This window comes from Schistocerca serialis, chromosome 1 (genome assembly GCF_023864345.2).
Source record: "Schistocerca serialis cubense isolate TAMUIC-IGC-003099 chromosome 1, iqSchSeri2.2, whole genome shotgun sequence".
Lineage (NCBI taxonomy): Eukaryota > Metazoa > Arthropoda > Insecta > Orthoptera > Acrididae > Schistocerca > Schistocerca serialis.
Genome location: NC_064638.1, coordinates 740,466,694 through 740,589,615, shown reverse-complemented (window position 1 = coordinate 740,589,615; position 122,922 = coordinate 740,466,694). Strand labels below are relative to the sequence as shown.

The following is a 122,922-nucleotide window of genomic DNA, read 5'->3' as shown; positions in this document are numbered from 1 at the left end:
TGGCAATGGACAACAGGGATGCCAAGGCTGTGAGGGAAAGACTTACCAAATCAATTAACTATGTGAAGGATATTCTCAAAATTAAAGCCATTACATTGACACAATAAAAGGATAATCTTAGAACCCGTAAACATAGCAGACTGGAAAAAAATTATCGATTAAGTTCAAACAATGGCGAATATTAAATTCGAACTACCTAAAAAGAAAAGGCCTCTACATTCAATATATGACATACCGAAAGAAATGAGTGACGAAGAAATATTAGAGAGGCTCTATGTATTAAATGCAAAATACCAAGTACAGAAAGCTGATTTCTTGGAACAGAGAAAACTCTGCTTCGAACTGGGATGTCAACTGAGAAACACATTTCGTCAGACCATTGAACTAACTCCATGGCTCTGGAACATACTACTGGAAAGAGGAAAGGTGTACAAAGGATTCTAGGAACTTAATATTAAAAATCACAATTCATTTCCGAGATGTTTTAAATGCCATCATTTTAACCACACAACGAAACATTGTAACACTCAACATATATTGGTCATACTATGCCATTATCTCAAGAGAAAGTGCAACAAAAGCAGCAAAGTCAACCTATTTAATGTTTTTGCAATGACAAATTGCTAGGAAACACTATGGAGAGTAAATACGACTTCATAAAGCTAGAATCCAGTGCAACCACTTAAAGTAAACTAAAATCATAATTCACATCATGCGCAGTCAAAGCGAACAAAAAAGTTGGGTTGTTTTGAAAATCAGCCTTATGCAAACACAATTTGTTTACTTTTGTATTTACCATGACATGTTTCGACAACTATGTGTCATCTTCTGCGTGTCAAATTTTATTTCTTAAAATTACATCAATAAACGAACAGCATTATTATACACTGGCTTTTTGTGCTCCTTTTGTTGTTTTTTTGACAAGATGTCATCTGCAAAATTTTTCATTCTGTTGCATGTCTGTCTGGCATCTCAATCAACGGCTATTCAGTGTACTGTCTGCATACAGTTTTTCTCGCAATTTTTGCTCGCTGGTTCACTTCACATGGACTTACACAAAATGTGGCGAAACATGATCTGGGCAGACACTTCTGACTCCATTCTCAGTGAGAGGTGAGATCTGATATAGAATTAACAAAATAAGAAACAGAATGAGAAAACATGATCACAGAGACAGAATACATAATACAGTATGAAGAGAAGTTGGACAACCCAAATTTCAATGCCAACTTGACAATGGTACTTTTGGCAGAAGAGAAGGGTACAACATGGCACATACTACATACATCAAAAAAAGGTCCACAGGGTGGGAAACATACTGAAGAAACAAGGCCCACAAATATCATTTTGCACAAATAACATAGTACAGAAAAATCTAAGCACTAAGCACAAATGACCAATTCTTCAAACACATCATCAAGGAGGACAGGACACACACCATCTCAAAAACAACAGAGCAAAATATATCCACAAATTAAACAAAAAACTCCAAGAACACAATGCAATCATCACCACAGCAGACAAAGGGAATACATGTGTACTTATGAATGAGGCAGAGTACATAAGGAAAACAAAAGAACATATAGAACAGAACAACATCGTCAAATTAATCAATGATCCCACCATGAGGTACCAAAGAAACATACAAAAACTCTTAAAAACTTTCAAAGTCACTGTCATGGAAATTCAAGCCAAATACATGACACAAAAGAATCCCAAAGCACCCACCCTCAATAGCTTACCAAAGATAAGTAACAATAACTGTCCGATGAGGCCCATAATCAGTTTGAAAAATGTACTGTCTTACCATCTAGCTATACACCTACATATATTACTAAAGAAGTTATACGCTTTCACAAATAACAAAAACCTAAAAAATATCAGTGAACTGATAGTAAAGATAAAAGATATAACCATACCATCAACAGCAACCCTGGTATCTTTTGACATCTCATCCATATACACAAATCGACGGTTCAATCCCGTCTCCGGCCATCCTGATTTAGGTTTTCCGTGATTTCCCTAAATCGCTTCAGGCAAATGCCGGGATGGTTCCTTTGAAAGGGCACGGCCGATTTCCTTCCCCATCCTTCCCTCACCCGAACTTGCGCTCCGTCTCTAATGACCTCGTTGTCAACGGGATGTTAAACCCTAATCTCCTCCTCCTCCATATACACAAATGCACCAGTAGAAGAAACATTCAACATTGTTAAAAAACAACTCCAGTATCAAGGAGACATAACAAGTACACCCATAGATGAAATAAAAGCCACCTTAAATATTATAACAGAACAGAACGACTTCAGTTCCAAGAAGGAGTTCTATCTACAAAAAGATGGCCTACCAATGGGCTCACCCATCAGCAGTCTACTTTCAAACATATTTCTAAACCACACTGAAAACAAAATATTTATTGAAATCATATATACAAAACAGTACAAGTATATATACTAGTACCGGTATGTGGATGACATCATTTGCTTGACTGATGAGGCAGGCACCCGAATAAAATAATTACCCGGTGACATAAACACAGTTCAACCAAAAATAAAATTCACCATTGAGACAGGAAAGGAAATGAAACTTAATTTCTTAGACATCACCATACACAGAATCAACAACAAACATAATTTTGGAATTTTCAGGAAACCTACAGCCACAAGTACAAATATTTACATCAACTCCAACCACCGCCAAGCACACAAACTCTCAAGTTTCCGACACATTCTATACAGGATCAACAGAACTCTACTGGACAAACATAACTACACACAGGAACTAAACACAATACACCACATAGCCAAAGAGAATGGATGCAACACACAAATGACAAACAAAACTAAATAACAAAATTTTAAAAAATTTAAAAGAGAACAAACCAAGAACAAATCACCAGCCATGACAGAGAACCAAGAACACAAACTACAGACAAATACAGAGTACCAGGAATACTCTACAGAGGGCACAGCATGGCACATACTACATACAGCAACAAAAATGTCCACAGGGTGGGAAACATACTGAAGAAACAAGGCCCACAAATATCATTTCGCACAAATAACACAGTACAGAAAAATCTAAGCACTAAGGACAAATACTCCAAAGCCAGAATATATCAGTTAACCTGCAGTTCATGCCAGTCGGTCTACATAGGCCAAACATGCAGAAATTTCAAAATGAGGTACTCTGAACACCTCAGAGCCCTAATAAATGATAGTACACACTCCAGTTTATCAGATCATTTACTACAAGAAAACCACCACACAAATAACATGGAGACTGATCTTAAGATCCTCAGAGGTAGCAACAGTGTCTATCAAAAACTCACAATAGACGAGAACTACCATATACAAGAAGCAATAACACAAGGAAAGAGAGTCCTAAATGAAAATACAACAGTGTGCAACAAAACATTGTTTGGAACACTCAGTTAAGTATACAAAGGCACCTCCCAACATAAAACATTACAATCAACAGCCTCAAAAAAAGAGAAACCTTCTGATTTTCTCATTTCCTCCCCACCCTTTTACCAACTCTCTCTCTCTCTCATTCCACACACACACACACATACACACACACACACACACACACACACACACACACACAAATATACACATTACATACATTTAACTCTCTCCCAGCAGCCAAGCTCACCAGTTCTGGCGAACATTCAAAATTAGAGCCGCAAGAAACACAAGACCAACGATGAACAAGGGAGCAGCGGCAATAACATAGTACCTCTCACTGAGAATGGAGTCAGAAGAGTCTGCTTAGGTCATGTTTTGCCACATTTTGTGAAAGTGCATGTGAAGTGAATCAGTGAGCAAAAATTGTGTGAAAAACCGTGTTGAAACAGTACACTGAATAACCATTGACCGAGACACCAACCAGACACGCAACAGGACGAAAAATGTAAGTACAGAAACGCACATAACGTCTATCCACGAAACATTTCTTGATAAAAACGCATTAATTTTCTTCGTGGCTAGTTTGCAGATGACATGCTGTCAAAAAACGACCCAAAAGGAGCACAAAAAACCAGTGTATAATAATGCAGTTCATGTAGCGATGTAACTTTAAGGTGAGCGTCTAAACAAAACAAAGCAAATTGCATATATTGCAATTCTTAGGCCTATAACAGCTAAATTATTATATATTTCATATTGCACTTTGCAGAAATAAAATTTGACACACAGGTGTCGAAACCTGTCTGAGTATATATATATGGTTGCATAAGGGTGATTTTCAAAACCACCCAATTTGCAATGAATGAAATGGATAGTGTTAAATGTCTTTCCTCTCTGAACTACCTTTTTCTTAAATCAGTGCCGCTTTCTTAAATCTGTCGGAATACGTCAGCATTTCGTTATTGCATTGGCATTTGCCATAGGGGAACTAGCCACCGAAATCAGGGCACAGATGATTCAAAGTGCGACTCTACACACCCAATTCTCAGATAGAACAACAAGAAGATGAAGTATTGAACAGTAACCGACAAACAGATCACAGTATGCAACAGGGCATACAAAACACCATGGAGATAACTGATATGAACACAGATCGAGAATCAGCCCTTCCACAATCCCTTAAAATTACAAGGACAAAAAGTATGATAGGAAAGAAATATAACATATCTACTGCAGTAAATACTTACAAAACTAGCTAGTGTGACAAATATATTATAAAGCAGTGAAGTGCGATGCAGGAGGAATATCTTACAGTAACAGTGTACAAGCCGCATGCACTACAGAGCAGACTCATCAAGCAGGCAATCTACTGTTTAGAACTATGGATGAAAAAGACAACAAAATGAACAAGGGCAAAAGTGAAGTTGTCAAATACATGTAGCAACGTCACCAAATCAACTATTACAGGCGCTAGACACTGTTTAGATACAGTAGATATGACTCAGATTTATAAGCACATTGACATAAACGCGAAACTGAATAAACTAGAGGACAAAAGAATCATACACATCATCCTCTGATACATAACAAGAAAAGGACATGAAAAGGGAAATCAGTCACCTTCCCCAAGGCCAAGGCAGTAGATAGATTAATGCTGAAGACAGATAATCTGCTCCTAGATTTTAAAGAATTAAGTACCCTACTATAGAGACCTCATACAATACTAGGCACAAACTGCAGTCTATTCCTGACTCTCTTTCCCTCACCCAGTGCAACATCCAAATACAAGTACCATAATAGCCTTAAAAATTTTACAGACAATTGCAAAGAGAAGCTCCTTTGTAATGACCCAACTTAGAAAAATGCAGAAGAAATGGGAGCTGATTGGTTGTATATTCATGAGCCATATCTGAAAAATAGGAAACTAACAGATTTCCCACTTGTCATCAGCTATGTCTTTGACCAGTAAAGCTGTTATTGTACTTACAGACAAAGATTATTACAATCAATAAAATGTCGGAAATATGTAGCATTCGGCTTTTATTGCATTTCGACACCAAAACAGTGAATGGATCCTCACAAATACACATGCATTGTACTCTGATCACATAGAATCATATATTGAATTAATTAGGGAAATGATTAACTATGCACATGCAAAAAAACTTGTTGATAACTGCAGATATAAATGCAAAAGTAACCTCTGGTTTAGTAGACACACAGATGATAGAGGCCAGGAGCTTTAAGACATCATTCAAGAACTTCGCCATTGGACACGAATCGTCTGGGACAACCTGAGATATACCACAACAAAGCTGTCGCAGCTACTAATATAAACATTACACCAACAAACAGAAGAACTGTAAATAAAATTTCCTAGAGGATAATCCATTGTAGATTGACTGGCAGTGGTCACAATATAATTACAATCACGATTAATGATAGCCTAGAAATAATACAGATCAAAACCCAATGATGGCAGAAAGATTAAACCTATGAAATCAAACTGGAGCAAGCTAAGTGTAATGGTATCCAGTGTCAATACAAAGTCAGGCAGTGTAGATTTAAGAGTTCAAGCATTACAGGAACTAACACAAAATGCGCAACTTGAGTGTATCCCTAAAACTACTATAACACCATTAAAGAAGATGCCATGGACACTGGAGCTGATGGATACTAGATCACCTACAAAGCAACTCAGAAGGAACTATCAGAGGGTCTCCACTGCAGCCAGCAAGTCAGTCAATCAATACAAACAGATGGAATAGGAAAGTTGCCTGAGAAGCCAGTTGAAGACCAATGTGTAGGGTAAATCATATAAAATTTTGTCAGGGAAATTAACCAATCACACCATTTCCGATGGTATGGTCAGAAGTGGATGTGTCTCCCAGCAGGCTTACTGCTGCAGAGCAAAGGGGCTGGTGACTGTTGATAGTTGTTTGCAGCTGCATATGCGTTCATTTGTTGAATTTCCAAGTTGGGGATATGTCACTCAATATATATATACAGGGTGGTCCATTGATCGTGACCAGGCCAAATATCTTACGAAATAAGCGTCAAACGAAAGTCTACAAATAACGAAACTTGTCTAGCTTGAAGGGGCGAAACCAGATGGCACTATGGTTGGCCCACTAGATGGCGTTGCCATAGGTCAAACGGATATCAACTGCGGTTTTTTAAAATAAGAACCTCCATTTTTTTATTACATATTCGTGTAGTATGTAAAGAAATATTAATGTTTTAGGTGGAACACTTTTTTGCTTTGTGATAGATGGCGCTGTAATAGTCACAAACACTGGCTCATAATTGTAGATGAACAGTTGGTAATAGGTAGGTTTTTCATTTGAAATACAGAGGGTAGGCACGTTTGAACATTTTATTTCGGTTGTTCTAATGGGATACATGTACCTTTGTGAACTTATCATTTCTGAGAACGTATGCTGTTACAGTGTGATTACCTGTAAATACCACATCATTGCAATAAATGCTCAAAATGATGTCCATCAACCTCAATGCATTTGGCAATACGTGTAACGACATTCCTCTGAACAGCGAGTAGTTCGCCTTCCGTAATGTTTGCACATACATTGACAATGTGCTGACGCATGTTGTCAGGCGTTGTCGGTGGATCGCGATAGCAAATATCCATCAACTTTCCCCACAGAAAGAAATCTGGGAAAGTCAGATCCGGTGAACGTGCGGCTTCGACGACCAATCCAGTTGTCACGAAATGTGCCATTCAATACCGCTTCCACGCGAGCTATGTGCCAGACATCTATCACGTTGGAACTACATCGCCATTCTGTCATGCAGTGAAACATCTTGTAGTAACATGGGTAGAACATTACATAGGAAATCAGCGTGTGTACATTGCACCAATTAGATTGCCTTCGATCAAATGGGGGCCAATTGTCATTCTTCCCATAATACCGCACTATACATTAACCCGCCAAGGTCGTTGATGTTCCACTTGTCGCAGCCATCGTGGATTTTCCGTTGCCCAATAGTGCATATTACGCCCGTTTACGTTACCGCTGTTGGTAAATGACGATTCGTCCCGTAGTTTCTCTTGTGCCCAGTGGCAGAACTGTACACGAGGTTCAGAGTCGTCGCCATGCAATACCTGGTGCATAGAAATATGGTACGGGTGCAATCGATGTTGATGTAGCATTCTCAACACCGACATTTTTGAGATTCCCGATTCTCGGGCAATTTGTCTGCTACTGATGTGCGGATTAACCGCGACTCCAACTAAAACACCTACTTGGGCATCATCATTTGTTGCAGGTCGTAGGTGACGTTTCACATGTGGCTGAACACTTCCTGTTTCTTTAAATAACGTATCTATCCGGCGAACGGTCTGGACACTTGGATATGTAGTCCAGGATACCGAGCAGCATACATATCACACGCCCGTTGGGCATTTTGATCAGAATAGCCATTAATCAACACGATATCGACCTTTTCCGCGATTGGTAAACGGTCCATTTTAACACGGGTAATGTATCACGAAGCAAATGCCGTCCACAATGGCGGAATGTTTCGTGATACCACATACTTATACGTTTTCGACTATTACAGCGCCATCTATCACAAATCGAAAAAGGTTGTCCAACTAAAACATTCATAGTTCTTTACATACTACACGAATATGTAATAAAAATGGGGGTTCCTATCTTAAAAAAAACGCAGTTTATATCTGTTTGACCAATGGAAGCGCCATCTAGTGGGCTAACCATAGCGCCATCTGGTTTCCCCCTTCAAGCTAGATGAGTCTCGTTCTTTGTAGTTTTTTCGTTTGATGCTTATTTCGTGAGATATTTGGCCCAGTCACTATCGATGGACCACCCTGTATATATACAGGGTGCGTCAAGAAAATGTACACACTCTTTGAAGCATCATAGAAAATTTATTTCCCGATCTACAGTGTTAAATTCCTGGAAATGTAAAGCTTAAAGTCCAATTGGAAAAATAAATGTCCTTTGCAAATGTGATTAATGTTCAAACTGGTGGCCTTCAGCATCAATACATTTCTGAGTACGAGTCACCACTGATTCCGTACATTGTACCAAAGTGTCCAATGAGATTTCTGCGCACACCGCCTGAATCTCATTCCAAAGTGCGTCCAGGTTACTCGGTTTACGTTTGTACACCTCACCTTTTGCTGTGTCCCATAAGAAGAAATCCAGAGACGTGAGGTCTGGAGAGCATGCAGGAAACTCTATTTGTCCCCTGCGTCCTATCCACTGGCCTGGCACTTTGTGATCCAGGTATGCTCGTATGTCCCTATGCGGTGGGGCGCCATCTTGTTGGAAATAAAACTCACTATTACCGCATAATGCACGAATGGCACGAAATATGGAGTCAGCAAGCATTGTTAGGTACGTTTCTCCAGTAACAGTACCTTCAAAGCGGAAAGGCACAATGAGAAAAACCACACCGCACATTTACACCAGGCAAATTCACAGACTTTTCAACTGTAATGTGAGGATTATCTTCAGCCCAGTACACACAATTGTGCCTATTGACAGTTTCATTGAGTTTGAATTGAGCTTCATTCGACCAAATTATACTACCCATATATCCCTGTTCACGTCTCACCATCTTCTGAACCCATTCACAAAATTCTAACCTTTGATCTGTATCGTCGTCACTTAACTGTTGCACCATCCTTGGAATGTACACACAAAACTTGCCTTTCTTCAGAATGCGTAGCACATTACTAGCACTTACATTACTCTCACATGCCGCTTGCCATGAAAATTTTTGAGGCGAACCCTGAAACAACTGCAGTTGTGGAATCATCACTTGTAGCTGTACAAGGTCGCCCTGATCGACCTTTATGCACATCACACACTGTTCCACGAATTTCGAATATATATATATATATATATATATATGTGTGTGTGTGTGTGTGTGTGTGTGTGTGTGTGTGTGTGTGTGTGTGGGTGGGTGTGTGTGTGTGGGTGGGTGGGTGTGTGAGAGGTAGGGGTACACTAAACTTGGCCTGCTCCCAAATAGGCAGGGGGAAGAATAATTAGCTGAGTACCTTGCAGAAGGTGTAGGGGGACTACAAGCACACAAGACAAAGTCCGTTTTTTTGCTGATATCAAAGGGTCATATATCTTTTCTACTGTAAAGTTTCTGTTTTTGCCACATTTCATGATTGTAGATCAATGGGAAGTACTCTGTAGGTTTTGATCTGTGAGTTTGGGAGTATTAAAGTATGTGACATAAATAGCCATATATTCTGATTACACTGACTTAGAAGCTTCAGCTTTTTACACCATCAGTGGACCACAGACTTCAATAGCTGACGTAAATTTCAACTTCATACGTCTTTTCCTGAGGAAAAGGATTTTTAACCTTCAGACAGACAAACATACAGATAGATGGACAACAAAGGGTTCTGTTTTCACCTATCGAGGCACAGAGCCATAAAAGGAAATAAGCCATCGATAACTAAGGGAATTAAAATCTCATTTTAGGGGAAGAGAGAAATTTATGTAAAGGCCAGAATAAGTCAAGATCTGACATTACTTGCATACAACAAAAAATCTGAAAAGAAGAGCTCACTGTGGGGTTGATTGAATTTTGAAACAAAACTCTAAAAAGTTGCTCCATTCTAATAAGTAATGTCCTTAGTGATATTTGCAGTGCATCAGTGGCACAGGGAATTTTTACAGACAAGTTAAGATATGCAATTATTTAATCACCTCATAAAAAAGGCGACAAGACTCAATTAAAAAATTATTGTCCAGTTTCTTCACTGACACCTTTCTCCAAAATATGTCGAGAAAGTAATGCAGTCAAGAGTAGTTGCACACTTAAATGGAAACAGATTACTTAGCATATCACAGTTGGGATTCCACAGTGTTGCTCGACTGAGAATGCTGTTTATATATTCACTCATCATATAGCACAAACCATAAATAATAGTATATCGACAGTTGTATTTTTGTGGTCTTTCCAAGGCATTTGATTGTGTATATCATTATATTCTCTTAGAAAAACTCAAGTTTTATGGAACTGATGGTCTAAAACACAACTGGTTTGAATCATACTTAACAAACAAAATGCAAATTAGCTGTGCTCAATAATTCAGGTAGAAAATTTAATTGACTCGAAAAAAATCTCAAAGTAGTCACACAGATTTCAATCTTGGTTCCACGCCTATTCCTGATATGTGAATGATCTTAAGCAAAATTGGTAATTTTTACAGATGATTAGTAGTGCTACAGTAAATCCCAGAAGAGGCAGTAAACGATATTTGCCAAATAATTATTAACTGGTTCTTGGAAAATGGACTCTCTCTAAATTTTGAAAAAACACACTGTATACAGTTTTGCACAACAAATAGTCATACTAATAACTGCTGTAGAACTTGAGCTGGAGTCAGTATATAGGGTGAAATGCTCCAAATTTTTTGGTGTACATATTGATGAAATCTTGAACTGGACAAAAAATATTACTGAGCTTCTCAAATAATTAAGTTCAGCTACTTATGTTCTTCATACAATTGCTATTCTTGAAACAAAGGTGTCAACCTCCTGACATATTTTGCATATTTCCAGTCAATAATGTCATAGAAAATCATTTTCTGGGCTACCTCACCACTTAGAAGCAAATGATTGATTCCACAAAAGCGAGCAGTAAGAATAATATGTGGTGTTCACTCATGAACGTCTTCTAGGTAACTCTTCAGGGAACTAGGCATTTTAACTGTGTTGATGCAATACATAAATTTGGTACTGAAATTCTTCATAAAAATCTATCACAGTTTGAGAACAGTGATGTACATACTGACAACACTAGAGGGAATAATGAACTTTACTCTCATTGCTAAAGCTGTCAGTTGCTCAGAAACGATTTCAATATGCAGTAACAAAAATGTTTGATCATTTACACAATAACATAAAAGATTTGACAAGTAATGACGCAAGTTTTTAATGTAATTTAAAATAATTTCTCCAAAACAACTCTTTGTATTACACTGATGAATTTCTACTTGAGGAGGACTAAAGTAGTTGTGTTTTCATTAATGTTAACACTAATCATGTATACTGCTTCATTTAACATCATTTCGAGAAAAGAATCGTTAAAATGATTTATGAAACAAGTAAATAACTAACTAGAGAACTTCTCACCAATTACCAGCCGCTAAACCCTTTTGACCAATTTTTGAGGGCCAACACGTCACAGGGTTTACAACCATCAGTCCATTTACTTCTTTTTTACTGTGGCCATTTGAAGTTATTTCGCCACATCAGTGCTGACATACAGAATTTATAGCACAATTTACAGCCCATATTTGTCACATCGTAGGCAAAGTCAATACTGTGGCTGATTGCTAATCAAGAAACATAGCCAGTATAACAATGATGGATGGTTGAAGACTGCAGCTAACCAGCTGATGGATACTTTCATACAATGGTATATTCTCAACAGAGCACCTGTCTCATTTCGCTTGACGTGTGTACCAGCTGATGGATCTGCAAGTGGAAAGCGTTTGACTGAAGTGGCGATCGTTTATGGCCTCTAACCCCACCAAGAGCTCTTCGTGGCATTCACAACATGCCATGCCCTGGTATAAGTGCCATTATCACACTTGTGCCAAGTAACTCGCTTCTGTGTTTCATGCCAGATTAATTTTCCTCTATCAACAACATACTTTGAATGTATCCACCTGTACCTTCCCATACCCTTAACTTGTGTAGACTATTATACTTACCTACTAACAATCATTCCCGTAATACCAGACTGCCAGAGGCATACCACTAGCAGACATCGTGTCTGAATCTATCTCCAAGGCAATTATGAACATCTGGTTCTCTCACCATGGGATTCCTCTTGCCATTATCGCAGATCAAGGCCATCAGTTTGAGTGTTTACTATTCAATGGGCTACATAACCTTTGTGGTAGCTACCACATTTGCACCATGAATTACCACTCAAATTGTAATGCCATAGCCGAGTGCATGTGTCATTCACTTAACCTCTTCACATGTCCGCAGAGAAGCTTGGACCGATACAGTGCTGTGGGCTCTGCTTGGCCTCCAGATGGCTGTAAAAGAAATTTTTTCCCATTTTCCAGCACAACCATGTTCGGTAAACAGCTTAGAGTAACTGGCGATTTTATTGCACGATCTTTACTAACAGCACAGCTATCTGACGATCACACTGATTTTCCCCAAAAACTAGAGGTGCACATCTGAGAACTATGTCCACAAAAACCGCAACGCCCGAGACAACACCTTCAGTTAATTTTCAAAAAGTTGAAAGAACCAACGCACGTGGTTTAGATGATGGTGTCAACTGCGACGTAGCATACTTCCCTCCCCCTTCCACAGTTCTGTGTTTCATTCCCAGTATGCAAAATGAACCACAATATGGGACACGAATGTCACTCGCAAGTGATGGCCAAACATGTATCTCCCTACCAGCTCTGGCGAAGACAGAAAACACGTTTCTTATGAGATGGCCTGAAGGAAGATATAAAGACACTCAAGATATGTAATTTCAACATTGAAACAGTTTCCGAGAAGATTCTCAGGGAAGAAGTAGTAATAGTGATTGCCCTGTGTGTAATCCAACCAACAAAAGCACGATTAAAGGCTCTAAACCCCAGGTTTTTCTGTGGCAACATACCAAGGACAAGAAAACTATGGCATGGCTATCCCAGTAAAAAACAAAAAATAAAATAGACTTAAGCATACCATTTACCTGACGAGTAGTACTGAGCATGCTTGTAGTATAAAACTAAAGGACTTAACGACAATCTGGAAAATATATAAATCTCCAAACAATGAATGAACCACAGGCAGCCTTCCAGATACTGAGCATCTAGTAGCCTTATGTTTTGTATTTTAATGCACACCACACACAATGGGGCATACAACGTGTAATTAGGATGGTGAAAAACTGGTCACTTGGGGAGATTGTCATGATCTATATCTCCTTTATGATCCAAAGCTTTCCACTCAAAAGTGTGGAGTACTACATCGACCCCTGATTTGCGCTTCACTGCTCATGGAATAAATCAAACATCAAGTAGGGTACTGTGGGGCTTCCCAAAAAGTCAGCACTTGCCAGTGATAATCGAAGTTGGCGTAACTCTCCCAATTACAGACAGCCACCAGTCTCTCGCTAGAATCTAATGAGGACCAACTGAAGAACATATCAAGAATGCATGCAGGAAAACATCAATAGAACTTACCTATACCAGCAAATTACAAAAGATTTACCAAGCTACTAATGATGCAACAACAAAATCCATTCCTTATGGAGGAAAGAAAGAGAACAATTCATGCTGGTCAGAAGACGGTGAGAAACTATTGGATGACTTTAAAAGGACTGAAGACAGTGATGTTTCTGAGTGTATAACCAAGTTCTTAGATCAAGAACGATGAAGCAGGCGGCAGGAGACAATATCCTCTCTTATCTTTACACATTCTACCTATAAGGGATGGCATTTGCTATGAAAACTGGGAGGACCAAAGTAGATGAAAACTGTATTTACCATGCCTCACCAAGCTAGATTTCTTTCAAACTTAAGAAAACAGCAAAAATAAAAGGTAACAGTTCAGAAAAGAAGGAAATAAGTAGAAAGCTGAAGGGTTATTTAAAAAACCGCAATGGAACAACTGAAATTGCACATGCACCTGATACTGGTGAAGCCGACGCAGCTCTGAAACTCACGAGAATCCAAAGGCCCTAGGTGTAGATAGAGCACTACTGGAGTTTTTTGAAAAAATGGGGCATAAAGATAGAATCTGGTAGGTCAGATTCTTCACAGTAATAGTTGACTCTACAAAACTACCAACATATGGACGGAAACAAAGGGTAACTGCAGTAATGAAACTAGGGAAAGCGACAGACAAGCCAAAGAACTTTACATCCTTCTCTCTACTGTGTACAATCAATAAACCGTTGAGATTGTATTGGGCATCAGACTAATACCATTATCGAAAAGCTGCTGCTGGTGGAAGAAGGTAGTTTCAGGAAAAACAGCAGCTGATGTGAGCAAGTATTGAAGCTGACCACATACATAGGAAGAGTCTTCCAAGATTCAGTAGTGCTGCTGCATCTATCAATAGCATAAGCCAAGTACGGATCCAACAGGTTATAGGCAAACTCGCAGGAGTCACCAAATGTAAGCAAACACTGAAGATCAAGAAATCTAGGCTACTGGAGAGAACTTACACAGTTGACCTGAGAGATAAAAATGTAAGGACACTTCACAAAGGTCTACCTTAAGGTTCAGTGCTTACCCCCTTACTTTTTGAATTATATACACTCTAAGGAAAATAAAGAAAAGAAGAACGACACACCAAAAAAGGAATTATCCAAATGGGATTGAAATCAGTAGATGTGATGTACATGTACAGACAAACAAGAATTACATTTCAGAAATATTGCATCTTTTTTCAAGAAAAAGAGCTTCACAAATTGAGCAATTCAATATGTGTTGGCTCACCTCTGGCTCTTATACAAGCCGTTATTCTGCTTGACATTGATTGATAGAGTTGTTAGATGTCCTCTTGATGGATGTTGTGCCAAATTCAGTCCAACTGGTGCATTAAATCGTTAAAATCCTGAACTGATTGGAAGACTTCAGTCAAAAGCGATTCGTTCTGTTCTTTGTTCGCACAGCTAACAGCTGTGTTAACACAGTACTGGTATTGTTACTTCTACTATTTCCTCCAGGTCACATTTAACGCCATATTCTAAGTTGCTAGCCAGGCTCCTTTCTGCTCTTCCTACTATGAGTAGCTTAACCTCGCCATTGAAATCTCTGCACAAGGCCCTATGTGCTTTGTAACCTGGCTGAGCTTGGGACTAGGTTTCAGAATGCTTGTGACCTGTTATTCTATGCCCAGCTTTTCCTGTAGCAATTGGCCTGCACGTTTCCTGTGACTACTCCCTAGTAGCAAGACTCTTTTCTTTCTACCTGACCTTTCTACCAACCTAGCATTAAAGTCGTTCCTATGAGTCTGCTGCACCCTATTAATCTAAAAAAACTTGTTGAAGCTCTTCGCCTACTTCAGGTAACAAGCCAAACTGATTGCTAACCAGAATCTAAAATGGGATTTCTGAGATTCTCTCCTTTTGCCTATTACTTGTCACATAATGTTTCGTTTAGTCTGCTCCTCAGTAAGGCCAAGGGTTGCCAAAGTCCATAAATCTGTTGCCGCAAAGCAGCTCCCACTACCACCTGGCTAACATCTACAAAAAGTCCAGTAGATGCACCAGGCTTTGGAGGTGTCAGCATTGTTGCCTATGAGAGTTCTGTCTTCTAATCTTCAAATGCTTTAGATGCTTCCACAGACCACTGACTTATTCTGTTGCTGGAAGTGTTTTCCCTTGTGATGCAGATTGAGACACTTTTGCGCAATTGGAGGATGCAGTAAATGATGGTGACAAAAGTTCAGCAAGCCAATTAAACGCCAAAGGCCCTGTGTGTAGAAGAGCACAGCACATTTTGAACTGCCGAAACGATTTCTTTCAGTGCAGGAAACCTTGTAGCCTAGAGAAGAAATCTTCACTTTCGTGAATACATATTTGTCTGCACAAATGAGGATACCAAAAACTTCAAGATGTTGATAGAGTGGACATAAATGTTGTAAATTTTATTGCAAGGACTTAGAAAAAGTCAAAATAACGCCAAGTTAGCAAAAGGCAAATGAGAGATCACATAAAACAGTTTGAATAATTCTCTGCCACCTTTGCATGACATTAACCCATATGGCATAAAATTGTAATAGTATAGTCTGACCGGTGTGATGATGGCCGTTTTCGTTACGTCTTCCTTGGTCCTTGGAATGTATGACAACGCCTTAGCACAATCGACAACACTAAATAGTGATAGTCCAATAATTGCATAATTAAAATTGGCGATGTTTGCTACTGGAAAGCAGTCTTGTATTGTGTGAGCATTTAGTGTTCAGTAATCGCTACATGATCTCCATGTACCATCTTTCTTACCCATGATGCAGAGTGGCGATGCCCAAACACTAGTTGACACAGACATGACGATTTCTTTTAACATCTTGCTGATTACTTTTTGTGCTGCTGCAAATTTCTTTGGAGGTAGCCGTCATTCAAGGCAAAACAGAGGCAGTCCAGACATGATCATGATGTGATACTGCGCAGTATGGTAGCGTTTTTCCCGTGATTTAACTTGGTCTATCAGTCTAGGGAATTCATTCAATAGCTGTGCACTGACAACAACACTGAAAAGGCGTATAGTCAGTCACCTGTGACAAATACTGTAGCAGAAGAAATGGGTTGCTTCTTGTTAGGTGCAGTGAGTTCCTTTTATTTTTAAATCTTTGTCAAAATGACTTTGACCATCATTTTGTACAATTAATTGATTTAAATGTAATTTTTTTTAATTCCATTCCTTTGTCACATCATTTTAATCACCTATTAACTTCTTCATTTGTTTCATTTCTTCTTTATGTCATTCTTTTGCCACCTGGGACTTTTGCCAATATGAATGTAATTATATTTATCTATTATTATAATCAATTATTTGAAAATTCCGATCTGTCAGTGAAAAAACAAAAGATGAGGAAATCGATCTATATTTGTGCAGTGGTGTAAAAAAGTCTTATGGTTACCAGATGTACAATTTTATTTGCACAGTAATCATCAAACAAACATTTAAAACAAAAGCAAAATACCTACCGCACTACGACGAAATAATACAGATGAAAATTAAAAAAGACGATGGGCTCAAAAGTAAATAAAAATTTTAAAAAAATGATAAATAGATGTAATGAACACACAAGGACGTACACAGGATCTGAACTGGGAGGGGGGGGGGGGGGGCAGGTCATACTAGTCTCAGGAAACAAGGACTCGAGACAACATACAGCACTTTTTATGAAATAAAACAGTAAACCAGTGAAAAATTGCTTGTACAATCCGAGAAAACATGCAGCATTTCTTATTAAATAAAACAATAAACTCGTGAAAAACTGCGAATATCTTCTGGGGGGGGGGGGGGTGCAGCTGCCCCCCCTGCCCCTCGCTGGGTACGCCCATATGAACACAATAATGTGAATGAAGAAATAGGATAATAAAACAAAAGAAATTAGATCAAAATTAGTACACAAAATTAATTAAACACATGCGGATAAAGATTTCAAGTGGAGAAAGAGTGATAGGAAGAAAGATGAGAGCAAATGAAGAAATAGATATTATGATTACAATTATGTGACAAGGGAATGGAATTTAAAAAATTACTTTTAAATCTATTAATTGAAAAAACTAACTCTCAAAGCTGCTGCCATATCCATTATATCAGGCTACCACACTGCTTAACATATCGTTTTTAACACTATTTGGTGTCGTACAAAATTTCGAATTTTTTTTCGTTGGTTTTCACAAGGCCCACCAAGATGAATGGTTGCAGTGTATGATACCTGGGATATTAAACTACATCAACACATAGGTAGTTTCAAAAAGTGGATTGCACCACTGGGGACCTCTCCTTGTTAGATATAATACAGATCCCGTCAAGAGATTTTTACATGCAAACAAACTCAGCTTCCTCAGCATTTCACACGGTTTCAGTAACACGTCAGTTTGATATGAAAACAGATTCTTTACATGTTCTGGAATGGAATAATGTTCAAGCAAAGAATTTTTCACAGAGGTGGATAATGTTTGTGGAGCATATACTCAATGTTTTTGATGTGATCATTGTCTAATTGTGCCAATACCAACACATATTTGTCGAAGTCGCTGTGCACTTGGTATTTATGAAAAGTTGAAAAGTTGCTACGACTTGAAGAATATACAGTTCACTGTTTTTTGACCAGAATGGCAGGAGTTTCATGTTATCAGTGTTCATCAGTGATGAGGCATTTTGCAGAGCCACAATGGTGTAGGGAGCAGACAACACACTTTTAGTCGGAGCTGAGTGAATGTAGTATAGAACAATGTATGTTATTCTTTGTCTGCTGCATGGAGTGTTGTCGATAGTGTCTCCTTTGTCAGTGGCAGTCATGATAGTCTCAGTTATTAATTTTTTGCGTGTTCTAGTTATTGTTTCACCTGTTTATGGTTTAAGGTCTCATTTTACTCTAACTACAGATTAGGAACTGATGTCAGGTGAAATATAATAACTATTTATTCAAGATTTATACACTTTGAGTAGATAGGTAGTAACATATGACTTTAGGAGACAACAAGCAAAAGCCAACTGAGAGAAAGATATCTCTTCACACAACACTTAGCACTGTATTTCTTCAACTGGTCTATCTCATGGTCGCCACAAGCATTTACATCACATTACTTCTCATGTTGAAATAATTTACAATGAAATGCAGTATGGAAAAATCAGTTTGTTTAAAGTTAATGGATATATAAGAATTTCAGAAATGGTATTTTAGATTTAAGGAACTCAGTGTACTGTGAGAATCCTCCAAAGACACTCATGGCAGAAGGTACATTTAGTAGAAGCTAAATTGTTCAACGGGAAATGCATGACTGGCCTGAAGAATGAATGTCCTACAAAATAGACAGTATTGACCACTGAAGCATATCCCATAACTGACAACTGACAAGGTTGAAACTGAGCTAAGATTAATTTATTATAGGTCTGGAATTCATTAATATTGCAAATTAATTTAGCTGCTGAAATTCATCCTGGAAAATAACCTACATGATGTTCTTAGTGAATTTATAGCTCTGATAAAAATTCTCTTGACAAGTCCCATGACTACATCTGAGGCAGAATGCTGCTTTTCAGCACTGAAAAGAATAAAAACTTTTCTAAGAAGTAACATGATTTCAGAGAGACTAAATATTATTGCAGTGCTTTCCATGGCAAAAAATCAGATGTCGTTCAAAGATCAAGAAGGAATTAATTGATTATTTTGTACAAAATAAAACAAGAACAGATTTCATTTTTAAATGAATGAATCGAACTTGAACTGCAACAATTTAGGTTAATGTAAGTACAAGAAGTTTGATTTTGTTCTTTTATGATTTCATCAAATTATTGAATAAATTTTCTTTTTATATATATTTATTTTCTCACGCTAGACTAGAGCTGAGGTACTGTGGCACAAGTTTAAAAGAACTACTGGACAAGTATTGGATACACTTTGTCCAGTCACCTGAAACTGACCACCTGTCAAAAACTGAGTAACTACCTTTTGCAGCGCAGACCACTGCAAGACATGGAGAACGAGAAACAACGAGATTTTCAAAGGTACCAACAGGGATATGGAGCTATGCCGACTCCAGTGCTGTGGCTAGCTGCACCAAGTTTCTCGGATGAGGATCTGTGGTCCAAACAACCTGATTGGGGTACCTCACAGGTTCTTGACTGCTTTTAATTATGGGGAATTTGATGGCCAGGGCAGTATGATACGCTCATCCTGGTGCTCTCCTAAATACATACATACACTGCAAGCTGTGTGGCACATTGCATTGTCCTGCTGATAGACACCATCATGCCGAGGAAAAACAAACTGCATCTGAGGGTTGACAAAGACCATAAGGATTACATTCATACTTGTGTTGGTGCATTGTGCCTTCTAGAGTGATGAGATCCCTCAGGGAATGCCACGAAAACATTCTCCAGACCATAATGCTACCAGTTCTGGCATAAGTGTGACTCATCTGAAAAGGCCACCTGTTGCCACTCAGTGGACATACAGTTGCAGTATTTGGCTTTCAGTTGCAGCCTTCATCGCCAAGGATCGCTGGATGAACCAGGCACCTACTGCAGAGGCCTTACGCAGCTACGTTCACTAAACTGTCGTTGAGGAGTCTTTGTTGGTAGTCCTTTGGCTCGTCTGGGTGGTCAGTTGCTCAACAGTTGCACATGTATTCGCACATACACATCTCTGCAAATGTCGTTCACCCGTGTCATCTATGGCACATGGCGCATGACAGCTGCGATGGCGCCGGTTCTGGATAGTGCCATACTTTAACCATGGTGGCCTGTGAACATATACAAACTTAGTCATTTCTAAAATGCTTCTCTTGGCCTGAAATCCAATGGTCAAGCCATTTTGGACATCAGATAGATCGTCCCATTTCCACATTATGACAATGAATACACTGTTCCTAGTGTCCCCCCGACATGTTTTATACTCCTTTCATTGCTAGTACTGCCACCTGCTATCTGTGAGTGGTGATTACGTGATGATGTTGACTACAGGCAGCCATCACATTAATGTGACTGACCATGTATAGGCACCTGGAAGGAAAGCTCATGAAGGTGGGACCCTTTATGCTATAGACCCTAGACTCACTCAAAGAAACAGCGACTATGGCATACTAGTTCTGGAGGTAAAGACATGATCAGTGAAGGACATTTGGATGTCAAATGCGATGAAGCAGGATTTTATTTGAAATGTATCTCACAAAATCTAACAAAATTCTAGTCAGTTTCACCAAGTTAGACCCCCATGGGCAGCAGATAAACCGAAATTGACAGCACCAGAGAAGAATCATAAATGCTGTGCTCCAGCTTGAAATATTCCTCTACAGAAGTACTACTCCATTTAATTCTCTCCACTGCAACGCTGAGTGATACAGAGGTAACCTCTGTAATATGTGATCATTATTTGTGATGCTCACTTTGGGCCACCATAGGCTCATCATCAGGGGCATGTGTATTAATTTTGCTTCTCAACTTACAGTTAACACACTATACCATTGAAATCACATCCACCCCATAAATAGTTTGACTGTCTGTATCTCTATTTAAGAGAGCTGATCTACATTAACAATGTGAGATGTATCTTAGAGGCATTGTCTCTCTCAGGTTTGGATCTCAATAGCGTAATGTAATCTTCTTCCTTCCAAGGATTGCTCATCTAATTGAATCGTATTGGTACATGTTGATAGTAATTCTTGATATAATGAATCCATGTTCTGTATGCTTTTGATGCATGTGGTCTTTCATAGTTGAGTTATATCATTATAAATTGCCCTCTTGTATAAATGCCATATGTATGATTGTTGGTCTTAAGCTCTGCTAAATAAAAGTGTAATTTTTACACATAATTCTCGCTTTTTATGGTTATAAAATAAGTTGTTTATAGTCGTGGTGTGTAGCACTGTCTTAAATTGTTAATTAAACATGTTGACATCTTAGACTGATGCTATAGGGAATTTCTGATTGTTTGTGGTAGGTCAGGAGACTCCAGTGGCAGGTGTGGAACCTTGGTTGTGGAGACAGGACCTCAGATTTGGCAGCAGAGTGGTTCCACAGGGATAATGACAGTAGTGAAATGACAACTGTAGAACATACTAGCTGTTGTTGGGGAATTTTCGATGAAATTTAGAAAACTGAACATGGTCAGAGTTGAACCCATACAGGGCTAGGCTTCCTTAGCACTGACTTATGTGTGTTATCAATACTGCAGTAGTCCAATCGCACTATGACACTGACTCACAAGTTATGGAAATTAAATTAAATTAAAGAAAATTGAACATGAGATAAGTTTTTAACTTAGGACAATTGGATAATCTTTTGATGTCATATGACCTTGGATTGTCCTAGGACAATCCCTGGATGTGTAAGTAGTCAGTGTAGGCAGAGGGTAATTTGGGTGAGTCTCTGGACTGTGCTACAACTGTCACATTCTCTCTGTTTCAAAAATAAATATTCATACTTCTCTTAATGAATTTTGAACTTGAGCAGGACTTGTCCTCAAATAGGACTGCTCTTTTTGCCAGTAGCACTTACAATATGGACACTATTCACAAGAAAGCTAGAGACTTGTGTCCAATATGCTCTCTGCTGTAGAGATAAATGGGGCACAAGACCAGGGCCCCCAGCCTGATAGGACTTCAAAATTCCGAAACTCAGTTCCTTTCTCCTGAGCAACTGCTTTTTCAGGTGAATTTTGGAATAATTAAAATTTATGGCAAGTTTCAAGTATTTATCACACTTTCAAAAAGTTAGTTTCAAAATTAAATAGTTCATCTCATTAAAAAAAGAAAGAAAGAAGGAAAAAAGCCCATGACCCTCACCAGATGACTTGCTAGTTTCTAGAATTTTATCCATTGTGTAACCCTTAAATTATCAGCTTGCCTGTAAAAACAGGATACATATATACCTAGTTCTGCAATCAGATTGCAGTTCTCTTGATTTTTAAGTATTATGAGAACACACTTGTTTTCTATAAGATTAACCATTACACCTCCTTTATGGACATAATTTGTTTCTGAATCTTACTCATAACACAAATCACTCGTTTGATCGATTGACTGTCCTTTTGTTTTGAGAGTTTTCCTTATTTCTTGAGTCTCTGTCTTATAATTCTCAATAAACTGTCCTATACTTAGTGATGTATTTTCCATATTTAACCATATCCTTGATCCAATCTCTAATCTTACCTTTTGATGTTGACACACGAAGTAAAATAAAGAAAATAATCACTTCTTTCTTAACTTTTCATGCACATACCCCGCTGTCATTGACCATATTGTTGGTCATAGTAGTTATCGCATATAAGTTTTGATTGTTGAATAAGTATCAGTCCATCCATTATGATTGCACTGGTTCTGGTTTCCAAGCAAACTGACATGTAGTTCCACTTTTCAATCTGCAAAATTGTAAATGCGAAGCAGAATCCAAATTTTAGTCTTCAATTACACACATAAAAAACAGTTTTGTATCACTCCAGTACCCAGAACTCCTGAAGATAGACGTTAACTGTGGATATTGTATCACAGTCACGTTGACTGTTCAGAAAAGTCACCAAACCCACCCAAAGATGTAAAAAACCATGCATGAGCAGTGCCTACAAGACGGAGGGCGTCCAACAGCCGATCAGTTCCAGTCATTCCACTAGGAAGGAGGTACACGGCTCGTGATGTCTGTAGTTCAATCAAGCCTATACAGTCAATACCACGGTTCGATCGCGTCCGCATTGTTACTTTGTGCCACGAAGGGGTCTCAACAAGGGAAGTGTCCAGGCATCTCCGAGTGAACCAAACGATGTTGTTCGGACATGGAGGAGAGACAGAGAGACAGGAACTGTCAATGACATGCCTCATTCAGGCTGCCCAAGGGCTGCTACTGCAGTGGATGAACGCTACCTTCGGATTATGATTCAGAGGAACCCTGACAGCAACGTCACCACGTCGAATAATGCTTTTGGTGCTGCCACAGGACGCCGTGTTACAACTCAAACTGTGATCAAAAAGTTGCATGATGCGCAACTGCACTCTTGACGTCTATGGCGAGAGCCATCTTTTCAACCATGGCACCATGCAGTGCGGTACAGGTGGGCCCAACAACATGCCGAATGGACCGCTCAGGACTGGCATCACTTTCTCTTCACCGATGAGTGTCGCATATGCCTTCAACCAGACAGTCGTCAGAGATGTGTTTGGAGGTCAGGCTGATTGCCTTAGACACACTGTTCAGCGAGTGCAGAAAGGTGGAGGTTCCCTGCTGTTTTGGGGGGGCCGACATACGCCACTGCTGGTCATGGAAGGCGCCATAATGGCTGTACGACACGTGAATACTATACTCCAACTGGTAGTGAAACCATATTGGCAGAATATTGGCGAGGCATTCGTCTTCAGACGACAATTTACACCCCATCGTGCATATCTTGTGAATGAACCCTATTGAACATGCCTGGGATAGATTGAAAAGGGCTGTTTGTGGACGACGTGACCCATCAACCACTCTGAGGGATCTACGCCGAATCGCCATTGAGGAGTGGGACAATCTGGACCAACAGTTACTTGATGAACTTGTTGGTAGTATGCCAAGATGAATATAGGCATGCATCAATGCAAGAGGACGTGCTACTGGGTATTAGAGGTACCTGTGGGTACAGCAGTCTGGACCACCACCTCTGAAGATCTCGCTGTATGGTGATACAACATGCAATAAAGAGGGTGGAAATGATGTTTATGTTGATCTCTATTCCAATTTTCTGTACAGGTTCCAGAACTCTCGGAACCGAATTGATGCAAAACTTTTTTTGATGTGTGTAATTCCAGACTGGAGCCCCCAACTTATCACAACCTTCCCCCCACTGTTACTAATTACAATCATGAGTTATTTTCATGCACGTTTTGAGGAATCTTACCACTGTTTTAACTGAGAAATAAGATTGTAATAACGCTTAAAAATGTGTTCATTTGTTTCTTGTAAAACTTCATCGATATTAGGACTTATTTAACGATAGACATGTTAGGGTCACTTCTTGACAAATGAGTACTTTGCTGCATAATGAATTTTTTCCATCGTTTTTATTTTTCTCGTGTCACATTTCAGTATAATTTTCAAAACTGTTGTTAGTATCACAATTTCATGAGAAAAACTTCACAAAATTCTTCCATAACTCACTGAAACACTGCACTCTTGATACTGCATAACTAGCTAATAGACAATTACCATTGCCTGTACACCATAAAAGACTGTACTGTACTATCAACAACACAGATACCATTCAACATAGACGTTTCCTGGGTATAGTCATATTGTATAAAACTACTGCTAGAGAAAACCAACGTTTCGGCCATGGTTGCAGCAGCCTTCTTCTGGGTCTCCTAGTTCATTTTAGCTATGCAGTGTCCTTTATATCTTGTTATTACTGTTCACTGTGCATGCCATTACGTCACAATTTTAAAAAGATAGTTCATTTCATTGCGACGAAACGCAAAATCAGAGAGGCCATCGAAATACTTAAACACTCTAAGAACATGAATAGAGAGGATGGACTCAGGCTTCCCCTGAGCGTTTGGCATCGGCCGGGAGGCCCCTTACGGAGCAGGTCCAGCCGCCTTGGTGCAGGTCTTATTACATTCAACATCACATTGGGCGACCTGCACGCCGAATAGGAATGAAATAATGATGAATACAATACAACACCGAGTCCCTGAGCGGAGAAAATCCCTGACCCAGTCGTGAATCGAACCTGGCCCCTTAGGACAGCAGTCTGTCACACTGACCATTCAGCTATCAGGGCAGACTGCCAGCAATCAGAGCCCAACAGACCGCACTGTCAACATGAGGCACGAACACTATTGGCGAGTAACTTCCGCCACATGGCTGACGTCCAGCATTTGGCAAAACATGAGCAAAGTTCTCATTCGCTGCTGACCATCAATCATGGCACATAATACAAGAGCTAATAGACAACAGTGGTTATGCTCCCACCCCCCCTCCACCATAGTAACCTATTAAAATAAAGTACCTTCTCCTTCTTTCCTAAGTGACCAATGAAATGAACTATCTTTTTAAAATTATGACTTATTGCCACACACAGTGAACAGTAGTAACAAAACATAGGGGACACTGGATAGCTAGAACACACCAGTAGGCCCACAAGAAGGCTGCTGCAACTGTGGTCAAAACGTTGGTTTTCTCCAGCAGTAGTTTTATACAATATGATGCTGTACCATACCCAGAAAACTTTTATGTCGACTGACTGTGGCCATGGAAGCTTACGCAATTAAAGATACCATTACTTGCAGTTCAAAGATGTAATTGGGTGCATCGATCTTTACATCTTAAGATACGTATTAAGTACTGATATGATCAAAATTACTTCCAACAAAATACAAATATATTTAACACTGAATTACCAAAAGCAACAATTATAGAAAAGAGTGAGTGGTATATTAACGATGCATGAAGAGGATAAATACATTTGATGTATCATAATCGATCGTCTTCGTCGTCGGCTGATACTCGTATCCGAGTTTTCATTTCTCTCCTGAGATTTCCTTTGTCATGGTTCAGGCGTGGAAGTGTCGTTGATGGCTTAGCAATCCAATCCTAGCGTGGAACAGGCGGCCACAGACATTACAGCTGATGGAAGGTGGAGGACGTGGCTGAGCCTGGAGGAGTTTACGTCTCTGGCGTTTGTCATTCTCCATTCTTCGACGTTCCAGCTCAAAGTTTTGAAGAGCATTTGAGGTAACTGAGCGCCAGCGACTTCGGTCTTCTGCTATTGTGGACCAGTTACTCGGATCGATGTTCAAGTTTTTCAGATTTTTCTTGTACTGATCCTTATAACGTTTGAGAGGGGCACCTCGTGGCCTTTTACCTGTGCTCACTTCGCTGTACAGCATTTGGCGTGGAAGTCTGTCATTTTTCATCCGCTGGACATGTCCGACCCATCTGAGTTGATGCCCAACGATAAGAGCTTCCATGCTATGCATTTTTGCTTTCTCTAGAACAGCCATGTTGGATATGAAGTCATCCCATTTCAGGTTCATGATATATCTTAGCTTCTGTTGGTTGAAGCGGTCTAGTTTCTTCAGATCGCAGCGATATAACGTCCAGGTTTCGCAACCATATAGCAGGGTGGAAATGACTACAGCTTTGTACACCATCAGTTTGGTGTACAGTGTTAGGTCTTTATTCAGGAAGACACGCTTTGTAAGACGACCAAATGCTACATGTGCAGTACGTAATCTATTCTCCACATCTTTTCCAGATGAGCAGTTGGGTGACAGTATGCTTCCCAGGTAGAGGAAATGGTCCACTTGTTCCAAGGGTGTATCATAGATGGATATGCTGAAGTCAGGAACGGAGGAGCCAGGAGTTGGCTGCGCCATCACCTTTGTCTTTGGAATATTGATGGAGAGACCAAATCGTTCGTACGCCCTGCTGAAGGAATCAACTGACAGCTGCAACTCTGCAGGTGAATGAGCTGGAGAGGCATTGTCATCAGCATACTACTGTTAACGCTTCGACCAAGTTAGTGGTCTCCCAAAGTGTTATGGCCGCATGGCCGGGAGTACGGAAGAAATGTCGGCACTGGGCACGAAGCTGTATTCTGTGTCAGAGAAATAAAGTTGGCCATCACACGACTTCTCCTGTGATTGCTTTCCTCGCACCTTCAGGTCGATTTTCTCACATTCAAATTGATATTGCAGAATTCCTTACGTGTCCGGAGGCGTTCCATTATCTTGATTGATAGCGATTCCATCACCTTAATTGATAGATTTACGAGGTGACCATAGGCTTCCCCATTAGATCTAGCAACCATCAGAAAACCTGATGGTTTGCAGAAAAATGTCTCACATATACCAAACAATGTGAAGTTTTTGTTCACTACACGTCCAGTCAGAAAAATGAATCTGAAAAGTAGGAAATTTGTATGGAATGCATTACCTACATAATTTAACTTTCCAACGAGGCCACCACACAGAATAATAATATCATCAGGTTACCTTCCATTCGGAAAACGGGTGCACTCAGCGACTGTTATGTGACTAATTAATCATAGAGTGCAGCAATCAGTCGTCCTTTTTTTAGATTTTATTACGCAAATCCAGATTTCGGCTAGTAGCTAGCCATTTTCATTGCACTATTTTCTATTCTCAATGCACTGCTTTGGTAGTATTCAAAGAACTGTGACTGACGCCCGAACAACAGGGACTTACATGCATTGAGAATAGAAAATAGTGCATTGAGAATGGCTAGCTATGAGCCGAAATCTTGATTTGCGTAATAAAATCTAAAAAAGGATGACTGATTGTTGCACTCTATAGTTTATAAGAATAATAAAACGTCAAACGCAAGTAAACTGTTCCCAGCACAAAAGAAATCAATTCTGCAGTTGTTACCGAGCGGGGTGGCACAGTGGTTAGCACACTGGACTTGCATTCGGGAGGACGACGGTTCAATCCTGCATCTGGTCATTCTGATTTAGGTTTTCCATGATTTCCCTAAATGGCTTCAGGCAAATGCTAGGATGCTTCCTTTGAAAGGGCACGGCCGACTTCCTTCCCCATCCTTCCCCAATCTGATGAGACGGTTGACCTCGCTGTTTGGTCTCCTCCTCCAAACAACACAACCCTCTGCAGTTGTTCCTATCCCTGAGCCCCAAATGGTATGGATCTTCAATTCAATAAAGTCGTCTTTTTTCTAAAAAAGAGAAAAAAACCAATGGTATTTAAAAAATATTCGTCTATTAGAAAATCGAGTGAAATGTAAAAAATGTGTGTAAATCATTAGACTCCATACAGAGCTGATGAATGTCAATGCTAGTTTCATAAGAATAAGCATGTAGGAATACAAGCTTCTCATATACGAAATATCGTGTGTATTTTAAGCTGATTTCAGTGGAGTAAGCTGCAGTTATAATCGCATTCGAAAGTATTTCTTCATGAATGCTGTAGCTGATGATATGTCACCAAATCAGTGAGATCCATCTCTTTTTACGTTTATTACACAATCATTCATGTCTCTCGATAATTTGTTGACATTTAGACTGCAAAAATATAATGGCTATTTCTTTAATTAAGTAGAATTATAATTAAAGTTGTGGTTATCATGTATGATTGGTCGGTAATAACACACACTAAGTATCGAATATGCATTTATTAATCACATTCCATTAGAACTACTGACGGCCTCGGGAGAGCCAGTCCTGACAAAACTCTATCATCTGGTGAGCAAGATGTATGAGACAGGTGAAATACCATCAGACTTCAAGAAGAATATAATAATTCCAATCCCAAAGAAAGCAGGTGTTGACAGATGTGAAAATTACCGAACTATCAGTTTAATAAGCCACAGCTGCAAAATACTAATGCGAATTCTTTACAGACGAATGGAAAAACTGGTAGAAGCCAACCTTGGGGAAGATCAGTTTGGATTCCAGAGAAATATTGGAACATGTGAGGCAATAGTGACCTTACGACTTATCTTAGAAGAAAGATTAAGGAAAGGCAAACCTACGTTTCTAGCATTTGTAGACTTAGAGAAAGCTTTTGACAATGTTGACTGGAATACTCTCTTTCAAATTCTAAAGCTGGCAGGGGTAAAATACCGGGAGCGAAAGGCTATTTACAATTTGTACAGAAAACAGATGGCAGTTATAAGAGTCTAGGGGCAAGGAAGGGAAGCAGTAGTTGGGAAGGGAGTGAGACAGGGTTGTAGCCTCTCCCCGATGTTGTTCAAGCTGTATATTGAGCAAGCAGTAAAGGGAACAAAAGAAAAATTCGGAGTAGGTATTAAAAATCCATGGAGAAGAAATAAAAACTTTGAGGTTCACCGATGACATTGTAATTCTGTCAGAGACAGCAAAGGACTTGGAAGAGCAGTTGAACGCAATGGACAGTGTCTTGAAAGGAGGATATAAGATGAACATCAACAAAAGCAAAACGAGGATGATGGAATGTAGTCGAATTAAGTCGGGTGATGCTGAGGGAATTAGATAATTAGATTAGGAAATGAGACACTTAAAGTAATAAAGGAGTTTTGATATTTGGGGAGCAAAATAACTGATGATGGTCAAAGTAGAGAGGATATAAAATGTAGACTGGCAATGGCAAGAAAAGTGTTTCTGAAGAAGAGAAATTTGTTAACATCGAGTATAGATTTAAGTGTCAGGAAGTCGATTCTGAAAGTATTTGTATGGAGTGTAGCCATATATGGAAGTGAAACATGGACAATAAATAGTTTGGACAAGAAGAGAATAGAAGCTTTTGAAATGTGGTGCGACAGAGGAATGCTGAAGATTAGATGGGAAGATGACATAACTAATGAGGAGGTATTGAACAGAATTGGGGAGAAGAGGAGTTTGTGGCACAACTTGACAAAAGGAAGGGAGTGGTTGGTAGGACATGTTCTGAGGCATCAAGGGATCACAAATTTAGCATTGGAGGGCACCGTGGAGGGTAAAAATCATAGAGGGAGACCAAGAGATGAATACACTAAACAGATTCAGAAGGATGTGGGTTGCAGTAAGTACTGGGAGATGAAGAAGCTTGCACAGGATAGAGTAGCATGGAGAGCTGCATCAAACCAGTCTCAGGACTGAAGACCACAACAACAACGAGAAAAAATGGCAGAAGAACAAGTTACATGCGAGAAAGAGATAGAACAAAAGCAGTCCAAAGAAAATAAGAGTCAAAGATAGGGCACTCTACGCCACAGATGCCAAAGTGCCTCTCCCCAGTAGTGCGGAGCATGGTGGAGGGAAGCTTTATAACACGAATTTATAATCATCATGTTAACACAGCGGTTGTAGGCGGCCGCCAGGGCAAGAAGTAGGCGCATCAGAATCTGTGGTGCAAGGGTCCTGTGGTACCAATGGCTGCACAGGCAAAAAGACGTCGGCCGAAGGCAGGTCAGCAGCATCGGAAGGCAGGTTGGTGACTGACCATGCCAGTTCCAGTCGATTAACAGACACAGTCTGAGGACGTCCGTGCAGGTGGATGACAACCGTGTGTACACCACGACATAGCATGCAGTGAGGGCCCAAATAAGGTGGCTGCAAGGCTGCTCGCACAGTGGGTGCACAGGGAGATGATGGTATGCCTTGGAACAATCTAAAACAGAGAAAAATTTAGAACCATGTAGCAATTGCGTGAAATCCTGTATATGAGGAATGGGGTAGTTATCGATAATGGTGCAAGCGTTAGAGTTTTAAGGGACCTGTAGTACCCACACATGCATAAGGTGCCGTCCATTTTATGAACACAGTGAATGGATGAAGACCAGTTGCTATCAGAGGGGTGAAGGACACCCGAAGTCAACAGATCCTGACATCTCCTTGGTGCGCAGAAGTTTGGAAGCATTAAGGTGCCTGACCTGTACAGGTGGGCCACGCTGCTGTTATGGTCGCGGGTTCAAATCCTGCCTCAGGCATGGATGTGTGTGATGTCCTTAGGTTAGTTAGGTTTAAATATTTCTAAGTCTAGGGGACTGATGACCTCTGATGTTAAGTCCCGTAGTGCTTAGAGCCATTTGAACCATTCCAAGGGAAGTTGTGAACTGGTAACAGGTGAAGCGACATTTTGATGGAGCCATGGACCACAATAGGAGAATGATTGGTGGCGATCAAGGCGAAGGTAGTAGGTGAAGGTGTGTCGCCAGCATGCTTGGCTGAGATAACTCTAACGTTGGCGCCAGTGTCAACGAGAAAGTGAATGCCCGATGACATCTCTGTGGCCTAGAGGCATCGTGTTACTGAAGCGAGTGATGCAGCATTTGATGGTATACGTCGTGAAGGAACTGGCACCAAAACTTACCCACCGGTATCATTTGGGTAGTCGCTAGGCGCGCAGCAGTTGTGGGCAGCATCCCCGTAAGTAGCATGGAACCAGCAAAGTGCATAGGCCAGTAGGTGGGGCAGTGCGGAGCAGGAGGGGGCCGCAGGTGACTGCATTGGGGCCAGTAGCCGATCGGGCAGCCACTCAGGTGAGGTCGGTGGGTGTTAGGCCATAGGCAGTACCTCCTATAGGCTGCTAGGTGGCAGCCCCTGAGTGGCAGTTGAGGCGCCGAGGCGAGCGCACTGGCCACTGCTGGCAGGGTGCAGAACCAAAGGTGCAGCTGTGCCAACTGAGGGTGACGGAAATGTCATCTGTGACAGGCAGTGTCAGTGGCGAATTATAGTGTAAGCTTGATCTGTCATGCGTAAATGAACCTCAAGTGGGTCGGCTACGTGAGGCAGTAGATAAAGTTGCAGATCTGAAGACATTTTGACCATCCACAATGTCCAAAGTGCAGTCTCAGATAATGTTTGATCATCAATTAATGCACGTAGGCACCGCCAAAGTTGCGAAGAAGTGCGGTCATCGAGATGCTCATTGTGAATAATGTGGTGGATAGTCTTCATCGAAGGGTGAGAAAGGCACTCAATGAGCAGTGCTTTCACCGTCAAATAATTGTGTGGTAAGTAAAAGAAAGTTACTAATGAGGTCCAGATGAGTGTTGAGGTGACTCACCAGGCAGACAAAATGGGCGTCGTCTTCCGAAATGCTGTGAATGTCCAGTAGGTGATCCACTAAGGCAGATCAAGTCTTAGGGTTACCTTTTTGCAAAGTAGGTAGCTTGGGAAACCTGCCGGGTAACACATGTTGAGGTAGCGGACAGAGATCTGTGAGAGCAGAGCAGGATGCCTACGACACCAGAAGTGCAATTGTGGTGAAATGTGCATCGCCCAAGGTCTGTGTGGGGTGGCAGCCACATGCAGCACATGGTGTGGAGGGGGCAGGTGTAAAAGTCGGCACGGTGTGTCCAAACTGCAGGACCGACAAAGAACACAGTGCGAGTGTAATGGCCGGTGCCATTGCAACAGCAGGCAGAAGGCGGTCGCGGTGCAGCCACAGGGGGTCTGACTTGGAAATCGGAGCAGGTGGAATGGCTGGTGCTGTTACGAAAATGGGAGGTGGTCGTGGGACAACTACAGTGCAATGGTCATGGAAACCGGTGTGGTCGAGGTGACCGGCATCACCAAGACGACGTGCTGCGACAATAGGCATATTAGAATGTGCAACCCCATGCATAGAAATGTTCGGTTCACAGTTCCTCACTTACTCGGTATGTTAAACCATGCTGAAGGTAACGGTGTCAATGAAGGATAAAACACAATGTCTTTAACTGGAAGAATGTCCATGATGCCGTTAGGTGGCGTGCACTGTCCATGTTGTGGCTGTTGTTGTGCTGCCATTCTTGACAGTGGCCATGTTGAGCCAGTTAAGGTTAGGTGGTCGCCTGTGTGGTCATGTGTAAATAATTGTTCATGACAGAAGAACAAGTTACACGCCGAGAAAGAGCTAGAACAAAAGCAGTCCAAAAAAAATAAGAGTCAAAGATAGGGCACTCTGTGCCAGAGGGCTTCCTCACCATCCAGGGCGCCTGGTAGACAGGACAGATGATGGAAGGGAGATCATCTCAACATCAAGGTCCACAGGAGTGACTGGACTGGTGAGGAGATGGCACCCCAGTATACCTCCCTCCTGCCAGTGGCACAGATGCAGTACTCAGGGAGGGTCAGCACCAGATCCAGGAAGCAGAACCGCCAGTTGGTGTTGAAGTCCAAATCACTGGGGTAAATAGGCGGGACCAGCTCTGCCCGACCACCAGAGTAGCCACTGCAAGTGAAGGATGAGGAGCTGGTAGTGGCAGCAAACCCCCAACCTGCAAGTGTGGCCTGGCACCCATTGTGGGGTGCAACTGTTTTTAGTATACTAAGAGCTGATCTTCAGTGCAAACCATGAAGACGTGGCAGCCATGCTGGCTGTGGATGACACCTGGAGTGCAGAGTGGGCACTGTCCAAAATCTGTGGCCCAGATGGTCATGCCACACACAAAGTTCAAAGAAACCCATGTTGTTGGGGGTACCCACTTGTCAGCAAGCGACTGAGCAGTGTCCACAGTTGACAGCCATGCAGGAACTCAGTCTTGTCCATTCTGCAAGAGCTTAAGAAAAACATAAGAGCCTCCTCCGTGGGAAAACCTTCCATGTATTTGTGAATCTGTATTTTCAAGGTTCGGACATGGCATTCCACCTCTTTCTTCAACTGTGGATGGAAAGGAAGTGCTGTAATGTGGTGAATGCCACTGTGGATACAAATCTTTTGATTGTGCCACAAACTTAGGACCATTGTAGGTAACCAAGGTGCACTCCACATTAGACAGGACCTTGACGATGTGTCCGCTGTCACTGATGGTCAATGAATGACATAAGGAAAATGTAAAAAAGTGTCAATTGCTGACTAGAAAGTGTTTGAACAAGGACCAGTGAAATGAATGTGGACTCTTTCCCAATATGTGTAGGAGCCAGCCATAGTGACATGCACAGTACTGCCTGCTGACTCGAGCAGTTTTGGCAGGCCATTACAAAATTTTCCACCTCCTGATCGCTGTCTGACCATAACATATGGCAGCACATCAACAGTTTGGTGTGACAGATCTCCCAGTGAACCTGATGCTGCAGAGTGTTGGTACCATGATGGCGGCAGTAAACTCTTCTGTTGGCAGGAGAATAATGCCATCCAAGAGGGAGAGAATATGCTGCAATCGATAATAGTTACGAAGCAGCTTTTAAGTCTGGCATGGCAGCCAGTCAGGCCACCCTTGATATATGATGCACATAACCTGCATGAGCATCACATCAGGCACCACAACAGAGACAATATGGGAGCCACTGCTGGGAAAACTATACACCATGTGTCTTGCCCTCATATCCAAGTGAAAACAAAGCAGCTCCTCTTAGTTGAAAAAGGAGGCAGGGCCTATGGGGAGCTGGGACTGTGCATCTGTGTTTGCCTGTTGCAGTGCAGGATGAAAATGGATCTCATAACTGTACCTAGAAAAAAAAACAGACCCTAACACTGAAGACAATGGGCAGATCTGGCCCAGCAAGGATGCAAACGGGCTAAACAGGGAAACCAAAGACTTAGTCAGTGATTAAATGAAATTTGGCACCATACAAAAACAATTTTTTTTGCAGCATAGTCAGTGGCAAGGGCTTCTTTTTTCACCTGAGAATAATGCTGTTGAGCCAAAATAAGTGCCTGTGATGCAAAGGCAATCATTTGTTCAGGTCCATTGGACTGAATATGGGCCAGATCCACTCCCATCCCATACTATGATGTGTCTGTGACCAGAGCAAGGTGTTACTGAGCTGAAATGTACAAGACATGGTGTGAAGTCAAGACAATCCTTGGATTGTACAAAAACATGCTCACAAGGAGGGGACCAAACAAGAGGAGTATTTTTCCAAAGCAGTCGATCCAACAGTTGGGCTATAGTAGCTCATGTGGGAATGAACTTGTGATAGTAGGCCACTCTGCTGAGGAATGCCTGCAGTTCTCATAGGTAAGAGAGACACAGCAAAGCCAAAATGGCACTGACATGTACTGTAGAACAGTAAACAAAGAACAGAGGTTACATAGGTGTTCCTCCTTGGTAGCAACAGTCATGGCAATATCATCAAGATAGTTAGTGCACTGCAGAACAACCAATGTGACATATTCGAGATAATGACGAAAGATGGCTGGCACACTAGCGATCTCAAACATTAGCCATTGATACTGACAGAGGCTGAAATGTATATTGACCACAAGCAACTGTTTTGATGCCTCATCCAACAGAACTTGCGGTTACACTTCAGCCAAGTTCATTTTTGAAAAGAAGCAATCCCCAGGCAACTTACTGAGCAACTCTTCTGGGCAGGGAAGGGAATAAGTGTCTATGACAACCTGCACATTAATAGTGACCTTGAAGTCACCGTAGAACCAATCATTCTTTAGGTGATGACAAAATTCTGATGAGGATTTATCATCAATAACCTAGCCTTGTGACACTTGTTGAATGCATAGGTCTCTTGATACTTGTTGAAGCACATGACCTTTAAGATGTGCATAGTTGCACAGTGGGCATGTTATGAACAATGCCTGATAACGTAAATGGAAGTTCTACTAGGCTGAGCCCCAGGGCCAATTACTGTGCCATACATGGCAGAACAACAATTTTTCTTCGCAGGTTGGAAGATGCAATACAGCTAATTGGTACAGTGTCCATTGGCTGGAAACACTGGAGGAATGGGAGTAGTAGTCACTTCCCACAAATCACATAATAATTGTTCCAACGAGATGGCATCTGTTGGTGCTGGCTTTCTAACCTCACACTTAAAGTGCTACTTGTGATCCATAGATTTCTATGGGGTCACCATTTGTAGTAAATGTCTATTCGTAATAAGTACTGCATGTACTTGTTAATGTTGAGACCACACTCTTTATTACCACTCATTAGTAGATAGATGAAACAAGAGAATAATAATAAAGTAACTGATACACACATACCAGGCATGAAAGGCCAGAAGACAGAGTATGCAGAAATAAGGTGTTCCACACTTCAATGCTGCAGTATTTGTTTTAATGTTCAGTTAGTTGCATAGCCACAAGAATGTCATTAAATCTCTCTGTGCAAAAATTCTCATGGATTTGATGTCATCTCAAGTAATTTATTAAAACAGTATTCCTCACATATGTCCAATGTTTTCAGTCATGTATGGAACACATCATTATCACAGCACTTATTTACAGATGACTGAAATGTCCTAATGTCAGAAACCTTTATAATATAAGGAGTAATAATGATATTAAAAAGTACTGTACAGTGGTATTTTACTGCTTACCTCCTCAAAAATAGTGGGAAAAATTATGTGCACATGAGCAATAACATACTTATCACAAAATAAGTTACATACTTAGCTCACTCTGGATTTAAAAAGGGTAGCTTCATAGAACATGCCATTTTTCAATTCACAGATCAGATTACACAAAATTAAAATAAAAAATACTGTCAACTGGCATTTTCTCCAAGTTGTCAAAAGTATTTCACTTCACAGTTCATAGCATTCTCCTATAGAAGCTAAAATATTATGATGTCAAAAATCTTGCTTATAGCTAGTGATGAGAATTTGTCTCACTCAAGAAAAATAACCAGATTCTCGAGAATTCATAAAACACCTTGAGTGTCTTTTCACAGTGTTGATACATCTTTCACTTGGTAAGCAAATCAATGAACCACTTTCTAGGTGTGCAGTTATTGGATTCATTATCTGCTTATTGACTAGACAAAACTGTCACCATCTCAGAAACTGTTATTACACATGAGGAGCAAACAGTCATGCATGATAGTTGTGCACACTGATATGCAACTTTAAACAGCTGCATTTTCAGTTGATCTGCTGAAGCATTTGTCATAATATTATTTGGGAACAACACTTTATTTTCACAAAGAAATGACATGGAACAAACCCTAGTTTGGAGGATAGTAAATTTATATTTGCTCTTTCACTGAAGGACTCTAACAGTCACAGATCAAGTCTTTGTATTCCAAAGTATAAATGCTTATTAAAAAATAAAGCAGGTAAAACACAAAGGCATAAATTAAGACCAAACAAAATAAATAATATAAAACATGGAATATTTAGCCATTAATGAAACATATTTTTTCTGTATTGAAGATATTTAGTTCATTAATTTCCCTTATGTTTTTAAATTTGTGTGTAGTACATATAAAGCTGCTACCCAAACATGACCAAAAATTCCAACCATAAAGGATAAAGGTGAGTCAGTGCTTGTATGGGAGTGCATAAGAAGTTGGACTGAAACTGGAAATAAGCATTGTATGGACGTTGCAGCTAAGACAGTTACACCATATAAAACAGCAAGAAAAAACACACATAAAAGATGTGGAAATGCACAAGCTCCGAAACACAGTGCTTCCTCCTGGCAGAAGGATTGAAGGGAAAGGAAGAGGGCTGAAGGAAAAGGATTGCTAACATTTAGGAAGTGGGGCAAGTTATAGGAAAGTCCTCCAAAACCCCAGGTTAGAGAAGACTTGCTGGAGAGGATGAAAGAAAAGACTGATTGTTGGTGCTTGCACCAGATGAGATTTGAAAATATCAGAAATTAAAGGTGAAAGATATGATAATAAGCAATACAAAGATTACTGAAAAAACATCATGCACAAGACAACAAGAGCAGAAAGCTAAGTCCATTATATCTGATTACAAAATTAAAAAAAAAAAAAAATTAAAATTCCAGACTGGAGTAATGACAATATTTTGATAAAGATAGTTGCTACTCACCATATAGAGGAGATTCTGAGTTGCAGATAGGCACAATAAAAAGACTGTTAAACAAAGATTTCAGCCAAACAGGACTTCATAAGAAGTAGATAACATACATACAAACACAAACCACACTCGCATGACAACAGTCTCTAGCTGCCAAGGCCATGGCAGCCAGAGGCTGTGGTCATGTGTGTGTGGGTTGCATTGGCATGTGTGTGTGTGTGTGTGTGTGTGTGTGTGTGTGTTTGTGTGTGTAGTCTAATTCTGGTGAAAGCCTGTTTGGCCGAAAGTTTTGTTTGATAGTCTTTCTGTTGTGCCTATCTGTGACTCAGCATCTCCACTACATGGAGATCAGAGAATGAAATATACAGCAGAGTCCCGCTAATCCGAACCCTGGTAATGTGAACGTTCGGTTAATCCGAATGCGAAAAATGTTGGTCTAAGTATGGAAAACTGTGCGGTAAACATACAAATTATTTTAATTTACACAGTACAGTAAATGTGTATTAGGAAAATTGGCAAGAAAACATTAGGTTAAAACAATGCATAACAATGAAAGAAAAGCTTTCAAACTTACGAAAATACAGCAGACATTCTCACCCTACTTTTTAGATGACAAGAACTCACTCATTGTTGTTTGGCGTAATGAAGACAATCTGTTATATGACACATAGTTGTGCCATTGTCTCATAAACATCAAAATAGCCGGTTTAGCAGTGGGCTGTTGCTCCAAATAATGTAGTGCAAGGTCACTGCTGAGTCACTGTGTGGCACCAGCTCTCCTTTGTCACTTTTGAGCTCATTGTCACTTCCGTCACAACAGTCCACTTCTTCCTGGTCTTGAGCCACAGCAGCAACAAAATCAGTGTCAGTAAGGTTCTCCATACATGTTCCATCCACTGACATCCACTCATCTACGTCTCCTTCACTAGCTTCTTCACATCCAGGCATTGTCTGTATCATTTGTTGTAGATTTTCTTCTTCATTTTCAACTAGGTTGTCCTGAAATTCAAGAGATGTCCACAGTTTTCTCCACAATTTTCTCAGAGTACAGTATTTTCTGGAATATTCTGCCATGCCTCAGTGGCCCAATAAACAACATCCTTTACATTGGTCTTTTTTATGTTATCGACTAAAGGAATGCTATCATCTTGGATCAGCATTCTTAAAAATTGTTCTCTGTAAATCAGTTTTAATGTTTGCAGTACACCCTGTGCGGTGGCCTGGTGTAATGTTAAGCTCTCTCTATACAGCTTAAGCATTTTCGTGGACTTACTTGTTGAAGAATGCTGGTTCTGCTTTCTTGCAGCACCGATGTCTACTGCTAGCACTGGATGATTCTCCAAAGATTTCACTGCTAGGAAGGGGAAATTTTCACTCTCTTGCTCTCTCTCTTCTTATTTAAAGAATATGCTACTCTTGGAATATCATTCAATGCACCAGAACATATTTACTTCCACTTTATACAAAAAAACAACTAAACTTTATGACGTAAGTCCACACATTACCAGGCACCCAGAATCAGTTAATTACACATTTTTGAACACAATTAATACATAAGCTTTTATCGTGGCTGACTATCCACGTCCAGTCCATGTACTCTCAACAGCAGTTCAACGTCTAATAAACAGTCACTATTACGAGTCACTCCATTTGTTTTTCAACAATATAAAGCTACATTACTCTTTGCAGCCGCCCACGGAGCTTCTGGGCCGTATTAGATTATTCTTGGCAGGTCATGCTGAATATTTGCCAGCGCTGACGAATTATCTCCCTTCCAGTTTCACCTGCACAAAAAATAAATGAGTGCAGTATCCCATGCTCATCCTTACACCCTGCTTTAAAATAAGGCATGTTCTAAACGGCTGGAACAGAAGTGTCTCCAGACTTTCGTAAAATTCTGGGGGCACTACATATCCCTCCCCTTAGCTCGAACACTCGTTATTTTGCATACAACATATATTTTAATAATTTTTTTTTTCTTAACACTTATCTTGTTACTTTGTACTACATAAAAACATTAGGTACAAAAATTCTCTTCCATCTCCAGTATTTCATTAAGCTGTTGGTAATTTCTTTCATAGACATAGTATGATAAACTAATAGTACAACAAGTATTAGCTATTTCCAATAGATTTATCTACTCTTGCTTCCAGGATTGAGCCAAAATAGATCCCTCCCCTTATCCAGTTTCAAAGTTCAGGCGTTATTCTGAGTAGAGTCTTTACTTTTATTTTAATGACAACCACCGGTTTTCCAGGTCTGAAAAAAGTTAGTTGTACTGGAGGTTTTCTATTTTTTCTATCTCCTTGCGCAGGACTCATCTTTTCTACTTAAAAAAATTTTAGAATTCAAATATACCAGGAGAAACTTTCCACTGCAATCTCAGGTCAGTATTTCACCCTTTCCCTTTGGGTTCCAATCTACATAAGGGTTGATACTATGGAAACATCTTCTTCCTCATCCTTGGGTAGGTACGCCCCTTCCATTTATACTAAATTATGGTACAGGTCAATCCCCTTTTTGCTGCCCTTGCCCGCACAATATAGGTCAGCCTCCTCTGGGTCTACCTACCTGCCTCTCTTTCTCTCATTTCATCTATATCGGATGTGCCCTCCCTAACTTCTCTAACAATGATTCCTGGTCTTGCGTCTTTCGTACTCCTCTGCACATTATTTTATTTAAAATTTCCTGGAAAAATTTCTATCTACCTCTCCTTTCCTCCTCCTGAGTCCTTCAGCCCACCTGCTTAAATTCTTTGCTTGTTCATTACTTACAGCTCACTTATATAGCCTTAAGAACTAAATATGTTTCGTCCATGGCTGTAACTTTATTTCTTTTCATCGGGCTATTCGGTCTGCAAAATCCTATTATTCATCAGAAACTTATTTGACTCGATACCTCTGGCTTAATAGCTATTTCTTTATATCTCCATTCATATTACTTTGTACTACTATAGCTATGATCACAGGTGGATATACACTTCATCCCCCCCTGGTTCCTTTAGCTTAAGCTTATTATACCATTTCACTTGAGATGTGCAACCGTCATTACTTAGCACATGTGCTCAAGCCCTTCCTGAGCACTGTCTCCCCCCTTATCTGTGATGATTGTTACATCTCCCTATGTATTACTTGTCTGCGTCTTTGTATTTAATTGTTTGAGTGTGGAAGTGTGACTGTGCGTCCTGATTCTTTGGCCCACTAAGGTTCTTAGTTGAAGATTTATAAAAATCATGGAAAAGAGAAGGACTTCAGCGATAGAAATATATTAATGTGGACAGAGGGAAAGATCGATTGGTACTCTTAAGAGAATTAAGAAAGGAAATAAAAGAATTGGTTGCTAAGATCGAAGAAAGAAAGAAGACAGCCCCAAAGATAGGAAACCCTTCCCACCACCCTTCCTCAGGATCTCCACTTCGCCAGTACTTAAGTGAGAAGCCGGAGGAGGTATGATGTTTGGCATCTCCTGCAGAACGGACATTCTCACCGTCACCTTTGAAGTCCCCGAAGAAAAGATCTTAGCAACTCCTATGGAACGGCAAATGATGAAGAACCAGTCACACTTGTCTGCTAGGGTTGTATGAAGGGCATGGTGCGTAGGTCGTGTCTGTGCCTATGCCACCCACCCCTTTCAAAATTAGATATAAACCCTGCCCAATCACATCACACTTTACAAAAAATATAAAACATATTATAAAAATAGAAATTATATAGACTATAATGAAATAGTTATTCAGTTAGTTACTTCACTTTTTATTTCATACACATGTTCAGTTTATGTCATCTAGGTATCATTCTTCCTAAACAGTACCATCATATTATATCTCCTGTTAGAATGTTACCCTTTTAATTTTATCTCATGCTTAGAGGTTACTGTTTATTGTGACTCCTTAAATTAGTCATAATCGTTGCAGTGTTACGTGGCTTTATGCTTAATTACAGACTTACTGATTTGTTTTCACCATATAACGCCTGCTGTTTATGTCCTACTTCGTTTCTGAGCGATGTATCACTTTTCGTTCTGACGCCACAACTCTTCCTTTCCTATATCTTTACTACTTTTTATCTATACAAATGATGAACTATTAGTTTTGCCATTTAACAACTTTTTAATAGCTGTGGAAGTATTACAGGCATCGGGTCCCACCTAATGTGTCACCCGCCTATACATTTTGCATGAACCTTTCAAGACTCGATCGATCTGTTTACAAAGAGAAAGCAGAATATCTCTTCCTTTGACATTGTCCAACAACCGGGGAAGGTCGATGCCCTCACAGCCCAGGGTCTCTCATGGCTCGCAGTAGTTTGCAGCATTCGTTTTATTCCTTGCCCACTTGCTGCTATGTCGAACTTTCGTGGTGATCGTTGGGCAACATCTTCCACGTTATCTGCAACATAAATAAACTTTCTTCCCACAGTATTTCTGAAAACCCAAAAACAAACTTAAAGGACATAATAATAATAACTGTTCTTACAATTATTCGTATAAGTCTTCATTGATTTAATGAGGGGTGGGACAGGCCTAAGCCTTGTGACACCACATCGTGTAGTCATAATTGGTCTCTTTTAATAATAATATGATAGGATAGCTTAAGGTCTATAAATAGATTACAGGGTAGTCGAAGATTTGAAGGGAGTTTGGTGTAGGAAAACTAATGTGGAAGCAACACCGAACCCAACTCAGGAACCGGCGGACGTCACTCCGCCCGTTGACACAAAACGTCAACGTCCATGGGGGTTTTGTCCATATCGTTTTATATCCTTCACATTATACATTCCCTTTTCCTCTCCCATCACAGGATCTACTAACTATTTTGCCCTTGTCAAATGCCAGTCAAAATACTTGTGCATTGTACCCCAGGCATTACTACAGTATTTAGGATCCCACAAATCTGAGATAAATTTCTCTTGTGCACTTGAAGACCAATATTATTCCTTAAACTTTCTCTGAAAATCTTCCCAGGATGTGAAGTTTTCAATATTTACTGTGCCCCATTCTGAAGCTTCTCCCTCTAAATAACCTACCGCAAACTCTATTTTCTTAGCATCCTCCCAACTTTTAGGTATGGATTGGTTAAACCGTTTTAAGAAATGGGTGGGGTGTACCTCCCCATCTGGTTAGAAATTTAGGAAACTGTCTCGACAAGCCTGAATTTGATCCCCATTGCAAATCAGTTATCATGTCCTTATTTAATATAATATTTTGGGAAACTGTGCCTTTCTCTAGTTCCTCCAGCATAAGCTTGAATTCTTTCCTCAACATTTCTAAGTCTTTCTTGGTGTTATCTAAATCGGAAGTTACTATAGGCGAAGAGATATCAACACTTAGTTTCTCTTCAGTCTTTCGTCCTATTAATTCTTCTACTTGTTCTTCTAAGCCATTCAAATTTATAAGCTCTGCAGTCATTAACTTTTCTTTGAAGTTCTGTTCTACGGTTTCCACCCCTGATTTGACCCCTGAAATTTGCACCTGTACTAGGGAGAGCAACTTATCTTGTTTCTGGACATTGGTTTTTAGCGTAGTTAATTTTCGTTCGACCACATCAAATGTAACATTACATACATTTTTCAAAAAGTCGTATTTTTCGTTCACTTGTGTTTCCAAATTACTACATTATCCACTCCAGCCCTTCTTCAGTAAAGACTCTAGTGGGACAAGAACTGTTTACTATCCAACCTTAGCTTCTGGCTTCTTGATTTTCTGCCTGAGCAGGTTTGTATAAAGTTGAATATCCGTCAATAAACGCGTGTTTTCTTATCGTTAATCATTAGTCTACATCATATTCTAATTTTTGAACTAACCTTTTTAGTTTAGATTCATTTCTTTGTTCTAAATCCTTAAATAAAATATTTGTCTGTTCACTCAGGGAACTGGACAATTCTTTTTTCCATTCTTGCATCTGATTACTTAGGATATTAACTTGAGCCTCTAGTTTTGTGCTTTGTGATTCAAACTGCACTTTGATAAACGTCATTAATGCGCCTAAATCTGGCCCCTGTTTTTCAATCCCCATAGCCCTAACAGACTCTAAGGATTGATGTTCTTTTTCCATTGTGTTTTGTTTTGCCTTTAATCTAGTTATCATTAAAAGTACACTCGCTTATTTCCACAACCTCCCACACTTCACAAACAATCAAAGGTCAGTAGTAGCTCACCCGGCATTGGTGGAAGGCAGCACCGGCACCAGTGTACGGCGGCGTCAGTGTCGATGGATAGCAGCGTCGGCGTAGGTGGACAATGGCGTCAGCTTTTGTGGACGGCTGCGTGGGCGTTGGTGTGATGCGATGCTGGCGTTGGTGTACGGCAGCCTCGGTGTTGGTGTACGGTGGCGTCAGCGTTTGTAGACGGCGCCATCGGCGATTTTAGACTAACTCCAGCATTGTGCTATTTTCTTGATTCCCTTAATCATTTCACCATTTATCAACATGATATTTCTGGATAAGTATCGTGGAATTGCTCTTCAGCATTGCTGTTATCGGTTGCTATGGCAACTTCCAACTGTTTTTTTTTTTTTCTTTTTCTTATAACTTCTTTAATATTTCCCCTTCTTTCTCAGGTCCTTTCTTTATGGTCACCACGTTCTTGCGGTGACCCGGTGTAATGTTAAGCTCTCTCTATACAGCTTAAGCATTTTCGTGGACTTACTTGTTGAAGAATGCTGGTTCTGCTTTCTTGCAGCGCCGATGTCTTCTGCTAGCACCGGATGCTTTTCCAAAGATTTCACTGCTAGGAAGGGGAAATTTTCACTCTCTCGCTCTCTCTCTTCTTATTTAAAGAATATGCTACTCTTGGAATATCATTCAATGCACCATAATATATTTATTTCCACTTTGTACAAAAAAACAACTAAACTTTCTGACGTAAGTCCACACATTACCGGGCAACCAGAATCAGTTAATTACACATTTTTGAACACAATTAATACATAAGCTTTTATCGTGGTTAAATTTAGACACAGGAGGTTTGGCACAAATTTTTTTGCCTGCAGTAAGTGAATTCATATTTCTTTGCTATCTTTACTTCTGGAATAAGAAACAAATTGCACTCAGGTTGCAATGCAAAGTAAAGGCTTGTGTCTTAATTAACTAACTATAAAAATAGAGGCACTTTGTCTTTATACTGAACAAAAATAATGCCATATTATGGAAGAGGCAATAGGTCTTGCTGTGAAAAAATCCGAGAACTACGACATTCCAATAGGAAGATGAATTTATCATAAAAAAACGAATAGCTGGTGTATTGGACACCAATGCAGGACTCACACTGAAAGCAGAACATCAAAAGGATATGTGGAAGTGTCTTGACTGATTCAGTATTGAATTTCACACCAGATCAAAGTCCATTGAAGATGTCATATTGTTTTAGATTGTGCAGCAAAAAACTTTGCTTTTGGCAAACATTGAAGAGTTGAAATTTACTTCAAAACTTATCGGTTTTTATGATGAGGTATCAGAAACAGAACTCCTCTTTGAAATTCCAAGGCTGAGAAGACATTTAAAAGCAGCAGATATTACAGTTTCTGACTGGGCGTGTGTAGACTTTTTAAATTCATCACAGAATGGGTTTTTACAGACTCTTTTCCAAGCCTTATACTCATTCTTAAGTTATTTATACTGATTTGTGTACCAGTCGCTTCAAGTGAGAGAAGCTTAAGTAAATTAAATTTTGTTAAAATCTTCTTACAGTTAAAAAGAGTAACAAGAGGCTAAATAACCTTGCCATGTTAACTATCAAGCATGAGGCAACATAAATAATAAATTCTGAAGATGTTATTTCAGAGTTAGCAATTTTAAAGCTATGAAGAAATTTTAAGTGTTTATATCTTGCTTTAACACTTGGTCTTCTCAAGAATTTGAGGAGGATTACCAGTTTGGTTGCACCAATAATCACACCCATTTATAAATAGTTCATTCATTAACCCTAACACATACAAGGAACACAAAGAACTGAACTGAACATGATGGAACAGCCAAAGATAATGCTTAGAGTCCAAAGATGAATGCACATTGATGTTGGTGTCGATTTCATCGGTGCCACATAGGTCCCCCCCTCCCTCCCCCCCCCCCCCCCCCCCCCCCCCCCACGCCCTCTCAGTACAGCGTACTCTTGAGAGGCCTTGGGGGGGTAACTATGGTGTCGGCAGGGGTGGTCCGTGGGGGCCGGACGACGGTCATCTCGACAGCGTCATCGGGGAGCTGTGTGGGAAGATGTCACGAAGGATGGTTCGGCCACCGAACCTGGAAGTCGCTGAAGCGAGCCGGGTGTCGTACTGGGCGTGCTGGTCATGTGGCAACAGGTAGGCCAGCGGTATGTGGGTGGAACGGAGCGACGACAGCGATGTCTCCGTTGGCCGTGGAGAACACACAAAGCATGTCCAGGTCGACGTCGGGCGGGAGGGGAATATATTTCACCAAGTGGCAGGGAATGGTGGAGGTTGTGTCATGAGCCCTGGATGAAGAGAAACACACGACAAACAGTGTATAACTGCACAGTATTATTGAGATATCATGGATTATGTCCAGGGGAAGAGGTATAGACACCTTGAGCGAGGGCACGTTCAAGACGGGGGGAGTGTGAGAAACCTCGACAGGGCGAGACAGGCAATGGTGGAGAGGTCGAAGGGACCGGCGAAAGGCCCGGCGGTGAGGGCGTGATCATAGGTAAACTTGACGTGGGGAGCACGTGGTCACTCGATGGAGTGCATGAGACTGGAGTAGAGGGCGAGGTCAGAGGAGAGCTCGACGATTGGAGCTGGAAGTCACTCAATCGAGTGTGTAAGTCTGATGTGGAGGGAGTGGTCGGAGTGTTGTGAGTCACGACAGTGAGTGGCGTGGTCGTGGCCTGAAGGGGGGTAGAAGAAGGCTTGACATGAGCAGGCTTAAGTCTGTGGAGAGGGACTGTAACAGCTGAATCTTTCATCTGGATGTCATAGGTGTTGGCTGAGCGCCGGAGAACTCGGTACAGGCCGGTATATGGAGGTTGGAGGGGAGCATGGACAGTGTCATCTCGGAGCATGACGTACTCGCAATTGTCCAGAGATTTCGGGACATGAACCTTAGGGCGGGAATGGCTGGAGGGTGGGTGGATATGGAGGTTGATGAAGTGGCATCTGATGCAGTCCACGAAGGAAGGTAAGTCAGACTGAAGGAGAGAAGCGGAAGGGCTCACAAGTTTGCCAGGTAGAACAATGTTCTGGCCGTATACGAACTCGGCTATTGTGCCTTTGAGGTCTTCCTTATAGATCACACGAATGCCGAATAGTACAAGGGGAATGGCCTCTGTCCATAGAGAGTCATGGCATCAAAGAGCCGCCTTGAAAGTGTGGTGCCAGCGCTCGACTAGCCCGTTACTTTGCGGGTGATATGCTGTGCTACAGATGCGCCAGATGCCGCAAATGTTACAAATCCCATTGAACAGGGCCGACTCAAATTGTCTGCCCTGGTCAGTCATGATGATAGCTGGACATCCAAAATGCCATACCCATGACTCAACGAAAGCTCGAGCAACAGTTTCTGCAGTAATGTTGGGGAGGGGGACAGCCTCGACCCAGCGAGTTGTTCGGGTCGATAGACGATAGAACATAACGAAAGCCGTTAGAGGGGGAGAGAAGGCCAACAATGTCAATGTGAATATGCTGGAAAGGCCCAGGAGGGATCGGAAAGGTGCCGAGCATGGGTGAAGTGTGCTTGTGAACTTTGCAGCAATGGCACGTGAAGCAGGAGCGTGCCCATTGCTGGCAGTCCTTGTTGACATTTCTCCACACAAAGTGCTCCGCTATGAGGCGGGCCGACACACGAACACCGGGGGTGGGCTAAATGATGCAATGCATTGAAGACAGCTCGACAGAGCATGGTTGGGATGAGGGGGCGTAACTTGCGCGTACTGTCGTAGCACCAGATCTCACCAGAAATGCCAGGGAAGGTGGTGCGGACGAAGTGTAGTGAAGAAGTAGAGTCTGAAATCAGGTTTTGTGTTTCCTCATCAGCGGGTTGGTTGTTAGGCAGTTCAGAGAGGTCTAACAGCGAATGGATGCTGTCTACTCATGAAAGGAAATCAGCAACTATATTGTCAGCACCCTTTATGTGTCTGACATCTGTGGTGAACTGAGATATGAAGTCCATGTATCTGAAGCGGCAAGGAGACGGGTCAGCTGGCGGGTTTGTAATGGCTGCACCCAGGGGTTTGTGGTCCGTTAAAACATAGAACGGTCATCCCTCAATGTCAGTATTAAAATACTTAATTGCTTCATAGACCGCGAGCAACTCCCTATCAAACGTGGAATATTTCCATTGTGCATTGGTGAGCTTGCGCGAGAAGAACTGCAGAGGCGAAGTTTGGCCGTCGATTGTCTGGCTAAGGACAGCACCGATGGCAGTATCACTCGCGTCTGTGGTTATGAAAAGCTGTGCATTGGGATGAGGATGTGCAATGGTGCAGGCCTCGGCAAGAGGATTTTTGAGGGCAGTGAAAGAGTCAGTCATAGCAGGGGTCCATGGAACGGGCCGAGATCCAGAAGTGTTGGTGTCTTCCAAGGCAACCGTCAGTGGAGCCTGAATCTCTGCAGCCTGTGGTAGATGTCAGAGATAATAATTAACTGTCCTCAGAAAGCGCCAGAGCTCTTTGAATGACGAAGGTCTGGGTAGGTTTAGTATTGTTTGCACTTTCTCAGGGGGCGGTGAAATGCCGTCGGTAGAGACCTGAAAACCAAGAAAAGTGACAATGGGTTGATGTAGCTGCAATTTGTCCTGGTTGGTCACGATGCCTGCTGCCGCGAGAGTATTCATAACAGTTTGCACATGTTGAATGTTGTCCTCGATGGAGGAGCAGAACACAAGAATGTCATCAAGGTATGCAAAGCAGAATTTTAGGTCGAACAGCACTTCGTTGATGAAGTGTTGCCAGGTCTGGGTTGCGTTTTTCAGATTGAAGGGGATGAATCGAAACTGAAATAACCCGATCGGGTTGATGATTGCTGTCTTCTCGATGTCTTCAGGTGCCATGGGGATCTGGTGGTAGGCCCGTTTGCAATCAATGACAGAGAACGTGGTCGCACCTTCGAGGAAACTGGTAAAGTCGGCAATGTTGGGTATGAGGTTCGTGTGATTTGTCGACGGTAGTCTCCGCACATGCATCAGGACCCATCTTTCTTGAGTGTCATATGTATATGCGTAGACCGGCTACTGGGAGAAGGTTCAATGATGCTGGAGCTTAGTTGTTCAGAAATCTGATTTTTAAGGTCGGAGAGGCGCTTGGGACAAAGTTGACATGGTTTACTGGAGATCGGGCAACCTGTTGTGAGGCGAAGCTTGTGAACCATGCCATTGGTGACGACAGAAATGTTGCTGGCGGCACGGGAGGCGGTTTGTTTACAATGTGTGGCAGGTGGGGCAGGCGAGGCATGGTCGTGGTGATCGGAGCCACTTGGCGGATCCGACGGGAGCCGAGGTGGCAAAGTGTACCAGGAGTCAACGCGACAAGATGGCCGCCGGCCCGAAGCAGTGGCACCATGGTTGGGTGAGCTCGGTAGAGCTCATGAGTCGTTAGTGAGTCCATTGTCTGAGGGCGCAGCCTGTGGCAGCATGGTTGTAGGCGAAATGCTTGGCGCGAGTGCACTGTTTGTGTTGTCAGTGGCGGTCGCACGGCGGCACACAGGAGCCGAAGTTGAATAGTTTGAGATGCTGTTCATGAGGGGCGGGGTAGGAGCTGTCAGTTTGGGAACACATTATGCTCATCGCACATGCGCAATTGTGTCCGGCCAAGTGTCAAACGCTGCCGTGTTAGGAGGGGGTGGCCCTGCGGAGCTGTCAGTACACGTTATGGCAGTCTTGATAGCACAGTTGTGAGGGGTAGCGGCAGGTAAACACATGGAGGTTCGATTGCTGGGATTGCAAGCAGATTCGGTGCACTTACTGACTTTGCTTTGTCCTTGCTGTAGTGTCTGTAATTCCTTTGCTGCATCGGAGAGCTGTAGCTGTGTTTCATGGAGCCAGAGGGAGAGCTTGAAGTTTTCCTTGCATAGGCGAGCGACGTGTTCAAGCTCGACAAGGCATTTGTGCATGGTTTCTTGTAACGTCGCCGACAGAGATGAGCTTGTACGGATGAGATGAGCCCGGACCGATGTGTCACGGGGGGACCGTTGCTCGACGGAGCACAGGGGAAGTGAGTCTTGGACAGATGATGAAACATGGTGTTTCGCACTAGGCCCAGTGGAAGTTTGTGGTGTCGCAAGAAGTCAATGCCTAGTATAGGTCTGCCAATTTCGCACACTAAAAAAGTCCACTCGAGTTTGCAGTTTGCGGAGAGTGAGACGACATGGGAAGTTGAACCCGAGCATTGTAGTTTAGTTGAATTCATGGCTTACAGTGAAGTATGATGAGGGTGGATGTTCGACGATGCTAAGGGCGTAGGCAGCAATGAAACATCGGCGCCTGTGTCCACTAGGAAAAGGTATCCCGACGAAATGTCATTAATGTAAAGATGTCCACAATAATCGGATTGTTCCCGGACAGAATGGAGCACTGGGGGGTGCCTGTCATGTTGTGCGCAGGAGGCGGCACCCAGACCTACCTCCGATTGGAGTTTGGGAAGTAGCAGGGTGGTCTGCAGTTCTGTGCCGCCTCACCAAACCATGTGTGGAAGCAACAGTACGGGTAGTGCAGTTGTATTTCCTGTGGAAGGTTCGTTGCCAGCGGCGGTGGCCAAGGTTCAGTGGCCGCAGCAGGTTCGGTTGCAGGAGGGGGCGTGACAGTGGGCGGAGCCGGTGACGTCCCAGCTGCTTGTTTACTGCTTCCCCCGGAGCGAGCGGAACGGTCAGCACGGTACGGCCCCGGCCGTGTCCAGACGCAGGGCGATGAGCCTGAACATGAGGCTTGTCAGGCAGGCAGTATTTGGCGAAATAGAGCAGTGATGCATCGTGTAGCTTGTCAGCAATTGTCATTCTTTGCTCGACAGGTTCAGGAGACCTTTGAGCCAGAGCAAAGCGGATGTGAGGAGATAGTTTATCTGACAAGATGGCGAGGAGAGCTGTGTCAGAGAGTAGATCAGTGCTGACCAGGGCACGTAGCCGTCTCCAGAGCTGGGAAGGTTTGTCGTTGCCTAGTTGCTTGACGTGGAGCATTTGCCGTATTGCTGCCTTAGTTGAGTGTGCAAGGTGACGTTGTTGTTGTTGTTGTTGTTGTGGTCTTCAGTCCTGAGACTGGTTTGATGCAGCTCTCCATGCTACTCTATCCTGTGCAAGCTTTTTCATCTCCCAGTACCTATTGCAACCTACATCCTTCTGAATCTGCTTAGTGTATTCATCTCTTGGTCTCCCTCTATGATTTTTACCCTCCACGCTGCCCTCCAATACTAAATTGGTGATCCCTTGATGCCTCAGAACATGTCCTACCAACCGATCCCTTCTTCTGGTCAAGTTGTGCCACAAACTTCTCTTCTCCCCAATCCTATTCAATACTTCCTCATTAGTTATGTGATCTACCCATCTAATCTTCAGCATTCTTCTGTAGCACCACATTTCGAAAGCTTCTATTCTCTTCTTGTCCAAACTATTTATCGTCCATGTTTCACTTCCATACATGGCTACACTCCATACAAATACTTTCAGAAAGGTGACGTAGAACTGTCTTTTTGGCTAGAGTGTACTGGGTAGATGAGTCCAGGGCTTCGACCAGGTCAGCAATCAAGTCCTCCTGGTCGTGCAGGTGGGTGATGAGGCACAGAAACCTGGTTGACTCGTCAAGTTTGTAATGGTCGAACACTTCGTACACAATTTTGAACCAGGTTGTTGCTCTGTCGGGATTAAACGGCGGCAGCGTTGGTAAGCATTGTAGAATGTTCGGAAGAACAGGTTGAGTTCGTCGGAGCACTCCCTGAATCGAGCTGTTGTTTGCTGCAGTATTCCAAGAGAGTGTGCCTCCAGAGGATGTGGCAACGACGGCTGTTCAGGTGGAAGCGTGAAAGTGACACGTTGTGGTTGAGCGCGATCTGTTACGATGTGGAAGGCCAATCCGGGTGACACACCGTAATGTGACGATTGCGGTTGCGGCAGCTCAACAGGTTTTGGGTGTGTTCGGATGACACGTTGCGGAAGAGCGACACGGATGAGGCACCGAGATGTGCCGAGAATGGTAGCAGAAGCTTGACTGGAATTGGCGCGGGTGCAACAGGTGAGAAAAAGTTCAAAATTTGAGAACGTGTGTTAGTCCGCGGAAAGCTCAATGTATGATCAGAGCTTGGGCCACCTGTGTTGCAGGGAGGCTGCGGAGGTGATGGCTGTCCAGAAGCACAGTGTGGGAAATGGTGTCGAACGTGGGACGGAATGTGTGAATGTTCACTGTACATAGCCACTCCACTCAAAACGGTGTGCGGATAAGGTGAATGTTGTGGCACAAAATATTGAGGCATAGCAGTAGGACGGAGGTGGAGGTCAGGCACAGATAACAAGCTATTGTTCCTGTTGCAGGCCGAGGTATTGAAGTAGGAAGGCAGTTGATGACGCTGAACCAAGGCAGGCGCAGGCTTGGTCAGATGCTGAGGAGGTAGACCTGTGAACAAAGCAGTTCCAGCCACGTGGCAGGTATCCACGTGGTACTGCACGGATTGCAGTGTGGCAAATCGTTGTCCTGGCGGTAGTAGGTTGTCCGACGAAGCATTTGCAGAAATCGGCATTGGTGCTGCATTACACGGAGATCCGTAAGAGGTAACTGCACAGTCGATGAGGGAGGGCACATGTGGTGGGAACAAAGGCATTTGATAGCCGGAGTCTTGCACACTCCTAACCTCACTTATTGTTGCAAGCTTGAAAATGTCTAGCGAAATCGGCGGAATCATTGAGTGAGATACATTGTGTTGCAGTCCTGGCGGGTGTACATTGCCCCCAACATGATGCATATCGATCACAAAATCAGGCATTAGGTGCTGGGCCGAAGTCATTGTTAGAATGCTGTGTCGATGTAATACACGTGAAAATGACCGACGTGGAGGTCGCGGACACAGTAAAACAGCGAAAACGAAAGACATTACAACTTGGGGTCACCAGTGAGGAGGATTACTGGGTTGTTTGCACCAATAATCACACCCATTTAGCAATAGTTCATTTATTAACCTTAACACATACAAGGAAAACAAAGAACTGAACTGAACATGGTGGAATAGACAAAGATAATGCTTTGAGTCCAAAGATGAATGCATATCAATGTTGGTGTCGATTTCATTGGCACCACAAATGTATACTAACGTCTAGTGTGTAATACTATGTAATAATGTATAATGCATAATAAAAGAATACTATTATGTCATACACTGAAATTTAATGATTAATGACTCTAATGACTGTCATTTGTATTACTTAAAATCATACTTGACACATGTCCAGTTTTGTCAATTTTAAGAGTTTTTATTCATGAGGTGATACTATCGACACAGCCCTGGGAGCCACTCATGCTAGTCACACCACTGGGTAATGCCTTCCGGTTGTTCATAGAGATTACTATTCCACATGAAGTAGCTCATCGTAACACATGCATGAAAAAGCTCGGTAATATCAATGCGAAAACGGGGCCAGTATGCTCCAAAGAATCATTGAGTGGCATTGTGGTAACTAAAGAAATAACACTGAATGTCATTTGGTGCAAGAAGATCTCAATGAAATGTCCTGAGTCATTTAAACATGTATCAGTCTTTCCCAGCTGTGGCTGAAGCAGAGCATTTTGCCATTTTATGTGTCAGTAAGCCAGAAGTCTCTACAATCAGTCTCAGCAGCACAGTAATACATACAGCTGAGGTGGTAGGGCTCCTGTGTTGTGCAGGTTCCTCTGTATGTCCGCCAAGAGAGAAGATTGGCCCTTTGTTGTGCAAACACTGCGTAAAGGTGATTTGCAAGCCAATCATAAAGAGTAAAGAGTGTCTCTGAACCACAAAGGACAAAAGGGCCCCCATGCAATGTTCACAATATAGATCATACCCTGAACATGTGGAAAAGTTTATGTGCGATGACTAAACAATCCATCAACATCAGGATCATCAAACATAAATGGTATTTCAGGATGGGACAAGAGGAGAAATTAGCTGTGCCAGAGAATACCATGTGTGAGACCAATTACACAATAAAATTTGTTGACACAGAAGATCTTGCTGTGAAGAAGCCACAGAAATTCATAAGGATGACAACTGCTACAGTAAGAAAGAGGAAAGTCTCAACCTAAATGGACATTTGATCCCCATGCTGCAGAAAACGATCTTTGCAGGTAGCATGGGGAGAACCACAGTGTCAATGACCAAGAAAAGCCCTCAGACATTGCTGCAACAGGTACGTATAATATCCAGCTGCAGACAACCATCCAGTCTGGCACCAGCAATGGAGGGTGAAGCACTGACATTGCTAGAAACTTGTGCCTGCAAAATGTCAGAACAATCATAAAAGAAACATTGGCCAAAGAACTCGAGATAGAAGCCAACAGGAAATACGTCAACAAGTAGCTGCAAAAGCTTCAGTAATTTTGCATTTAGTGTCATAAACTACAACACATTGTTTATGAAACTGGAGTATGTAAGTATTAGGGAACTAGCCTACCAGCAAATTAATTCATATGTAAAGAATAGAAACCCAATAGTTGAGCATGCATTTATAGAAATTATTAGCATATAAGTGCTACTGCTCAGAAAAACAGAGTACTAAATACAGTGTTTCACAATGCTTCACTCCATAACCAGTGCTGTTTTGGCCTTTTTAAAATAACATAGAACCAACAATCCCATACCAAAAATACATAAAATTTTTAAAGTTGCACACAATACAAACACATCAATTAAAGGCAATGCCACACAAAAACCACAGTATTAAATTAAAAAGCATGCAACACACCATATGTATTGGTTTTATGGAAACGGGATAGCAATAAACACGCAAAAACAGTCACAATGCATTTGCATACAGTAAAAAACAAGCACCTGTTACCTCTTTATATGGAATTATGCACTAAATCTCTCTTGAGAATATAATTTGTATCAGTTCTTTGAGTATAGGTTCAGGAGGATCTAATGTAAGTGAAAGATGCAATATATATCCAATAAGGTGAATACTCTATTAAAAACTGAAACATATAGTATTTATGTCCCACATAATATTTTTTTTTATTGTGAAATATTAATTCTGTGTATTTTAGTTTTGAATGTGTCTATGTTCCTACAAGCACCAATGGAATGTTCCAGAAATGAATACTATTATGATATTCCATCAACATACTTTCTGGTCACATATGAGAAAAGAGAGTTAAAATATGTTGCTTAGTCAGGTAGACTTATTTGTACGATATGCAGTAAGTGGTGGCTGCGGTGTAAGAGCACAAGACCACATGAATATCCTAACTACCAACACCTTGCAGATTTATTGGTTATTTTTCTTTGAATGCTGTTAAATGCAACATAGATGCTGCAATCTGAAAGATATGGTACTTAAATCTACCGTGCTACAGCTCCTCTAGACTCTGTGAAACTTAGCATCAGGGTTGTGAGCATGCCTACAGTTATGCACATTTTAAGGAGGTTCTGCACATGTGCAACTTGCGTGATGTAAATGCCTTACAGGCCAAATACATACAGATTTGATAAACAATGTGCACGGTTCATGACGTGCACAACTAGCTCTTGCCACTCAACTACAAGTTTACATCAGTGCACTAGGTGGTAGCACTCTGCAGCTGACTTTTATCCCTGTTTGCTCAGCATAAATCATGCTAGATAATAGCTCACTCCTCAGATATGCTAATTCACTAACTATATTTTGTAGTAAAATTAGATTGGACATAAGTACATGTTAAATCTGTCTTGAAGTAAACTATTTCATGGGTTTCTGAATGAGTTATAGTACATTAAGCTATGAATTTGTATCATATAGTAATCTGTTTGAGATTCTGGGAATCATAAGGGTCTAAAGCACATCACCATCCATTGTGAGACTGTAGCATTTATTAACGCTTCTGAAATCTGTTGATCTTATGGTTAGTCAGGTTTATCTATGTTATACGCCCACATTGAATATATAAAAATTCACGTAAAGCTGTTATCATTGGTTTCTCTAATATTCACTTTAAATGCTACATCGACAGTAGTGTGCTTTAGGCCCTTATGGATCTCAACACCTCAATTTTATTCTAGTCAAGTGACCATGTTGGTAGACATTAATACTTGAGTTTAATTATTTCCACAAATGACACTTTGTGTTTGGAGTTGGTTGTTTATTGTGCGGGAATCGGCTTTTGTGTGCAGTGTAAACTACGTTGAATCTGTTTTAAATGCTAACAGAAAATAAAATTGTGAGGATTGGTTGTGGGTCATGCTTGAGTAGCTCAATTGGTAGAGCACTTGCCCACAAAAGGCAAAGGTCCTGAGTTTGAGTCTTGGTCTGGCACACAGCTTTAATCTGCCAGGAAGTTTCATATCAGCGCACACACCACTGAAGAGTGAAAATCTCATTCTGAGAAAAGAAAAGTAAATTACCAGCAAAAGTTAGCCACAAAGGAACTAGGGCCTCCAAGAACAGATCCTTTGATTGAGAGAGTGACAAAATCAAATAAGCATGACTACAAGCAAACATTTAATAAGGAAGTGCACAGTTAGCACGAGTTGTTGTGTGGGTGCAGTATAAGAGTATCTGATTTTCCACCTGGAAGTAAAGTCGTGAAACAATACATCTGTTGGGGATCTTGTACATTTTCCCGAAAAAATGGTAAAGGAGAAAATCTCCCACTTACACAAAAATGCAGAATGGAGAGTTGTGAAAGCTTATATATTATTTTGTTATTACCATAAACTGTACATAATTATGTACAAAGCAATAAAATTCCACAAAAACAATTCTTCCTTTTGTCAGATTATTACTATTGTTATCATTATTACTGGCAGTGGCCGTACTTGTATGAACTTGATAAGCATAACTGTTATACAGCAGATGCTATTAATTTCACACACTCAAATTTATCTGAATCTAAAAATTTGTGAATACCTGAAATGTATACTCACAAGCTGCCACTGTATGGAGCTATGGTCCAAGGAAACTCATCTGCTAACAAAATCATATCCCAATGCGAGAATAGTACATACATATTCAGTTTTCACACAGCACTAAAACATTATGGATCTGTGCAAACTGCAAAATTAACTATTGTACCTGGCATAGAACTGATGAAAGGTACTTCAACATTTAAAACAGCTACCCTTAATTACTTGTTAAAAAGGAGTATCACAGTAAAGATGAACATCTTGTAACAGGAATATCTATTACTAACTTCATAATAGTAAGTGTGAAATGATAGCAAAAGTCTTAAGTGTGAAAACTGATTGAATGTTTTGTTAAATATGTGACATTTGAATCAGACAGTGTTCTGATATTTAGTCTGCATGACTGCAAATTGTATAAATACAGCAAGTTACCTAGCAGTAGTTCATATCATGTGGAAGAACCATATGAAAATTATCTCACATATCATTGTGATGAAAAGAATAGAGCTTAGATCTACTTAAATATTCTTCCATATTTAAAAAAAAAGTATGATTATGTTAACAGTTCAGGACGGGATCTAGGGGAGGGGGGAAGGCTGCAAACCGGGGTATCTGCCCTGGGCGGCAATTTCAGGGGGCACAAAATTTGTATTCCTGAAGAAAAAAAAGCCTTATTTCATAAAGCGCCTAGCATGCAGTGCATGTTGGTATATCAATTATTCATATGATTTTGAAATGCACTGCTGTTGGTTTTTGAACATTTTTGGCTGTGTAGCAAAACATTTGATGAACTTTGATGAGATAATAGAATCTTTCACACAAAGGAAAGCATGCCGTGTAAAGCTGTAGCAAGATTAGAGAGAAAAAAATGCTGGGACCTAAGGAATGAAGAATTGGGGATTGTCTTGCTTGTCTCGTCTTTACGGATTTATGTTTCTATATTTTATTTTATATCACATGAAAGTTATTAGCTAATACCCAAGGAAGAGGGCAAATTATATGAAGAGTTCTTATTCTCCCAGTCACAGATAATCCCACCCATTATTAATTGTGTGTGTGTGTGTGTGTGTGTGTGTGTGTGTGTGTGTGTGTGTGTGTGTGTGAGTAAGAGGCTAGAATGTCAAACCGGCTGTCTGGGAGCACAAGAGGCACCAGAGGAAATTTTGATTTCTACTGTTCTGAATACAAGTTTGATGGCTTCCATTATAGAATATATACATTTGAATTCCACAGAGGAAAATACAGTGTCATGCAATAGAAGAATGCTGTGTGAAGAGGCATGGTGTGCCACTGCACTTTGGCAAACTTAAAACCAAATAACCAAGTCTTACATTTCCTCGAACAGTCATGTTTTATAAATCAAACTCTTCAGAAAGACGTGCACTACAAAATGAACATATTTTTGAAAAATCAATTCCTTTTAATTTTTGATGTCCCATCTCAAGTGCTTGAAGGATAGGGGGCCACTTCTATCAGATTTTTGCCCCAGTTTGGAAATACCGTAGATCTGGGACTGCAGCAGTTCACAGAATATTAATCATGGCAAACTGTTCATAATAACGCAAATTGTCTTGCCCGACATCATATTGCACATTTTGTACAACAAATGATGTTGTTGTTGTTGTTGTGGTCTTCAGTCCTGAGACTGGTTTGATGCAGCTCTCCATGCTACTCTATCCTGTGCAAGCTTCTTCATCTCCCAGTACTTACTGCAACCTATATCTTTCTTTCATTTTATATCCTCCTTTCAAGACACTGCCCATTCCGTTCAGCTGCTCTTCCAAGTCCTTTGCTGTCCCTGACAGAATTACAATGTCATCAGCGAACCTCAAAGTTTTTATATCTTTTCCATGGATTTTAATACCTACTCTGAATTTTTCGTTTCTTTCCTTTACTGCTTGCTCAATATACAGATTGAATAACATTGGGGAGAGGCTACAACCCTGTCTCACTCAATTCCCAACCACTGCTTCTCTTTCATGCCCCTCGACGCTTATAACTGCCATCTGGTTTCTGTACAAATTGTAAATAACCTTTCGCTCCCTGTATTTTACCCCTGCCACCTATAGAATTTGAAGGAGAGTATTCCAGTCAACATTGTCAAAAGCTTTCTCTAAGTCTACAAATGCTAGAAACGTAGGTTTGCCTGTCCTTAATCTTTCTTCTAAGATAAGTCGTGAGGTCAGTATTGCCTCACGTGTTCCAACATTTCTACGGAATCCAAATTGATCTTCCCCGATGTCGCCTTTACCAGTTTTTTCATTTGTCTGCAAGGAATTCGAGTTAGTATTTTGCAGCTGTGACTTATTAAACTGATAGTTCGGTAATTTTCACATCTGTCAACACCCGCTTTCTTTGGGATTGGAATTATTATATTCTTCTTGAAGTCTGAGGGTATTTCGCCTGTCTCATACATCTTGCTCACCAGATGGTAGAGTTTTGTCAGGACTGGATCTACCAAGGCCGTCAGTAGTTCTAATGGAATGTTGTCTACTCCCAGGGCCTTCTTTTGACTCAGGTCTTTCAGTGGTCTGTCAAACTCTTCACGCAGTATCTTATCTCCCATTTCATCTTCATCTACATCCCCTTCCATTTCCAGAATATTGCCCTTAAGTACATCACCCTTGTATAGACCCTCTATATACTCCTTCCACCTTTCTGCTTTGCCTTCTTTGCTTAGAACTGGGTTTCCATCTGAGCTCTTGATATTCATACAAGTGGCTCTCTTTTCTCCAAAGGTCTCTTTAATTTTCCTGTAGGCAGTATCTATCTTGCCCCTAGTGAGATAAGCCTCTACATCCTTACATTTGTCCTCTAGCCATCCCTGCTTAGCCATTTTCCACTTCCCGTTGATCTCATTTTTGATACGTTTGTATTCCTTTTTGCCTGCTTCATTTACTGCATTTTTATATTTTCTCCTTTAATCAATTAAATTCAATATTTCTTCTGTTACCCAAGGATTTCTACTAGCCCTCATCTTTTTACCTACTTGATCCTCTGCTGCCTTCACTACTTCATCCCTCAGAGCTACCCATTCTTCTTATACTGTATTTCTTTCCCCCATTCGTGTCAATTGTTTCCTTATGCTCTTCCTGAAACTCTGTACAACCTCTGGTTTAGTCCGTTTATTCAGGTCCCATCTCCTTAAATTCCCACCTTTTTGCAGTTTCTTCAGTCTTAATCTACAGTTCATAACCAATAGATTGTGGTCAGAGTCCACATCTGCCCCTGGAAATGTCTTACAATTTAAAACCTGGTTCCTAGATCTCTGTCTTACCATTATATAATCTATCTGATACCTTTTAGTATCCCCAGGATTCTTCCATGTATACAACCTTCTTTTATGACTCTTGAACCAAGTGTTAGCTAAGGTTAAGTTATGCTCTGTGCAAAATTTAACAGGCGGTTTCCTCTTTCATTTCTTACCCGTTAATCCAAATTCACCTACTATGTTTCCTTCTCTCCCTTTTCCTACTCTCGAATTCCAGTCGCCCATGACTATTAAATTTTCGTCTCCCTTCACTACCTGAATAATTTCTTTTATCTCATCATAGATTTCATCAATTTCTTCACCATCTGCAGAGCTAGTTGGCATATAAACTTGTACACTGTAGTAGGCATGGGCTTCGTGTCTATCTTGGCCACAATAATGCGTTCACTATGTTGTTTGTAGTAGCTTACCCGCACTCCTATTTTTTTATTCATTATTAAACCTACTCCTGCATTACCCCTATTTGATTTTGTATTTATAACCCTGTATTCACCTGACCAAAAGTCTTGTTCTTCCTGCCACCGAACTTCACTAATTCCCACTATATCTAACTTTAACCTATCCATTTCCATTTTTAAATTTTCTAACCTACCTGCCCGATTAAGGGATCTGACATTCCACGTTCCGATCCATAGAACGTCAGTTTTCTTTCTCCTGATAACGACGTCCTCTTGAGTAGTCCGCACCCGGAGATCCGATTGGGGGACTATTTTACCTCCGGAATATTTTGCCCAAGAGGACGCCATCATCATTTAATCATACAGTAAAGCTGCATGTCCTCGGGAAAAATTACGGCTGTAGTTTCCCCTTGCATTCAGCCATTCACAGTACCAGCACAGCAAGGCCATTTTGGTTAGTGTTACAAGGCCAGATCAGTCAATCATCCAGATTGTTGCCCCTGCAACTGCTGAAAAGGCTGCTGCCCCTCTTCAGGAACCACACGTTTGTCTGGCCTCTCAACAGATACCCCTCCGTTGTGGTTGCACCTGCGGTACGGCCATCTGTATCGCTGAGGCACGCAAGCCTCCCCAAAAATGATAAAATAATTAAAAAAGACAATACAATACCACACAATTTGGCTTCTGCTATGCCTCAACATATAAAAGTATGAGACTATAAGAAATGGAGTAATTTGTGACATTCCCTTTTACAAGGACTACTTTTGTGCTACCAGATGTTGCAAAACAACTTCTCTTGAAAAAACTTGCTTTGGCATGAATATATGTACAGAAATTGGAGCGGAAGTAACAGTTTATTCCATATAAAAAAGTTTTTGCCACAAAGTATTTGTCATTTAATGTACAAAACAACAAAAGCTTTGTGATGAAACACGTGATAAAACAGTTACCCAAGATTCAATTCCAACTACAAAAAGTCTACTTACATCTAATCATCTGGTATACAGCTTAGGTAAGTGCAAAAATGCAGTCATGCTTTTCTGAATAGCCAGTTTATTTATGTCTTTTCTTAAGACAAATCATTTTCAGGAGAAAGTTCGCTACAACCAGTTGCCTAACAGAATGCTACAAAGGCAATCATTATAAATCTGCAGGACAATGATGTACACTGCTGTAGGTGACGTGGAAATTAATAATAATCCTTGTATTCTCATTACTTTTTTTAAAAAAAATGTTCATTTTTCTTTTTATTACAATCACTTCTCTTGAAAAAACTTGCTTTGGCATGAATATATGTATAGAAATTGGAGCTGAAGTAACAGTTTTTCCATATAAAAAAGTTTTTGCCACAAAGTATTTGTCATTTAATGTACAAAACAACAAAATCTTTGTATTAAAAATAAAATTTATCAGCTTTTAAAAGATTATCGTTTTCTCTTTGGTGCAATGGCTGATTCCAGTTGAGCCTGTAAAGGAGAAATATTTGTATTACTACAAAGGAAAAATGTTTTAAGGCAAACTCTTAACATAATATGTGAAACAATGAACATTAACATGAATTTCCAAAAAAATCAGCTTATATAAGCACTACAAAATAGAATGCAGGAATCAAGTTAAGGCAGATATAAAACTGATTTATTGATGTAAAGAGAAGGTGTCATTTAGAAAAAGACACATGAGTGTTCATCTCAAACTCTTAAATATGAACAATATTCCACTCCTCAATTGGCAAAATAAAACCCACACATCAGGATTCCTTCCATTAGGAACGTGGTAGTTATTTTGGCTAGCGCCTAGCCATTATCAATACACTATTTTCTAGTCTCAATACATGTCAGTTCACTGTTGTTTGGGCATCAGTCACAGTTCTTTGAATACTGCTGTATAATAATCCATACTTCCCCACCTCAGTAACACAGACAACTGTTATCAAACCTAAGGAAATCCTTATTTAATGCTCTTCAAAAAATGAATATTCTAACGGTGGATGAAAATAATTCCTTGTTTAATCATGCAATATCTTTACATTTGACTAACTTTGTTAAGAATCCTATGTAAAACCCACACACAGAACCTGTTAAGGAGTTCTTCTCAGACTAGGGGGTCTGTATTCTATTGTAGACTAGTTTCTCATATATTTTTTAAAAATGCCGCTGGAAATGAATTCCATGTGTAATTACATATTATTTGCTCATCTCCATACTTGTGTCTATGAGTAAGCACTGCATGTATCAGTTTTGCAGTAAGAATATTTTGAGTCAAGAAGTGACTCGAAAGGTAACTGAGGCAAGATCTCTTAACTGTAGTATAAAGTTGTAGTATTTTTGTGGACACTCTTTTCTGGCCAAAAAAAAAAATTCATTTTGCTAGCCAATGTTTTGTATAACATTTATAGTCATTGGATATCTGAAACTGATACACATTTGCAATATCAAACCAGTTTGTGGTATATATATCAACTTAACAATGCATAATGTAGAAAAAAGGAGAGCAAGACAGGAACTTTAAAAATGTAGAAAGGGCAGATATTGATTTACAATATTAATGACATTGTTCTTGTAATGAAGCTCACATGGCCTTAAGTGCTTGCTTTTTTTATGTTCTTTCTTTTCCCCCTTTTCTTTCTTTCTTATATTAGAAAACTGATTTAACATACTGTCAAAGAGAAAGAGACACCAAAGCAACTGGGAGTAAATTCTAAGGAGCTATAGTAAAATCATTCTGTAATGATAGATTATTTGAGTATGGCCACAATTAAGCAATTACTTATGCTTAAACATTTTATCAAAATACAATGGTAGAGAGATGATAACCCAAAGTCTTGACACTTTGTTAGTAAATTGACTGTGCTACCAAAAAATGAATGAACTATGTAACATAATAATGCTTTCTAGTATCAGAATACTGAATGAAACTGAAAAAACATCATGCACACTATGAACAAAGAACACATTTTTGCTTAAGTAACTTACCTTTAGCTGTTGATTGGTCTTTCTCAGAAATTCAACTTCTTCAGTGTGTTTCTTCTCTTCAGCCTGTTGCATTTCCTTTGACCTTCGTTCTACTTGTTCTGCCTTTTGCCTGAGTTCAATAACCTGCTTTTCCAACTCTTTTTTTTCTGATTTCAGTGTCTGAACCAACTCTTCAAGATCACCTTTACTTTGTTCTGCCTGTTGATAAGTAACACCAATACCTATTAGCTTTATTAGTTTCTTACGGCCCATTAAGTGTGTTTTGGTTGTCACTTTTAGAGGTTACAAAATTTTTCACGCATAAAGCACATTAACACAGACTGTCACATTACTTTACTTAAAGTGAGCAACAAAAGCCAAATCTATAATGAAATAACTACCGGACACTGTGTATGGGAGACTCTCACACAACTAACATGCCTACAAGATGCATCTGCCACTAAGTACTCACTGTTGCTGCCATTCCTCAGATGGCTACAAGTCGGTGCAGTATACAATTCACTGGAGTGCAAAATGGTGACTACAGTTGTGCTAGCATAAAATGTCTTATTAAATTGAGGAGAGAACAGCTAAGTTGAAGCCTATATTCATTCTTGATTGTATGAAGAAAAAATGTCAAGTTTTTACAGAAAAATTTCTCAATAACACTATCCCAGTGAAGAGTAGCATACATAACTTAGTTACAAAATAGTGTATAACAATTTCAGTTTCAAATACAAAATGAAATAGGTGACCTTTTATTAGAAATCTGCTGGCTATTGCTGATACTGAAAGACAAATTACTGCCAGCCCAAAAAAATTTGTACACAAGTTATCCCAGCAATCTGGTGTTAAATACATAGTGTCATAAAATTTTTCCTGAATTAAAATTGTAGTTATACCGTGTTACAACTGTGACAGAACTGAAGCAGACAGACAAACTGAAATGAATTGATTATTACAACTGACTTCTAAAAAACATTGTTGGTGGACATATAGACCTGATGTCATATTTCACATCAGATGAGGCGTGGCTTCATTTATCAAGCTATATTAATTCATAGAATACCAGCTATTGGGAGGAGAGGAATCCTCACGGGATATTAGAGCACCCACTTCACAATGAGAAAATTAGTGTTTAGTGTGTCATTTCCAATAATTGTACAGTGGGACCAATATGTTCCAACTGGACTGCTGCCATACAGAACTTTACCTCAAAATTTTCAAAGAATTTTAAACATAATTAACTGGTAATGAAAAAGAATACAGTTTCTTCCAACAAGATGGAGCAACACATCATAGATCGAAGGTTTCACTTAATTGCTTCCAGCAGCTTTCACACATGAAGTAGCCAGACTAAAGAACTTTGGTCTTCACATCACATGCTAAATTACAATGTTTATGCATCAAGTGCACACAAAACACGCAGACACCCAAATGCAAACAGTGTGTGCTTCGGTGTTTATGTGTGTGAATGTGTGAGCTACTGCTGGAAAAGACCTAGTGCTTGAAAGCTAGTGTGTATGCTATTTTCTGTGCTCCTCACAATGATCTGCTGTAGGTGAATGGTTGCCTTTCCTTTATTTTACATATTGCTCCGTCCATGTATTCCCATTATTGTTATACATAACTGTGAACTTCCAACTACAAACTGGATCATATCTGTTTTGATATAGTGCTTCTTCTTCTTCTTCTTCTTCTTCTTCTTCTTATTATTATTATTATTATTATTATTATTATTATTGTCTTTCTCTGCTTCAGTTTCTTATACTGCAACTTGCAAAGGATTAGGCTACAAAAAAGCCTATCTGATGTCCCTTCTTATCCATTTCAGTCCAGGGGCTACTTTATGATGATGTTCACATCGAAACTGGTATCACAGACCATGAGGCATAGTGGCAACCATCATTACCACATCACAAAGGACAACTAAAACAACTAGAAAAATATACATGTTCAATAAACTTGATAAAAAAGCAGTAGTGTTATATCTCAATGAGGACCTTGAAACTTTTAGCACAGGACAGGAGCATATAGAGGAACTATGGATCAAGTTCAAAAGAATAGCTGACCATGCAGTGGGTAGACATGTTTCCAATAGAACAGTTCATAATGGGACAGACTCTCCACTGTAAAGAAACTTCTAAAGAAACAGAAACAGCTGCACAGTAGGTATAATCAACACATACAACTATAGATAGCGAGATGCAAAACAAAATGCATTTGGCTGTCAAGAGAACAATTTGTGAAGCCTTCAGTGACTACCATAGCAGAATATCGTCAAATGATCTTTCACAAAACTAAGAAATTCTGGTCAAATGTAAAGGCTGCTAGTGGCACCAAAGTTAGCGTCCAATCACTCAAGGATGATGAAGGAAATGACACTGAGGGTAGCAAAGCAAAAGCTGAAATGCTTAACTCCATTTTTAAGTGTTCCGTTACAACAGAAAGCCCAGGAGAATTGCCCCAATTTAATACTTGTACTATTGAAAAGATGAGACTGAGAAACACCTAAAAGCATTAAATCTGAGCAAAGCTACAGGGCCAAATAGAATCTCTTATCAGATTCTACACAGAATTTGAAGCTGAGTTAGTCCCTGTTTTACTTATAATCTGTCACAGATCCCTTGAACAAGAAATTATTCCCAGTAACTGGAAGAAAGCACAGGTCACACCCATTTACAAAGTAGTAATAGAACTGGTCCACAAAACTACCATCCAGTATACATGAGATCTATTTGTTGTAGAATCTTAGAACATATTCTGAACTCAAACACAATGAGGAATCTCAATCAGAATAATATCATCCATGCCACCAGCATGGATTCTACACACATCAGTGATGTGAAACCCAAGTTGCATTTTTCTCGCATGACATACTGAATGCTTTGGATCAAGGCAGTCAGAGAGATGCAGTATCCCTTGATTTCCGATAATCATTTGAATCAATACCATACAAGGTTATTACAAATGATTGAAGCGATTTCACAGCTCTACAATAACTTTATTATTTGAGATATTTTCACAATGCTTTGCACACACATACAAAAACTCAAAAAGTTTTTTTAGGCATTCACAAATATTCGATATGTGCCCCTTTAGTGATTTGGCAGACATCAAGTCGATAATCAAGTTCCTCCCACACTCGGCACAGCATGTCCCCATCAATGAGTTCGAAAGCATCGTTGATGCGAGCTCACAGTCCTGGCACGTTTCTTGGGAGGAGGTTTAAACACTGAATCTTTCACATAACCCCACAGAAAGAAATTGCATGGGGTTAAGTCGGGAGAGCATGGAGGCCATGACATGAATTGCTGATCATGATCTCCACCACGACCAATCCATCGGTTTACCAATCTCTTGTTTAAGAAATGCCGAACATCATGATGGAAGTGCGGTGGAGCACCATCCTGTGGTATGTTTAGCTCCCTGCTTGCTTTATTCGTCGACTTCCGCGGGCTACGCGTGAAACTTGCCTGCACGCGTTCAACCGTTTCTTCGCTCACTGCAGGCTGACCCGTTGATTTCCCCTTAATGAGGCATCCAGAAGCTTTAAACTGCGCATACCATCGCCGAATGGAGTTAGCAGTTGGTGGATCTTTGTTGAACTTCGTCGTGAAGTGTCGTTGCACTGTTATGACTGACTGATGTGAGTGCATTTCAAGAACAACATACGCTTTCTCGGCTCCTGTCGCCATTTTGTCTCACTGCGCTCTCGAGCGCTCTGGCGGCAGAAACCTGAAGTGCGGCTTCAGCTGAACAAAACTTTATGAGTTTTTCTACATATCTGTAGTGTGTCGTGACCATATGTCAATGAATGGAGCTACAGTGAATTTATGAAATCGCTTCAATCATTTGTAATAGCCCTGTACATATGATGCCTATTATCAAAAGTTAGGATTTCTTGGTAGGGAGGGTGCAGCAAGTTATCTTCGATGGAGAGTCACTGACAGATATAGAAGTAACTTTGGATGTACCCCAGTGATGTATGTTGTAACCCTTGCATGAGGTGTTGTGAACCATAAGGGCCGAAAGCATACTGTCATCAATTTTGAAATTGATGCTTCTGACGTCTGTTGATCTTGTGGTAAACTAGTTTGGTTTATATCTGTAGGCCCATACTGTATACATGAACAGCTGGCTCACCAATTTATCATGTAATTCATTTCCATATGGGCCCAATGCACAAAGCATGCCTTTGTTGCTTTTGACTGCTCCAGGGTTCGCAACATAATTTAGTGTCTACATAATGTTTGTATGTAGTACTAGTAGCAGTAGTAGTAGTAGTAATAGTAGTAGCAGTACTTCATAATCAGAGGTACATTGACAGTTTTATCTGAACCTCAAGTCAGAGAGTGTGCTTAATGATAATGATGATAAAAAGGACCACAAAGTGTTGAAATATGTCATAATTGTGTGTCTGTGTATGTGTGGTGCATTTAGTATCTGCTCTTTAAGTTCTGAGTTCTAATTGAAAGTAATTTTTGGAGAGCAAGAGAAATACACTGAGGAAAGCATTATATTTATTTCCTATGTTATCAGCACTATAAATATCCTGCCACTCTTATCCTTTAACCCTTTCGTGGGCAAAATTATTGAGCAATTTTTTTAATGAATGGAGAGCTGATGGTAGTTAACAGATAGGTATATTTATCATACAGAATATCAAATTTGCTCCAACTGTGAAAGTGTGGTCACACAACAAGGTGGGAAGTATTCTTCCCACTGCCCTTCCTTGGAGTTAAATGACAAAACAACTTTTTAAATATATGTCATATTTATTTGAAAAATTTACTTGTCTTGTTACAATGATTCTTCACAATTACTTGCCATGAAATTTTCTGAAACATGGGTCTATGCAAAGTGGTATTTGACAATACGTACAAACACAGCGAGTGCTCTTTTCCGCAGCTTTGGTACTACAATGACGGCACCTTCAGTAGGTTTCTCCTAAAATGGGTTGAGGCTCCCCTACAGCCATATGACGAACATCTTCTGGTACTTTACCCCTTTTCCCCAGAAAGACAGGTTTCTGTCCACGGCTTTTTCGTGATGAGAAGCCAGTGATCAATTGTCTGGCTAGATGGATCCTGTATGTGAGCTGATCATGCTGTCCACTTTCTCTTTTACTTATTTTCCACAGGATAAAACTGTTCACTACAGTAACATCGACCAGGAAATAAAATATTCTGTGCCACCATTTTACAGAACGTCTGCCAATAGCATACCTTTCTCGTACTTGAACAAACTTATTGACACCACCCATTATTTTGTTGTATTCTGCCACAACTTCAGGACAAGAAATCTCTGTACTAGAACCATCCTTGTTTTTCCTTTCCACTGTGGCTGTTTCTCTTGGGTCATCAATTGAGGAAAGGAAAGTGACTGGATGGTTATTCATCCATTTTACTGCAGAAATGGCTCCTTTTTGTTTCAAACTGGAATTCTCCTCATTCCAATTTTATGTTTTCCTTCATAAATTTGGGTAAATCTTTCCTGCTGGTCTTCACTGTTGCACATCCATACACACCCTTCTTCAAAAGTGTTGACACCAATTTCATGGCGGTGAAGAATCTGTCAAATGCAACTACATTATTTTTATTATTTATTTCCTTTGTTAGATCTACTACAACCCTTTCACCCAACATCAAGTCACTATCTGCCTATACTTGACTTTGTAAACATCAAAGTCAATTATGTATCCAGTGAGTGAATCTGACAAGCACCACACTTTGTAGCCTCGTTTCACTGGCTTCATTGGCATATACTGTTTCATAGATGATTGTCCTTTGAAAGGAATCATCGATTAATCCACTGACATAAATGATGAGGGCTCACAATTATTCTTACAGCTCTGCAAAAGCTTTTCAATCAATGGCCATAATTTATGCATTTATCATATTCTGGATGATTTCTTGGCTTTGCAGTTTCGTTGTTATTACAGTGAACATTCTCTACAATCTTTTTAAATCTTTTACTTGTCATTGCATTAGCAATTGGCTCTACTTTTAGTATAGGATCTGAACTCCAGAAGTCAGAGAGAGCAGGAAGTTTATGAATTCTCATTACAATAAGACATTCTACATAAGCTCTCACTTCTTGAGTAATTGTGTCCACCCAGGTTTTTGACGGATATCTACTACCACGATTTTGTTTTGCATACAAGTTTGTTTCATTTACAATGAGAGCGAAAACATCATCATCAAAGAACTTAGAGAAATAAGTGAGCTCCCGATCATTGGCACTACAGAGAACTTTTGGTTTTCCTTCCATTCGTGTTTCAAAGTTGTTCTTTACATTGTTGAAGTAAGAACAGTCGCCATTCCATTCTTCTTCACTTTCACTGTCCAACGCATCACTACTGGCAACAGCCGGAAGCACGAATAATTCACTGTCATGTTCATCACCATAAATGTCTTGTTCCACAGAAACATGCCTTGAAGCACTGGTGACGGTGTTATCTAGAACATTCAGTTCATCTGCAGAACCGTCAACTCCTTCAGTTTCTGAATCACATTCATTAGGTAATGAAAATAATATATTGCAAATTTCGTCAACATGTTTGAGATTGTTGAGGTCTAGGAAATGAGACATCTGAAAGGAAAGCAATGCCACGAAATAGAGAACTGGGGAGTGTAAAAAATACTATGAGAGATTCAACAGAAGCAAGCACTTGGTTTGGTATGGTAAACTTGACATTCTTTAGTAACATAATGATCTGTGCATTATTTCTGAAACCCACTACGTCAAAAATGTCAAATAAATGTGGTAAAATATAGAAATATTTGTTCTAGAGACGCAAAACAATGGGCTACCAAAGACGCGGTGGGAAGGATACTACAAGTAAAGTCCACAAGTAATGTAAGTAAAACACATTTTACAACAAACAGGGAACACCAAATAATAAGACACCATAGCAAAAATCAAAACTATTTACCTTATGCTATAGCTTTGAGGAAAAAATCACAAAATGTCATGCAAACAGCACTGAAAGGCTCCTCTTCAGAGCAACACTCAGCTATACAATGCCTCTGCGCAAAGGTACAGCAAAAACGGCGAGTACTTCTGAGTACCATACACTGTTCACTAGGTGGTAGCACCACACAGAGGTGGGAACTGTGAATCCCACGGGACTAGGAGTGAGTTCATTGTAGTGGGAAGCATGTTTCCCATGGCTCACGAAAGGGTTAATGAGGTTTCAAAAAGTCTCTGCTGCCACTGGATTAACAGTTATAAATGATTTGTAATCACAGAGTATTTCAAAATGAATATGACGGTTTCAAGGCTTTGTAGCACATATTATATTCACCTTATAATTATAAATAATACACCAAATGGAAGAGAAACACAAACAGTTTTTCTTACAATTATTCAGTATAAACACCGATCACACATCAAGTCGATAGGTGAGTTGTTCCGAAACATTGCTCAATGAGTCAGGAGTAACTGTTGCAATAACACTGTTTCTAAGTCGGATAGATCAGCTGGTATCAGAGGCGCATACACATGATTGCATCAGATCTTGTGTGAACATTGAGGTCATGCATAAAATGCTGTGTCAACCGGCTTCTTGTGCCCAAACCACCGGTCGGATTCAATGTCATTTAACCAGTCGCATACTGAGTTATGCCAGTGAGGTGGTGCACCATCTTGCTACCAAGTAGAGTTATGTTGTTCAGCTTCTTCCCATTGAGGCACGTGCCATAGCTGTAGCACATCAAGATAAGAAACATCAGTTACAGTTGATTCACCAAAAAAGAAAGGCCCATAAACTTCCCCCAGGAATATTTCTTGGGGTTAAGCGAGAAAGACTCACATTCATTCAACACATTTTTCAGTCACTCTTTGTAATTTCATACTCTTTCCAGTGCGCACAAGTATACAAACAAAACTGTTTGAGTTGCTCTTTCATTTGGTGTATTATTTACAATTGTAAGTTGAACGTGATAAATGCTACAACGCCTTATAATCAGTATGTTCATTTTGAAACACCCTGTACATCAAAAGTTGTGCTACTGTTCGCCTGTACTCTAGTTAGAAAGAATACAGTCTGCATCAAATGATATAAATTTAGGAGGAGCATATCACATTCAGCAGTGTGGCTTAAGGCTATCTGACAGGAACTCAAGAAACCTCTTACACAACTAACGAACACATCATTCTAGGAATGAATTTTTCCAGGTTGCTTCAAGACAGCATTGATAAAACCAATACATAAAAAGGGAAACAAATACAAACCAGAAAACTGTAGATCTATAGCTCTTCTACCAGTTATATCAAAAATATTTGAATAGCTTATGCAAAGAGACTCACTGCACTTCTCACTAACCAGTTTGGCTACCAGAAAGGCAAATGCTCCACAGATTCTAGCATCAATCTCATCAAGAATGTCATAACCAACTTAGACCCTACAAGTAAATATGTAGGAGTATTTACAGATTTAATGAAGGCATGTGACTATGTACAGCACAAAACTTTAGTAGGGGAATTAGGAGTATGTGGTACAAGAGGGACTGCAGTGGACTGGATCCTATCACACCTGACAAAGGAAGAGAAAACAATATACAGAAAGCACAAGAATGACAGAAGAGAAAATAACATCTGAAGCATGAACTATAAACTTCTCTGTTTCAAAGGGGTAATTTGGTCCATTGATTTTCATTTTATACACAAACTAGGTTAGCATCCGCTAGTTCGCTCTTCGCTCATGTAGAATGTATGACCTACAAAGATTTTTTTCTCTTTGTTTTCATTTTTATGTTGTTCACAAATTGCAACACCTCCTAAGCTTTTCACATAAATTAATGCCATATGAGCATGGTCTTTTCCGAATGTACTTTCGACCAAAAAGCAATTCTGGTCACTGGAGTCCAAGGTTTTTGTTAATCGTGCCTTTTGCATTCTTGTGAAAATATTTTGATAGCAGCTTTCAGCCCCTAACAAATATTTATTTATATCTAACTGAGAAGTGATTTCCAATTTTCATAAATTTAGCTGTAATTTTTTTTTTTAATTTATCGTAATTTTCTTAAAATTTTCATCCTCTATTGCACTCCTTTAGCAGCTGAGAAACACTGAAACACTCATTTTTTTTAAATTTCTATCTGAGAAGTCAAATGCCAACTGTCATAGATGTAGCCTTAAAAATCCTTTAGCAATTAATTATTTTCAAAAAAGCCTTCATCCACTATTTTATCCCCTTAGTCATCGAATTTCCATAAATGCTGAAACAGATCTTTTTTTTTATTTTCTGAGTGTGAAAGCAAATACCAGTTTTCATAGTACTAGTTAAAAAATTCCCTAACAGTGACATACTTTCAAAAAGGCTTTCATTTCATTAGGAATCCCTCTAGGAGTACAATTTTGGACAATCCCTTCTTAAATAACGCCTACACATAACATCCACAACCTCCAAACACCTAATTTCTATTCTTAGCAGTTTGGGCTGGGTGATGATGAGTCAACGAATCAGTCTGACCTTACTTCACCCCTTAGGGGTTGAATTTCCAAAAACAGACACACACAAGTTTTCATCTCTGAGAAGTCAGATAACAGTTTTCAAAGATAGCTTTAAAATTGATTTCGCAATGAAATATTTTCATAAAACATTTCACCTTCTATTTCACCCCCTTAGGGTTTGAATTTCCAAAAAACAGTAAGATATGTATGTTTTATTTCTAACAGAGAAGCCAAATACAATTTTCTTTAGATTTAGCTTCAAAAATGCTTGCATAATGAAATATTTTCATAAAAACTTTTATCCCCTGTTTCATCCCCATAGGCACTGAATTTGCAAAAGCAGTGAAAGGTATTTTTTTTTTAATTTTTAACTGAGGAGCCAAATTTAAATTGTCATAGATTTAGCTTAAAAAATACTTTCATAATAAAATATTTTCATAAAAAATCTCATCCCCTATTTTACCCCCTTACGGGTTAAATTTCCAAAAATACTGAAACACATGTTTTTTATTTGTAACTGAGAACTCAAATACTAATGTTCAAAGATGTAGCTTGAAAAATATATTAATAGTTCTAAACAATGATATATTTTCAACCTTTTATTTCACTCCCATAGGGTTAAATTTCCAAAAATTCTGAAACACATATATTTCTTTATTTCTGACTAAGAAACCAAATATCCATTTTCTTAGGTCTACCTCCAAAATTGCCTTGAAAGCCACACTTCTCAAAAAAATCCTTCAACGCCTACTTCACCTCCATACGGTTGGAATTTCAAAAAAACCCTTTCTTAAATGACATATACAGTATATGATCCATACCTTCTGCTAATTGCAAGTTTCTATCCTAAGTGGATTCGGCTGGGCGATGAGGAGTCATCACTCAGTCAGAATATTGCCTTTTATACATAGAGATCACTTCAAAACATTATTAATTGTGGTAAAATAGTTATTTATGCATATGTTGCAACTATACTGTTCATGGATAAAGACATAGAAAATTTAGAAATAAAAGCTAACGTAGAAATAAATAATGCTATTCAAAGCTTTACTGAATTAAATTTGTGTAACAATATCACTAAAATACTCTGTGTAAATTTCAAACTAAAAAAACTTTGTAGTGAAGACATCAATATTTGCACTGATCAGTGCATAACAGAAAACTCCAGATAACAAAATTCCTTGGAACAACAATCAATGATAATGTAAACTGAGATAAACACATTGATTATATAAGAGGGAAAATCAGCTCATACCTATATGTACTGCTCAGACTCAGCTATCTAAAAAACACAAATATTATGAAGATGATAAAATGCTCACTAACCCATTCAGGATTAAGTTATGACATAGTTTGATAGGGAGGTACCTTAAAACAAACATTAATAGAATTTTAAAGTTAGAAAAAAAGAGTGATAAGGATGATAGCCAACCTTATATATCGAGATATCGATATTGTCGTTCGATTTGAGTTACGAGTGTGTTGTAGTATGGTCTTTGGCTCAACAGATGTTAGTACTGAGTTAGTATTGCGAAAACAAGATTGCTGGAGGACGCTTGACTTTCGAGCAATGAAAATGTATTGTGAAGTGGTTTTTCAAGTTTGATAATGCCGCTGAAGTGCAACGTCAGAGGAGGCTAGAGTTTGAAACAGAACCGCCAACCCGCCTAACAATTAGACGTGTCATTGACAAGTCTGAATTGCATGGAACAATTTGTGATATTCACAAAGGAAGATCAGGAAGACAGCATACAGCTACAAGTCCTGCTTTGTTGGCTCTCACATGGGAAATGTTTGTTAATTCTCCACAGAAGTCTGCTAAGCAATGTGCACATGAAGTGAGGGTTAGCAGTGCAAGTGTACAAAGAATTCTGAAAGCTGCAAAGTGGAAAGTTTACATTCCACAATTACTGCACGCAATTAGTGATGATGATCCTGATTGCCGAATGCAATTTTGCGATTGGTATCAGCAAATGGTAACTGATGACAAACAATTTGTGATGAAGGTAGTGTGGAGTGACAAGGCACAATTTAAACTTGATGGAACCATGAATCGACATAACAGTGCGTACTGGGCAGAAAATTCGTATGTTTATGTAGATAAAGCAATCAATCTACCAGGGGTTCATGTGTGGTGTGGATTATCATCTAGGGGCATAGTATGACCCATTTTCTTTGATGCTACTGTCACTGGAGAAGTGTACCTGGAAATGTCATGCACATCAATTTTTCCAGGTATACATACACTGTATGTAGCTGATGAAGAGGTCTTCTACCAATAGGATGGGGCACCACCACAATAGCACCTAGCCGTATGAGCTTTCCTGGATGACAGTTTCTGGGGGCAATGGATTGGATGAAGAGGGCCCATTGAGTTCCCTCCATGGTTGCCAGATCTAACACCTATGGACTTTTACTTGTGGGGAACTGTGAAAGATAATGTCTATCAACGTAAGCCATACATGCTGGAGGAACTTCGCCAGGAGATTACAGCAACAAGTGCAGTGATCGTCACTGTAACACTGACTGATGTAGTTGCGGCGACCACTCATCATTCTGTTATGTGTATAGCCACTAACGGTGAACATTTTGAACACTTAAAGTAACCATGTGCTAAACTGAAGGTTGCACAATACATGTGTTCAATTATTAAATACAAAATAAACACATAAGTAATACTTTTCGTTCCTTAAAGTGTGTATACATTTTTTCTGGTGGATTCTGTAGAATCAAGTGGCCAGCATTTAAAGATCCTAACACTACTCTGCATACCCTCATACAAGTTCTGTGTTGGATAAAATTCAAGCATGCTCCCGATACTCAAAAGAACAAGAAATAACACAACCATGACAAGAAACAAAAAATATTTTCAAAAAATCTCTCAAAATTTATTTGAGAGAAAACTGTTACTATAGTATAAATGATTTTATGAGTTTCACAGTCAAACAGTGTTACAGTAAATTAAAGTGCACTGCAATTACCGAATCTAAAATAACTGTCACTTATATTTACAATTACAAATAGCACAAATGATGTAAACAAAAACTGCAGTCTACTACAAAATAAGCCTAGAATTTCATTATAAAAAGATCATAACTTACTAAATGCTTAGTAAAAACTGTGTACTTATCAGTGCTTGAAATATGATTATCCAAGATCTATAAAATGTATTTTGTGTATGGATACAATAAATAAATAAATGTTGCTGCCACATTTGTAGCAAAAATTCAGCAGGATTATAACAACCGTATGTGTTAGACTACATTACATTACATTAATACTTGTTCCACAGAGCATGAATTGGACATTTTGTAATGATGTGGAACATATCTGTGTAACATAGGTATTCCTTACACAATATTAGCACATGACCAAAGATATTTATGACAGCATAATTCATCCCTTTCTGTGCCAAAATCAGATTTAACCCAGAATAGTGAAGATCATCCTTCCTTCTAGTGGTGTAGCTATGCATTTTGCTATTATTTTTTAATTGGGATGGGTTATTAAAAACAAGCATAGTACGTTAATTTACTTATTTTTTTATTGCTAAAATTTCTAATAACACTAGCAGTATAAGTACCTGAACTCAAAGATTTCAGCAGATTGTCGATGTTTTTCTTCCCATATTGTTTCTCATCAATGCACACACCCAGAAATTTTGAATATTCTGCCTTAGCAAAGTCTATATTTATCAATGGTGTTATGCCATTCACTGTACAGAATTGTATATACTGTATTTTTCTCAAAATTTAGTGAGAGTCCATTGCACAGAACCACCTAATAATTTTCTGAATGATATAATTTACAATTTCCTCAGCTGATTCTTGTTTGTTGGGTGTTGTAACCATACTTGTATCATCGGCAAAAAGAACCAGCTTTGCATCTTCATGAATAAGAGTGGCAAGTCGTTAATACATATTGAGAACAATAAGGGAACCAAAACTGAACCCTATGGAACACCATTCTTGATACCTCTGCAATTACAGGACTCTGCTGATTTTTGCAGAATATCTGCATTCTTCCAGTTCAATATGAATTAAGCCATTTGTGCATTGTCCCACTCATACCGCAATACTTAACCTTATCTAGAAGAATTTTGTAAGTCACACATTCAAAAGCCTTTGAGAGATTACAAAATATCCCAATGGGTGATGTTTGCTTATTCAGAGCATTTAATATTTAATCAGTGAAAGCATATATACTATTTTCTGCTCAAAAGCCTCTTCTGAAAACCAACCTGACATTTCATTAGTACTTCATTTTTACAAATACATGAAGCTACTTTTGAATAAATCACTTTTTCAAAAATTTTGCATAAAGCTGTTAGAAGTGAGATTGGGGGGTAGTTATTAGCATCAGACCTATCCCCTTTTTTATGCAATGGTTTAACAATAGCATATTTCAATCCATCTGGAAAAATGCACTGTTTCAGTAAGCTACTACATTGTGGCTGAGAATATGTTGGGGACAAGCTTTTAGTACTCTATTGGAAATACCATCAATTCCATGTGAGCTTTTACTTTTGAGGGAACTTATTATTTTCCTAATTTCAGTAGGAGAGATGGGTTGAATTTCAGTTGTATCAAATTGCATAGTTATTGATTTGAGTTGAGTTGATTTTGGGGAAGACATCAAACAGCAAGGTCATCAGTCTCATCGGATTAGGGAAGGAAGTATAACGTGCCCTGTCAAAGAAACCATCCCGGCGTTTGCCTGAAGCAATTTTGGGAAATCATGGAAAACCTAATCAGGATGGCCAGACGCGGGATCGAACTGTCGTCCTCCCAAATGCGAGTCCAGTGTGCTAACCTCTGCACCACTTCGCTCGGTCATAGTTATTGCCTCTTCCATATACAGCCTTGCATTTTTGAATGAATGAACCCTATTTTCTCTACAACACATGTTAAAAATGATTACAAAAAATATTTTGTACTTCTGACTTTGCGTTAACAAACTTTTCATTGAGTTTGAAAGAAATACAGTCTATTGTGCTCTCAGTTGCCCTGTTTGCCTTTTGGCAATATTCTAAATCGTTTTAATTTTATTGTCAGATGTGCTAATCTCAGACATAGTGCACATATTCCTGGAGTTTTTAATAACTTTTCTTAATACAGTGCAGTAGTTTTATAATGTTTGTTTGTTTCTGGATTATTACTCCTTCTAGCTATAAGATACATTTCCCTTTTCTGTTTACAAGATATTTTTATCCCTTTAGCAAGCCATGGCATTTTAGATGGTTTGTTGTAATTATGTCTCACTGTTTTCTTAGGGAGACACTTTTTCGAATACACTCACAAAGGTATCATGAAATAGGTTAAATTTTAAATTAGCATCAGGTTCCCCGTACACCTCACCCCAGTCTAACTGTTTCAGGCTTTCCCTAAAATTTACAATTGTTAAATCATTAACTGAACACACTATCTTGGAGGACTGTTTTCATTACTGTATGGAGCTATGTCATATGATATGACAGACCATTTTTAACAAGACAAGTTTTAATTTGATTTAATTTATCAAGGTCTATAAAAACATTACCTATCAGTGTGCTGCTTTCCTGTACTACCTGAGTAGGAAAATCAATAACTGATGTCAAATTGAAGCCGAGCAAGGTGGCGCAGTGGTTAGCACCCTGCACTCGCATTCGGGAGGACGACGGTTCAATCCCGCATCCGGCCATCCTGATTTAGGTTTGCCGTGATTTCCCTAAATCGCTCCAGGCAAATGCCGGGATGGTTCCTTTGAAAGTGCATGGCCGACTTCCATCTCCGTTCTTCCCTAATCCAATGAGACCGATGACCTCGCTGTTTGGTCTCCTCCTCCTAACAACCCAATCAAATTGAAAGAACAAAGTAATACTTCAAGGTCAAGCTTTCTATCAGACTCTTTCAGAAAATCTCCATTGAAATCCACACAAACAATAATTTGCTTCCTTCTGTATGACTGACAGCACAATGAAGAATCCAATTTTTCAAGAGTAGCTGAAAATTTCCCAGTGGGGACCTATACACAGCTACAATTATAGAAGTATCATTATTTAGTTTAAGCTCACACACATGGTTCTGTACATTGCTCTACACAAATTTTTTTTAGTTTATAATTTTTTAACACTATGATAATTTTAACATATATGGCAACTCTTCCTCTCTCCATAGTGTCTCTACTTACATGTGCTGAAAGCTTATATCCATCTATATCTATCTTTTCCATATCTGTGATTATATGATGTTCAGACATGCATAGTACATCTATTCCACCCTCAGTTTCTAAATCTTCTATAATGCAGGATTATATAAAGACTCTCATCCATATTTTTATGTGTAGATATTAGTTTAGTTATAGTCTATATAGAGTTATCTGAATATAACAACCACTCTTTTGTAGTGAGATATAGTTTTCTTTTTGTTTAATCTTGACGCTAAACTGCAAATACATATCTCCTACTGTAGGTAATTACTGACATGAAAATATGCACTGGTTTCTTTATAATAAATTATTTCAATTATTATGTATAGCTTTCACTCCTGTGAACATATAAACTCACCATCAAGGCTTTTCTCATGCCAAAGGCAATGCTGCTTTCATAGAGAGTTTGGTATGCAGCAATTGTCATGTTTATGTCATCTCGCACTCGTAACAGAAGCAGACCACGTTCTGCACAATTGATAGTTACTTGTCGAATCAGTTCATCTGGACAATGGTGGTGTTTCAGTTAATACAGAAATTAGATTTCAATGAAGCTTAACAATGTCTGTATTTCTAAGACATTTGTGGAAACAGGTCTGATTTCATATACATACCAAAACACTGTGAATACAGTTCTCGACGAACAGGACATATTCCTGATTCACGAGCCTGCCGCTGTTGTAATAACATATCCAGCTGTTCTTGTAAGTTTATAACATCAAGGCGAGTTGCTGGTGTGCTTGAGACCTGCGGAGTTGTTTGACACTAAAATCTCATTACAAGTTATTCACATCCAAACTCTTGACAAAACACTTAGTGACTGGCAAAATGGGGAAATAACTGTGTCTTGTGACTTATTCTGACAGCACAAGAAACGTTCAGTATTCATACTGGGATCATGTAACAAAGATAATCTATTAACTACTTAGCTACATAGTATATTAAGCACCTTATTTTATGGTTGAATGGCAAGGATTCTAAGATTAGTGCCTGTCTTCAGCAACCATATTTAATATGACAGGAAATGCTAAATTTCAATCACATTCTATTGCTCAGTAAAGATTACTGTTCATGGTTCACCTTCATTTTTGTTGCAGTTTCTCTAACACTGCAATTGATTCAACAGCTACAACGCACTGTTGTCTGCGGATAACTCCAGAGAAGTAATATAAGAAATAAAATTTCTGATTTCTGTTGATACTACTGAAGTAAACTTACGTGACACATCTCTCGAACATTCAATAACTAAATCTTAAGTTATTACATCTTTTGCTGATGCAGCATGTTGTTTCTTCTTGTCCAGTCCCTAATTTGCTTACTGATGCAGAATGAGATGGGATGGTTCTCACAAAATGACTGCTAAACAGTCACCTGGCCCCAAAAATTAAATACATTAGGAATAAACAAAAAATACAAAAGAAGAAGTATAAAGCTCAGTACAAGAATATTTACTTGCCAAGTACAGCCATTTTCAATTAACAACTGAATTTCAGTTTCTTTTAAACCTATCTACTACTGATGTCCACCTGAAAGACAAGTTAATATGAGGAGTGTTCGAATGAAACTGTATGAAACAATACTGCTAATTGAAGGCATTGTTCAAAAGTATTCACCAGAGGCCTGAGCATAACTATACCACAGACTCATAAGGTGAAGGATTCCCTGTTCCCAGAATCCTGTGGCTATGACTGGAGCCAGTCCTCCATTGTTTCTTTCAGTTCGTTGTTCAAATTGAAGTGCTTCCCTCTGAGATGTTTTTGTAGAGGAAGAAACACATGGAAGTCACAGCGTAACATTTCCAGGCAGTAGGGTAGATGCTAAAGCCCCTAACACTTGAACTTGGCCATTATATATTGTGTGACATTGGACACACGTGGATATGCTTTATCATGGAGTAGAACTAGGCTATGGAGTGTCTCATAATACACATCACTATTAATGGTTTTTCCATGCTCAAGGAATTCAACTAGTAGAAGACCTTGGATGTTGAAAATGATGCCGAGTTTCACCTTGTCTACTGAGAGCACAGCTTTCAATTTTGTGGGGTGGGGTGATGACGTTTGCTTCAATTGCATGCTGTCCCACTTTGTCTCTTGCTCGAAGTGAAGGCACCTGCTCTTGCCACTGGTGATAATCCACTCCAGGAAAGGGGGGTCTTCATCATACCAGAACAGGTGTTGCAGTGTTAACCTCATGCACATTTCCTTTTGTGGTTCACTGAGCTTCTTCAGAACCTACTCCATGTGTACTTTCCAGTAACCCAACCTGTCATGCACAACTGTCCATACAGTTCCAACACTGGCCCCACCACCACTGCCAACATTTCCATTATGACCCGCTAATCACTTCTCACGAGGTTGTTCACCTTGTCAATAAGGTTGGCCATGATTACCGTCTTTGCCTGTCCTTGTCTTAGTCATCACTCAAACACTCCTGGCCTCCACAAAAATGTCCATTCCACTTTCTCACTGACTTCTTGGAAATTTGATAACACCTTTCTGCTCCTTAATCATCGAATTTTGCAATGTGAACATGCACTGCTACATCAAATAGACAGAACACACACTTGCATGCTTCTCTCCTATGTCATATGCCTGTGCATTTGCACTACCACACCGGACACTACATTCATGTCTCTAGATATCTCACTACATTATCCCACAGTGGAGTATGCAGATTTCAACAGGTTTGGTTGTTATGACATTTCATACCTTTTAATTTGAACACTCCTTACACTATTATTGTTACAAATATTATTATTACATTCACAATTGACTGAAGGAAGGCATGTATCTGATTATAAGTAACAAACCATTTTTTCTTGATGACAGTGGCAACATATCATGGAATAGATTCCTCGAGGTACCAAAGGAACTAGAGAGGCATTCCCATCCATGACCACTGAACTGCCACCCACATTTCAAGATGAAGTGTTGAATTTGGGCCCAATATGCATGCTTCTAACTAGGTGCTGTCCTAGATGTGCTACATATCATTTGGATCAAGTGATATGGAGGGAAAATACCCTCTTACTTGTAGTCCTTCAAACATGATATGGGGAAAATGGAGTGTTATATTTCCTTGGCACAAGGGATGCACCACATCAAGAATTTTTAATGACTTGTTCTTTGGCAATAGGGTGTACCAATGTATACATGATCCATCAGTCCAGGTAACCATTCTGCATTCCTGCACTCATGCTAATCTCTGTGTCATGAGGTATGCCATGAGCATAGGTATGAATTAGATGAGATACATTTTGTACCCAGCACTGAAGATGTAGATCTAGATCGAGTGCCTGCTCACTTGTTGTCATCCTTAACATTTTGAAACATGAAAAGTCTAGTGCCTGCGTGACCTTGAGATGGCGTGTCCCATATGTGGGACAACAATGAACTCGCCATGATCAAATGAACTGATGTTGCACTTATTCCTCATACAACATTTGTTACACACATGAACAATCAGATTAGATGATGAGTATATGCCACTAATCTCATTAATTCTGTTCACTGTTAACCCAGACATTTTCAGCCTTCTTCTGCATTACTGTAAGTGTCTAAAATCAGGACTTAAGGTTTCTTTTGGTAATCTGTTTCACTCCTATGTATAACTATGAAGGAGGAATCTGCCTACTGACTTGTTCCAGTGAAGCACATTTGTATTATATGAATGATCAAACTTCTGGAAACTTCTCTGTACCACCATATTGAACTTTATTTTATGTCAATCAACGCAGTTAAAAGTAATACTGAAATTCACAAATCTATGAATCTTCATTCCAATCACTGTTAGTCCCACATCAGGCTACTAATGACACCAGTAAAACTACTTTATTACTCAAAATTTTCCTGGACCAATGTTGTTGCTCTTCTTTGCACATTCACAAGAGCCAAACTAAAATTTGATTAGAAATGATTCAACAGGAACTGTAATACTGTGGATACGTGTACTTCTCTCTTTCAAGAGAGCCCTCTGAAGGTCATATTAGAAAGAGGCCACTGATGCATTGCTTACTGTGTGCTTCAAATATGTAAATTCTGACAGCAGATAGCTTCCAAAATTTTGCTCATATGTTATCATGAATCTTTTGGACTAAATGCTTAGCAACTGCTGTACTATTTTTTTTGCCCATTTCTCTACTCTAGCAGTTGTAGTTTCTGAAGTAAGTGACCACAATAAACATTTAAATTTCTTCTGTGAGGTACAAAGTCAAGCTGACTACTTCAGTACTCTCATCTATTGCCTCTGCTTGTAGCCAACGAGACTTTTTTCAGTTAAGGATGGAGTGATTAAAAGACTAGAGCAATTACCGCATTAACAGAAATCACTGTGATCGAGGAAACAGTGTAAGATATCAATGACAGTGCACATGCATTTTTCTTGTTAGAACTGAAGTTAAATAAACACCATGTCAAAGAATGGTACCCTCTATACAAGGGATATAATAAATGATTTTGATTATGTACAAATGATTAAAAGGGTGAACATCATGACTGAACATTTGGTTTAACTAAGTGAAGCCCTCGTTTTCAGCTGCATGTGGGTTTTTTTTTCACTGATCCATTAACCACTAATGTCTTCCTCAATAGTTACATAAATGAAATCAAAGTAATCATTCAAATGCATCGTCAAATGTCCTAGTGTCAAATGCCAGCAATATAACAGATTTCATTCTCACACGGATGTATTTTGATATGTATGTCAATTCCAAGAATATCCTGTATGGTATGATGCACATCAAAGAAATTGGAATATTAAAATGAATATCAAGGTGTGGTTACATCTCATCCATTCCAGAATTGTCACGATTACAAACTGATATTTTACAAGGTTTTAAGGCTAGATTTATAACTGAAACTAATGATAAAGATAAAATTTGTAAAGTGTTTTAGGGGGAGACTTTGGACTCTGCAAGTAAAAATAATGATAATTTTGGAAGCTATGATTATTTTGGGAAGGGATTTCAACAAATATATTTGGAAGACACAAAGTATTGTAGGAATCAAAATGGGATAAACATAGAGACTAGATATAAAAATAATGACAAAATTCTTCATGAAAGAAATTGAAAAGCTGATACATTAATGAAGATACTTAGATGAGTTAACAAGCATTTCTTCTTTATAAGGAGCCTGCCTGAGAAAATTCAGTAGAATCTAGAAGTGGAAAGCCAGGACACCAGTGATTCAGAATGTCATTAAGTTTTTTAAAAAAATGTGACATAGAAGCCATTCATTTGTGTGAAGCATGCTAATCGTACAGTACTGCCAGTTTGTTCTCGAAGAGGGAAACGCTTATTGTTTGCTATAGTTGCTGTTTCACTGACCAGTTATACCCCTGCAACTGGTTGTAATCTCATTAGTGAGGCACCTCAGGACAAGGTTTTTGAGAGTTTTGTGTTTTGTTCTTCCTTACCAGATGCCAAACCTGATAGCCACATCAAATACTTTTATGAGCCCTGGGTGACACCGTGTTCCCAGATCGTAGTCTCATGCCACATGGAAATCACTCAGCATACACTCATTCACCAAGACTTGAAAGGTTGGTTGGTTTGTGGGATTGAAGGGACCAGACTGCTACGGTCATGGGTCCCTAAGACTTGAAAGATTGGCTCCTGCACACAGGCAGCCCTCTTTCTTTGACAATGATAATGTGGGTGGTAATTCAGTGATCACGGATAAGGATGCTTCCCCAATACTTTTGGTATCTCATGGAATCCATATTTACACAAGCAGTATTTAAGACATACAGCCATTCTCAATTAATAATTGAATTACAGCTTGTTTTATATCCCTCCATCACTGATGTCCACCTCAAAACAGGTTATTGTTATTGCTATTATTGTTCTTACAACATATTATTGGTACACACAGGCATGACTCAAGTAAAAGCACATATCTGTTGCGCAAGTTAAATCTACTGTTATTTGAACTACAAAAATGGTTGTTTTCTCAGTATTTTTGTGGTGTCACTGCAAGGCACCACACTGGCTAGCTTGTAGGCTTCAAATCAGCCACTGTCCGTCAGTACACATTGGACCCACACGCCACCACTGTCGATGCTAGCAAACCAAGCGCCGCCACTCAGCTGGTCTTACAAGACAAGCTAGCACACTGCCCAGTTCTACAGCCAACTGTAATAGGAATGGTTCACTGGTTATAGCTTCAGAGATCTCAATTGCAGAGATGCTAGTTAGCATAGCCTTCAGCTAAGTCAGTAGCTACGACCTAGCCAGGCGCCACATACAGTTTATGCATTGACAATTGATCTATATGTGTGAAGCATTCAGAATTGTAAAGAAGTATTCACAGTTCAGTCTGTAACTGAACTTGTAAATATTATTGTACAAAGTCAAGATTGACGTTCACCGCTGATGCTGAATTAAAGCTAAGTATTTAATTGTATTCCTGTCTACTAACTTTCTAATCACCTAAGATGTTCCAGTTCACTGATCCTCACATCAGCCTATGTGATCAACACGTGCAATGGCCACACCTCGTGATCAGACTAAGAGTCAAATTGCATGATTCAGCTGGGTCACCCTTTTTCAATGAGGCCCATAGTTCCGCCTCAAACATAACAATTTCATATGAATTCATATGAATTAAAACTGTACTTGAAAACTCTGAAATCTACAAAAACTATGGGATGACAGTTTTTTCCCATCAGAATAGCAGAGCTTCTTGATGATAAAGATTAAGTAAAATAACCTTTTGGCAAATATGACAAGAAATCACAGAATAAAATTACACTGAGTGTGGGAATTTTTGTGCTGTTTCTATAGCTGTTTGAATAGTTCACCACTTGAAAATTTACTCCACTCTGCAGTGTGAAGGGCATAAACACAATGTCATCACTTGCCTCTATTTTCTGTGAACAGTGACATAAATATGTATTAACACATCATTCAAATGGCTAAAAAAAATCCATATCAAACACAATTGTATTGGCAGACCTCCAAGATAGTTATATCAATGAATTTGCCTCATCAGATATGCTATTCTGGTGCATTAAAATATTATAATCTTATTCTAAAAATCTTTGAGACCATTGTATACTTTAGAATATACCATTCAAATGATTTTTGGTAGCATAAGTAGATAGGGCTTACTGAAGACAAACAAACCTTGTATGAACCATTTCCTTGTGACATAAGCATTACCATACTTCTTGCAGGTGCCAGAGTTAGAGAGGGCATACATCCTGCATATATAATTTTATTACACTTTTTTTGTCCAGGGCACAAAGGTTTACAATGTACTTTATACAGGGTGAACATTAATAAAACTGACAGACTGCAAGGATGGATTCCTGGCTGGAAAGCAAGGAAAAAAGGTCATATGAACATGTGTCTGGAAATTTGTCGTCACGATAGATGGTGCTGATGAATGGAAGTTCCTCTGTTCACATACCGTGTGATCCTTGTGTGTTGCAGACTGTGAGATTGACTCAGTATACTTCAAGCAGCAGAATGGTCCAGTATTCATGTTGGGAACAAGCTGAGATGGTGTTTGTGTATGGCCAAGCAGGTGCAAATGGTCAAGAGGAAGTACAGCTACACACAAACAAGTACCCTCACAGACATCAACCACATCACACAACATTTCAATCCCTTTTTTCATGTTTGTGTGATCATGGGTCCTTTCAGACAGACGAATGTGAAGGGAGGCAGCGAACTGTGTGTAGACCAGATTTGACAGGATACTGAGATGAACCCTAGAACAAACTCCAGGCAAGTGGCCCACCAACTTGGGGTAAGCCAAAGTATGATTATGTGTATCTTGCATGACAAACACTACTATCCCTATCACCAGCAATGAGTGCAAGCATCATCAGCAGCATATTTCCCTCTACAGGATTTCTGTCATCAGTCCTCTTTACTGACAAACCATTCTGTTGCTTACAGTATTCTGTGTCAGTCACACAGCCTGCAAAACACAAGGAATACACGGCATGTCGTCAGAGAATCTTTCATTCATCAGTGCCATCTACTGTGGCAACAATACATTTCCAGACACATGTTCATGGGATCTTTTTTCTTCCATTTCCAGGCAGGAATTTTCCAGGCAGGAATCCATCCCTGCAATTTGTTGGTTTTATTAAAGCTCACCCTGTATAAACATACAGTAATTACTCTAGTTTCTTATTCTATAACACAATTAATATTACATGTCATATACTGCCAGTCTATACATAGAAAAGAGAAAGATAAACAAATGCAACAAAAGAAAATATTGCTTATGCATGTTTTTCATTTACAAATTCTAATGTTCATTGCAAGATACTGAAATACATCTTCATCAAACCAATATTTCTGATCAGTACATTAATTAAGTTAAGTAAATGTTCATGTAATAATTTGTTAACATTGAGTTACAAGACATTAAAGATGTGTACTAATTAACAAGTTCATTACAGTTTGGAAATACAGGTCACTTAAGAAGGAAAGCAATTTTTGTGCTGAATATTGTAAACTGTTGATTACAAATGTAAAGATTAACGTATCCGGCTACAGAAACAAACCTGCTGTCTCCAAAGCTGGCCATTCTCCTCACATTCCCGAGGAGGTAGTATGGCATTAAGTATTTCTTCTGTTTCCTTAACACTTTGAGCACTCTGTGCTACAGCTGACTTTGCTCTTCCTGCAGGCTGTGTAGGTGACAGAATGCCAGATGCGGACTTTCCTTCCCATGCCTGAAAAAAATAATTGTTTCATTGCAGATATAACAGAGTTACATAAAGCTCCATTTTCATCATGTGGATCAGTACTTGTGTACCGTCTATTTGTGTTGCAAAATGTGTATTTGCTTGTCACTGATATAGGTGAATATTCAGTCAGCTAGCAAGCAGAGTTCATGACTTTAACTTACATAATTTTTATTGGCTAACCACTTACTTGCAGCTGACTGACTCATGGTACAGCACATAAAACTTGACCAGTTTTTAAGTTATTGTTCTTTTTCTAGTATATTTATAAAGATAGAGGGAAACATTCCACGAGGGAAAAATATATCTAAAAACAAAGATGATGTAACTTACAAAATGAAAGCATTGGTATGTTGATAGAGACACTAACAAACACAAACACACACACGAAATTCAAGCTTTCGCAACCCACAGTTGCTTCATCAGGAAAGAGGGAAGGAGAGGGAAAGACGAAAGGATGTGGGTTTTAAGGGAGAGGGTAAGGAGTCATTCCAATCCCGGGAGTGGAAAGACTTACCTTAGGGGGAAAAAGGGACAGGTATACACACACACACACACACACACACACACACACACACACACACACACACATATCCATCCGCACATATACAGACAGACATATGTCTGCTTGTGTCTGTATATGTGCGGATGGATATGTGTGTGTGTGCGAGTGAATACCTGTCCCTTTTTCCCCCTAAGGTAAGTCTTTCCACTCCCGGGATTGGAATGACTCCTTACCCTCTCCCTTAAAACCCACATCCTTTCGTCTTTCCCTCTCCTTCTCTCTTTCCTGATGAAGCAACCCCGTGGGTTGCGAAAGCTTGAATTTTGTGTGTGTGTTTGTGCTTGTTAGTGTCTCTATCAACATACCAATGCTTTCATTTGGTAAGTTACATCATATTTAGAGGGAAACATTCCATGTGTAAAAATATATATATAAAAAACAAAGATGCTGTTAACTTACCAAACGAGAAAGTGATGGTACGTTGATAGACACAATGAAAAACACACAAATACACACATGAATTTCAAGCTTTCGCTACCAAAGGTTGCTTCATCAGGAAAGAGGGAAGGAGAGGGAAAGGCAAAAGGATGTGGGTTTTAAGGGAGAGGGTAAGGAGTCATTCCAATCTCGGGAGCGGAAAGACTTACCTTAGGTATTTGTGTGTTTTTCATTTACATTTTTTTCATTGTGTCTAACAACATACCATTGCTTTCTCGTTCTTGCACACACACACACACACACACACACACACACACACACACATTTTGCTGCTGTGGGCATGTATACACATCCTGCTATGCTGTTCCCCAGGTGTTGTGGATGTGTATATGCATGCCCCTTGGATTTTCCTACAGTACTATGGACATCTGAATGCATCCTGAGCCACTGACCTCTCACTGCCACAGATGTATTACTTCCTTGTCTCACTGAATAAAAAGGTTTTGAGTATTTTTCATACAATATATGAGCTTCACTGCATGTTATCATTTGCAAAAAACCTTGTTTTGATATATTGAAATATGATGGCTGTTATGACCACATGATTCGTAATGCGCAAGGACATGAATGGCCGCATCATGTGCTGCAGTCCTTTGGATGTGAGATCCCATAACTTGAGAGTGAAATGAAATATCCTTCTGCTCTCAACTGTAAATAAAATTTCAGTATCTTAACTACATTTCATTCACAGTCATGTATGAAGTAAAATCAACCACGTGCAAAGTTTACGTAATGCACTTTTACCTCAGTGAACCCTTCAAAATTTTGTTCAATGTTTTACTTAATTTGATGCAGCACAGTAAGTATGGGGGATAATGAAAAGAAATTCAGTAATTTATTGGGTGAAGACATTACACTGCAAGATGTGCAAAAACCATTTTTTCACCTAACGGTTTTTAAAAATCGGATTATAATTATTTCATATCAGCCATGGAGCTGTCTCTCAGCACAGGCACCAGAATTGGGCAAGCATTACAGTGATAGCAACAGCTGCCTCAGCGCAGAATCCAAAGAGCATGTCTGAAGCAGCAAATGGGTTAAAAGATTACTTTCTGAATTCAGTAAGCAAACTGAGGTATACAATTAACCAAACAGATAAATGTGCTACAGATCTGCTTGGTGCTGAGCTCCATATGGAATGTAGTTTCCATTGGATACTGTCACTCTCACAGATGTGATTAAAGCTGTTTCTAAGCTCCCCAACTCTATGTAGTGGCTCATGGTGGTTCAACAGGTTACTGGCCTCACTGCAGGTTGGGAAGATGATGCAGGAATGTTTGCCAAGGCAGCAGGTATGTAGAACCTGATATTGGGCCATTATGGATTCATACAGGCAGTGAGAAACAACAATATGTTTATTGATAAGCATTCAAACAGCAGCTGAAAGTGCTGCCTTGTTGCAGTCAGCGTCCAGTGGCATGGGCTAGCCAAGGATGGTGGTTCAGAATGTGATTTTTCACTCTGCATTGGAGTGTGTGCTGATATGAAACTTCCTGACAGATTAAAACTGTGTGCCAGACCGAGACTCGAAATCGGGACCTTTGCCTTTTGCGGCAAGTGCTCTACCAACTGAGTTACCCAAGCATGACTCACAACTCGTGTCACAGCTTCAGTTCTGCCAGTACCTCATCTCCTACCTTCCAAACTTCACAGAAGCTCTTCTACGAACTTTGCAGACCTAGCACTCCTGGAAGAAAGGATATTGCTGAGACATTGCTTAGCCACAGCCTGTTGGAGATGAGGTACTGGCAGAACTGAAGCTGTGAAGATGGCTCGTGAGTCGTGGTTGGGTAGCTCAGTTGGTAGAGCACTTGCCCGCAAAAGGCAAAGGTCCTGATTTCGAGTCTCAACCTGGCACACATTTTAAATCTGTCAGGAAGTTTCATATCAGCGCACACTCCACTGCAGAGTGAAAATCTCATTCTGGAAACATACCCCAGGCTGTGGCTAAGCCATGTCTCTGCAATATCCTTTCCTCCAGGAGTGCTAGTTCTGCAAGGTTTGCGGAAGAGCTTCTGTGAAGTCTGGAAGGTAGGAGACGAGGTACTGGCAGAACTGAAGCTGTGAGGACGGGTCATGAGTCGTGCTTGGGTAGGTCAGTTGGTAGAGCACTTGCTCACGAAAGCAAAGGTCTCGAGTTCGAGTCTCAGTCCGGCACACAGTTTTAATCTGTCATGAAGTTTCAAGGATGGTGGTGCTTGCTTAGCTCAGCACATGGCAGCAGGAGCCAGCCAGGGCACAGAATCGCCAAGCCAGAGAGGCAAACTATGAGGTACAGCCCAAATAAGCTCCTCAGTAGGCATGTAGAGCTGCATCAGGCGAGACAGGTGACAGGCACACTGGAGCAGCAAATTCTTAAGTAATCCAGTTATACTGTTATGGTGCAAATGTATGTCCAGCTAATAGCCTGTGGTGGGCCCAGTGCAGGAGGCATGGATGCAAACTAGACCTCCAGGTAGAATGCAGCATCTGCGGCCCACTGGTTAAAATGAATCTAGCCTGTCGGAACTTCTGCTCAAGTAATGAAATGTTCGATATCATCTAAATTTTTGCCAGGTTTGGTTGACCTTACTACACAAATTATTTATTTCTTATCTGTGAAAGGTTATAAAGTTTCTTAAATGTGAAATACAATTTTTCCATGAATATATCTTTCTACTTGTATTTCAATATACTATCTTACACAATTAGTAGTCACCATTTTAAATGTGTACGATCTGAAATGAAGTTTACATTAGATCCAATAATGTGTATTTTTCAATGTTATCTTTAATCATTTATAATGTCATTAATTTTACTATCAATAAAGAAATCAAATTTATAAAATAAAAGAAGATTCTATTTCTAATATTGTCAAAATTTGCAACCTTTGTCATTAATCATTGGGCCTATAAATCTTCACTTAAATAATTATTTACAGAAGACAAAATGTAAGCTAAAACTGACACACAATTTCAATTACAAGTCACGTTAATACTAATTTGGACTATCTCCTGTTCTAGAAGGTACTGGGAGCTTAATTCATAATAGAAAGAGTGGGATGTGCCTTTTAGAGTTTGGTACACGTTGCTCTCAGCTTATGACCAGGCAGTCAGACAGCATTAGACAGGGTTATACAGTTTCAAGTGGTTGTTACATGGCATCAGATTGTTTAGTGTGGTAGAGCTTTTTCAGATTACTATATTCTTTTTATGGTGGAAACCAGTTCTGTGATGTATTTTTCAAGAAGTATTTATTACGATGTAATCAATAGTCACATTTCAAGCAAGTATCAATAAAAGAATGTGGACAACAGGAACATAATGTTTTAGTTTCTGTCATTGAGATGAACCCAGGACCAAATATTTTTATAGGTTACAACAACACAAAGGAAGAAGCCTTGACACTGAGATCACCATTGTGAGACAAGTAAAACTTTTTTCAATTATGATGCCAATTTCCTTATAAAGTATTCTATATGTTGTCAAAATGAAAAAAACTGATTACAATGTAAGTGTGAACTTTAATGTCCACCAAAATAAGTAAAATAAATAAGGGAAATGCATCAGGTGAAGTGTGTGGTAGCACAGTGCATGAATGCAGGGCGAGCAGTTGATCGGCATTAAGTCAGGTGCAAAGGGGGTTGCCTGAGCACAGACTGTGAACCATGGACTCCCTGGAAGGTGCCCTGAAATCAGATGAAGTCAGCCAGAAGTTGGCAGCTGGAAGGCACCAGTTCAGCACACATCATATCAGGACTAGGTGCAGCCCATAGACCCACACCTAGTGGAGGCAGCATCTAGCAGTAGTTATGCAAGATGACCCACATCAAGTGAGTGACTGGTGTGAAGCACTTCTCAGAGCTGAATGTGCACAATGACACATATCACATAGCTGGAGCTGATGTTATTTACATTTTGTGGTGATAATTACTGCTATATTTTTGCATGTGCTGAAGCATTTGCTCTACGTTAATACGTCCTTCTGCACAGCTATTAACTCATCCAGAGAGTTAAGGAGGTTCAGTTCTACGGTACTGTTTAGGAAAATTGAGTTCTGAGCAGGTAGCATGCCTAAAGGTTTGTTAGGCCACTTTAGTAAAGTGTATGTTATGTTTGAAATTGTGGCTCCTGCTTGTGGTAGCAGGAAAGTGGAAAGTTAGCCTTGAAATATCAAAAATCATACTATTTACCAATATGTTGCTACCTTGCAGCTCCAACCATTATGTATTCTTAGGTAGCCTCTGTCTGTACCAGTTCATGACAGCCACTATTGGGTCACATAAGCATATATCCCGAGTGGACCCTCTTTGTGGAAATAGGGTTGCAGTGCGGGGATATCAGGTGGGCATCCTTCCACTTCTGTCTCTCCATGGGGTAACTGTACCTTACAAGCTACTGTGGCAGTCTGAATCATTTGGGATGGCATTGCACAAAACCATTCACTTCCACAATCTTCACAATGTCACTAATGACAGTCTCTTTGAGTGTGGCCTGAACATTTACAACAATAGCAGTTCACATCAGATTTCTCCTATCATAGTCTCTTTACCACATCTATTTTCTCCAATGCCATCACTATGCCTATGACTTCAGCCAAGTCCTTTGGAAACTATTGTGCATCTTTCTTGATGCTTCAGGTGACAGCCCCCACAGAAATGAGTATAGCACCCTCTGATCCACTTCCAGCAGGATGACATTATTTGTTTCATCACTATCTGTCAGCAGGTATGTATTAACATTAATTTTTCATATTCTATCTACAAAGCTCTCAACAGATTCACTTTGCTTCTGCAACACCCACTTAACTGTTTGTGATAGTATCAACAGCTATTCTGTCTCCTGTATTGCTCTCCTTAGTTCATCGAACAGCTGAGCATTCTTCGCTCCTCAGGTAACATAAAATAACACTTCTGAATTGAAGATTTAGGATATCACTATTGATGTGCATGAAATTCAGGTTCGAGTCTCAGTATGGTAAAAATTTTCATATGTCACTGCTGGATAGTAGATTTATACTAAATAGAGCTGATGTCATGTAATTCATAGTGAACAAATAAACTGTGAAGTATTTTGTACAGCTCTGGATTGTCAAGAGTGTCTGCTCTTTCAGACACGCAGGCAAGTACATAGCATAAGTTTTCATACTTCCTGTCAAACATAAATTGGTCATTTGCAGCAATTGTTTGTCCAAGATTCCAGCTTTGCAGCTGTCAACAGGTTATCTCCAAATACCGAAATACCCTCTTCTTTCTTGCCTGAAACTGATCAACTAGGCTATTGCTAATTGAATCTGAGGTGGAAGCAACTAAAATGGATGAGGCTTTGTGCTCTCTCACAGCTTGTAACTGCCTACACTGGTCCTCATTGCAGCGTACCAAGTGGTACTTCAGCCAATAGCACCTTTCTACTGTGTATGTCTGTACTGGACACTTCAGAATGCACATACAACAATTAGTATTGATTTTCATGTTAGTTTAGGTATAGTGAGCTTATGTAGCCACTACAGGGTTAATTATGAGTAGCATAAAACAAACATGACAACTATCACATTAATAAGTGATAGTGAAGGTCTTCTGCACTTATAAATTTTCTAGGAAGAGTCACAATCAGAAAGAGTAAGCCAATGTGGCACCCACCCCTGCATTACCAGCTGCCACTGTAAGTAATGGCTAGAGTACATGGCATGGCACAGACAGAGAACATGTAATGTTGATGATGGAAAGTTGTTGTGTCCACGGCAATGTTTTACGCTCAAAAATTATGAGATTTCTGGAGGAAAACTAGTTTCTCTCAAAGAATCAGCACAGACTAAAGAAATACCACTCATGTACAACACAGCTTCCTTTATTCATACATGACATTTTGCACACAACCGATACAGGTGAAGAGGTAGATTCTGTCTTCTTTGATTTCCAAAAGACGTTTGACCCCAAATCGCATAGTTACTACTAACAAAGATTCAGCTGTATGGATTGTAATATACATCACTGGCTCAACGAATATTTGACTGTAGGATAGCAAACATACCACATAAATGAAAGTAACATCATGTGTGTCCCATGGAAGCATAGTAGGACCTCTAATGTTCTGGATACACATAAACAATTTATCACACAGTTACTCAATGATGACGTTATAGTCTACTGAAATGACAGTGATGGAAATCACAGAAGAAGAATCCCAGTTAATTTAAACAAAAGTGTGAATGACAAGTTTTCTGGAGTATTATTATTACAGAAAATATTGCTCAGCAGTCAACAGGAATATGTATTTAAGACTATTAGGTGCTTTCCAGTGGAGCATATGGTATCTACAGTAACAACAGAAAAACAACAGTAGAAATGTTTAAAAAAATACTTTTGTGACCTGAACTACACCAGTGTAATTGTTCTTAATGTATCCAAACAAAATGATCTTTGTAACTGTAGATCAAGTATCGATAAAGAAATTACTAAATTTAATAGTGACTTGGAATGAATTTGCGGAAAATATCGATAAAGAAAATTACTAAATTTAATAGTGACTTGGAATGAATCTGTGGAAAATACAAAAATATAATACTTTTAGATTTAAGAATCCTAAACATGGACTGCCAAGCAACACATTGCCTCCATCTTAATTGTAGAGGCAAAAAACAAACAACATTACATCTACACAGTTGCATGAAGAACCTCATAAAGGAACAACATTCAAAACCTGTGACACCACTGCCATATAATAAGTTTGATTGCCAGGAAATCTAAAGCAAGGGACCACTTACCATTGAGATGGTTCACATCTGATACAGTGCTGAGTGCAAAGGAAATTCATTTAGGTCTACAGAAATTAGAACATTCAAGTACACTCTATAATCCTGAAAACCAGGAAGTATCCCTATGAAATTCAACTTGCACTGAGAAAGACTTGATGTTCCTGTATATTTATGCACCTCTTATTCTTCCATATGAACACGGGGAAGGCCCAATAGTACCAAATGACCACTATATCATCTTCAGACAGTAGGTGTCACTGGATGCAGATATGGAGGCACATATACTTAGCACACTATTCTCCCAGCCATTGTCAACTTCCATGACCAGAGCCATTACTTCTCAGTCAAGTAACTCCTCAATTGGAGTTCACTCCACTTGCCAACAGCACTCGTCCAAAGGCTATCCATGCTCCACAACACTTAACTATGGCTATCTGACGGGAACTTATGTTACCACTTTGGTAAGGCAATTGGCCATATTTATGTAGCATAATTAGAAATTAAGCTACTAGAACTCCACCCCGCCCGGCTAGCCACGTGGTCTAACGCACTGCTTCCCATGCGGGAAGGTATGCCGGTCCCTGGTATGAATCCACCTGGCGGATTAGTGTTGAGATCCAGTGTGCCAGCCAGCCTGTGGATGGTTTTTAAGGCAATTTTCCATCTACCTCGGTGAATGTGGGTTGGTTCCCCTTATTCCGCCACAGTTACACTATGTCAGTGATTGCTGTGCAAACACTGTCTCCATGTATGTGTACACCATAATTACTCTACCACGCAAACATTTGTGGTTATACTTCTCTGGTACGAGACGTTCCCATGGGGGTCAACTTGGGGCCAAACCACACAATAACCCTGGGTTTGGTGTGGGGCAGTGGTGGGGTGGGTGGACTGCTGTGGCCTGTTGTGGGGTTGTGAACTACTGAGGGCTTCGGCGGGACGGTGCCCTCCGTCGTTTCTAGGGCCCCAGTTTAAATATACAATACCCAATACTGGAACTCCAATACAGGTTAGAAAATCTTAAATGTAATCTGCTTATGGTTAATGACCACTGGATGTCCACTGATGAACTAAAATTAAGTGTACCAAATGAATATGAATGAGCAACAAGTCACTGTAGAACAAATCTAAAACATTGTGACGTATTTGTATTTATTAACAAAAAGTTGCAATTAAGTTATAATATTCCTTCCAATTCAATGCCCTTTATCCAACCAGTGCTGTATTGGGACTGGTATGGTGCTTCTCCTATTTTGCAGAGGTTGTATATAGGCTAGTAGCTTAGCTCATGTAGATTAGCTCATGTAACTGTAAGTCTGCACTGAATTTATTGTTTTTCTTTAATCAAATTTTTATATTATTCACAATCATAACACCTAAACTTTTCATGCTAATAAGGCCATAGAAGCAGGGTCTTTTCTGAATGTACTTATGACCAGAAAGCAATTCTGGTAGTTGAAATCCAAGGTTTTTGTTAACCATGCCTTTTTCTTTCTTGTAGTGATATTTCCCTAGAAACTTTCATCCTGTAACACACATTTCTTTTTATCTAACCAAGAAGTGAAATACCAATTTTTAAAGATTTAGCTTTTAATTTTTTTTTAATATAAGAAAATATTTTCTTAAAAATTTTCATCCCATTTCACCTCCTTAAAGGTTGAATTTCCAAAAATGCTGAAACACACTGTTTTTATGTCTGAGAGAGAAACCAAATAGCAATTTCTATTGCTCTTGCTTCAAAATTACATTAATAGTGATGTATTTTCAAAAATATTTTCATCCCCTATTTCATCCCATTAGGAGTGGAATTTTGAAAAACCCTTTCTTAAACAATGCCTACATCCTCATCAAAATTCCAATATCTTATCCCTAGTGGATTGGGCTGGGTGATGATGAGTCAGTGAATCAGTCTCACCCTATTCCATCCCCATAAGGGCTGAATTTCCAAACACAATGAAACACAAATTTTTGTCGTTTTTAACTAAAAAGCCAAATATGAGTTTTCAAAGATCTAATTTTAAAAATGCTTACCTAATGGAACATCTTTATAAACCATTTCATACCCCATTTCACACCCTTATGGGTTGAATTTCCAAAAACAATGAAATGAGTATTTTTTTAATTTGTAACAGAGAAACCAAACACAAATTTTCATACAATTAGTTTCAAAATTCTTGAATTACAAAATATTTCCATAAAAACTTTCCTCCCCTATTTCACCCCCTTAGGCGTTGAATTTTCAAAAAATAGTGAAACATGATTTTCTTTTACTTCTATCCAAGAAGCAAAATTCAAATTTTCATAGATTTAACATTATTTTCATGATGAAATATTTCCATAAAATATTCCATCCCTGATTTCACCCCCTTAGGGGTTGAATCACCAAAAACACTGGAACACAATTATAATAATGATTTATTTTTTAAAAAAATGTTACTTGTTACATTCCCATAGAGGTAACATTTCTAAAAATGCTCAAAAACATATTTCCTTATTTCTGACTGATAAACCAAATACCAATTTTCGTAGTCCTAGTTTCAAAATTGCCTTAACAGTGACAGTGACAGTTTTTAAAAAGTCTTTCATCCCCTATTTCATCATCTAAGAGGTGGAATTTCAAAAAATACCTTCTTCAACAATGCCTACAGTGTAAGATCGACACCCGTTGTGCTGTACATTTCAAATTTCTGTCCTCACTAGTTTGAGCTGAGCAATGATGAGTCAGTGAGTCATACAGTTGGGACATTGCCCTCTACATACAGACATTATTGTGATGGGCCCAATACTATCGAGTACATTTTATAACTAATGTCAGTTCCTGCTGGGGCTGGAATCCCATGTATCCCTCATGTCTGCATCTCTGCATCTAGCTTAATGGCTTGGTCGTACATGATGTTGTTACAAAGGTTTTGTCTGGTATCGGGCTACTCGAAAGGTGAATGCCTGCTGGAGCAAATGGACCTTGATGGATGACAGAGAGCTGTGCGCCACAGTGCTGCGCTCACCTAGTGAGTGCACCACTGTCTCACCATGTGAATACATGGCCAATAGTGTTCCTCACAGCATAAATACTGTGGCACCTCGACTGTTCAGTCAGTCAAGTACTTTGTCTGAAAGCATTCGTTACTATCTCCACTGTCCTTCTGACTACACATTGACAACTTTGCTTTGATATAGGTTTTCCTCTTTGGTCTTGATTTTGACTGTGGCTCATACCTCACCTGTTGACAGCACTGTGATGAAATTTCTTGGCACTTCATTGTTGCATAGGCTGCTACTGACTTGCTCCTGTTGTGTTGTGTATGCTGTTCGGTCAGCCCTGTTGCTCGACTCCGGTGTGGGTTTTGAGTCTCGTCTGCAGACAGTCTTTCCACCTTGCATCATCATCATTTCTCTTCTGTTTTTATGATATGTGCTCTGGTATCTGGCTACTCGCTGATATACTAATTGGTGACGAGAAAAAAGAAAGTTGTTTCATAGCATGGAAGCAAATTGGTTAGCCCGCTCAAGCAACAGCAACAACTGATGCACCAGCAACAGATACAGATGAACTTGTTACAAAAGCCACTTCAGCTCTTGACAGACAAAAATTGTTCAAATGGCTCTGAGCACTATGGGACTTAACTACTAATGTCATCAGTCCCCTAGAACTTAGAACTACTTAAACCTAACTAACCTAAGGACATCACACACATCCATGCCCGAGGCAGGATTCGAACCTGCGACCGTAGTGGTCATGCGGTTCCAGACTGTAGCACCTAGAACCGCTCAGCCACCCCGGCCGGCCTTGGCAGACAAACTTTGTGTGCAGGGGGCTGCTGTGCCCCACAGACCAGTGTCCTCTACACTTGACACCACATTCTGTCCACCATTGTTTCCTCCTTTCAGTGATGGTACGGAGAACTGGGACACATGTTTGCATCAACTGTAGCAACATTTCACAATGTTTTAAGTTATGGATGATTCAATGCAGCGATCGCTCTTTGTGTGTTGGGCATCTCCAGACACTATTTTTCTCCTCTGAAAATTAGCGCTTCTCTCTGACTGTCACCCTCTCCTTTCAGGAGATACGCATTCTGCTGACTAATTATGATTACTATCAGTACCATGTGGTTGCCTCCCGCCTAGAATTTCATCATTATCATAAACAGCCAGGACGGTCATACCACTTGTGGGTCACTGACTTGCAAGGACTCAGCCAAAAATGTGATTTTACTTGCGTGAATCAAGGGTGTAAGGTTTCCGCTGATGCCTGACTGAGAGATTCACATGCCAGTGTTAAAACTGGATAACCCGTCGTTAGAGGACATCTTGCTCGTCACTCAATTATGTGAAAGTGCACAGGTGGCTTATGAACAATTCATGGCAAAGCCACAAGTGGCAGCAATTCTCACATCACCAAGTGCACCACCCCAGTGTCGTAAAGAGAGGATGACCACCATCTTGCAGCAGTGTTGCCTTTCGTCTTTGTTTGATGTCCCAATGACTTCTTAGCCTCCAGTTGGCCCTCAACAGTGGCTATGGGAGCAGCTCCATTCGTGCCTGCAGTGTTTTTTCTCTTGCTACTGAGCTGACTATCCATATTGCTGGGAGTCCTGTACACCCTGTGGCAAGGAGGGGCACCTCCCCTCAGTATGCCACAGTTGTACGACACCCCCCCACCCGGTGCTACGACCACATCAGGACACAGTACACACACTGCAAAAAGCAGTCTCCCAGCGTGAGCCCTTCACGCAGAAATTGTTTCTCATGCTTCACATGTCTCAGCAGGATGTCCGTTTTCAGGTGGACACTGGGGCCACCCTCTCCTTGATCAATCAGTCAACTTATGACTGACTGGGTTCAATTGACTTGTCCCCGCTCTCATGCAATATGATGGCCTACGGAGACAGTGCAATTCCTCTTCACAGGCAGTTCTCAATGCGTGAACTTCAAATATGTTACTTGGCTTTTGACATTCTTTGTCGTCAACCTTCTGTCGGCTAACGACATTTTTGACCTTTGTTCCTTCATGGCATTTGAATTTTCTATCTCAGATGAAGTCAAAGTGATTTCCACTGTGGTCTCTTTCCAGGAACCGGATGACCTCTGAACAGCATTTTCACCTCTCTTTCAATCGGATTTGGGGTGTACTTCAGACTTTCTGGTGCACATCAGCCTTTTGCTGGATGCCACACCTCATTTTTACCATGCCAGACCTTCCAGTGGGCTTATGGACTGCTGTGAAGCAGGAACTCATTCATCTGCAGGCAGCTGGGCCTGTCGAACCTGTCAAATCTAGTGCACAGGCCATGCCTCTAATCATCACTCGGAAGCTGAATGGGTCTCTTCGCTTGCATGGGGATTTCAAGGTGACCATCAATGTTCAGTCACAGGTAGAAGCCTATTCTATTCCCTGGCAAGACCTCCTCACGAAACTGGCTGGGGGGAGAATATTTTTGCAAGATTGACTTCACTGATGCGTACCTCCTGCTACCCTTAGATGAGACATCTCAGAACACTGTTGTCCTTAACACACTGTTTGGGCTGTATTACAAGCAACTACCCTTTGACACTTCCTGAACCCCTGCAATATTCCAGCGATTTTTGGAAAAGCTGATACAGCATATACCAGTTTGTGTCAATTTGTTGGATGACCTTATTTTCACAGGATCCTTCTGCCAGGAGCATTTGGAAAACCTCTGCACCCTGTTCATGACCCTATGGAGAAGTGCAGATTTTTTTGGCCAGGAATGGAGTATTTGGGGCATTGGCTCTTTAAGAGGGAATCTGGCCTACTAATCAGAACATTGCCACCATCACTTCTTTACCTTGCCCAACAAACTTACCTGAATTACCTGACATGTTCTACATCCTGGAGGACCTCCTCACTACTGATCAATTGGAATGAAAGTAAATCTTATCTAATCTGATCTAATCTAAGCATTTTTGGGCAAGCTCACCTATTATGCTAAATTCTCGCCCAGGTGGCCCACATTGGACAACATCTCAATCAGTTGCATAAAAAGGGTGTCTCTTACACCTGGACCCCTGCCTGCAACCAGGCTTTTGTGAAACTGAAAACCATGCAGACACTCGCACCCTGCCTCATGCCCTATTCTACTGATTGCCCATCGGTTGTGGCAGACAGTGCATCCGCCTATGGTATCGGAGTGGTTTTAGCACTCAGGAATGGGGATGGTGGCCCACATTGGACAACATCTCAATCAGTTGCATAAAAAGGGTGTCTCTTACACTTGGACCCCTGCCTGCAGCCAGGCTTTTGTGAAACTGAAAACCATGCAGACACTCGCACCCTGCCTCATGCCCTATTCTACTGATTGCCCATCGGTTGTGGCAGACAGTGCATCCGCCTATGGTATCGGAGTGGTTTTAGCACTCAGGAATGGGGATGGTTCCCAACAGCCTATGGCAGACACATCCAAGATGCTGACCCCGGCACAATGGAACTATTCCCAAATCGAAAAGGTCTTGGCAACAGTGTTCGCAGTAAAGAAATTTCATGTCTACCTTCTTGGGATGCAGTTTTCTTTAATTATGGATCACAAGCCATTGGCGGCATTATTTGGGGTGCATTTCAACCTCCCAGAATGGACATTATTCCTCAATCCCTACAATTATACTATCCGGTAAAAGATGACAGCCCAGCATTCTAATGAGGACACATTGTCCCATCTACTGGCTTGTCCAGACTCTGATTTCACCCAAGAAGAAGTGCTCTGTTTCCACACTGATGCCAAAAGGCAACATACATTGTACAGCTTTCTCCTTACAACCAAGTGTGTTGACACTGCAGAGTGCCAGAATCTTACCCTGTGGCAGATCCATGACTGGCCCCAATATCTCACTCGTTGGTCGATGGTAGAGTTCCACCTTCAGAAACAGATTTATCACCGACTCTCAGTTGTGGATATCTTTGGATACTGAGGTGGAGGCACATTGAGTGGTTATTCCGGCAGAATTGCATTGTCAGGTATTGAGTTTGCTCCACTGTCAAGACCCACATGAAGACAGCGGCACGCCACCAAGTGTACTGGTCCAGGATCAATGGCAATATCAAAAAGATGGCCTATAGTTGTGCAGCATGTGCCCAGCTCCAGGTAGCACCCTCCTAGTCCTTTGCCCCCTGGCCTACTCCTTGCCTCCCTTGGGATTGCACCCATCTAAATTCCGCAGGCTCATCCAGGGGTTCTATGTGGTTCCTCATTATGGATGCTTATTCCAAGTTCCCCTAAGTTGTAGGCATGGCATCCAACACAATAGAGGTTACCCTTACTGTCTTATCTCAAGTTTTAGCCACCAAAGGTTTTCATCGCACATTGGTCTCTGATAGTAGCCCACAATTCACAGCCTTGGCCATCAAGGACTTCTATGTTGCCAATAATATCCAACACATCTGTCACTCTCTGTTCCACACTTCCTCCAATGGTGGAGCTGAATGTCTGGTTCGGACTTTTAACCAGCAGATGAAGAAGGTTATCAAATCCTCCACCACTATGGCAGCCCTTACTTTATTTTTGAGACTTATTGGACCACACCAATTAATGATCAGAGCCATGCGGAGCTCCAGCCTCAGACCTTGCTTCATCTGCCAACACCGTGGGAACCTCATTATCATCCCTCCCAGCATTACACCGCTGGCATGGCAGTGTGGGCATGCTCTTATTGGAATGCTGAGGCTTGGATACCATCAACGGTAATGTCCACCAACGGGCAACAATTTACATCAGAACAGGCTCGAGCGCCATCTCCACAACAATCTTCGGCCTCGAACACAAGCATCCTCTCTGCAGTCCCCATCTTCCACCGCCTTCTGGTGCCAATGTGACACGCTGACCAGAAACCTGGGCAGCTACCACGGACATCCCGTTGTTGCCTCAGCTCTCCCCTATAGCTTCCTGTGGATCAGTAGTCCTCCATGACATGTCCATCTCCAGAACTGTTTCAATGGACATTGGTGACTGCACTTCCTCCACACAACCTAAAGTTGACAAGGCTGCACCTTCACCCGTACCTTCATTACACCTACCACGATACCGACCAGGACATTTCCGCCGGAATGAACCAGTTTCTGGGGAGAGGGATCTGGTATTGGGCTGCTCAGAAGTTGAATGTCCACTGAAGGAAATGGACCATGATGGAGGTTAGAGGGCACTGTCGCTGCAGTGCACCACCGTCTCACCAAGTGGATACACTAGCCAATAATGTCCCTCACAGCTGGCATAAATACTGCTCCACCTCGACCGCTCAATCAGTTGTGTACTTCATTTGACAGTGTTCATTACCATATCCACTGCACTACTGACTACTCGTCGACAACTTTGTGTTGATATTGGTTGTGCTCTTTGATCTTGATTTTAATTGTGGCTCATACTTGACCTGTTGACAACATTGTGTTTAAAGTTCATTGCACTTCATTGTGGCATAGGTTGCTAGTGACTTGGTCTTGTTGTATTGGGTCTGGTGTCTAGTCAGCCCTGCAGCTCGATTCCAGTGTGGGTTTGAGTCCCGTCCACAGGCAGTCTCCCTGCCTTGCTTTGTCATTGTTTCTCTCCTGTTTTTCTGACATGTGCACTGATGTCTGTGCATCATACATCAGAGGCAGGACATGGAAACCAGCTGACTGTTTACCTAGATGTATGTAGAAAACAGCCTAAGATCAGATCAAGGCTGACCAGAACACCAACCCTTGTAACTGATCCACTAGGCGCAACTCCTCTTGTCCTGGAAGCAGGCACCTTAACATGCTCAGGTATTTGGAAATTATAGATGTAAATTATCTATACATAGAAGCAAACTTTGAGGCAGCAGCAGTACTGTTCTCAAAACTGGAAACAACGGCTGTATCCCTATATCCTCCCCCTAACTACAAAGACAGAAACTCAGGAGAAACTGATAAAATTGTTCCTCAAGAACAATAACTGCTAAGTGATAGTTTTAAAAGTATAACCATAAGATATTTACTAAATATATTAATTTTCAAGTTTTAATAGTTAAATTATAAGCCCACTGGATTAACAGAATGGTTGGATAACATGCTGTCAGGCTTCATTTAAACAGAGGGCAATCAAACACATTCATGTTCAGAAAAAACAGAACACCTTGAATGGCTAGTATTCACAGGACATGTACGCATGTACATTAGTATGGTATGCAGAAATGATCAGCATTTGAACCATGTTGGCCTGTGGGTTCAAGGACAACTTCGATATCATGGTGCAACACCACCTACTGGTAAAATGTGCCTGTGGCTCTCGTCCCTGTAAACCAAAGGTAATGGATCAGTGTGCTTGAGCAGATGTGCAGGATGCCTCGCAGACGTAAGTGTGAACTGTACGGTCAAATCAGTGAGTTTAAAGAGGACACATTATTGGCATGTGAGAATGTGATGCATCCATCCGGGAAATTGCTGCTCATGAGGGATGAAGTGTTTCAGCAGCACAAAGGTGTGTGCAGAATGGTTCATGGGAGGTCGTAGGACATGACAAGATGGGTCAAGCTGTGCCACCCATAACATCCTGAGAGGATCAACACCACATCCGAATGGCATTGTAGGACAGATCTGTGTCCTCCTCAGCTCTGGCGTAACAGTGTAACACATCATACACTATCAGGGTTGACAGTGTGTCGCTGTTTATTATGGCATCGGTTATGTGCACATCGTCAACTTCTCCACCTACCTTTGATGAATATGCAAAAACATCACTGGGGACAAGAATGGCAGCACATAGTGTTTCTGAACAGATCCAGGCTCTGTTTCTTTTTTAATGGTGGCCACATTTTGGTTCACTGCAGACAGGGGGAAGGGCATTGCAGTGACTGCATTCACACAAGACATACAGTGCCAACTCGAGACTTTATGGTGTGGGATACTATTGGGTAAAAACACAAATCAGGGCACTATGGCCAGTATGACTTACTAGTTGGGAAGTGTTCATTGGAAACAGCGGTAACATCAGGAGTGACCAGGGAAGTGTGATAGGACAGTTACTATTTTCTATATATTTGCAAATGATCTGACAGACAGGGTGGGCATCAGTCTGTGGTTGTTCACTGATGATGCTGTGGTATACAGGAAGGTGTTGAAGATAAGTGACTGTAAGTTGATACAAGATGACTTACACAAAACTTGTCATTGGTGTAACTATGGTAGCTGGTTCTTAATGTAGAAAACAGTAAGACAATGCTCATGAGTGTAAAAAAACAAATCTGTAATGTTAGGATAGAGTATTAGGAGTTTTCTGCTTGACATAGTCACATCATTTAAATATCTGGACATAATGCTGAGAAGCAATATGAAATGGAATGAGCATGTGAGGATTGCGGTAGGGAAGGCGAATGGTCGACTTTGGTTTATTGGGAGAGTTGTAGGAAAGTGCTGTTCATCTGTAAAGGAGACCCCACGTAGGATACTAGTGCAACCTATTCTTGAGTACTGCTTGAGTGTTTGGAATCTGTACCAGGTCAGACTTAAAAGAGACACCGAAGCAATTCAGAGGAGAGCTACTAGATTTGTTAATCTAGATTTGTTCAATCAGCATGCAAGTGTTACAGATCTGCATCAGTAGCTCAAATAGGAATCCCTGAAGGGAAGAAGACATTCATTTCGGAGAACACTATTGAGACAGTTTAGAGAACCGGCACTTGAAGCTGACTGCAGAACGATTCTATTGCTACCTACATACATTTCACATAGGGACCACAGAGATAAGATACAAGAAATTAGGGCTCATACAGAGGCATATAACAGTCATATTCCCTTTCTTTATCTGCAAGTGGAACAGGTACGGAAACAACTAGTGGTGGTGGTGGTGGTTAGTGTTTAACGTCCCGTCGACAACGAGGTCATTAGAGACGGAGCGCAAGCTCGGGTTAGGGAAGGATTGGGAAGGAAATCGGCCGTGCCCTTTCAAAGGAACCATCCCGGCATTTGCCTGAAACGATTTAGGGAAATCACGGAAAACCTAAATCAGGATGGCCGGAGACGGGATTGAACCGTCGTCCTCCCGAATGCGAGTCCAGTGTGCTAACCACTGCGCCACCTCGCTCGGTGGAAACAACTAGTTGTGGTACATGGTACCTCTGCCATGCACCATATGGTGGCTTGCAGAGTTATGTATGTAGATGTAGATGAATGACATTGTGTGAGCCATGGTGATAGCCTTTCTGCACAACACTCCAGACGTCATTTTTTAGCAAGACATTTGCCTTTACAAATGTCTGCTTGTGTCTGTGTATGTGCGGATGGATATGTGTGTGTATGCGAGTGTATACCTGTCCTTTTTTCCCCCTAAGGTAAGTCTTTCCACTCCCGGGATTGGAATGACTCCTTACCCTCTCCCTTAAAACCCACATCCTTTCGTATTTCCCTCTCCTGCCCTCTTTCCTGATGAAGCAGCCGTTGGTTGCGAAAGCTAGAATTTTGTGTGTATGTTTGTGTTTGTTTGTGTGTCTATCAACCTGCCAGCGCTTTCGTTTGGTAAGTCACATCTTCTTTGTTTTTAGATATATTTTTCCCACGTGGAATGTTTCCCTCTATTATATTCAACTACATTCTTAAATGTTCTAATGGAAACCTTTGATTAAATCTGTCCAATGCACTACAACATTCATTGCAAAACAGAAATCCTCTACTACATCTAAAAGGCTGCAAGTTGATACACTACAGCCACAGTAAATAATACAAAAATCCTGATGGTCCTGTGCTATAAGAGATCACATCACACTATAACGCTTATAACAAAATGAACAGAAAAGTAAAACGGCATTATATGAGGTCTGTTCAAAAAAATCTGGTACTTTGTTCACAACATTTTTCTATGCTTTTCTTTTACTTATTATGAATGGTCTTCTTCAAAATACTATCCTCTAAAATTGATACATTACTGTCAATGTTGTTTCCACTTCTGAAAGTAGTCCTGGTATGCCTCTTGCTGGATTGTGCAAAGCGTCATATGCGAATTTTCTTTTATCTTGTCTATCATTGCAAGTCTTAATCCTTTCAATGAGGTTTTCAAGTTTGCAGCAGCCAGGTCTGGAGAGTACAGATGATGAGGCAGCACAGTGATTTCATATTTTGGGCTCTTCACAGATTGCAAGGAAAAGTCTTGATTCATGAGCCATGGGGCAAACTTGGCGGCAACATGGTGCATTCCAAGATGCTGCATCAGGATTTCATGACATGATCTAACTGAAATGTCACGTTCTTCTATAATCTCTCAGACAGTCAGTGTTCTATTGGCATGCACAATTTCATTGACGTTCCTGACATAACCGTCATTAGTAGATGTCAAATGGCGTCCTGAAGGAGGGTCACCTTTGACATCAGTCCAGCCATTTTTATATCACATGAACCATTTGTAACACTGAGTACTGGTTAAGCACTCATCACCGTATGTTTCCTGCTTCATTTGGTATGTCTATGTAAAGATTTCTTGAGATTCATGGAAAATTTAATGCAGACGCATTGCCCCTCTCACTCTTCCACCTCTAAATTCACAAACTGAGTGACACAATGTTCTACTCAATACAGCACTGAACAATAACTAACAGCAATTACACATTAAACACAGATTTGTGCAAGGGAAGCCAACCGCATTTCACTCAAGCACACTATTGTCACAAAATTACAAACGTTCCGTAATGTTTTGAACAGACCTCGTAAGTCAGAAATCAAGGCAGCAAAATGCAAAGCCTATGATGAACACTTTTGTAACGTACCGAAGAGATGTAAAGCAGAATTGAAGGTGATTAAAACATAGGTAAAAAGCCAGTGCTATTAAAATCCCCCCTTGACAGTTACATCTTAAAGACATGTGTTAGCCTTGTTTACCTGTTCTGAACTGCCTTAACAGATATGACTTAATTGCAGTCTAACAACTTTTGCATTGTACTTGATAATGGCATAAAAGCTCAAATCTAGATAGTACAGAAAATAAATATAAAAATACATGCTCAAATGGCAGTCCACTAAAAAAAAAAAAAAAAAAAAAAAAAAAAAAATTGCACAGCTGTGGTGTTACGAGTCACATCTTAAAGACATGTGTCAGTTTTGTTTACCTGCTTTGGACTGCCTTAACAGATATGACATAAAAATGGTCTAATAACTTTTAGCATTGTACTTGGTAATGGCATAAAAGCCGGAATAGACAGTACAGAAGATAAATATGGTATACACATTCAAATGGTGGTTTAACTTTTTTTTAAAAAACATGCATGACTTTGGCTCAACACCACAGAAAATATTTTTCCCCTGCTCAATATGTGAATGGAACAGGATAGAGGATTGATAATAATGGCCTGAAACGTACATTTTAGTAATACTTGATAGTTGAGCTCATAATTTTAAGGCAATAAGTGATGACTGTAGTAATCAATCAAGTACTATTCTATCACCTTCCAAACAGAACACAATGAAACATCCTAACAATGGTCACATTCTCACAGATAACAATAGAAGTTAGTATACAGTTTCTTTGCTGAAGTGTTCACCAACATTGGAATAAATATGGAGGCAGGAAACAATAAGAATATGAAAAAAAATTGCAATTAAATAAGAAACACAAGGGTGTCCTCCTTACATTCATAATTAGACTTCTTGCCCACAAATAGTGGTGATGCAAGTAATGAACATGAGAAACACAAGCAGTTGGATATGTGAAGTTAATTTCAATTCTCCGATTCTGCTAGAGAAAATTATTATGTGTATTGGAAAGCTAATACCAATGCACTGTCCCAAAAATAAACTGAAGGAACAAGTTACGCTTATGCTGTTCTTTTTGTAAACACAGAAAACAATTATCAAATAACTACTGGTTGAATACATCAACATTGTATTATGTTATCACCATGGCTATTAATGTTCTTGTTTTTAAAGAAAATAACAACAGGCAGCCTTACATATCAAAAAGGTTATGCAGCTCTACAAGATTTCACAATTAAAAGTAAGATTTCATCAAAGCAAAACTTCTCATGTGTTACATACAGAAAAGTTTAGAATCTAATTTGCTAGACATCTTCAAGAATTTGCAGTTCATTTGCTGAATGTTACTTTATGATCATTACGAACAGAGAGAATATATTACCTAGGTCCTATGAATCTACTCTAATTGGTATTTTAAGCTTAGAAGGCTTAAGGTTTTTTTGACAATGTTTCTTCGTTTAGAAGGAGTGTAAGGCACAGCTTTCCAAACATGTTTGAAGATAGAAAGTTTAACATCCTATCAATGCTGGAGTCAGTTGAGAGCAGCTCAGATTCGGGCAACAATGGGGTATGAAAACAACTGCAGTCTATTCACCCAGATGTCTGCCTGAAGTAGTTTAAAGAAGCCGTGTAAAACTTAAATCATCATTTCAACTGAAAAAGGTTATAATTCAGCGCTACTGATATGCATTTTCAAGTATGTCTTGAACATGAAGACTGTTAGCTGTATTCTTATGCTCAGATTAATGCAAATTGAAAAGTTTGGTCATGAAGACTGTTAGCTGTATTCTTATGCTCAGATTAATGCAAATTGAAAAGTTTGGTTTCAATCTGTAGTTGCTTCCACTATATATTTGCTAACATATTTCTTCATTTTTCTTTCTGAATTGGAAAAGTCACAGCTCAGATTCTATGCTACATTGTAGGTACCTCAATAACTGGCTGAATAAATCAGTTCAAAAGTCAAAGGAAGACAAGAAGACACAACCTCAAGTACGGCAGTACTGTAGTGTCGCGGAATAGTAAAGAGTTGGAAATGTGAAATATTGTCAAAGTTTCGTTGCCTATGCCGAGAGCCAGAGGCAGTAGGTTAGCCAAGAGTGAAGAGGATTGCACATATATCGGAATGTGTCGTCACACAGGGGCAATAGCCTGGTTACACACAACAGGAGAGAGAGAATTGCTTAGCACGCGGGTTTGTGTTAGACGGAGACTTTCGTAGAGTGCAAGACAGAGGTCTAGCGTCAGCTGTATTGCATTTCAATACTTCGGATAAGTCTGCCATAACAACACGTAACTCTGTCGCAAGAACACCTAAGGGGCGAGTACAACAGAGGAATCAGCAGTATAAGCGGAACGAATGCATTCATTACAAACGAGCATGACGTCAGGACGTCGCTCGTGCTTCCTTTAAACACGCCAGCTTTGATAGCAACAAGGCACTTGCACTCACAGTTAGATGTGTACTGGGTCGCTGCGTAGCGCTCAGCTCGGTGATCGACATGTTAATCTTTATTAAGGAAATGTTGCAGTAAGGGCAGCCCATCCAGCAGCAGACGTGAGGGGACAGTACCAGCTCTGGTCCTCTCTGCTGTCGCTGTCAGTCATCAGCCCAGGATTAGCAGACATCGTAGCAGACTCGCTTGCCGCCAATGCTGACCACATTAGTGAGCCATCGCCGAGATCGTGCGGGGCGTAGACCCTGTGCATCCGCCATCACAACCGGGTGAGCTGACGATGCTGGGGAACTGCAGCTCGTTCCGCCCGTCCACCGCGGACGAGCCATCAGGAGGAGCAGGGAAGAAGACGGGGTGGGATGGAGTACACTCCGCACTACGAGAACACCTCTCGTGCCGACAGCGTCAGGACTCCAACCCAGAGCCTCCACACGCAGCAGCTTGCTGTCCGCAGCCGAGCCACCACCCAGCTGGGCACTGCCAGCCACGCACGGCCGAAGTAAGGACATTCCTCCGCTACGTCACAGCACGCAGCGCTGCGCTAGAAAGACTGTGCGGACCGGATCTGGTGTCATCGCTACGAGTCAGCGAGGACTCGGGGAAGGTTGTTGATATCACCAAGCCACATTGTACTCGGCAGGAATAAAGATGTTATGAATTAATAATGTTTCTTTGGCGTTTCTGACGCTTCTACAGCCATTTCCTAGCATCCTGACAACTGGAGAGGTCGCCGCTCGGTCATCCAGTCCACCGTAGGCGACCGGGACCACCGGAGTGCCTACAGTACCAAGTAATGTACTGTTGTACTGAATAATGACTGTGTTACTTTCATTACCGGATCCATCGAGATGGCCATGCACATTAGCGCACCACTTCTTGGATTTGAGGAGGAGGGGCTAAATCTGCCCAGTGTATTAGTGCTGAGAGCCAGTGTGCCGGTCAGGCTGAATATGGTTTTTACATGGTTTTGCACATTTGCAAAGTGAATATCAGATGGTACCCATATCCCACTTGAATTCCCATCTGGCCATCCTGATTTAGGTTTTCTGTGGCTTCCCTAAATCGCTTAAGGCAAATGCCAATTTCCTTCCCCATACTTCCCTAAGGGCATCTGACTACATTCTACCACAAATCCAAAAACTGACATGCCAACCCTATGAAGATATGGGAAAAAGACCAGGAAAAATGAGAAGAAGGCTTAGTTTTCTCTATAGAGAAAATTCTGAAACCTGAGTTGCCAGTTAGAAGATTTTGTTCATACAAAATGTACAGAAGTTGTGGTCTGATGACATCTTATTTTAATTTTGAAATACTGAAATGATTTATACATTTTTTTATTAAATAGGAATGGTGTACTGCTACTTTCTCTAAAACTGAGAATATTAATAGCCTTGGCAATAATGTAATAACAACATTTGAATTAAAGTCTGCTATATATTCCTATGCCAGAACCACATGACAAAATTAGTAATGAAAACCAGCTTTTTAAATTAGAAAAATAACTGGGTTGAATTATATCTTCCTGAAAGGTAACAGTTTGTGAAAACAGAGCAGGAGAGAAATGTCACAGTTGTTAAACATAACTCAGCCTGACTGGAAGGTTGGGGGATGGGGAATGTTGTCCCTCAAGAATCTGTTTGGTCTCGAAGGCAAAGAAGTGAATGCCGTACTGCGGCTGCCAAGGGGTGGAGGCGGGGCAATAAGAGTATCAGCCCTGGATGCCATATATGTTTGTTATGACGCAATCTGAAAAGAAACACGAGGGCACATAAAGTATATGAGGAATGAAAACAGTGTGTGTTCAGTACTAAGCAATATGTCATTAACAATTATTTGGGGAAAAAATGCATCATACAGATCCGAAGCATTTACAGTGACTTCTAAGTTTAAACAAAGCCACTTAAAGTAGGTTCTTAGGTACTAGGTAATATGTTTTGTCTCTGTCTGTAATGATCATAAAGCAACATTCAACAAATGAACTGCAAATTCTTGAAGATGTATTGCAGTTGAAATGATGATTTAAGTTTTACGTGGTTTCTTTAAACTACTTCAGGCAGACATGTGTGTGATGCTTTCGAACAGGATGCAGCTGTTTACATATACCGTTGCTGCCCAACCTTAGCTGCTCTCAACTGACTCCATCAATGATAGGATGTTAAACTTTCTACCTTCAAACATATTATGAAAGCTGTGCCTTACCTCTCTTTCTAAACGAAGCAAGCTCCTCTACTTTCTTATCATACAAAAAGGGGAAAAAAATGATTTAAACAATATATAAAATTATAAGTGTATGCTTCTGTGGCCATTGTCACATACAATAAAATTTTTCTGGGTTTGTGACCACAGTGTCAATATATATAAAACTACCAATGTTTCAGTCCCTGTTGCAAGCGACCTTCTTCAGGGTGTTGCTTGCAGTAGGAACTGAAATGTTGGTAGTTTTATATATATTGACAATGCAGTCACAAACACAGAAAAATTTTATTGAACATGTAAAATTGGTTTCTGTCTGTCCATTCTCAAAAAAGTCTTTTGACAATCATAAAATTACAACTACATATTTTATTTAGCTAATTACAAACCAGACACAGCTACTGTTCAGATCCAAGAAGGAGCTGAATCACAATCTGCCCGCTAGTCCAGATTTAATGTACTGGTGTGATATTTGCAAGTGGATCATACAATAGATATAGTTTCTTTAATAATGTTGTGATCAGTTTATTTGCTTTCACAAAGATCCTTCGTTACCAACCATGTATGTTTGCACTGCTTGAAACTTTAAACGGCATTTTTGCTCATTGATAGCAGATTCAGAGAGCACTTCTACCAGACTAGCAAAGAAGAGTGCATGCATAAGCAAAATCAGGACTGTTATGGGGCTGAGTTATTTCATTACTTCCAGAACAGTGGCTACCCCCTGAGGAAAGAAATGAATTTTTGAAATGGATAAAAATGAAAAGATTCAATTGAATTTTGGTCACAAGACTAAATTATTTTCAGATGATCATTACTATCATCCCTATTTCATTAGACTGTACTACTGACTACATAACTTACCAATAATCACATTTTTTTTATTTCAAATACTAGCATTGACATATGTGGTGGAGTTGATAGTTTGAAAAACAAATGTATAAACATCTTCCTCTCAAAATTCACTCACTAAGCAGAAAACTTTGTACTTTGTACAAAGAAAAATTGAGAGATATCTATCACATATGCTTGAATATCTCATGAAGATTCCTTCTCAAAGTTGTAGGTAGTCCCACAACAGACCACAAATTTCTTCATTATTCGCTTTGCAACAGTAAGTGAACTGACTGACAGCACAACACAACAGTAACCATGTAACAGCTGTGCTACACTGCTGCACATTTTAAACATTTATTATTATTATTAGTGGCAGTGCTCAGACACAAATCTTTGGCAGCCTGAAGGCTTTCAATTTTTGCCAGTTCAAAAATAATGAGTTCTGCAATTACAAACAGTATGTAACCTATAGCACACACATTTTAACTTGGTAAATTTCAAATGCTGGTGCAGGGTGTGGATGAAACAAGTGTCACTAGGCAGACGAGTGGTGCAGAGGAAGCATGCTGTGTAACAAGTATCTAGCCTCAATGTAGACAGTTAACTTCCTTTGTTGAGGAAGAATTGTAGCTGACATTTGTGACACACTGAGAACTTGTTCATCATTCCATTAAAAAAATTGTTGTTAGCAATTAACAGTATAAATTGTCTCATTAGTTTGTTATTTAATAAAACAATTATAAAATGGAATAGGTTATCACACCCTTCATCATTTCAAAAATAAAAATGTTCACAGAAAATCCTTTTTTTCATTCTAGAGTGTTGTTGGGCAAAAACGTTAATGATGGGCGTAAGGGGGGGGGGGGGGGGGGCAGCGGGAGGTTCAAATGGTTCAAATGGCTCTGAGCACTATGGGACTCAACTGCTGAGATCATTAGTCCCCTAGAACTTAGAACTAGTTAAACCTAACTAACCTAAGGACATTACAAACATCCATGCCGGAGGCAGGATTCGAACCTGCGACCGTAGCGGTCTTGCGGTTCCAGACTGCAGCGCCTTTAACCGCACGGCCACTTCGGCCGGCGGCAGCGGGAGGGGAGGAAGAGGGAAGATCTGACTGCATTCAGGGGTACCGGTAATGGTCTCAGAAAGGTTGGAAACCACTGTTGTAGAAAAGTCGGAATGACAACCATTCACTACAATGTGCGTCCATACCTGTGGTCACGGGGGACGCCCCTCCCCCTCAGCTCTCACGAAGGGGAAATATACAGCTTAATTGGGTATCTTTGTTTCAAGAAAATGGTAAAAAAAAAAAAAGGTTTACCCAAATTGTTAACAGGGTAGGAACTGGAATCGTTTATGACTACTTCCAAGTCGCCATTCGTCTTGTAATGTGAAGCCAGACTTGGTGGGTTAGACCATTTGCAAATGATGTCGTACAGTTTTAAATAGACGCTATGCACAGCTGCAGAAAAAGTTTTGCTCACATTTAATATACTAACCCCTGCTGTTACGAATTATAAACGAGAATCTATAGTCCATATTTATAGTATAAGAGAACGTAGTCCGTCATTATCATTTATCCAAAATATTATACCCGTGCCCAATGAGACTAGCTAATACCGGTTCTTTAAAGAGGAAGCAGATGTGGTACCGGTACGTGCATATCTCGCGGAATGACAGATGACAGTGACTAGCAACAAAAAGAAATGCGGCTTATAACAAAAATAACCATTTTCAAAGGCTTGTTTCTACAATTTTCGCCATATAGTTTCCGTCGGATTTGTTCAATCCTAGCTTTCTCAGAGGAATAGTTGAAAATCATGCGGTGATCGGCCTAGTTTCAGTCCATGCGAAAGTCTTAAATGCGGAGTAGTAAAGCTTTCCTATGTTTATATATCGATAAGATTGCCTTTAAATAGACTTTTGCAAGAATTAAAGATACACGTTACTGCATGACGGAGTGACATTTAGCGGAGATAGTTTTTAAGTCAAAGAAAACTTTTTTCCCCTTTCAGTCCGTGAATTAGTGAAACTTTCTGAAATCCACTAGAAAGCGCGATGTACACGATAAATTTGAATAAACACTTTCCTTAGCAGTAGCTATAGGCCTAACACTACCGGTACCCGTCTGACATGTGCATTGTTCAGGTTTCAGCTCGATCGTCAGACGCTGGACACTTCAGAGTTCCTCGTCAATTTAATTAACAAAGGGCTACGTCAAATGTGGAATACAGCAGCTACTATTTCTTTTATGATTATCGTTGAAACACGTGATACTTCTGTTCTAATATACCACTCGCTACCCTTTCACATATTTTGTAATCGATAAACACACAGTTTCGATTACTAAATGATTCAGTATAACGCAAAAACGTTCCAGAACTGACGCCAGCACATCTTTCTTAATGCCAGTTATAGTTGTTTAGAAGCGTGTCTGATTCAGTGATACAAGCGGTGCGTGTTGCATGAGAATAACAATTCTATTTAACTATACCTCAGATGGTGGTTTCTTCTCCGGATGCCTAGTCACCAACACTGGATTGTCGTATTTCACAAGTGTAGTCGGGTATGATACAACTTTTTCTGCCATTTCGGAACAATTACAGTAAATAATGCATTGCTCACTCAAACGATGAATAACTATTTACGTGTTTCCTTGACAACGAACATTCGGCGAATCCTCCCGAGACCTCAGTTTCAGAGAAATTTTTTGTCAGAAGTGTTGGGTGAAAAAAGGCATGCAGACAGAGACGCTTTGCAGTGACGAGCTTCTGATGATAAATTTTGTTATTATCGATTCATTCTCAAACTCTACGAGGGCAATGGTTTTTCTCATTTTCTTTCGATGTATATTTTTAGAAGTGACGTGGATGGATAAAGGAGAATACGGTATACAAGATTTTGCCCCTGTTCTACCTCAGTAATTTATTACGTTTCAGACAAATGAGCTCTCTGAAATTACGAGTCTCTGATCTATATTAATAACGGGGAATTCCCGATGTCGTTCTCTTCAGTCCAACTATAAGTTGATCCCTGTTGGGGAAAAACCGCGCCATGTCCGGGATCATGGCTACAAGTTCAGGAAGTGACATCAAAACTACGTGTTGATGCCCAGCAGCACGTTCCGAGTAAGTCAAGTGTTACACTGACACAAGCTTCTCCCGTGGTCAAGTGTAAACACTGAAATCGCAACATGTTCGCAAAGAAACAGCTAAATATGCCGCACACAGCAATTTAAGTTGTTCTCTTAGGTTCTACCTAAGCACACTCTCAGAAATCACAACACATTCGGAAACAGACAACCCTACACATGTAACAAGGAAGAATTTGAATGTTATGAATGCTAGTTTCACTCGCAGCGGTTTAAGCTGCCCTTCTGTATTCCGGACTACACACACCCACTGAAATCTCAACATGCGGTATTCGGAAATAAATAGTCAAATATTTCTGACAAGCAAGGAATATAAATTTCATTACTGTGACTGAAGTTCCTGCCTAACCACACCCTCGCAAGTCGCGACATATTTGGAAAAAAGACCATTATTTGTGACAAGTAGAAATACAAACGTCGTTACTGATTGTTTCACTTACAGCAATTTCATCCTTCATATATCAATGAGGCAGAGATCACAAAATCGAAGAAATTCGTCCCTGAGAGAGCGCACTCTTATATGTAACATCAAATATTGCAGAACATACTTGTATTACTGTTGTGAGAAAGTCTGAAAATCTGATGCAAAAGTGAAGAAAACCAGCATATCTCGTAACCACAGTCATGTGGTCTCTCAGACCCCTAGAAACCTGGAGACAAGCATAATTTATTTTCAGGGAAGCGCGCCTCCTTTCGATTCTTAGTAGCTGTAGAGTCGGAACTATCCACATGCCTTCATTATCTGAACGATCCGAAAATTGCTGAAATAGTCGGGTAGTGGTTGGAGGACGATATTAAAAACTGTGATGTGATTGTTTTACTAATATTATTGGTAGCCAGCACAACAGCTTACCTAAACAGAGTGTAGTTTCAGACATAGATGATTCGTGCTGTACGCAAAACAGTAACAACAATATCAACACTGCCGAAATTCAACAATCTCAAAACAGAGGTAAGGCTTTTTTGTTGCAAAAATAGATGTTACAAGTGGACAGAAATACCGTTTGCTAATATGCGAACTCTAATATCAAAACGTAACATAATAATGCATTTACTGAGACTAAAAATAAAAGCTGAAAGTAGGTATGAACCAAAACCTCTCGAAATGTGGTCATTACTAATAACTGATGATTTCATAAGCAATATTGTTCTTCACACTAATGAAAGATTAGGAAAAATGGGGGATCTGTGTAATACCAGTTACAGTGATGCCGGTATGAGAAATATTGGCTATTTGGAAATGAGTACATTTATTGGGCTTCTAGTGCACACAGCTGGATGAGAAATATTCGGTGCAATAATGAATTGTATCAGATTTGCTATTATTTTGATAGCTCTGTGAGTGACGATACCAAAACGAGAGAAGAGTGGAAAAAAATAAGCTATTAGCTCAGACATCAGAACTCTTCAGATGTCAAGCGTTCTACATACCTGGGGAGAAAGTGTACATTGACGAAATACTTATAGGTTTCAGAGGTAGGTGCAAATTCAGAATATATACTTCTGATTTAAAAAAAGTGTGGCATAAAAGTGCAATGTCTAACTGATTCTAGGAATAAAATCTTTGCAATGTGTATGTTTAATAAGACATCTCAGCCTGTCTGGAGACTATCCCAACCACTGCTCAAAACAAATGTAAGTGCAACCAGTGATAATTGCTTTTATCAAAACCACTTATGCAACATCTGTAAGGAATGGACTGGTATATGTTGGTGCAACAACGACAACACGACAAAAACATACTATACAAGAAGGGCTGTCAATACGTGAATTTCCTAAAGCGGTGACTCTTCTTTCCATTGGTCCGAAAAAAGAGGAGAGCCACAATATTGGTGTTATCTATGCATGACTGCAAAGGTATAGGTAAGGAAACAGGAAAAGAGGAAATAGTTGCATATTACAACAATACCAAGGGAGTTATAGACACCCCAGATGAAAAATGCATCGCATATGTTACTGCAATACTTACTCAGATATCTCCCATAAGTAAAATTTTCAGGATACTAGACACAGTCAATAGGAATACTCAGATTTTCTATAGACTATACAGGGACAGTGAATCGATTTGCTGGAAAAATTTTATGTTCACACTAGTGAAAGATTTAATGGAAACTTAAATGCAAAGAAGGTTCACTACACATCAAGTACCAATGGATATGAAGTGGACTATAAGGCTATTACACAAAATACCTGCAGGTAATGATATTTTTAGTGGGTAAAGCTTCTTTTGTTTCATGAAAGTAGCGTACTTTTATATTTTACAATTTTATATTTTCGTTTCAGTAACTAGCTCATCAAACTCCATGGAAGCAAATTAATAACAAAAAGACATATAGCACTTGCCCATCAATTAAAAGGTGAAAGACTTTGTACCATTGCTACCATTTTGGCCGGCCAACATGCTTGGAGTGTTCTAGGCCAGCTTGCGGAAACTGTCGGCATACTAACATTTAGGTTTTTTATTTACTAATTAGATTTTTAATTTTTATGTTATTTTCTGAATATGATTTTTTTAAATGTACTATAAGTGAAGAAAGAGCATGTTTAATATAAATTGAATCATTCTAGTATCCAAGTTTAACTATAAAATGGGAATTTATAAGTATCATTTTAATATTTGCTTTTCATTTGCATTAAATTGATTTTTTTTCAATCACTAATATTTGAATTTTGTCTTATACCTTCCCGTGTTGCTACTTTTGGACACATGTGATGTCTATATATTCCATAACTGATCATAAATTTTGAGGTCTGTGAGACCACATGCCCGTGGTTGCACTATTAAAAACGATGTCTGTCATTATGGAACATAGCATGACACAAACCAACTTTCTTTGACTCCATAATTCAATGTTCCTAACCATGAGATGACAGAAACACATACAACTTTCAACAATCATATTATTCAGCTTATGATCTTCTGAAGGCGTGTGCCAGCAGTGGTTCATTAACTGACATTTAGTGATGTGTTTCTGATAAATCTTCAGCGCACCACTGCCCGAAAAGACACAGTGCCATGACATATAAGTTAAAATACAAAACAATGAAGTGCAACTAAATCAATATGGAAACTTCAAAGCGTCGACCAGAGGCCAGCACCAAGTGATACATCGTTTTGACGTCACTTCCAGGTAAGTCGAGCATATCACTATTTTCTCCCCTAAGTTTGTCTAAAATACTTAATTTATATATCGTTTAAAAGGCACAGTTACGATTGGTAACTACAAAGTAAACTTTAAATGCACTTGTCCCATAACAAAAAGCGAAACCTTCATGCAACACACAACCGCAGCTGTGCAGTTTGTTCACAACGTCATCGACAAGTTTCTATAAGTGTGAGGCTAGTGGAGGAAGCAAGCTCTGCCAGCCAAAACCCAACATACGGACAGCGATGATGTGTGAGGAGGGGAGGAGGGGGGGGGGGGGCAGGCTCGTTGACACTAGCTTGAATGGAAGCGAATACGAGTAACTGAAGCATACTTTACAGACGAATGGAAAAACTGGTAGAAGCCGATCTCGGGGAAGATCAGTTTGGATTCTGTAGAAATGTTGGAACACGTGAGGCAATACTGACCCAACGACTTACCTTAGAAGAAAGATTAAGGAAAGGCAAACCTACGTCTCTAGCATTTGTAGACTTAGAGAAAGCTTTTGACAATGTTGATTGGAATAATCTCTTTGAAATTCTGAAGGTGGCAGGGGTCAAATACAGGGAGCGAAAGGCTATTTACAATTTGTACAGAAGCCAGATGGCAGTTATAAGAGTCGAGGGGCATGAAAGAGAAGCAGCAGTTGGGGATTGAGTGAGACAGGGTTGTAGCCTCTCCACAATGCTATTCGATCTGTATGTTGAGCAAGCAGTAAAGGAAACAAAAGAAAAGTTCGGTGTAGGTATTAAAATCCATGGAGAAGAAATAAAAACTTTGAGGTTCGCCGATGACATTGTAATTCTGTCAGAGACAGCAAAGGACTTGGAAGAGCAGTTGAACGGAATGGACAGTGTCTTGAAAGGAGGATATAAGATGAACATCAACAAAAGCAAAACGAGGATAATGGAATGTAGTCGAATGATGCTGAGGGAATTAGATTAGGAAATGAGACACTTAAAGTAGTAAATGAGTTTTGCTATTTAGTGAGCAAAATAACTGATGATGGTCGAAGTAGAGAGGATATAAAATGTAGACTGGCAATGGCAAGGAAAGCGTTTCTGAAGAACAGAAATTTGTTAACATCGAGTACTGACTCAAGTGTCAGGAAGTTGTTTCTGAAAGTATTTGTATGGAGTGTAGCGATATATGGAAGTGAAACATGGACGATAAATAGTTTGGATAGGAAGAGAATAGAAGCTTTTGAAATGTGGTGCTACAGAAGAATGCTGAAGATTAGATGGGTAGATCACATAACTAATGAGGAGATATTGAATAGAATTGGGGAGAAGAGGAGTTTGTGGCACAACTTGACTAGAAGAAGGGATCGGTTGGTAGGACATGTTCTGAGTCATCAAGGGATCACCAATTTAGTACTGGAGGGCAGTGTGGAGGGTAAAAATCGTAGAGAGAGACCAAGAGATGAATACACTAACCAGATTCAGAAGGATGTAGGCTGCAATACGTACTGGGAGATTAAGAAGCTTGCACAGGATAGAGTAGCATGGAAAGCTGCATCAAACCAGTCTCAGGTCCGAAGACCACAACAACGAAGCAAACAAGCATTTGTAGAAGATTCGCCAGTGTCTGTTCCGGCGTAACGACAAGAGCCGACACGACGATCAAGAACGGAAGAGCATACATGGCAGTGAGACGACGTCAGCCGATAGTACGCTGACGAATCCCTCTCTAGGACGGCACCAAGACAGGAGCGGACACTACACGAAGAGAATATAAGCACCACGCCGCCTAGCCACGGCCGGAGCAATGACTTATGAACTTATTGTACTGCTTGCATTGAAATTGTATGTATCGAAGGACATTGATTATTTGCATGTCGCCATTTGCTTGCGACACACCTTTGTGAATATGCAAAGTAAGTATTGTCAATTTAACTTGCTGTAATAAACTCAATTAATACGATTTCCTTGAATTGTTGTCTAGTGATCCGAGAAAACAGCTTACTAGGCACCTGATATATTAGACGAGTGGGCAGAAAACATTACTGACGACGAGGATGCACGGCACAAATGTCAAGACTGTCCCTCCCGACAATCACAGTGTTACGCTTGTGGCAAGAAAGGTTATTTATAATGTGTATGTTTGCAACGGAACAAACATTAGAATTCAGCCCACTGACAAAAATCTAGTCACAAGACCCACGTCATTAATACAGTATATTCAAAGACTACAACAGGCACTAGCAAAACTAGCAAGTGAGCAGTTTCTTCAGTGCTACGCCAGTCCAACAAACATTTTATTCATTTGCTTCTTTGTGGGAAACGTGCGAAATTTCAGTTGGACACGGGTGTCTGTGTTACACTGCAGAATCGTCACACATACATTATGAAATGTTAGGCTCCCCACGCCTGTCTGAAACTAGCACGCACCTGATGGCGTATAATGGACAAGACATTCCCCTTCTCGGAAAATATACTTTGCCTGCCATGTATCGCTCGCATAAGCGAACAGCGACTTTTACAGTGCTACAATCATGCGAGTGTGAGAACATATTTGGTCTTGATTCATTTGATTTGTTTGGCTTTAACATTCAGGACAATGTGTTGTCAGTGTCTGCATTCCATGCAAAAGACAGTGTAGCTAGCTTTGCTGAAAGAATTCCCGGAACTCTTTTCTGAAGGTTTAGGCAAGACTAACAATTTTATTGCTCATATTACTCTGAAAGACAATGCTTTGCCGAAATTTTGCACACGCCAGAACTGTTCCCGTTGCATTATAGGACAAAGTCGCTGTTGAACTTGAAGAATTGCAAGATAGCGGAGCTATTGCATCCATACAAACTAGCCAATGGGCACGTCCACTGGTTTTGCCCCCCAAACCTTCAGGCAGCATTCGTCTATGTGTTGACTTTAAGTCTATGGTGAACCCACAAACTGTGGTTGACACTTACCCCTTGCCACGCCCAGAGGACCTCATGGACAGATTAGGTGCTGGCCGCTACTTCTCAAAAATTGATTTGCGCGACG

General features: G+C 40.1%; 1 protein-coding gene across 1 annotated transcript; it reads right to left on the bottom strand.

The window, feature by feature from the left end:
* Positions 1-61,618: 61,618 nt before the first annotated feature.
* Positions 61,619-116,307, bottom strand: LOC126458127 (33 kDa inner dynein arm light chain, axonemal). The gene is made up of 6 exons (XM_050094967.1): positions 116,133-116,307; positions 87,529-87,699; positions 79,617-79,749; positions 79,361-79,506; positions 63,379-63,576; positions 61,619-61,872 (listed from the first exon to the last, which is right to left on the bottom strand). Exons 1-6 carry the CDS (start codon positions 116,226-116,228, stop codon positions 61,831-61,833), a joined length of 786 nt encoding a protein of 261 aa, XP_049950924.1. The 5' UTR covers positions 116,229-116,307; the 3' UTR covers positions 61,619-61,830.
* Positions 116,308-122,922: the final 6,615 nt, after the last annotated feature.

Excerpts from the sequence above, each read along its gene's own strand:
- LOC126458127 (XM_050094967.1), bottom strand. The coding sequence starts at position 116,228 with ATGGCAGAAAAAGTTGTATCATACCCGACTACACTTGTGAAATACGAC. Across the intron at positions 87,700-116,132 it reads AGAAGAAACCACCATCTGAG|GCATGGGAAGGAAAGTCCGC; the intron begins GTATAGTTAAAT and ends TATTTTTTTCAG. Across the intron at positions 61,873-63,378 it reads AGACCAATCAACAGCTAAAG|GCTCAACTGGAATCAGCCAT; the intron begins GTAAGTTACTTA and ends TCTCCTTTACAG.